Source organism: Apteryx mantelli, chromosome 6, assembly GCF_036417845.1.
Source record: "Apteryx mantelli isolate bAptMan1 chromosome 6, bAptMan1.hap1, whole genome shotgun sequence".
Classification (NCBI taxonomy): Eukaryota; Metazoa; Chordata; class Aves; order Apterygiformes; family Apterygidae; genus Apteryx; species Apteryx mantelli.
The window spans coordinates 36,717,506-36,861,684 of record NC_089983.1 but is presented as its reverse complement, the minus strand read 5'-3'; the positions used below and the strand labels follow the sequence as shown (position 1 = coordinate 36,861,684).

Below are 144,179 nucleotides of genomic sequence, written 5' to 3'. Positions count from 1 at the left end.
TGTTTTCTGCTTTATCTCTTTTGCCAGTTAAAAGCAGTCTGTCATTGAACCAAGTCCCAAACAGTGATGGTTTTTCCCCTCATAATACTTCTCCAAGATAGGAAAGAATCAATTCCTCAGCTATAAAACAAGGATAAGTTGCAAAGGTTATACCGATGATGTTAAAGGAGGCCAGGGACTGAGCTCAAGTATGAGAGTCCCAATTGTCCACTTTGCTTAGTTGGTTCTGTCTCAGGTCAACTCAACTCCTCCCAAGACAAATCTGCAAAGAGGGGCTCAGCCCTGCAGCCTGATAGGAGCTAATCAGTGCTACTTCAGCAGTACTGACAGTCAGAAAGACAGCAACCAACCCAAATTCAGGCAGGAACCCAGTAGGAAAGTCAACCAGCAAACTCTGACACCTTGCACCCTGCTAAGAACAAGAACCAGAAGCTGAAACACTTCCCCAACCCCCCCCCCCCCCCGAAGTTAAATAATACAAAGAACTGGGGAGGGGAGAAAGGGGGGGAAAAAAAAAATCAATGAATTCTGTCTGCTGCTACCAGTCCAGTCATACTATTCCTTTTTTTGGATTTCCTGGATCATTGCCTATGAAAGCATTCCCAAGCACAAAGATTTCATGACTTTAATATAAATTATCAAATGACGCAGTTTAAGTGTGCGTTGCTCCATTATTCCTCTCTGCTTAAAAAGTTTAAGCCATTCACTCAGAAAGAAAGAGTGCAGTCTGACTTCAGCAGCCAGTCAAGCACATCATGAACAAATACCAGCTAGTTACAGAGCAGAGGCCTCATGAGCAACTTGTAGGCTGAAAATTGTTCAGAAGCAATTTGGCAAACATAAGCTACAAATAGAAATGAGGACTGGATTATGAAGGATTTAGAAATGGAAAAAAAACAAAGCTAGATTTTGCCATAAATTATGTGATCATCTCTAGCAGTATGTGAAAAGATTTATCCATTTTGATGTCTGTTTATTCATCTATTGTTCTGCAAAAGACATCTACATGTTGCTACATGGTATTCAGTAATGGCATTACTCCTGTCTTAATGCATGTTTTTCAGCAAAATTGTACCTTAATTAAGGTATGTTATCTAATCCCAACAGCTGGCAAATTATCTCACATATTTTATACCCTCTGGGATGAACCTGATAGGACAGGATCTATTATCCTGCAAACTCCTGAACTCGCATTTAAACTTTCCATTGTCCTGAAAACAAATTGTGTGCACTTACTGCATGGACCTCAAAGCAAAATGGTAGCTTGAAGCAGTGCTCAGTTCGGGACAGGAACCAACAAGAAGGGATAGCATACAGCCCAGTGTGCACCAACCAATACACCTCCCAGCAGCAATAAAGCACCCAGTACAAAAATGGTTTTCTTTACAGATACAACCGTTTAAAAGGGGTTTTGTTTTTGTTTTTTGTTTGGTTGTTTTTTTTCCCCCCTCTACGGCAATATGGGCTGCAGAACATACCTCCTCCTGTTTGATCAATATGTGAATTTTTCACTTATCTGCCTACAACCTGTGTAGGTCCAGGGCTGAAGATGTACAAGCTACTGTATGTGGGACTCTCCCCAGCCAGTACTAAACTTGCATTACTTAGAAAATGCTCCTTGTGTAGGGCAAATAGACTTATCTGTAATATCTGAAGTACCTAGATACTATGATGAGAGGAGAACCGGGAGTGTGGGGGGAGCACGTACATGGCTACCGCTATTAATGGATCTCAGAGCGTACAGATATCATATCTCTCTTTCTCCTGAAAGGCTGTAAGACACTCCACTGCTTGTGATAACATTTTCACAGGCTACTTTAACCCCTCAAGGAGGTACTTAATGAACTAGAATAATACAATAACCGGTCTTCTGCTGGGATTTCAGTTTCTGGATGCTGATAGAAAGCCCGGTTTCTTATAGTCCCTTGCCTTTGGCAGGATTTCTAAAGGCATCAAAAAGAAAGAGCAGCACAAACCCAAATGCATACCCAGATCCAGGCTTAGCTGTGTTTACTCTGGACATCTTTGTTATCAACTGTGAGTTACCACAGGAGCCAAGTATATTGCATTATCGGCCCTGCTTTACAACAGTTAAGCTTAAGCACAGAGCAGTTAATGGATTTGCCCACGGTCTTGCATGTGACCTGATCCACCCCCCAGCAAGTCCTGCAGCACTGACCTCGCATTCCCCTTCATTCCCTCATCACAGAGGCATTTCTGCACCATCTCCCACACCTTCCCTCATGCTTGGAGCAGCTTTCCAAACTCCAGTCAGCACACATCAGCCCCTCACCTCATTCAAACTGCTCCTGAGAAATCCCTGTGCCTACAAACATCAAAGAGCAGGCCCTGTGTGGAGCTAGTCGTTCACACGGCATGAGAATCTGGCCTCCTGTGTTGGTATAAACAGAGAAGCCAATAAAATATAGGTGCATCTAAACTCAGAAACCACGAGCCCACAAGCAGTAATATCCTGCTCCGCCCTTTTCTGATGTCTGTTACATCCTCATTTATCATAGCTGTTAGCTAGACTAGCAAGCCAGTCATGAAAGGGACCCAGCCTCTGGCTGTTTCTTAAGATATACCTAGAGCAAACATAGGGATTATACAGTAAGATAGAGAGTCCCGAGTCTCCTGCTGTAACAGCACAGTTACAGTTTCAGACAGACTGACTAAAATGTTGTGAATGCATGAAAGCAAATGGAAACATTCTGTTTTGAAAATGTGATGTCTGGGCACTTTCCCGCAGTTGAACTTATTTTTCTAAGGAGTGTTTGTCTCAAGAGAAGCTAAGCTGGCTGAACTTTTTCCAAGACTAAAGAAAGCATATCAGCCCAGACGCCAGTTGTCCCAGTGAACGTTTTTTTTTTCCCTCCCTCTGTCCCCAGGCTGTCTGACCTCTCCCCTCATCCAGCAGAGCCATCCTGAGCTGAATCTTTTCCAGCACTTTGGTCTGTAGAGGTCAGAGGTGCCGCATGGTCAAAGCTGCTATCACAAACACCTCCGTGGGATTTCAAGAATACTGAGAAATTGGGGCAAACTTCTTGGTACTGGAAAAGTAGCTACAAGGAACAATACAAAGTATTTCTCTTTCGTTGCCCTTGGAATACGCCACATAATGTAGCGATCCTTCATTCTCAGCTACCAGGGACAGCCTCAGCACTCCCACTTGCCTTGCACAAAGATGAGTGGATTCAACAGTATAGATTAGTCCCAGGTGTAATTCACTGGAGCAACTAACAGCTTCAGAGATTCATTTGTTTATTGAGGGGAGAGGAAAGAGAGGAAGTAGCATTTCCCCATTGCAAACATGACCCCAAAACTACATCCTCTTGACTCCAGCCATTTCCCACCCTTCTCTTCAGCTGAACCACTTGCATGAGCACCCCGCTCAGGTTCAGTTAGCAGGAGGTCTGTCATCTAATGCTGCTTAAGCAAGAGCTTTCAGCTAACACAGCTCATCTGGACTGAAATAGGTTTGGGAGCAATCGCACCAGCAGGTTGCTCCTCTGAGTGGTCAGCCTGAGGCCACAGAGACAAGCTAGGGCAGAGCCAGGACTAAAAGGCTGATCTCCCGAGTCCCAGTCCCATGCTTTAATCATGGGGTGACTCTTCCTTACCCAAGGGACACCTGGGCAGGACAGCTGGACTCCTGCCGGAGGATCTGCATTCAGAGCTCACAGGCAGAACTGACAGTATCTGTGCTCCTCCAAATATGACTTTGGTGCAAAGGTCATTAGTTGTAGACATGCAAATCATCTAATTTGCATCTCTCTAAAGTCTAGCTTTAAAAAGACTTCAGAGAATTATCACAGGGTGACAGGAATCATTTTGGTAGAGCTGGTGAAAATGTGATCACTTTATCTATGGGCATGTACACTGGCCTGTCATCTCAGCCCAAACCTGACCTGAAGGGCTGAATTTCTCCCAGGAGATGAGAGGTAGCGTCTGCAGCTCAGAGCTTTCTGCCGAGACCCACAGCTCACGGTGGTGGGTTTGCAAGGTGGGTGCCACAACGGAGACTCCCACAGAGAGCGGCCCACAGGCACCCATTGATATAACTTGCTTTCTTACAGTCATTACTAAACTGTGTTGGATTCAAGTGGACAAAAAATATCTGAAGCTTAATGCCATGCCCTGAGGTATCTCGCCCAATAACCACTGGATTTTGGAGAGATACTCACCTCTGGAAAGATACACTGACATCAGTCAAGTTCTAACTTTTTGGTGTTTACCTGAGCACAGTTTCCTCTACTTCACTCACTGCACTCCCATGCCTCTTCAGCCCACCTCTCTTCACTTTTAGAGGTAGATTTAATTAGCTATAGCAATTAATCAGGCACCTCAACTCCACCCAGCCTCAAATGTCACCTCTCAGCACCTGCTTCACACTAATATGATCTCCACAGTAGTAATTATTCCAGGACCTCACAGAAGTTTTGGCAAATTTGCCTCCAAGTGGACCTTCTCACAGGCAATACCAAATCATCATGTCCACAGAACATGCCTCTCCTCCCACAGCTAAGGAAAGGCATGCTGCTCTCCTGGCGTATCAGTCGACACTGGCAGGCTGCAGAAATCCAGTGATTTGGGAACTAAAGCACTACTGCTGAGTCTCAGGTACCTCTCTGCTAGCTTCTTCTTGGACCTCATGTGCAGTCTGTCATCCAAGGATGATATCCAGGTTAGCCACCACTGTCACTCTCAGGTATCACAGATAGAGGGACTTCCAAAATCTAGAAGCATAGACCATAGCAAGTTAAACTAAAGGGTTATTCCTATTGGCGAAAAAGCAACAACACATTAAGCCTTTCTCTGGTTTAGTCATCAGACACGTTGCTTGCCGAAAACAATGTGGAAAAGTGAGTGAAATGTAGGTTTACCATAGCAGACACTTGGGTCCTGCTTCCAGGCCCAGCCTTGGATTGTGCTCCCTTCCCCAAATTCCTAGTTGCTATGATTATATGAGAAAGGATTAAGTCTGAAAAAGCTTGAAGTGCACAGAAAGGTTAAGAACAGTCAGTGAGAGAGCAGAGATTAGATCCCATGGGCTGTCAGGCACTAGTAGAGTGCATTTGCCCAAGGCTATTATGTGTAGGAAAGGCTCTGTTGTGCATGACATTTTACTACTTGGGCAGGAACACATGACAGAATATATAACAGGAATATGACAGCAGGGTCTTTATATGGCTCAACAATCTTCACATGGATCAACGAAGAAGCACTGGTCCAACTCAGACTGAAAGAAGTGCCAAAAGATAAACAATGACAAGGGTTGCGTTTTTTTCCTTTCTTTCTTTCTAAGAGTTTTTAAAATCAACAAGCAGCAAAGCACTCTACATATTTTCAACCTCTGCCATGGCCCTCGAGGCTGATATTTCAGACAGGCTAAATACTGTACCTAGGGTTTCACCTGCATTTATCCAGTAGGAAGGATAAGCACAACCTGATCCCTCCTGAACCCACAGACAAACAGCTTATGGATTCTTGGAGGAGTAAGAACTAATGGGTGAAGAAGAAAGAGAGAGATGCCCCCAGCTGGCTGCCCCACAGATCACATATCAGGCCTGCTACAGTCAACCAGAAGCAGCTTTCTTCAGTGCAAGCAGTAGAGAGTGCTGATGTACCTAAATTGTAACACCAGCTCCCCTCTGAGCTTTCTGCCACAAAAGTGACTGCACTGGCAAAATATTCAAAATTCTGTGGGTGACTATAGACACCAGTGCGGTTTCCAAATCCAGTTTTCAAAGACATTTGCACTTGCTCAGCCAAGGCCAGAGCTCAAGAAACAATTCATACTGCATACTCAGCAAACAATATTTTTCTGTCCAAACTGGACAAGCACTTTGGCATTGGTGTTTCTTCTTGCACTGTATGATTTGACACCTGAAAGGATAAGACATAATTTGCATGCTCTGACAGAGACCCAACCACTTGTGTCAAGATGCATCTTTGTACCATTTTATCTTCAGGACTCTCAGATCTCTCTTGGAAAGTACGCAGCAGGACCCAAAAACATCTAAACTGGGAGGGAGCATAGCTCACAAGTCTGGCTGTGTGTTGAAAAAACTACACAAGAGGATCCTCACACCCAATTTCCTTTGGAAGGAGACATGGGTGCCTGCTGTGGGTGGGTTGGTGGCACCTACCATGAGAGCCCTTGGTCTGAAGAATCAGATTATTGCCTACCAGGGGCTCTAAACAAAAGACAAGGTCCAACCACTAAGGTGATGTGTTTGCAGTAGCTTAGGAGCAAAATGCTGCCAATGAACTCATATTCTACTGGTGCACTTAATCTCTCATTCTGGAAAATAAAGCAAAGCTTCCTTGAAAACTTGGTTTACTTAATCCTAAAAAACAAATTTCAACTGGATATGAAGAAAGAGAAAAGTAACTGCAGCATTGCTATTATTCAAACATAATAAAGTGTATTGTTACACAAGTCAGTGATCTTGCAACTGGTGTCTTTTGGCCTAGGCTTCCAGAGATAATAATCTTGGTCTTCAAGATGTCAGCCCTCATTTAAGTCTTAAACTTGCTATAATACAAAGAAATCCTAAAAATAAGAACCAAATGCAGCTGGCGCACAGAAGTCTACATGAGGAAAGCTTGGCAGCATTTTTGACAACTATTTTATTTATCAATTTATTTCAGATCAACAGGGTTTGATATTTCATGTCAAGCTTGGATATGTATGTTGGAAAATTGAGAATTCTAGAAAATTGAGAATTCTGGAAAATTGAGAATTCTAACAAGTCAAACTGCTTCCCTCATGTTTTAAAATAAGGTTTTTTTTCTAAACATCAAAATAGGGTTTAATTTGAAAAAAAATCACTTTTTTCTTAATACAAAAGCGATAATAGGCACCAACAAAAACAAGAAATGAAAGAAGATGCTGCTTTGGCCAGAAGTGACTTTTGTTTGTAATGCTTTTTTATTCAGAAGAAAATGAATTCAGTCCATTTCGGTTGGCCCAAAACAATGTTTTACTGGGGGGGGGGGGGGGGGGGTTGGTACAGCCACTGAATGAGAACAGGTATTCCCAGAGCCCTGTTTCAGATTCTGTAGGCACCAACATCTCTGAGAGATGCCGGGGAATTCAAAGTCAGATGGTCTGCGACTACAGCATTGGAAATTTCAACACTGCTACTTATCCCATTTCCCATGTGAAAAAGGAAAGGGCTGGGCGGGGAGGAAATCAAAAACCTGATCAACAGTCTGTATGAACCTGGATAGTCACTGGAGACACCAGCGGAGACTGGTTGGAGACTGGGCCCAAGGCAGAAGCCCTGCCATAGTGAGGGGAGAGTCATGGATCTTGCCAGGTCCAGGGCTTGTCTCAGCTCTTCGCTTCTTCATCATCTGGGCCACATCTCCCCTGCTCTCCCAAGAGCTGTCACTGTGGGCAGAGCCTGGAACGCACCACCACCACACCTCTCCTTCTCCCACCCCAGGGGCCACCAGGCGCACTGGTGTCATGAAGCCAGCCATCCAAGAGCCCATGGAGCAAGCACAGCCACATCCCACAGCCTATACTCAGGAAGGCATGAGATCTGGTATCAAAGCCCTATACTTATTTAAAGACCGTATAATTTGCGCAACAGAAACCAAGAGCCGCAAGCCATCTTACTCCATCCCCGCTCTCTGGTATGGAGGCTGATTTCTGGCATTTATGGTTACACCCTTCATCTTGCCCAAGAACAGCTGCTCCATTTCTCCGCTACAGCAAGCAGTGGTTTATTTTGGCATGTCATTCTTATTTTGTAAGAAGTATTTTGTATTTGTATAACCATATAATTTTGTAGCTGGAACTTTCCCTTCCTTACTTAGCAGGTGATGTTCTATGAGGGCAGATGGTAGTCGTCGATTCAACATGTTGAGGCTCATCAGCTCTCTGCCAGGGAACAGTCTTAGCTTCCAAGGCCTAGACCGGAGAAAGACCCTTGCGGCAGTGTTAACTCATACCTCACTAAACAGCAAGGCAGAAAAACAATCTTCTGTGCTCTCTCACAGTTACAAGTGTATCTCAGGTACCTGCCTAGCCTGTGGGCTCTTTCAGAGGCAGAGGTATGAACTAAACTCTGGTTCCTTCTGCTCTAACAAAAAAGCCATATTCACAGGAAGCCTGCAAAATACAGTAGAGTCAAGGCTACTCCAGCTGATATAAAGAGTCTTTAAGCACATGCACACAGGGGCAAGAAGGTAGCAAGTAACTATGGAGAAGGGATGAAGGTGAGGAAATAGGCCACACTCAAACTGTAAGAGCTGAAGCTGTAACACAACTTACTTAAGAAGCTACAACATTCTGCAGTCCCAGTAGGGACAACTGCCAGCAGAGGCATTTGTTTGGAAGAATGAAGAAAAACAAAGTTTTGCTCTTTGCAAATCTCTGCTCTACTCATCCAGGACATGGTTCAGTTTCTTCTAAGGAAAGGCCAGAATCACAGATTTCAGATTTAGCAAGCAACAGGAGGCACATGAATTCACTGCTGTGACTCAGCCCATGCCAGCAAGAGTCCTGAGTCATGCCGTTCTCACCCAGATCTGACCTTCCCCAGAAGTCAGCAGCATCGGAGCCAGTTACAGAACCGCAGACTGACTCCACTTCCAATTTCTTCAAGTAAGAGGACAGTTTCGATACAATCAAATAAGCCTGTGCCTGCTGCTGGTTTCTTTCATCATAGCTTTCAAACAACACTTGGTTCAAATCAGTCTCATTCGTACATATTGCATAAAGCTGTGTGTTTTACCTATGCGTCATCATGCCATGGTGAAGATACGATACGCCTAGGACACATCTAGGAATCTCAGTTTCTGTCCAGCACACAGATGTTGGAGAGTAACCAGACATTATCACTATAAAAAACACATTAGATCAGTTGACAAAGGAATGACTTAAATCACTCAAAGACCAAGGGAGAGAGTGACAGTCTTTTCTAAATCTACATTTTTTTACTCTTTGTCAAGAAAGAAAATCTACATTAAGGACGCGATTGAGATTTATAAAATGTAAGCACTTGGAGTTACAAACTGCCAGAATTTCAGATGTCAGTGTAATCTCAGTTCAACACTCTTGTGAATGCGCACTAAGAGACAGGTTTTACTTATTCACATCACCCACCAATGAATGCAGGCACCTCATGAGTGGAAAGCAGAGCTGCATTACCATAACATACTGACAGAAGTTTAGGAAGGGGAAGAGGGGGAGAACCCTGAAAATAAACCAAATAATATCATGCTGAATAGAAATTGAATAAACTGAATAAAAATAAACTGAAAAATGCATGCTGAATTAATAGCATAATAGCCCAAACCAGACAGAGCTACAAATAAAAGACTATACACCTCTGCTTCCAACAGTGATCTTTAACAGTCAAAAGTAGCCCTGACCATAATTTTTTTTATTAACTAAATTTTCAATGTAATTTCCTCCTTAATCTCAAGTAGTACTTATTTCTGAGCATCTACTTCAAAGTAAATTGCTGTACAGATGAAGAACAATATTCAGAACTGAGCAAAAATGTAAGTAGCCCACAAGTATCTCCTATACAACTGCTTATCTTCATTTTGATCTCCAACGTAGATGCAGATTTGTTGGGAAGTAAAAAAAGGTCACGCTAAGTATTTCTGAAGTGCTAGGCAAGACATAAAACCACATTCAATCATTTAAGTTATCATCCTGCCTGTACAGCATTGCTTTTTTCTTCTAAGATTGAGAAACAGAGGTTATTCCCTACTTAAAACTACAACTTAGTTAAAATTTTAAGGCCGTTCCTGGTCATCCTTCTACAGCATAGCCAAGGACATTGTTCGTCTCAGTCAGGATAGGCTTTAGCCATGGCTGAAGGAGAAACCTTGAACTGCACAAAAAGAAGTTAAAACTCTACGGTTGAAGTGAGTATACTCTTGAAACAGATTAATCAAAAACAAATGCAAAATATCATTTCAAAACTCCCCCCACCCCAGTATATATTTCTCTGTAAGAGAAAAAATTCCTAGAACATGCAGAGGTAAAATAGATTCAGTGGACTTTCCCAGAAATGTACTATCATTAAATGTCATTTTAGGTAGTGGTAGCTTTGCCAGCTCAAAGCATTTCAGCACCATCGTGACTTTGCAAGGCCTGAGAATCTTGTTATTTGCCTTATGGCTTTTTCACACATTAAATGCACTGAGATCACAATTTCAGTTTGACTCCTTGACCTTCTCAGTAATACTGAGACTCCATAAAATTTCAGTAGCAACTCAGAGTCAACAAAATATAGAAAAACAAATATTTTAATGCAACTATGATTTGATGGACTAGAGGGTGTGAACACAAAATATTGCAAGAATAATAATTAAAATCATAGTAGTTGGAAGTGCTTAGGTAACCTCAAGAAAAGTTACTACATTTTCTAGCACTTATTCAATCAAGCTTACATGCCTCCAAGGGCAGGGGTATCAAAACTTTCATCAAGGTGTGTTGCTGCTGTCACCTTAACTTTATCATGAAGGTTTTTTTAGTTCTATTTCTTTCCCACAATTCTAGCTCACACATCTTTTTGTTTACTTCCCTCTTTCCGCATTGCAGCCATTCAGATATTAAAAGAGGGGCTTCCTAACTCGCACTCCCTCTGCTGACTCTCCAGTGGTGCAGTGTATTTAAAAAAATTTTTTTTTTTTAATGGGCTGTACATAACACTTTTCATTCTAAAAGCATCATGGTACTCTTGGGTGTCTCTTTCAAGCAGAAAATGAGAATTCAACCCACTGATCTTTAAAAGGTTCTAGTCAAGTCTTTTTCTTTTTTTGGTGGCTTGATGCGACTGGGTAGTGTCGCTGATTTGTCTCTGCATTTAATTATGTGTCCCAAGCAAACCAAAGACCATTCACAGTTCCTGTAGTATCAGCAAAATGTATAAAAGCAGACAGCTGCTTGTTCTTCCCAGGGACCTTGATATCATCAGTAACCCTGGATTGCACACACCACAGCCTTGTTATATACACATAGTGTTGCATAGTGCTTGACCTAATACTGTACTGATGAGCTCACTCTGTCCCTAAAACATGTTGCAGAGAAGATGATGACGAAGGAAGAGCTTAATTTATGTGTCTAAAACACTCGTGAAATTTGTGCCTGAAACACTTGCAGAGTTGGGGGCTTTGTGGACCACAAATTCAGGTATGGAAGAGGCACATAAGATTATCTGCTCCCTCTGCCTTTATGCTGTGTGAGTTTGTGTGTGCATGTTTTTTATATATTTATATATATATACATATATATATATATATACACACACACACACATACACCCTTAAATGCTGGGGGGAGAATACACATGCATGCGTGTGCATATCCCCCCCCCCCCAGTCTAGTATCACACATCCCACTTCCTTAGGTAGCTACACCAGGGTCATAAATAGATTGAGGCATCCAGAGCTTTCTTGATACTCACCCCAAACCTTTATCTTTTTGCCATGACACTTCTCCCAGCTACACATCCCCTACACCGCACTGATCACCTTCTTTCCACTTGGCAACCAGCCTTGTTGCCCTCTCGTCAACTTACGGCCATAGTTTAACTACTCCTGGTATTTTCTGTGCATTCTCTATTTAGGCCTTCTGAATTATTATATTCTTGTTTCCCACCCCCCTTAGTCCACTTAAAGTGGAAGTTATAACTGATATTGCACCTTAAATTCAGCAATCCAGTGAACAAAGGAATCACCCAGCACATTACAAAATGTGCACAGGCCCATTCTTCAGTTCAACATGATTCTGATTCAGTAAGTGCTGTCAAGAGGTTTTACATGAAGCTGAGCCAATACCAGGGAAAGAAAAAAAAGTTTTTTTTTTTTTTTTATTAACATACCATGAACATTTGTTAGAATTGAAAGGCAAATTTCTGATTAACCAGATTTATGACCTCTTTAACGTTCAAGCATTTGCAAAAAGTGAGTGCAAAATTCTACGCTCATGAATATTCTCTTACCTCACATGAGCAAACTGTCGCCCAAGGTAAATTCCAAATTGTTTTTGTTTGTAAAATTTGGAATGCTAATTAGTTATATAAGTCACATTGTATTGTTTCTGTTCCTTAACTTGATGACAAAACTACTTAACACATCTTAAATTGCTAAGTGTGAAAATTACCGATATACAATTTATCACTCATTTTGGATTGGTTAATTACACAAGTTCCCACACAGATTGCCTATGGCATATTTGTCTAATGATCTAATTATTCCCTGAAGAAATTAGTGAATAACTTTACATGACAAACCTGACAATTTCACAATCTGCTCCTGGACAATTTGTAAATAGATAAGTTTGATGATATTTTGATTTTTATCTATTGGTGAACTAGTCAATCAGAATTGCAGGTCTTCATCACCTCCAGAAAAAAAAAAAAAAAAAAAAAGGACTGTTTTTATTTAAAATAACTATTTCTCCCACAGGCAAACTGGGTCTGCCCCAAGCATTACACATTTGTCTGTTTGTTAAACTGGTTGAGAATATGATTAAATTAAATGGAAAAAATAACCTAAATCAAATGTGCTTTAGACAGCCAGTGCCTATAGTTTGTCTTTGGAGAAAACTGAGCAGTACATGAGAAAAAAAAAAAAAAAGTCTCTGGAAGCTCATGAGGACCGTACAGGTCACTTGCAGTCTCTTTGCCTGGAAACTGGGCCTGCCACAACCTCACCTGATTTTAGATTCTGCCCCAGCAAAGAATTGAGCATCGGTGCAATTTGTTGGGCCACTCACATGGGTAAAACAGAGTCAGCTCACAACAGCAAAATATTTAAGCCTTTGCAATATCAGAGCCCGGCTGCTGATACGGCGGCACTGGGGGCCGTACAGCTAAGGCCCTTGCTCACCAGGCAATCCAGACAGAGCACCCGTTCACAACGGCTCCGCGCAGCAACAATCAGAACAAAGGTGTCCGCAGGAACCCCCAAAATCTGATCTCTGATGCAAAATCTGATACTCTGAGAGACTGGGCCAGGACTGCCCAAGTTGCTGCTTACACAGAGACCCCACGGAGCATGCTTGGAGCTACCAGCACAGGACAGCCAGGACCAGTCCCCACATTCAGTCTACCAGATGCTTCTTGTTACGGGGTGGGGTTGGACTAAGTCACCAAGAGTCACTGCATTTCCTACGGCACTACAGAAAAATATCTTAAGAAGGACTTAGGAAAGTCAGTGAAAACTCAGAAGTCCTCAGGGAAAAGCAAGAGCTAATTTAGACTGGGCACAGAAGAACTAAAACCAGCAAGAGAACTACCTAGGCTTTTTTGCAGGGCAAGAACCATAGGCCAGGTCAACTGAAGAAGGACATGAAAAATTAGCCTTTTGGAGTAAAGCAAGTCTGGGTTGGTTGCTATGGCTAGGGAAGTGGGGAGAAGAAAATAAATAAATAAATATTTTTTTTCCCTGAGATGGCCTTATTTAAAGCTAAGAAATTGATTTTGCATATCAAACCTATTTTTACCAGATACCGCACATTTTACATAATAAAGTCTGACAACAGGCCATTTCAGTGGCTAGGGGCATAAACAGTTTGCAATAGAGTATGCATCTAGACGTGCACTCACTAGTCCACGTTATCTTCAGTCCACCAGATAGACGAAAAATGGTGTCAAAATCATAAAGGTCATCCTGAAATAAATCAGAGGAGTCATATTCTGACCCATATTTAGTCCTTTTCAATTACAGAAGAGGTCCTGCCCACCACCACCATCTCATGAAAGTCGTGTTGAGTATCTCAGCAAAGGAAAACAAGGGTTACAGACTACACCTGTGTCCCCCTGGGCTGCAATCCCTTATCTGTCCCTTCCTGGGACCTCAGGAGAAGGTGTTTAAAGTACAGGGAAAAGAAACATGGGAAAATGGAAACATCTCAGGAAAGCAACAGTGACAGGGTGACCTCATGGAGTTCTTGGATGCAAAGCAAGCAGGAGCAAAGTAGTTCTACTGCTTTCTGGTAACTGTAATGCACGAAATGGCAGAAAGCAACTCAAAGGCTAATTCCAGCCTGGCAGTAAGGTTAAATATTTTGCTGTATTTTGTTGTAAGAGCTTGTCAATTTTTTGTTTTTTAAACTAAATTTTGGCTTGAAAAGAAAAACATGATATCAGAACCTGCATCTTTAAGGACTGAAACCCTGGGGGAGGAGAAGGCTGGAAAGCCTTGTTGTTATGCACTGCCAGTTGGAACCAGACCCAGATTAAAGCAGATTTCTCACAAGAATGTGAAGCATTGAGTGATGGCTGAATACCACATGTATCGCACCTTCGCCACTAGATCCTTGCTTCTGTCAGTACCTCCACGGGCTACCACACTGCAATCCCCACTCCAACTATTGCCATTAGAAACCAAAAAGTCACTGGAAGGCACCAGACACGAGCTGCTCCGCTGCTCTTACCACTTGCTTATGCAAAGTCCCTGTCTTCCTCCAAATCTCAACCACACTTCATATTTCAGACTGAAAACAGAGTCTTAGCCTGAACGTTTCTGTACATACAACACCTACTACTTTTTCCGCACTATCAAATCCGCCTGACAGATCAATCACAAAAGACATATTCTATTCTTCAGCTCTACTCTGCTTTGAGTGCTACCTGTTAGCGTGATCAAGCAGTAGCGTATTTCTCAAAGTGCATCCAGCTGTGCATCATGCAGTTTTGTTTTTATAAGGAAGATCAGATAAAACTGGATAAAAAGGATGGCATTATAACACACAAGCACACTAATACAGGGATGTGTTCACTTACATCAACAAAAGCTGATGATAAGATACTAATAGAGCCTGACGATACACACTTTAGGCAATATGAAGAACATTTTTGTTGTACCGGAGGACAACATAGAAATAGACTCTGCTACCAGTCCTTCAGCCAAGTCAGTCCTCCACTATTACAAACCTTTTGGTAACAGAGCAGTGACAATTCTTTTGAAGACCAGATTTTTAATATTTACATCTGTAGCTTTGCTGCAGTGAAAACCTACACGGCTAGAGCAGGGCAAGCACACTGCTTGTGTAGTGCACAGGGGTACTGTGAAAGATGGACTCACCTTCACCTGAGAGTAATCATACCCCAGGAGATCAGGCAGACAGCTGCTTCCAATATTTATAGCTCCAGGAGAAAACAGATAAGGAAGAAGATACAAGACTAGGACACACACACACATCCAACACGGGGTGGGGGGGATTTTGATCAATTGACCAAAGTGAAACAAATAGGAGAATATTTGGGAATTATAGATTAATTACTAGTATTAAAAATCATAACATAATGCAAGTAATAGCCATAACATTCCCAGACTTCAAACAAACAAAGCAAAAACTAAGTTTATCTTCTCCTATAACAGCAGAACAAGTACATCAGAACACCACAAAACCTGAAAATACCTATTAAAAAAAAAAGTTAGTGCAGCACACAGTTAACCAGTGGCACACTCTGCCACATGGCATGATCTTCAGATTGTTTGGCTTTCATTGAATGAAGGATTTTAAAATGAAGGCTAATTGCCTGTGATACAAAAAACAACAGGTTTGTGTCTGTTACCAGTTTCTTGCACTTTCCTCAGAGACATTATTTTTAGACTGGGCATTATTGCAAATGAACATTGCAACAAATGCACCTCTAGTTTCAGCCATCACAGCAGTTGCATTTATGAGTTTGTGCTACTCTACGTTGAAATGGTATCTTTAGGGGGGGGAAAAAAAAGTCCATAAAACAGAGAAATTACAGAATAAGATCTCAAGGCAAATGTCTTAGTCTCTTCCTAGCTAATTCAAGAGTTACCTATAGCATATACAAGTAGTTCTAACCACACGGTTATTTTCATAATTGCAAAGGTTGGAAGTTTAATTAGACAGTCAGAAGGAAGCCCTCAAGCCAGCCCATTTTCTTAAACAGCTTTACCTAGGCACTGGGAGCAGCATTGTGTAACGCGGTGATTTACTCTGAATAGCATAATGTTCCCTTATCTTTTTTCCTGATTAATTTCCTGACTAAAGTAGCACATAAAACCAAGCTGGTTAGACAACATGTGTCAGGAGCCACGTGTGTCCTATTCAAATTTGAAATGGAGAGAGGCAGAACAGAAAGAGATTGGGTTTCTCCTCCTTTTCTTGCACATTCCCTTTCCAGCCATGCTTGGCTTCCAGCATGACACTAGTTAGACCATGTGTGGACACCAGCTCTTGCAACTGCTGACTACATGGGACGGGGGGTTTTTTTGTTACTTTTTTGTTGGTGGTGGTGGTTTCTGGTCCTCAAGGATGTGGAGAAAGGCTTGACAACAGGATCTGAGTGGAACTGGGGCTTGCAGTATAGCTCCACCAAGCGCTGACCGCCTTGCAAAGCCCACCACCGTGCCAAAGACAGCGTGAGCAGGGGGTCGTGCAGAGCCTGGGGTGTGCGCCCCGCTCCGGCACATGGAGGGGAGCTCGCCCAGGGCCCTGAGCTGCCTCCGTGCATGGAGGCTTTTCCCTTTCGGTTGCCTCCCTCTCCAAACGCACCTGCATGCATGTACATGCTCACCCCTTTTCAGGAATTTTACTATTGTTTTCAAGATGGAAAAAGGAAAGGTGAATCTGAACTCTGCCAGGTCTTCAGAGCACAGCAAGGAGAAATGAGGATTAACTAACCAAGGATGAGAACTAAGAGCGAGTTGCAGATCAAACAAAACCAACAGCTGAGTATCAGCAGTGGACTGCGGGTAGGAAAACAGAAGATGTCAGTGGGAAGGCTCCGGACCAGACTCAAAACCTTGCCGAGCCTCCCCGCGGACACCAGCCCCCGGATGGCTCCAGGCAGGCCACGGTTGCTCGGTGTCTGCTTCCCTCCTGCGAAGCATAAACAGAAGCAGCTGGGCCCAGCTCCGCTCCGTCCCACATCTCGCCTTGCCATTTGCACCCACGCAAAGCGAGCTATGCTACTGAACTACAACAGCAGTAATGTTTTCCACACACGTGACCGAGGTGCAAACGACAACCCAAAGCGCTGGCACATCCACCACCTGCCAGGCTGGGCCCCGCTCACCCCACCTCCCCCTCGCTCCTCCTCCAGCCTGCGCTGCTCCCTTCCACTCTTCCCTGCAGGCTTCTGCTTTTCTTGCCGGCTATTCTCCACGTAGAAAACAACCTCCATTTTGGTGGGTTTGTTTTCTCCCAAGCAGCAAGAAATCTTTCCTCCTTCCCTCTGACACCAGCTCAGAAACAGAGCTGGCTTTCCATCCTCGTTACCCGACTCGCTTTCTCTTTGGAGGCCCGATTGCTCAGGGGCTTGCCAGCGACAACGTTTAATGCTGACGTTTAAAACCCCTCGTGGCAAAGCGCGACCCTCGGCGCACAGCGACGCGTTTGCTCGCCCTCGGCCCTCGCAGTAGGCTCCTCATCGCACGGCACTGGCGGCCAAACGGGCAGGCCCGGGGGCTGCCGCCCCAACCCCTCCGCCCAGGGGCCTGGGCTCCCGTTTCTGCCGCCGACTTCAGCGGGGGCTCGCATCTTTTTCTTTTGCGGAGGTGATACTACGTTGCCAGCTACACTTTTTACCATATGCGACACCAACACGCTGGCAGTTAACAAGCTACAACACAGAACCACTTGGCAACACAGAGAAAAATGGGCAAAAAAAATCCCTGAGCAAGAGAAGAAATGCCATGAATTGACAGTATTAAGCATGCAAGAGAAAGTCCCGGAGAGCGAAGCAGCGCTCCCAGGCTGAACACGCACGTTTGACACAGATAAGAGGAACCTCAGCACGGGAAAGCAGCCTGCTTCCTAACCTCAGAGAAGTGAGGGACCCGAGTGGCTTCCCGAGAGCAATAGCAGTGAGAAACCAAACTGCTTTTAATATTAATTCCTCTAATTCAATTGATGTGGTTGCCTGCCAGAACTAGGGATTGAGGAGCCCAGGAGGTGCCACCCAGACCTGTGAGACCTCTGAATTTGACTGCCCCAGCCAGCAATTATGTCATGGGCAATGCCTATTCATAAAGAAATACCTAAAGAACAGTCTAACACCCCAAACCTGTTACATGTATGGACGCCCTGGAAGGCAGCAGGGGCTCCGAGCAGCCTGGCCGCGCGGCAGAAAGCTGGCACTCCTGACGGCTGATGGAGGTTAGCTCAGACAGGAGGGAATTTGAGGCAGGGGAATCTGAGTTTTGTTCCGTTTCGCGGGACGAAGTTTTGAGCTGTCTTCACTTGTAACACCACATAATTCTAGGTGGCTGCAGATTTATTACTGCATTTTCCAGAATTTGGAAGGCTTCCACTTTTGACCACATAAAAGAAAGAAACGCTTTCCTCTTCTCAATATGACCTCCATTTTCTATTCTGAGACAAAATCCATTATGGTAATGCCTGGAAAAACAAGACATCTAATAATTTTCCTTGAAAATTCCTTTGAATTCGGCAATGGATTTAGCTTGGCCAGAGTCTCCCCAACCCCAGCCCCCAGCAAGAGAAACTGTGAGATTCTCGGGTTTTGGAAGCGAATGCCTGCTCAGAGTGTTCGCTGCAGTGATTTCCCGCGTATCAGTCTGATTTGCAATCACCGCTGAAGGCCTGCCTAGCGAATTGCTTGCGTGGAAGCTCTGCATCTTACACCTTGATGGCCATTGCAGTCTGAAACTAACTGGAGCTTTGTCTTAAACTGGAATTATCAAATACTTAACAGTCTGAAGCACAGACCCAAGCTGACTTGGAAGGAAGACATAACAGAGATAAATTTGCTGCTAACATTTTATCTTGGGTGGGAGTAACAGTGGGAAAGACAAAATCAAAATATCCATATCTTACCCTCTCTTTTACAGAGGACTTTTTAATCACACCACTTCCCGAAGACACCCAGAAAAATTATGTGTGTCATGGATAGAATATTGGGGCAGACAGTTGCCCTCTGCTACAACTAATATCTTATGTACTTTATTTTATATATATGTATGTATGTATGTATATTTGGGGGGGTGGATCTCAATGCTCTATCTACATTGAATTATTAGGTATCTTGGAAACAGAAAAATACATAAGAAAAATCTGAAAAAAAATCATAAGATGTGATTTTATTATTTATTCCAGCTTTGAGCCTCTTACACACTCCAATTCAAAATTTTCGAGTATCCTAGGGTGCTGTCCCTACTTACATTTAGGATCTGCAAAGTTCTTTCCCCCAGCAGAGAGCAGTTGGACTATTTGTTTTCCTACGGTTAAACCATTTAACAAGCATGATGTCATTGCACTCACCCAAGCACTGGGAGATGTTTCATTTTTCACTTGTTTCCAAAAGCAAAGTAGAAAGGGTCTTTAAAATATTTACTAGAGATTCCCTTTGCTTGTTCCCTTTATTTCAGACTTAATACATGCAAATTTACTTACTTTATCAGCAACATAAAGCCTATCATCTATTGAATTTCAAGTCTGGGGTAACTCCCAGCAACTAAAAACATGATTTAATAATAATTCTGTCATCAAGTGAAATCTTTCCCCAAGATAGATCCTGAAGGCAGCCTGCCCACATAGCAAGAAGTAGCAAGATACTTATTTCTTCTTGTAGGCTTTGCAACAGGGCCAGACCTGTGAAAGTGGCTATCATGGTCCTTCTTATTCACATAAAGTTTCGAGCAAGACTCGTTTTAGCAGAGAACCAAGTCTGGCTTCCTATTTCATTCATGCTCTTGCTATCCACTGTTCCACAAACTTGCAGTTTCTCTGGAATCCCCATCTACAGACCAATCTGAAAATACCAGCTTCTACTGAAATGAATACCAGGAGTTGTTGATCAGATAATAAAATTTTAATATTCACAAAATCAGAACATCAATGAAGAACATCTTGTATGAGAATTAACGCTTCCAAGTTGCACTCATCGTTCCCCAAACGTATGCAATACTACTAGGAAAAAAAAAAAATCTTACTCTCTCCTCCCTCTGACATGTGGAAGTTTAATTAAGCAACCACCGAAGATGGAGAATTACCTGCTGAAATTGTTCGGCTGTTCTTTTTTAATTCTTGTCTGTGCTGGCCAGCAAGCAAAACCAGTTCTGATTTCCATATCTTTTTTTCATACATCGTTCAATCAGGCACAGGCCGATTCCACATTAAAAATAAATATACTATGACACCACTGTAAACTGCACTGGCCAAAACCATAATGTGCTGCTGATAAAGGTTTTGCAAATAGAGCATCCCCTAAAGCAAGCCAAACGGGCACCTCAGCGCCTGGGAACGGAGAGAGCAGGCAGCCTGGCACATCATCGGGAAAGATCTGAGCCTCCACAGCCCGGAGGGGAGGAAAAAAAGCAACTCACAAATGCAGGTGATGCATTTCCAGTCACACTTTTCCACACCAGGATTGGAGAGGAGAGAGGAGAGGAAAGAACAACAGGGAAATTTGTCCATTTGTAGATGACAACCTCTAAGGCATTGAAAGCTCAGGTTCCCAAAGCACTTGCAACAAAAACACTTCATCGCTAGCCTCCCGCGCTCCAAGGATAGCGTCTTCCCTTGGCTTCCCCTCCCCCACAATCTACAAATCTTGCAGAAGGATGACAAAGACCAAAAAATTAACCTCATCCTATGCCATTGTGCTCTCCATCTCCCACTATTTGCACCGATTTTCCTACTGTAAAAGTTAGGCTTGTAGTATATGTGCTGAACTAGAAGTCTAGATATTTTATTTTCCACTCTGACATACATCTTTGCTTATAACTAAAAGCTGCACTAATTTAACTTAAAATTAATTTTTAAACTCTGGCAAGAGCCTTTGCACAGACACACTTCTATTTAGGCTAAGTTCACTCAGGTGCGGTTCAAGCTTGGGCATAGTTAGACTAGACTGAAATAAACTGGGTTTACAGTGAAGTAAGCTGTGCTTGCAGATTTCACATTTGAATCCATTTAATTCATATTGAAGTTATTTAATCCATATTTTTAATATCCTTTCCCCACTTTCCCTGCCTATTTAGGTGTTAAGCTCCACTCTGTTCATATAAAGAAATATACATATTCATGTCAAAATAAGAAACACAGGTTCAGCTTTTATAATTGTTCCCCAAATTCTGCCATGAAAGAAATAGTTAGTAACCATCACCACAAACACTTTGAACCATTTGCCTACCTATGTGAATCTACTATTCCATCTCTGTCCTTTCTCAGTAATGTCTTCCAAAATACCTGATAGTCCCTACAAAAGCTCTATGTAGAAAAATCCGAGAGGAAAAAAGAAAAAAGAAAAAAAAGACCACATCAAGTGTTTATTTTAATTTGGCCACAAACTGTGTTTTATGTTTTAATGCAATCTCCTAGGTCTTGTTACACCTCAGTTGCCTTCCTTCCCTTGTACGCTGGCCACCTCCACAGTGCATTCTCTGAAGGTCGCCTGCCCACTGCAGTGAGGCTGGGATTTTTATTCCTTGTCTTCATACTTGTTTCTCTTGCTTTGCCGTTTCCTCTAGGAAGCTTTGCTTCTCCAGCATAAATGAACCTTCCCTCCCACAGTTTCAGACCTTTTCCCTGAGCTTTTGACTCACTCCTTCAACCTCCTCACCTCCCACTTATTTGCATGGCACTGCACCAATTTCTTGCTATGGAAAGCAGGCAAGGATACAGTGCAATTTCATCATCATGCAACTCTCCCCTTCACTCCACTGGTCTGAAACGTGGAAGTTTCTCACCTGCCTCCCCTCCTTTGACTCTTTCATTTGACCTTGTTTTATTTTCTCATACTGACTTTAGCTTTTCCTCCTTTTTCTCGCTCTCCCCAGCTCTTCACACTACGCTTTTAGACTATCCCACTGTAAGAAGAACCTCCCTCTAACACTGTCTGCCGCTCCAGCTACCATCTCCTCGGCTTTCTGCCTCTCCACTCAATGGGTGCACTGCCCACCTCTGCTGTGGGCTGCTTCTCTCCCTATGTCTGTCACAGCCTGGCTGCTGCCCTTTGCGTCCCTCTCACCCCTCTCAGAGCATCTTTCTTAGGGAAATCCGAAAGCCCATCCTCCCATCCTCAGCCTCAAGCAGCCATCAGCACCCGCTCCACGGCAGACCCACGTTTCTGTTCTGGAAGTCTTGTCCTCCCTCAGTCCTTGGGACACTGCTCCTCTTTAATCACTTTCATCACATCATCTTCATGCCCATCTTTCTACCCTGCCTCTCCCCAGCTCCACTTTCTAGGAAGCAGGATGACCTGGGGCTTTTCTGCCTCCCCTTCTTGCTGCAGGCCAATGTCACACACACACACCAGTCTGTTTGGGTAACTTCCCCAGAGCCTCTCTACTACGCCAGACAAAAGCCTCAGTATCTGGCTGACTTGTCTTTATCAAGAAGGAACCTCTGTGCGAGTAGAACTGCCCTTTTAATCTTCTCCGCTTACGTGATCATCGTTATCTCTTTTTCCACCTATCTTGGACCATCCTTCAGGTTGGATCCACTGGCCTTTGCCAAGACCTTACCTTCATCATGCTCAGTTTTTGTATGCACGCATCATTCTAGGCCCTCATATTCACACTAGGTAGTACCTGCAGAGTCTTTCTATATAATCTAAAAATACAACCTTCGCAGACCTTCTGCACAACTAAAAGTGTCCCCCAGGCACCTATAATGACAATAGGGTAAATATGTGCCATTACTGTAGTATTCTTTTCTCTAGCTTTATACATTCAGTTTTGCTCTACTGATCCCCTACAAAATTCCGCTGCAACTATCAATTCATCCTTAACTACATTTTGTTTATAAGATCTTTGGTAAGGCACCACATTTTGTTCTCCGCCTGTGCAGTGCCTAGAGCAATAAGGTCCCCACACACTATAGCAGTGTCAATAATATATATTCCCAACTGTGGTAGGTGCTATACATACACATAGTGACACATAGTAGAGTGGCGCTACCACTTTTCCTCTTTGTTGTTTACTAGTCTAGTTTAGGTAACAGATGATCACAAGATAGAGGAGTAAATGACCCTGCATCGTAAGATCTAACGTCCCCAAAACAGTTAAGACCAACACATATTTTCAAATGATTTGACTGGAGAAAGCATGAAGTGTAAGGAACTACTAGTGGAGGTAATTTGAACCACAATAGGAAGTATAGCCACAATATCAAAGGAATATCTAGAGTAATTTGTAGTATTGTTCATTGATACAGAGATTTTGTTAACCTGTAGACTGAGGGTACAGAGACATGGTAAGATATCCAAGATATAGAGGCAAAAGAAATGGTTTGGGGGGGGGGGTTGTTTGTTTGTTTTTAAATCAGAGTATGTAGCAGCAACAGTAGCAGTCATGAACACAAAAGGCAACTGCCAGTTTAACACCACTTGGCGATAATTCCCCTTGGTTGGGGGTATCTGCTCCTACCTAGTCTTCTCTCCATGGGCCTCTCCACAACAGACTGTGTAAATAATGCAAATGTTTCTTTCCTTTAGTAGGACACAATTCTTGGGCTGTCTTGGCTTTGCTGTGGAACAGATATAATGAACTGTATTTCTAGAAGTGCAGTCCCAGCAGCATGCCTGGCTACCCACAAGTTAATGCCACCTTCTCAGTGATTGATAGTATCCCAGCTGGAGGTCAAAGACAACAAAACCTCGATTTCTCCAACTAATACAGCTCATACAGGCCACAGATCAGACTACAGAAAGATTCAGAGATCTGCTCACTGTCTCACCTCAAGTGAGTGAGAAACCAGGTGACTGAACCCAGAGCACCTGCAGTCATGTCCAGTATCACCTACCAAAGTCACTGCCCAGCTCTACTAGGAGCACGGCAGAGTAGCGCATACTCACTCTTCCCAAACTGCTCCCAAGCATGAGATTAACTTTTCATTCTTATCCACTTCATAGGTGCTTGCTGGAGATTAAAATGAACACTGCTGTGGTTTCTGTTAGCATCAGATCAGGAGGACTGTCAGGTGCTAATGCTCAATGCAGAACCCCAGCTGGCAAGGCTACCTCTCTTCTCAGCTAATCTTGGTCCCAAGGCTTGGATTCTTCTTAGTTTTTTTGGGTTTTTTTTTTTACCCTCTCTCTCCATACTTTTGTGCTGCTGCTGTTCCTTCATGGCACCCTCCACCCAAAGCATTAACGTTACAATTGAAGAAGCAGGCACCAAAAGAGCAATTCAATAGTTCCACTGCTGCAGGGCAGAGGTTAAAAAAACGACTCTCCTGATACCCAGCCCTTCCTGGCCAGCTGCACGAGACCTCTTGAACTGTGCAGCAAAGACACAGATCTGGGATGATCTCTGCCCCCACAATTCTCATAGCTTTATTGCATTTTTTTCCCCCCATTGCTGGAGGTAGGAGCATGAAAGGCCCACATGCTAACAAGACACCCAGCCTAGCTTCCTGTCTCCAGTGGCCTGCAGCACAACTTTTAGGGGAGGGTATGACACAATACAATTGTTTAGAAATGTCCCTATGGGAAAGAGGTGGGAGCACATGCAGCTCTCAATTTAATATCCTGATCATGGAAACAAAGCTTTTACTCTTCTCTACATCACACTGGCTTTTTACTGCAGAAGAAATAATTAACGTTATTATCTGCGCTAAAGCAATGCCCATACCAGGCTTCTGCTTTCCTCAAAGTACCCTCATACATAGGTCTTAGGCAGGCAAACACAATCCCCCCCCCCCACACACACACACTTCAGGCCTGCTTCTAAACCCATTACATCAATGTCAAAGAGGAACTAGTCTAGCAGAGGCAAAAACAGTGTAAAACAAGCTCAGTTAGAGTAAGAATCGGACCCTTCATTTTAATTTCTGCATAGCCCTTTCCCTCCTCCCCCACCAGCCTCAACACTCCAAGTTCAAGGCAAATGCTTGCAATATTTCTGTGTTATCCTCAGTAATGCGACAAGAGTAATTACAGAGTCCAGGGAAGCTAAGTAACACTGCTGAAACAGTGGGTGGTCTAATGGCTTGAATAGCTTCTGTGCACTTATGTGGTGGTGGGAGTCCCCCAGACCCCCACTTTGTACCCTAGGTAATTCAGCTGCTCTCTGCAACACTGGCCTTTTTGTCTGGGACATCTTGGCACCAGGACCGCTTAACTGAGCTGAGACATACCCAAGTTCTTTCAGGTGGTCTGCAAAGTTAACTCACTCTTTAAGAGTTTGTCCTTGGTATCCACCAGATTTCTTTTATTCTTCACTTCAGTCAAAAGCTCTAGGCTGAAACATACTGAACACTTTGCAAGGAAAAGCTGCTCAGAGACAGCTATTCCAGGTGCACAGGTTTTTGCCGAGTACAACATTATTTGGGGTACTCCCTAAAAAAATCTACTTTTGCAGTAAAAGAGCCATTTGCCATGTGTAATGCAATGAAATACTTTGCCACAGAAAAGTCTGGTCTAAACATGTTGTTGGCCAATAAAAGGGGGGAAACACGCTGCCAGTAAACATTTGCGTGGTATGTCTTTGAAGGCTTCAAGGCAGACTAAATGGAATAATTGTGAAGATGTATTATTTATAATACAACAAATCTTCCCCACAAGATATCGGTCTCCATTAATCTAGTACCCAAGTGCTTTTAAGTGCATTTTTTAAATGTGTTTACCCTGCTAAGGGAGTTATGTTTTATTATCTCCATTTTGCATTTGGGGAATTGAGGTACTGGAAGATTAATAGATTTGCTCGAGGTTACATAGCAAATCTCCAGCAAAGCACAAACGCAGACCAAGTGTCCCAGATTGTTCTTCTCCATTGGATGTATCCATCAATATGCCAGGGCACATTAAAACATCAAAGATCTCTTGTGATGTGACGTGACTTTTTCCTGTATTTATACATATTTAAAAAAAAAAAAGAAAGGAAAAAAAAAAAGAGGCCTCTCATGAGGAAGCAACATCATATTAGAGTCAACAGAAGTTCATCCATTTACACCAAAGCTGAAGAGAGAGCTGGAGCCATAGCGGGAATATCCTTATTTTTCCAGCTATCTAGTGCACTCAACCCAAATTCACAAATACCCTTTTACCGATGAATACTGCTGTCTGGCAAATGACCTATTCATTGATAAAAATTCACTGATACTGTCTTATATTTCACATACTACCATCTGAAGTCAGATATTGTTTCATGTCTCCCTGAAGCTTACTGGAGCTGCTGAGGGGTTCAGCTTTTTAAAATCTGCCCACAAACTGAAGTTGCTAAACGTGGATTTAGGGTTTTTTATGGGACAATGGTTTTCTGGATTTGTCAGTTTGGTTTTGATCTTGACCTATCTAAATAAGGAGAAAACATCTGAATCCTTCACAATGCTCTACAGCAGCAAGCCTTTTGAGTGACTGGTTTCATGGGACTCAGAGTAGGAGAAAACTTCTCCCCATGCCTCCTTCACCTGCCCTGCTCTCTACTGAGTCAGTCTTCCTGGAGACTGGGACCTGTACTGGTCTTCACCCCATGGTGGAGTTTGGAGACCTGGGAACATTGCAAGCCCCTTCCTCCCATTCCCCAACTGCCAGCCCAGTCCCCTCACCCAGTCCTTCCTGGGAGGAAAAGATCCCTACTAGCTCAATTCAAACAATGTTGCTTTCAAGAGGATGAATCTGAGGTTTCCATTAATTTCCAAATCTCCAGTTTAAACTTAAATATAAATGGAATTTGAGTGATAGCAACTGGAACAGAATAATTGGACTGTGCCTGCAGATACCCACACATGCTCTTGTCAGTATGTTAAAGGAGATGCCATAAAACCTCTGTGTCTCACCACAAAAGTAAAAAAGAACAACCAAGGGCTTTGCCTAAAGGAACTTGCCTGGGGAAGGTAGTCATGGGAGCCTGAATTATTCATTTTCAAGATCAAAAACTCCCTTCAGTGCAGCAAAGTGAGTTGCACTGAAGGTGTTCTGTGGAAAATTTATGAGACTGGTGAGCTGTTTCTTGTCAACATGGACTGTGCGTCCACTTTAGCTCACACTGCAGTCAATGGAAAAGCTCCCATCCTTCTTCAAGAACAGGGTCTTGGTAAGTTTGCTCTGTGAGTCATCACATTTAAGTCAGCCTTGCTACTAGAGCAAGCAAGATTTGATTCTCATTGAGAAGCTGCCCCATCAAACAGCGAACGTCAAAAAATATATATTTTTTTTGAGCAGAACACATTTAGCAAGTAGGCAGTACTTCTTGGGGCAGTGGCTGGTCGTCTTTTCCATTTAAGATTAGGGCTACACATATGTAAAGAGCAACTATGCAACTCCAGGCTACTCGGTGCCTCAGCTCCCTTTGAATAAGGCTTCCTCAGGGAGGGGAGGCGGTTACGAGGCGAAATACAATAAAGACTCTGAGGAACTCAGATATCCTTATCCTTCTTCATCAAGGTAAGCACCACATGCAGAACATAATGGTCTGCCCCCAGCACAGAATCTGTGCCCCCCATTAAAAGATTATTCAGTGTCAAATGTTCACTAGGGTTTTGAACAGCCAAACAATGAATTTTCCCACCGTCTCTCCTGCTAATGAGTGAATAAAGAATCCCCTAGGGAATTTCCCTTCATCTGCTCACGAGTGCCACTTTGCTAGTCACATTTATCTGACAAATCTTACAGATGGCTTGGCACAAGCTTGCAACAAGCACACCATCTTTGGAGCTTGGATTGGCCGCCCGAGCCACATAACACTTTCTGTGTTGAACTGGGCAAGCCCACAGGAGTGCCCATGCAAGCAATTGCTCCTGGAGAGATATACTTCACAAATTTAAAACTTCATCATGTACAATCTCAGCAGAAGACACTGATGAAGAAAATGGCATTTCCCTCATTGCAGCCACCACGAGAGAAACAGTCTCTCATCACAGAAGAAATTGTGTTCTGACCCAGACAGAAAGATATCCCAGAAAATTACTTCCATTGAGTCATTTTCCTGCTGTTATTGTGCTGAATGCCTTTTTGTTAAAGATGAGTTTTCAGCCTTAAAATAATGGAGGAAGAGATATATAAAGATCCATCTGCAGAACACATTTTAGAGAGATTTTTGTTTGTTTTCCAACATTGTCTGTGCAATGTTGGTTGAGTCGTTCAAGCTCTTTCCAGATGTGTACTCTCCTCTTGTGCTATGTACCCAATTCTAATTCCAGTTTGAAAGCTGTTTGACTCAGGCAAATGAATAGCAGGATTTAAAAGCAGATACAAATAGTAAAACTAGGGCTTTGTACAATCCCATAGGTACTATAGATGCGACTGTCCAAACACAGACCCTTCTAATCCACCCAAAAATGCCCTTAAGACCTGTTCAGAGTCAGACTTAAACCCATAAAATCCAGGAAATTCAGAGATAAGCCTGGATATCTGGACTGATATTCTGTCCTCAGTTCACCTTACTTGGTAAATGCTAATGAATGCATTTGTTTATTCCCTACAGTTCTATGCAGGGAATATCAACAATCTGATATTATGGGAGGAGGTGAAATTTTTTCCTCCTGTATGTCTGTGTGTAGGAGTTGCTCAATATAATTTATTCTCTTTCACAATAAGACTTTACAGCTCCTCAATCCTTTCAGAACTCTGAAGCTATGCAGGGTCTGTCTTGGAAAGCTTTGGAGAAGAGGCCTCTAAGGAAAGTCAGTTATTACAGGAAATAGGGCCGATTTTCAGTATTCCACAGTCTCTCCCCTCCATTAATGGTAAGCTAGTATTCCTGTACAAAACAGCATCCAGATGGGTTTCACCAGGGATTTGAACCCAGGCCTTTTAGAGGCAACAACCTAACACTAAGTCCTCTAGTCAAGAGCTGAGGAGAACTGGAGTAACTGGAGTATGCAACACCTGTGGAGCAATGACTTATGTCAGCCTGCCATACCAGCTGGCACAGCCGGGTTGCCACGTTGGGTAAGAGCATAAGAATGGCCATACGGATCCACCTAGCCCAGCATTCGGTCTCCTGTACTGGTCATATTCCTAGAAAATAGTAAAAGCAAGGCAACTACTTATGCTATTTCCCTCACATTTCTGCTAGCCTCCAGCTATTTTCAAATCAAGGTATTTCCTAAGCCAGATGTGGTTTCTAGCTACTTAGTAATCCTCCACGCATTTCTTTACGCAAACCTGTCCAGTCACCCCTTGAACCTTTACAAGCTTTAGCCTCCACAGCAACCTCTGGTAGCGAACTCCACATGTCCACTACCAGTCGCATGAAGAACAGCCCCTTTCGTTTACTTTGAGTCTGGCTTCTTCTAGTTCTTTTAATGACCTTAATTCTTGTACGGAAAGAGAAAAAACAGCTAGTGCCCACCTTGGCACTTCCCCTGTCGCCTTGCAGAATTCTCTCCTACCCCACCTAAATCCCTTCTTTTCAGGCTGAAGCACCTCAGCCCATTTCCTCATGTGGAAGCCATTCTGATCATCATTTTTATCTTTTCTCTGAACTATTCCAAGTTCCACTACATTTGAGATGAGCAATCCAGAACTGCATGTGGTATTCAAGGTACTGACAAATATGACTGAAGTATAAAACCATTTCCTTCTCCTTTCCTTTTGGGCTCCCATTATGACCTTTCACTTTACACTCAGGAAGCACCATCTTTCCCACATTATAAGCAATAGAAAGAAGCAGCTAAAAGGCTTGTCCTTCATTTTATAGCAAGTCTGTGAAGCAGCAGGGAAGTACACTAAAATCTCCAGATCCTATTCTGATACTGAAGAATCCAGTGATGTTGAGCCTCAGTCCTGGTGACTTGGCTAAATTCCAGCCTGGATAAAGTTCACTTGAAAATTTTAAATGAATGAAGCAGCCTCAAATTCTGTTTTTAAATTATGTGCAACAGTACTTTTTCATCCCATCAATAATAGGTACCATGACTGAGAGAGAATTCAGGTCCTCCTATGTCCAGGAACGTGCCTGTATCCAAACTGCGTGTTCAGAAGATGTACTCTTTCAGAACAATGCAAGTCTTGTAGTCCTGACACCCTCAGTACGGAGCATACAACTATGAAATCAGCTTCTGGCAGAAAAGTTAAGCAAATCCATAGCTTGGTCATCTTTACACACCTAAAAAATCATCCTGCTATATACATCTTTGATACCATCAGCTCTTCTTCTCTCTCCATCCCCAGAATACACAGTATGAATAAGTTTAGCCTGAGCAAAGATTTCTACAGCAAGAGAAGGAAGATGTGGCAGAGACTCCATGAAGTCTGCTAGAGGTTTTGCTATTGCCAGCTAATTTGATGTGAAAGATATGCAGATACTACTATGATGGGCAGCCCTACAAGCCCGTAGGCTAGATAAGACTTCCATTTATGACAAAAATCATCCCTGGTAAAAATGGCACTATTCCATCAAAATCAATAAGGTTGCACCTGTGAATGCCAGCTGTGAATTGAGTCCATGGTTCTTAAATGATGTAAAGTGCTTCAGGAGGAAAGATGCTATATTTAGGTGCCATATTATTGCTATGTAGACATTTTCATAACCCCTAATTATGGGGCTTTTTTGCAAGCTCTGTAGTATTAACTGAATTGGATAAATATATAATTAGAGAGTGTTTCAACATGTACACTCTTGATGCTAGAAGCTTTATCAGCTCTTTCTTTCCTTCATGATCTGTTTTGCTTTTCTTTTAAAGCTGTTCCTATCAATTATGGCAAGACTTACTCAGAGACCCAATACAAGATCACTGTAGACATCCCAGTAGATTAGACAAGAGCTACATTTATGTTCTAAAACTCTTCTGATTTCCAGAAAGGCACCTCTGGATAGTCATTATATAACAACATTGCCAGAAGCTAAGCTGATCAGACAGAAAACCCCCAAAACAACAACACAACAGCAGCAAAAAAAAAAACACCAAACAACACTTTTCAGATATTCCCTGACCCCAAATTGTTTATAGGCTAAGGGTTCCTACTCTAACAGCTTTGACAGAAAGTCCACTGCCCAACTGTTTGCTGGATCCTGCTCCTCTCTGCTGCCAGCAGACAGAAAGTAAGACCCAAGGAAGTCCTTCATTTTCTGCAAGACTCCAAAGATGCTCAAATAACTTAAAGGATCTCGAGATCTGAGGTAAATACGCTCCTGCCTCAAAGAACAATCAGCACTAACAAGTTACTAAATTGGTTGACAAGAAAAAAAAGCAAGTTGCCTTTTTTTCCGGCGTCCTGCCTTCTCAAATTAAAAGATATCATTAACATTTAAATCTAATCAGTACTACACTAGCAAGAAAATTAAATAAAGTAGCACCAGCATTTTCCTTTCATTTCTAGGTGTTAATGAAAGTTGTATTACTGTTTACTGCTTACCAAAAAAGAAAAATCCTTACAGAAATATATTTTTGTTTGCTTTTTTTCTGACCAGATAAGGCCAATAGATTGTCAGACTCTTTTAGATGTGTTTACAAACCTTTTTCACTTATGCCAGCTTATGCCCAGTGAGAATTCGAAAAGCTAAATTACAAGCATAAGCACTTCCAAACAGAAGTTAATAATAGAAAGAATCAAGAACACTGCTAGAGCGACACGATACGGATGCTGTATTATTAAACAAACGGCTCACAATGGTATTATGACATGAGTCATAATGCCTGATGCCATGAACATATTGCAAAGAAGAACAATAGCTGTTATCACCAGCTACAGAGATGCACAGAACACAATACTGGGAGCCCAACTGCTGACTGATCTAAAGCAGGGTTTTTGTCTTCAGGCCAACGGGATAAATTCACACCTGGTGCAAATGGGTGCAACCGAGTTGAAGCTGATGAAGCTGCAGCATCTTCAGCTAGGCTCTGATATTGCATCAGAAGTACTACAGGCTTTGCTCTGTGCAGTCTTGCAGCTTGTTTATGGCTGTAATTGACTGGGGAATTCCAATTTGGTAGGATTTTGAATCCACTTTCTACAGGTGTGGATAACTGAATCTGGCCCTACATTAACACTAACAGATTTTAAGCCTAGTAATTTGCAGAGCACATTGAATTGTTGCAATGTTCAGCATTGTCACAAGAAAGTTTGCTGTAGACAAAAAGCAGGCAGCCACGAGCATGTGGAATGGTTTGCCATCCCTTTTGTTGTTTTATCTGGTAACTGTAGACTGCAACTTATGATGCTGAAGAAAAATTACTGTAAAAGCTGGCATATTCAGCAGCCCAACAGACAAAGTGTGGACTCAAATCCCAGGGTGCACTTACATTATGTGCTTCCCATAATTAAAAGTCTATTTGTGGCTCACAAAGTAGAGAAAGTTTTCATTTGGGGTAGAAATGTATATATCGCTTTACCTTCCCTGCTCGATGCAGTAACGCAATCCAAGGAGATACGGTGCGGAGGCAATGTCCTCCGAGCTTCACACGTTTGGAATTGTCAATGGGGGGAAATGGAGATGAGAACAATGTAAGTGGAACCCATCCATAAAATGAAACGTGGGGCTTGATTCATTGTCATGCACTGTTAAGCTAGTGATTTGGCCACTGTGGTGTGCAGCTAATATAAAGAGTCAGCTTAAATCCCATCTAAGTCTCTGTGCCTGTTGTCCCTTCAGAGGCACGCAGCTATCAGGAAACACTCAGCACAGAGACTTTGGCGGGATCCAGGCTGCCTGCGCCACCCAGCAACTCCTGGTGTAGGAAGTATGACCCGATACAGGACACGTGACCAGAGTACTGTTATATTCTGGCTATTTCTCAGCTTTCACAGCAGCGCTGGGGACCACTGGCAGCTCTCCTAAAGACAGCCTCAAGGTTGCTCTGAACTGTGCTAAAGACCAAACCAGCTTCTGAGCAATTTCAACATGCAGGTTGAGCAGAAGTGGTTTGCTGCACTCCCTCAGATGTGGAGCTGGCTGGAGCGCAGCCACATCTCAGAGCCGGCTGCCTTCTCCTCGGCTATCACCAGGGCACCTACACGCTGCGTACCTAGCGCAAGAGGACATACTTGGGATTAGGTACTCAAAAGTCAGGAAATCTGCTTAAAAGCGTGGTCAGTTATGCTACATCAGCTCTTATCCATTACAGTGATCCAAGAAACACGTTTTATTAGAGAGCCATTAACACAGCAGAAAGCGATTTGCTTAAAGAGAGCCTCGCAGTTTGTGTGTGTGTTTACACGTAAAACGCACGCTCACCCATGCAAACATGCCACCCTGATCAGGCCGAGCGTACACAATACATACAAAACAAATAAATACTCATGAGTCACCGATAACCACCCCGTGAGTTGCACAGCCTTACAAAATATCACTACTGAAGGTAATTCACACAACTGGATACAAAACACACACACACGCGCGACTCTCGCTAATACGGATAAGAGCTGTTTGTTTCCTTTCGCAAGCAGCAAGGCCTCATTTACAAAGACGCTGATTTTCCTTTTTTCCACGCATGGCGTCCCCGCAGCTGGGGGTCGCTCCCAAAAGCGGAGAGACCCAAAAAGCGAGCCATAAAAGCCCAAGCTTGATTATAGCAAACACGGCGAGGAGACACGGTGAAGAGGGGAGCGGGGGGGTCCGAAAGCCTGCGGTCCCCTCCAGCCCGCAGAGGCAGGAGCCCGTGACTCCCCGGCGGCCTTCGTGCCCCCCCGGGCGGTGGGGACAGCAGCTCAGCGCCCACCGCGTACCCAGCTCCCCCTGGCCCCGAGATTCGGCTTCCGGAACGCGGCGGAGCGCTCCGGCGGCCAACGCTCCCGGGTCCCGGGCAAAATGCCGAGGGACGCGATCAGCCCCCACTCGGGCAAAGCCTGGCTGCCACTGCAGCCCCCTGCCATGGCCGGTGCAGCCCAAACGCTGCCCGCTCACGTCGCCGACACATAGGCTTGAAGTTTGCTCCCCAACCACATCTTCTTCCCCCTCGGATACAACAGCCATCTTCGTAGCACTTATGATAACACATTGCAGCAATAACGTGCAATTATCCTCAAAAACAAAGCAGGAGCTGGAGATAAAAATAACAAGCAGCGAGCGCACTTACCAGCTGGGGGAAGGAGGCGAGGTGGAACCGGCCGCAGCCGGTCGCAGCGCCACCATCTTGGGGCCACGGCTGCTGCTCCTGCCTGGTGCGAGGGGACACACAGGGCCCGAGGAGCCAAGCCGAGCCCCACACCGCCACGGGGTGGTCACTCGGGAACCACCCACCCCAGCTGGGCTCCACGAGGGCATCTGGGAGGCAGGAGCTGCCCCGCCAGCCCCCAACGCGCAGCACCTGGCAGCGCTGCCCCTTCCTTGGGCCTCCGGCCCTCATAACCAAGTCCTGGCTCGACTTCAACCGTTGGACCCAGGGAAATCAATACACCTCTTGGCTTTCCTTCTCATCCTTTTCTCTGTTTTTTTTTGTCAGATACGTCTACTTTGACTTTGCCCACGACGGACACTCAGTATTCCTAAAAACAATCTGTTTTTTACATCATTTGCAAGTTTTCACAACAGTGACTCCTGAAAACAAATTAGAGTGGAGGGAAAAAAAGAAAAAACATTTCCAAGGAGAGGGAGCCTATGAATTTGGTAAAAGTTTTGGCTTAAAATCACGAGCAGTGGATCACAAATACATGAAATCTGGTCAAATAGAAGGAAGTCATAGACACGTCTCAGGTCTTTGATGGCTTCACAGATCTCTCAGGTGATTCAGCTTGTGTGTCAAAACCTGACATCTCCGTTTTCTACAGGGGAGACTGGTTTGGAGCTGCACACTTTCAAGGAGGGCCCCTGCTGAATAGAATTGGCCAAATCAGATTAAAAAGCCCAATATCTGTGGTGAAGGCTGCAAGCTGCCTGCTCGGAGAAGCTCCACTGATGTGAACCAGGAGCTCCTTGCATGTGGTCAGGCCCTAAATTTGGTACTGGAATTTAAAAACAAATTAAGGCTCCCATGTAATATTGACTTTTTTTTTTTTCCCCAGAGTAAAAGTTTTTACAGCATGGAGTGTTATATACAGTGGTTACATGAGTCCAAGTAATTGTACCAATTATATAATTTGATATAATTGCACCAATTACATAAACACATAATAATGAAATATAAGTTATTCCAAGAGCTAAACTGGAAGAACATTAAAGAACCTAATTCTGCTCCCACTTATTCTAGTACAAATCAGAAACAATTCCCCTGAAATCAATGAAGTTACCCAAATAAAATTGGCTCCCAACATTATGAGAATCCAAGTAAATCCAACTGTTGGTTCAAGGGTATTCACTGCACATGAAAGCTACTGTGGTATTTCACACTGAAGGAGATTGCTAATTCCTGGCCAAATTCCAGTATATGCAAGGAGATTCCCTCTGCATTTACAACCAGTTAGGTGCCTTACTTCTTCTGATCTCTCATGCAGTATCAGCGGCTTTTGCTAAACCATTTAGCTGTTGATTTTAAAGCAAAAGAGGGATTCTTTTTAGGAATACTGAGAATGAGCTGGGCCCAGTCATGATTTCAAGAAAACCAAGTTCTGGTTTGTCTTCAGTAATACTGGTGCTACCTTGAATTAAATCTGCAGACTATAGGGCAGTTACTGCAGGCTAACACAAGTATTAACAGAAACAGGCTCTCCTCTTTGACAAAAAAAAAAAAAATCCTGACCCATTTTGCAAAATGTTCCTCAACCCTTGGAAACCACTCCAAACAAAAATTATTATGAAGAAGGATTCATTCAGTTAGGGGTTTCCCTCTTATCCCATGGCAGGGGGAATGCAATAACTAATTTCGGTTGCTGACTTCATCTCGCACAAGTAACAAATCAAAGCAGGTGAGACCTGGCAATTTTGGAGCAGGTGTCTATTATGTGTGGAAATACATGATGTATGCAGAGTTAATCCACCATGTGCTCTGTTGCACCACATCGTGACAGTCACTCCTTTCACACAGTCCTCATTAACACCAGTGGGAGTTCCAGGCACAGGGACATGGTTTTTGCTTGTGCTAGAATATTTTAAAGGACGAAGAATTTCTAGCTCCAGAGCTTCAGTCTATCCCGGTGAAAGAATATAATGATTTAGCATTTACAGGACCAAATTCAAAACCTGTCAGAGGCCCCCAAGAGACATTTAACCTCGGGGGGGGGGGGTCTGGACCTGACCCAGACTGTATTTTAAATACAGTACCTAGTCTAGTGTAAGGCAATGAAACTGGACTCTCAGCTTTATAAAGATGGGAATGAGAGACAGAAAAATACAGACCAAATTTTTCAAAAAGCAACCGTCGAGTTTGGGCATCTCATTTTTCAGTTTGCCTGATTTCAGATACGTAGGAGGTAGAGGTTGCAAAAGTGGAGTTCCTGCAGCCTTCCCCCTGCAAAAAAACTAGCAAGAACGGTAGCCTTGTCACATCTCTGAGAAATCAAGCCCAAATTGGGCCCTCCAAATTAAATAGCTTTTCAATTTTATTTTATTTTAGCCTTAGAAATCTGTATGACAGGTTGTTACCAGCACCAGACCTCAGGAGTACTTGGCTTTCAGCAGCATGTTCAAACCAGCAAACAATTCCACGCCTCAGAGAGCTCAGAGCATGTTCTGCTCATCTCTTTTCCAGGCACTGTTTCATATAAAAGAAGAGGATCTGGGAACCTCAATCCAGATCTTCCTGTCCCCAGGTGATGCTCTTCTTTGCATTTTGTATTTCTGCCCTGTGAACTTCAGAGTCATAGGGTCAACTGGCACAGCAGGGAAGGCAGGGGAAGAAAGCTGTGAGAAGTGCCCCTCTTTCCTACCCCCGAACCCCTCCCAGAAAAATCTCTAGCTTTAAGGGAGGTTTAAGCTTGAATTTTCTTGGGGAGCTAAGCCTCACAGGCACAAATTTACCATAATGAAAGGGAAGGACACATTAGCTGCTTCTTGGCCATTTCTCTGCACCCAAGTGATACATCGTGCATCTTTTTCCCCCAAAATGAGCCAGATGGGTTATCCAGGTCCCTCTTCCCTTCCCCAGTCAGCTCACACTGTCCATTGGGTCCATTCTGCAGCAAGGCTGCAATCACTTGTGCTGAGCATGATTATTTTATCACTAACGAAAAGGAGGAACAGCTGCACCATTTTCTACCAAGAAAAGAAGTGTTTTTTGCTGAACTCTTTGAAAGTGCTCAGGATCCCCAGCTGGTTGTGGGTTTGCAGGGGGGATGCAGGAGCATTGCTGCCTCTACTCCTGGCTCCCCTCTCACAGCCTTTCAGTGGTGGGCAGCCCTCTGCTCACCAGGGCCCCGCATTTAAGCTCCTCTCCAAGACATCTTGCTCTCTCCATGGGAGAATACAAGAGTCCTAATGCCTGGCATGGGGCTTGGATTTGACCCCAGAAACCAACTGCTCTCAATTAGGAACAAAATCTAACCAGGCCCAACTTCCAGGGCCTTGGATTTCAACTGAAGAGGCTTCTAAATACCCATTTTTTAAGAATGTAGCCCATTCTCATTTATAAAGACTGGGTCACATTATGTCGAACACACCTTCAGACTGAAGGCAGGCGTATTTGCCACTGATTTCAAAGGGAATTTATTGAACTCACTGATAACAAGGTTGAACCATCTGGTAGCCATGACACTGCACCACCTTGCTGAGGAAGGAGGGCTGACCAAGGGAATAAAGATAGGAGAGAAATCTGCCAGGAAATGGAATAGGAATGGTGAGCAGTGGATTTGACAATATATGTGTGGTTAGAGGTGGCAAGAAAGCTATAAAATATTCCAAAAAATTTGGTCTGGGACAAAGTTCTGAGCTGCAGGTTCTTGACACAGCTGCAACAAATTATGTCTAGAGGTTTCCTGAAACAAAGCCCTTTAATCCAAATGTCTGGATTTAAGGGGGGGTGTGGGCAGAGTTATACTTGAATTTGAATTGTAGCTAGAACCCATCATCAGTTCTATCAACTTGCTTTTTCAACACTTTCCAGGTCTCAGGGTCAGGCCTGAAGTTTGCTAGGTCAACAGAAGTCCTTCTGTCAGCTTCAATTGCACGTGGTCAAACCTCCAGGAGGAAGAATTTATCTGTGAAGAGCAATGAAATCAGTATAGAAATATATGTATAGCTGACAAGAATTTCTATGAGCATTTGTTCAAATTCTTATTTTTCAATTAGTAAAGAGGACATATTTTTACGCAAAAATATCTCCCTGGTGCCAGTTAATTTAAAAATAAATGTTCATCAGAATGAGTTTTGACGTGTTTTTCCTGGAAGTACTTTCTACATGATTTTTTATCTCTTCTAACAGATTAGGGAATGATCTAGACAACAAGTTACATTCTTCCATAGCAGGTGAACCAGGAACTTACTCTAAATTACTGATAGGTATGCGGAACACTCTTCCATATCTCCTTTTAGGTTCCCCTGGTGTTAAACAGCTGAGCTTGAGAGACCCTTAACTGACGCAGATACAAATAAGCAGATGCTTACATATATAGATGGCAAAAAAAAAAAAAAGAAAAGAAAAAAAGCAGAGCACAACAGCTGAACTCTGAGACAAGGCTTTCTGCAATGACTAATATGAATACAGTCTAATGCGACAGTTCACCATCTGCACCCACACTCGGTGCGGAAAGTAACCAAGTTTCTCCAGATGTTACACACTGCAAAAAAAGCACACCCAGTTTTCAGTCTTTTTTTTTATTTATTTAAACTGTACACAAATGTAAAATACTTCAACAGCAAATCTAAGTGAAAATTGTTTGGTTTAAATTATTATGGAACAGAACCTAAAAGGAACTTTATTAAATAAACATAAAAATTGGATTTAAAGGATGCACATATTGTAATGTATTCTACAACAGTCATTTTTTCACTCTACGTTCCATGTGCGTATGGTATAGAAAAGACACTGAATAGAACAAACAGAATCCATTTTGTACCCTGAAATAATTGGTAGGCCTCGTGAAGGATTGCTCAGTATGACTACATGATATATGATGGCTTTGCCATCTCATAAAAATTATAACTAATATGTTGGCCTCTTTGGTTCCAAAATTTATGTATAATACATTTAACTGTATTCATTTTTTGCTGCTATAAAAATAACATTTTTTTCAAATGGCAGTTTTTTGACTAATCATGCAACTAAATCAGTGCAAACATTAAAAGCAATCATTCGCTTTAAAAAAGAAGCAAAAGATTTAATTTCAAGTATAAAAAAATATAAAAAAGTCATATCATAAGTCCAGTTTTGTCTAGTATGGGTCAACACTTTAAATTGCATAGCTCATGCGGCACCTGTTTACCTAGATAGTGAGCAAAGATAAGTGCACTATCAAGTACCACTTTTCAAGGCATTGAAATTTGCAAGTGCTATTATACGTGCATTCAAGCAGTTTGCAAGTGCTATGCTGTATCATTATTTTCTGATCTTTATGGCCATCCTTGACACCTCCTGGTAAGGAAATTGAAAGCACTCTCCTCTCTGCTCCTTTCCAAGACTCGTTAAAATGTTCCTCGCCTGTTATTAAATGCACTGCATTTTTCAGAATGTCTCCACTGAATTACTGTCACTCCTCTTTAGGGTTCATTGGTTTAGTCGTGGTAGCGTTTGTTTGTTTGTTTTTCCCCACGTGACGTGTCCTTGCTGAGTCCCCTGTTGAAGAACACAGATTGCAACTTTGATTTTTTGTTCTTAGAACAGTGAGAGATGCTAACGGTCAACACAGTCCAGATATGATATCAAATCCCCTTTTCCGAGACACAACAGGTACAGCCATCCACGGATTTCTAGTGGTCAGTTAAAGCATCAAATAATGCCAGCCCAGCTCGTGACTTCGTAACAGTCTGACGTTAGAAATACAGCAGTTGCTTATGTATCTGTCTCCTTTCCTCTCTCTCTCTCTCTCTCGCTCTCTCTGGTGTTATCACATGATTCCTTACTGGAAGTGCGGTCTGAAGATGCGGGTATCTGTGATGTTTATATTTAGATAAATTTAAATTAAGAGGAAGTGATCACCTACAAAGGCAGGTGTTCTGCAGCTTCCCATTAGACCTAAGAGGTGACAGTCTTCTTTTTCTTGCCTTTTTTTTTTAAATTTTACTTCTCAGTTTGGTCATTTTGACACCTGCGTGCAAGAGTATTTTGTGTTCTCTTAGTTTGTGCTTTTGCCTGAGCAAAGGGAGCTCATTTCGGTCTGACTTTGCTCGCAGGTGGGGAAACAGCTGCTGAGCCATTCACTTGTACTGGCAGGCATTTAGTTACATTGTCACTGGTCACTGACTTCCTCTTACTTACATCCCTTTTTCAAGCTGCCTTGTGTGTGTGTGTGTCTGTGTCTGTGTGTGTATGAGCGCGTGTTTGTCTATGTGCGTGCGCGCACACGTTGTGTGTGTGTGTGTGTGTGTGTGTGTCTTTAAGATATTTCATAGCGTTAACTTATAAGTGGTAGAATATATAAGTGTCCAAGATCCACAAACTGCCACTGTCCTGACACCAAAGTGAAATGATTATTTTTTTTTAGTCAAACTTTTCCACAGTGACTTTTCAACACTGATGCCTGGATACACAGTGAAACTTCCTCCAATACCATCTAGTACGGGAATGTTCTCTCTCTCTCCCCCCCAAAAAACACACCTTAAATCAAGCACAACCACATTCTTCCACAATCATATTGGGAACGTCCCTTTTCACAATGTTGTATTCATCATCAAAGTACAGCATTGACATTGTGCTAAGTTTGGTTGGAATGCAACAGGAGTTCACGGTGCCCGGGTTCAGCCCCCGCATTCGGTACTGATTCACTACCGCGGTGTGAAAAGAGGAAGCTGACCCTGGGACTCCCGCCAAGTAGGCCGGGCAGCTCCCTTCACAGTAATTCCCATAGTAACCTGATGGTGCTATGATCCAGTCATTCCACCCAATGAGTCTAAAGTCAATGTAAAACTGTTGCCTGCAACATAGATTGGTCCTGCCATCACACTCCAGACCTCTTTTCCGGATCCTGTGTTTGTTATCAGCTAAACGGGCTTGCACCACTAAAAAAGGCCGGTGGGATTCCTCCCCGGGGTCCACATAAATTGGCAGCACTGAATACTCTTCACAGCCCTCACATTGAACATCCAAGTTCAGTCTCCTTTCTCCTTTCTCAAACAGAGCCTGGATCGCCTCTGTCATGGGAAAAGTGTGCCAACCACTTCTTTTGAGATCAACTTTCTTTTCAACCACATTCCACTTGTTGCTAGTGTCCGGGTCTTGGAAATAGACTTTGACTCTTACTTTTCGCCTGCTGCCTTTCTCTAAGACATATGGAAGCAGCTTCAAGTAAAGCCACAGGCTGGCTTGAACGACAAACAAGTTCTGGTTCCCTTCATTCGAGATGAAGAAATAGAGGCGGACTCTAGATGAGGCCAGATCGTCTGCAAGATAAGGAGAGATCAGCAAGATTAAGTCAAAAAGAAAATGTATCTTTTGTGCAATTCTGGATTCAGAAACAACCCTAGAACGCAGCTGATCAAAAAAGCTAAAAGACTGTATCAGCCAGAAGGCATGCACTGAATCAGATATCCAGAATTTGTAATAGAAATGAATTGAAAAGGGACTTCCCACAGTAACGTTCATAATCGGGCTATAGTTGAATGTGTCAGATCTACAGAAACCAGTAAAGGCTCTCCAGAATACTGGATTTTTCCAGTCAGATAGCTTTAAAGACGTTACAACAGTACCTTGAAAAGACCAGCATTTGTACTTTCCTATCTTGTCAGTTTAAGAATAGTTTTAACTTTCAGATATACACTGATTTTCACAGGAAAAGTCTCTTTAGTAACCACTGAAACGTCAATGCCAAACTACGGATTTTGTTTCAGTTTTCACATATTCTTGTCTCAGTTTAACAGAGAGGATTCGCAAGATCGAGGGAAAAAGCATTCAATAACGAGCCTACTTGTTCAACAGATTAAGCTATCCCCCACTTAGCCTGATAGAGTAACTGCTATTAATAATTTCAACCTTTGCATTTTCCCCTGTAAAGATAAACTCACATACGAGGCAATCAAATGAAGCAGTTGCTGTCATCATAATATCGTTACTGGCTGTTCTCAATATACTTTTCAGTAACACCAGAATTAAATGAGTGAAATTATCACAGTAAACCAAATGTCACCAAATGTCTGACATAATCCATTATTTGTAAACAAAAGAGTCTGCTGCATGAAACGTTTCAGAAATACCGGTGTCCTTGCTGGAATTTTGTACTAAAAGTCCTAACTAAATTTGGCGTAGGTGATAAATGTGCAAGCTGGCCTTTCCAAGGGAGGCTGTAATTCTGGTGCTTGAATCGAACCCTCCCGATCGCTACTTAAAATTATTGCAGGAAAGGCATTTTCTCATCTGCCCTTATCTGTTTGACTTCTTTCTGTACAGAGCCAAACGTAGATCGTTCTTCCTTTTGTTTTCCTAAGAATCTTTATTATTTTTGTCAACCTCTGAATGGGATTTTTTGCGTAGTCAGTGTCCTCATTTGTTACTCTAGATGCCGTTCAAATATGCCTCCAGGGCCCATTTGGTACCTTGTAATATTTCAGGGACAAAAATTTTCACTGTGTCTGTCTATGTTTTACATAAAGTAGATTTGGAAGTGTTACAAAAGCAAGCAATTAATTGAATACCAAATGGAACTGCAAGCCTACCACAGAGCTTGTAACAACGGCCTATTAAAGCATAATAAAACCAAAAATGCATGCTCAGAAAACCTTCCGTACGTTAGTAAATACATAACTTCTTTATAAACAGTGATGACAGCGACAGAAAAAGAACAGTACAGTGTTGTTGCACCAATACACGTTACTTGTGTTGTACAAGAACGTGTGCCCATAAATTTTGTATGTGAATATAACAAGCATATGTATAATGCAACAGATCCCATAGATACTGTAAATGTACGTGCTTTGGGTGGGAGGGTAGATAAAGAAGATGAGTGGGCAGTATACAGAATAGAGAGAGATTATTTTGTGGACAAATGATATATAGATGCCACAGGAAGACAGACAGAGAAAGAAATGAACTGAGTGGTAGACTGCTGAAGGAAAGGAGATGGGCAGACAGACAGGAGAGAGCGAATTTGCAGAGTGATGGCGTTACGGCCAGATGTGCAAAGTTCACAGACACAGCGGTTGCTGCATAAACGGATGGGAAGCTGGGCTGAAGGGATCCAGTTGACATATAACTGCAATGGCCAGATCGGATAGAGATGGCCGATACTGCGGAGGGATGGATGGCACAGTTTGTAAATGGATGGACAGAGAGGGGATAGACACGTCGTGGGTAGGAAGCTGCACACAGTGGACAGACAGGCAAGGCCACCACTGCGAACAAAAGCTAAATAAATGGGAAACGAACGGAAAGGGAGGAAAGGCACAGGAAAGTCTCAACAGACGGATGCATGCAAGGAACCAGATGAACATGCAGGGCAGACAGACGAGGCGAGGGATGCAGGAGATGGAGTGGGACAGGCGGAGGAGGGACAGTGGGACGCACAGGGCCCGAAGGCAAGCAGTGTATGCAGCCGGCAGGGTTGCGGGGGGGAAGGCAGGGGCAAGGAGGCCGGGTGACGGCAGGAGTTGCAGGGTGCAGCCGGGCACAGGGGCACACACGGAGAAGACGGAAAGGGGCAGGCAGGGCCACGGTGAGGGGGTGCAGGGCAGAAGGGAGAGCAGGAGAGGTGGGGGACACCCAGACGAGCCCAGCAGCCAGGTGCCCATAGCGGGCAGGGGGACAGGCAGCAGGAACAGGCGAGGACGCGCAGGGGAACGGCCAGAGGTCGGGCAGGGCGACAGGCAGTGTTCGCAGGCAGGGTTCGCAGGCAGGGTCGGCAGGACGATGGACAGGGAAAGGAAAGGAGACAGGCAAGGCAGGCAGGGGTCAGGCAGGGTGACGGCCAAGGGTCGGGCAGGAGGACGGTCGGGGGGACAGGCAGGGCAGAGGCAGGGCAGACAGAGGACAGGCAGGACGGGCAGGGGGACTGGCAGGACAGGCGGGGGACAGGCGAGAGGGGCAGGGGAGCGGGGCAGGGCGGCGCCCACCTGTCTCGGCGAAGCTGATGATCTCGGAGACGGGGTCGTGGGCCGGGGGCCCGGCGCTCGCCTGCCCGTCCAGGCTGGGGATCTCCACGCGGCCGTCCTCCCGCACCTTGCCGGCGTGCAGCTTGCGCAGGGCCGTGACCATGGCCGCCTTGGGCACGGCGTGCGTGATGTTGGGCCGGTCCCGCATCTGCAGCCGGCTCAGGATGTGCCTCTTCACCGCCTCCAGGAAATCCCCGTCCACCTTGCCCGGCTCCTCGGGCCGCCGGAAGCCGCAGGAGGTGCATGTGTCCTGCGGGGAGCCGCCGGCGGGCGCCGGCGGGGTCGGGGTGGCCGCGGCGCCCAGCAGCAGCAGCCCGCAGGCCAGCAGCGCGGCCAGCACCCCCCGGCGAGCCGCCCCGTCCATGGCGGCGGAGCGGGGGGCCGAGCTGGGGGCCGCCGCGACGCGCCGCAGGGAGCCCGTCTGCAGGCAGCGCCGCTCCGTGCGCTCCGCGGCGCGGAGGGGGCGGTGGCAGCCAAGCCGGGGGGCCGCAGCCGCTCCGCTCCGCTCCGCGGCGGGAGGGGAGGGGAGGGGAGGGAAGGGAAGGGAAGGGAAGGAAAGGGAAGGGAAGGGAAGGGAAGGGAAGGGGGCGGCCGGCGGAGCGGTGCGGTGCGCGCCGCCGGGGAGCTGCCCGCGCCGCCGGGGGAGCTGCCGCGCAGGCACCGCGGGCTGAGCCGGGGGGCGGCGGGCTGGCGCGCACGGCGAGCGCGGCTCCGCGGGGGGGGGCCGGCAGCAGGTGAGGGGGTGGCTGCAGCGCCCGCGGAAGGGCGGGGGAGCCGCGGGCGGCGAGGGGAGCCGGGCCGGCGGGGAGGGAGGAGGCGCCGCCGCGCTGCCCCGGGAGCCCCGCGCCGCTTCACGCGGGCATCCCCGAGCGCCGCCGCTGCTGCCGCATCGCTCGCGTCGCCGGGGTCCGGGCGGGCCGCCGAGAGCCGCTCCTCAGTCCGGCGTCATGGAGGGGGCTCGGGGAGACAAACGAAGCAGATTTATACACAATCCAATTTATAGCCGGGGGGGGGAGAAATGCCGCTTGTGCCCCCCCGCCCACTCCGCCCCCGCAAGACAACAATCCGCAGGCCGTGGGTGCAGGTCGGCTCCGCTCCTCTGCGGCTCGGTAGTTTCCCCTCAGCGCCTGCTGCTTCTTGGCGTGCGATCGGAGTTGACCTGGAGCATAATTTGGGAGGAGGTAGCGGGGAGCAGGTATACGGCCAGCAGATCCACGGGCGCGAGCCTTCTCGCCCCCTCCCTGCCTCCCCCAGGGTATTATTAGAGATACGCTTTATTTGGAAAGCAGCGCGGAGGTCCGGAGTCCGGCGCGGAGGCTGCGGCGGGGTCCCGGGCGCGGCGCCGCCGCGGGCAGCGGCTCCGCACGCTGCGCGGCCGCGGAGCGCGGAGTCGGCGCGGTCCCGGCGATCCCAGGAGTAGCTGCACGGATCCACTCGGTCAGACCAGCTCTTCTGCTCGCTGCCTCGCTCGCTCTTTTTAAACAAAATCTCCCTTGTTGGTGGTTTGGGTTTTATTATTATTATGATTATTAGGTGTGATTTTTGTTGTTGTTGTTGTTGTTGCTGCTGCTCCAGTTAATCTGTCTCTCTCTCTCTCTCTCCGCGTCTTTTTGATCTTTCGCTCGCCTTGTGCTGGCTTGAACGCTGTGTTTTGTTTTGTGTTGTTTTGTTTTGTTTTGTTTTAACGCGTCTGATGTTGCCTCTCGGATCCGCAGTGGAAGGTCTCGGGGAAGCGGCTTGCTCCTCGCTTATCTTCCTCTGATCTCCTCCTGCTAATTTTCCCCCCCTGCAAAATCACGACATTGTGGCACTTTCTACTGAAACTTTTATACAGGAGTTAAAACCACGTGGGAACTCCAACCTATAACAGAGACGCCATGGGTTGCTCACTATTTAGGAGATTAAGTTAAGTCTTTTGCCCCCTGGGCTATTACAGTAACTTCCTGATGTGGAAATATTAACTATACTGTTTCTTTAACTCCCCCCGTCCCCTCCCTCCCTCCCTCGCGGTCCCTCAAACACACCCACCGCACAGCGCTGCGGCCGCGGCCCGGCACCGCGCAGCGCGCAGCGCAGCGCGCACGGACCGCGGCCGCCGCGGCCGCGCTGCCCGGCCGGAGAGGGCTGCAGCCCGCGGCGCGCCCGGCCTTTTAAGCGCTTGAAAGAAGAAGTCATTAGAAAGTTTCCCGTCGGGTTGGCTTTGCGACGGGGCGGGTTTTTGTTTGTTTGTTTGAGCGGGCCGGGTAGTCGGGGCGGGTGCCGGGGACTGTGTTTTCCGCGGGGCAGGAGGGGCGCGGAGCCCGGCGGGGGGTCCGCGGGGAGGCCGCCGCCGGGGCCGCCCGGAGCGGAGATAACGGGAACGTCGCGGGTTTTCCTCGCGCCGCTCCGCGGGGCAGCCCCGGCCGTGGGGCGCAAGGCGGGGGGGCTGCGGTCCGCCCGCGCAGCGAGGCCAGCAGAGGCCCCGGGCGGGACGGCGGGAGCCCGCCCGCCCCCCGCCGGAGCCGCTCCGCGGGCGCCGCAGCGAGCCGCGCTGCGCGCCGCTCCGCTCCGCGGCACGGCGTCCTGGCGCCGCCAGCACCGCGCAGGCCCGCCGGGCCGGGCGGCCCCCGCGGCCGGGCCGCGCCGCGCAGCGCCGCGCTGCCCCTTCGCCCGGCGCGGCCGCGGCCGCTGCGCGCTGCCCCGCGGCCCTGCCGCCGCCGGGGAAGCCTGGGCGCAGGGCGCCCCCTCTGGGCCGCGCTGGGAGCCGGCGGCGGCGAAGCGGCCCGGCGCCGCGGTGCGGTGCGGTGCGCGGCCGCGGAGGCTGAGCAGGGGCCGCGGCTCTGCCGCGGTGCGGCGAAGGGCGAGGGCGGGGGCAAGCGCGGAGCCGGGCGCCCCCGGGAGCGGCCCTGCGCTGCGGGTCCCGGGCGCAGCGGCCGCGCTGCCGGGCGGCGCTTTGCGGGGCCGGGTCGGGCTCCCCGCTCCTCCGAGGCGGAGGGAGAGCCGGCCTCCCGGCCCGGAGGCTCGCCGAGAAAATGGGAGATGCCCGCCGAGATCTGCGCGCTGAGTTAAGCAAAAGGGCAGCTTTGGACTGAGCCTCCTGCAGCCCGGGTGTGCGCTCGGACCACCGAGCTGCCCTTCTAATTACGTGCGGTTTTGCAACAAACAAACATCTAGTTTACGGAATGAAAACAAATCTCAAAAACTTCATCTTGTTTTCACTGCGCCGAATCCTGGTTTTCAAGGGGCAGAACCAGGACACACACATTTTCTGCACGACACCAAGGAAGCCCCTCAAACTTTTGCTACGCATTTCAGTTTTTAAAAGAAGAATAAAACTTACGTATCTCTCAACTGCACACACATGTAGTGGTGAGCTCTGTTAGTTGTCACTAATACAAGCAAGACGAGCATAAAGAGACTCGGCTGGAGGATCAGATTCTTATTGTGATTTAAGCATCTAGGGGACAAATGCTATTCCATGTGATCATATTGTTTTTCTCTTTCTCGTTCTGTACTGCAAAAGTGAAGACAAACATTTAATGCTGTTGTTCAAAATCACATTACAATCTCAATCTGATTGTTCATGTTGGTTTTAATACAAACACAATCTAATTTCATATACAGCACTGTAAATCGAAAGTAAATCCCCAGTCTCACCAGAGCTACCCTGATGTGAGATCAGAATTAGATACAGTATTTCCTCCCTGCCATTAACAGGTTTTGAATGGAAAGCCTGGAATGTAAAAAAAGAAATAATGCTAAAAATCCAATCACTCTGACATCCTGTAAGCTAATAGGAGCACATGAATGCAACAAGCTTAGTACTTCACAGTAATTAATTTGACAGCAAAGAGCTAACAAGAAAACAACAGGCAGAGCAGTGATGACTGGTTCGTAGAGGTCACTGTCAAACAAGAAATAGGTGCAAACACAGTCCTTCTCCCTTTGAAAACAACCACTTTCCTTGCCCCAGTGAAAATGAAATGCCAAAGAGGCAAAAACCGTGTCTTCAGTGGAGATAATGAAACTGGGAAGGTATTTCTGAGCAGGGTAGAGATTTCCTTTTTTAAATACAGTAGTTTTTAATTGTCCCTGATAGTCGCTGCACGGCATGTTCAGGCTTTTTTTTTTTTAGTTAGTTAGCCAAGGACTTTTTGCATATTCAAATATGGGGAGGCTTATCTTATATAGCAATTACTAACAAACTAATATGCCAATAAACACTATTGTTATTTAAAGTCTGTCCAACACAGAATTCTGAAGGCAGCCCTCAAACAATGGTCTTTCTCTGGCTTTCCTCCTCGAGGAGCACTTAATCAAACCTTAGATGCTTTCAGGCAGAAAACCCTACAGGGAGAGCAAACAGGGTTAATAGAAAGAAATGTGCCATTTGATTTCTAATCTTGCTCGGAGAGCATGGCCTATTGATTGAGTCATAAGGCTCTGTTAATTTTAAGTTCTCCTCAGCTTGCAGATCTTTCCCTTGGGCATAAACTTGTTGCTTACACATAGTAGCTGAATTATCAGGGATATGGTAGCTTCACACTCCCCCCGCTCTGCTCTCCTCCCCTCCTCCCCTTTATTCTATTTGTTCTGAGCTCATCTGCGTGAGGATACATTTTCACACACACCTTCTCAAACCGGCTGCTATTCATCTGATTCAGGGTCATGCTTTTCCATACATTAAATGCAGGGGAAGACTGGGAAGGAAATGGCTGGGATTTGTGCTTAATGGGCAAGCATACATTTCGCTAGGAAGCCCTGCTGTGAGAAGGTGCAATATTGGAGGGTATTTTCTGTAGAAACATCAAGTCTCGTGACTGGAATCTGATGCTTATTAAAGCTACTAGTATAATGAAATCATTATGAACTTAGATCCTCAGCCAGTGTAAGTCGGCGGGTTTCTGAGCCATCAAACTGCTACAACTCTTCCCTATAACCTAGATATTTGCTTATGCACATTTTTCTCAGGAGGCGGCAGATGCAGAAGTCACACTTTCACAGAGGCCATTCAGTGCGGCTCTTCACCTTTCTGAGTCAGTAGGAAGTTCTAAAAACTGAACAGAGCAGCAACGGCACAAGCCGGCTCCCTCACTAATCTCTATTTTCATCATGCCCTCAGTGGAACTATAACAATGTACCCGAGCTGAGGATCTGGCCCCCCGCATATTCCTAAAGCACCTTTTACGCCATGGCTCTATCTGTTAGGCAACCTTACTAATCCCTTTTCTTCGCTGTACTGATGGCTGCACTGAATAAAGCTTCATATATAAGAGGCCTGGTTTGCACTACAAATGCTTCCCCCTTCGATACCGGCAAATGCAAGTTCTACTAGCACAAGCATCTTTTTCTGCAAGCATTTCCCAAATAAAATAGGCTATACTGGCAAAAGCACTTTTTTTTTTGCTCATATAGCTGCATTTACATGGTGGATTTTTGCAAGTAGTGGAATGCAATCTGTTTTAAATGGCACTTCAGAACAGCACTGCTATCCCACAGAAGTTTCAAGGCTAGACCTTGAAGTATACACTTCTGCCCTGTAGCTGAAAGAGCTTTTTACAAAGGTAGCCGTTATTATCTCACTTTAAAGACAGAGAAACAGAAATGGACAGTTGCAGGGGCAGGCTAGGGATTCTGTACTCTATCTGGAATTTTTATTCATGCCATTCTTGCACTTCAGATGAAATTATGTATCCATAATCAAACTGATTCCTTACTACGCAAATACTTAAAAAACAACTGCAAAAAACAGTGGTTGTTTCAAGAGCACCTTAATTCTGTAGTAGGAAAAGTCCTATTGACAATCTTGCAGGCAAATGCCATTCTGAATGACCTGGACATTTTCTGAACTGGCAAGGGTAGACTCAACTCATGAGAAAACAGTAAGAGGTTAATTTGGCTCCTTTGCTCCTGGACTGTGCTACAGAAAACTGTTAATAGATCTGTTTTTTCTGAAAACAGGGTCCTACTCTGAACACTACTTGGAGAAAAGGGTATATCAACCAGAAAGGGACCAAAAGGGAACTTTTTCTGTAAAGTAGGTACAACGAGAGTCTAGAAGATGAGGCAAGGAAAAATGTCAAGTGGGGGGTGGGTTTAGAGCCCTCAGCAGGTTTTGAAGAACAACTATTGAATCCCAGCTCCTTGCACAAGTGTCAGGCAGGAATAGTACATGGGGGAGGCAAGGGTATAAGAGTTCAGGGGTATACTCACAGCCTGTGTCTCCCCTTCCTGCTGCACACACTTTAAGGCAGCTGTAGTCCCGCTCTCTCAGCTCAGCTACCTGATGGTGCCTCATGGGTATCACGTTGGCCGACAGACAGCCACCGGTCCTCTTCAGCAACCCCTTCGCTCTCTGGGAAGGTTTGAATCCAAGCTCCCACGCTCACTGTGGGAAACAAAATGCAGGTGGATCCCGTGCGCTGTGAGTGATGCAGTCAGGTACCTTATCTCAGTGAGGTCTCTGCACAACACAGTGCACCCTTTGGCAAAGGGACTAAGTTCAGGGATCTGCTTCAGTTCCTACAGGAGAAGGACTCAGGTGGATACCCTGCATGATATTCAAAAGGTAGCCACTGCTCAGGGTTCTCCTGTTCGAGTTGAGGGCCCACACTTGCTCTTGCTCTCTTTGTACAGTCTGTCCTCTGCAGTCCAAAGCAGTAGTCCTATAACCAGGCGGTGACTTCCACTGAAGTTGCTTGTATTGACCTAAATAGGTTGGGGCGGGTGAGGACACACAGACAACATGAAAAAGCTGTACTGGTTGCCCAACAAAGCAGTGTCTGCTTTGTGGTGAACACTTTTAACATATAAGCACTTTTAACGTACTGTTAAAGAACATGATTTTCATGTTTGTGTAAGTTCACACCAAAAGCTTTGCAAACTAGCAAAGTGAATAAAAAGAAAATCTGCATTTAAGTGGTAAACAAGATAGTTAAAACATGACTGCCTGTAATTTGAACACTATGTACGGAGGCAATGCATTTAAAAGTTGCCTGGTGTATTGCATCCTTTCATCCAGCAGTATACATGTAAAAGATCAGGAAAATGAACACTGAGATGGAGCAGTGTTAAAATTAGCTTTTCCTAAGCTTTTTCCTGCGAAAATCAGTGATTTCAGGGAGTGAGGACAAGGTGGAGAGCTTTCCCTCCGGTTTTAAACAGAGCTCAGAGGCAAAAAATGGCTGGCATCTTTGCAGTGCCATGAGGAATATGGGTTACAGAAGTTCGAGTCATCTCACGGTGGACAAACAGTAGCATTTGATAAGTAGTTGAACAGAAGCCGCATTCTCTTCTCTACAAGCACAGTTTGGAGGAAGTGTGTGCACCTATTACCAGGCCAGGCTGTGACCAGATGACCTGTGCCCAGGCCTGAATTTCATTCTCTGTACTCCATTTTCACTAGCTGTAAGTTGAGGATAAGTTGCTTTGAAATCAAGTAGGGAGGAAGTAGTGTACAGGAATTGTTCCTCGTCACCCACAGAGATTGCTGTGAACAGCACGGCCTTACCGCTGCCAGCCATGCGTGTATAGCAAAAGTCATTTCAAGTCTATTTCCTACTTAAATTGCTCTGTTTGTTTTCCAGGTGCCTTCTGTTATATTAAACCCAAACGACCATGCAGTTTGGCTGTTTGCACAGGAACATTCAGGATGCGTTTTTAAAGATTTTCATGATACAGTCTGCTGATGCTCTCGCCGCTGGAGACGGGAGCAGAGCAAGGGAACTGAATGTGTGTCTATTGGTTGGGATGGCTTATTGCAACGGCACCAAAGTCAGCCACTTCCACCAGGCAGGCTCTTCCCCTGGGGTAAAGCAGCAGCACTCCACCACAGTTGTGAAGCTCTATCAATTTATCCCAGCTGAAGAGCTGGCCCATATGATTTACAGCCATTGGCCTGATGTTATTTTGTTACTGCAGGCCTCTAGCAAGTATGTTCAGCCTTCATGCATGCTACGTTCACGTTAGCTACAAGCAGGCTTCTTTGTTACCACCTATCACTGATGTTCCACTACTGCTAAATCATTAAGAGGGTTTGTTAATAAAATGTTCTGAAATGCGTTTTGCCCTGCTCAATATTTGTAAGTCCGCAGTCTGTCCCCTTGTGAGGGAAACTTGAATATGCTATGGAGTTAAAACGAAATGGATGGCAGGCTTGGGTGACTTGGATTGACTTGGGTGCTAATATGGGCCATTTCTTCCAAAACACCTCAAAAAGCACTGAGTCAGGCTGTCTGTTTTACTGAGAAGTTCCTCAAAGATGTTCTAAGAATGTGGGAGTCTTTCAACCCCCAATTTACAAATAGGTCTTCTTGTTCCGTTATTTCCCTTGCCATTATCTCCTCAGAAATGGGCTAAGGATAAGGAGAACCTAAGATATTTCTAAGATTAGGCATAACCCTAGAACTTTTCCACAGCCCTTCACCATTTCTGAGTCTCACCCCTAACATTTGTTGCTGTGGTTTAAGTCCTTACTGCAACATTATTAAGAATAAATCATAGTATGTTGAAATATCACTGTGAAATACACTGGTACTATTATATGAGAGTAAGAAAACAAACCACTGCAACACAGCAAGAGCAGGAGCACATGGATCATATTAAGCAGACACTGGGACTACCAAAGTTGCACAGGTACTGAAACATTAGGATGGTGTAGAGCTAAAACAGGAAAGTGTGTTGTTCTCGTTTTTTTGCTTAAAAGATGAGAGACAGGGCCTAAGGGAGGGGAACGCATGAAAAAGAAAAGGATGAACCTTTTTTTTGGCTACTCCAAATGGGGTTTTCCTTTGCTTAAATGCTGAAGGACAGAAAGATTTTAAATTAAAATCTTAATAAATATAGCCCTGAGGCTAGTAACATTATTACATCCAAGATGATTACAGCAACCAAGCCACAAAAGAAATATATATATATTTATTTGAAACATAATAAGCCTCAATATTTAGCTAGGACAAGGCTAGGCAGCTAACTGACTTCCAAACTAGTGAATTTTCCATTCCACTGTGCCGAAAGGATAAACCAACACTGCACATATTTTGCAGGGTTTGGTTTCATTTCTGTACAAGATAGCATTATTACTGCTTATGCTTGAAAAAAAAATGCATATATCTATTAATTACGGTGGCTCAGATCATGTGCACGAGGGTTGGCAGGAAAGAATCCCAAGTTTGCAATATGTAATAGGAGACATGGAGATAATGAGTTGGCTTCATTGTGAAAGAGCAGTCTATGTCCTCCAGCTTGCTTGAGTGAATGAGGTGTGTTCTCCTTGTGATATTTGCCTTTTTCAGTTGATTCTCATCTGAAGACAATGTACCACAACTTACTTGTTTGTGTGGTCTTTTTTTAACTATGGGAATATTTTAATAAAGGATACAGGGAAAATACAAGGATACAAAGAAAAGGATACAAGCTGATAAAGATGATTAAATCATAGAGCGACTGTGGAGTGGGTCATGAAGTGTTATAATCCCCAACTCCCCTCTGCTTTCTGCCTCAATGTGTTAATGCATCACACTTTAGTACAGTGACACTTTCAGCCCTAGGTGGAAATTCACACATGATGAAGAGGTGGAGGAGGATTTCCAGATGGTCAGACCTCAGGGAGTGCGAAAAGGTGGGGGGAGGAAGGGAGAAACTGCTGAAGGGAATCGGACTTTGGTCACATCAGTAATTTCCAGCTGAAAATGGAATATTAAAAAAAAAAAAAAAAAGATCCCATACCGGAGCCAGGTGCATTCAAGTTTGGATGTTATGCCTGACAAATCCTCACCATTGCTGGTTGTGAAAGATCCCTTGGAAATATTGGTTTATTTGCCTGTAAGAGTGAAAGGTGTGAGCTTCATTTCCTTGGCCAAATTTCAACATGGGTACTAAAGCATCCCAACACAGACCCCATTAGTTGCTTTATTCTACACAACTCCTCTTTACTGGAGGTTATTATAGAGTGGTACTTGCTCTGAATCGCGCATAAACTTTCCCTCCAGCAGAGGTTGCATTTGGCTCTTGGATGTCCTATGGGGCCCTCTTCTGCAGGACCACATCTCCAAGAGCAGCGAAGGGCACTGAGACAGAGAAAGCACAGGCCTGAGGCCAGCGGGTCCCCATCACACCCCAAACCAGGTCCCATTTTTCCTTTGGAGGAGTATAAGGCAGCAGCTGCTATCACACAGCTGGACTTCTCTAAGAAGACCTCATTTACTGTAGCCTTCTGAGAGGAACTGGGAGGTAGTCATGGTCCAGAGTTCAAGGGGTCTGGTCCTTCAGGACAAGAGGTGCTATGGCTGTATAAAGAATTAGCAATAGATGGCACTTTGCACAGTCACAGCTCTTTCCAGCTGTCAGGGTCAGAGGGGCTTTAAGATAATCAATTACTAAAGCATCATAGTACCTCTATGGTGCAAAAACAAACAAAAAAAACCCAACCCAACACTCCAAAAAACAAAAGGAAAGTATTATCCTCACCCCTCCACAGGTGAGTGACAGCACACAGTAGGGTAGAGCTGAAGAGCAGAAGATACAACAGACACCAAGGACCAGCCCTTCAAAAGCACATGGAGAGTGCCTGTCCCCCATGGAAATGTGTGAATGTTGGACCTTCAGTCTCCTGGGAGCTTTAAGGATGTGTTTACACGGCTCAGTGTCATTTCCTGTGAGACTGGAAGCACTACAGCTCTATTAGGTGACTCTACCAAGGCAAAACTCCTGCTTCTCAGTGGGGCTAATACAACCATGCAGAGTGTTATCCTAATGTGGTGGCATGAGCCTGAGCAGGGTTGTTCAGAGCTAGCTTGGCCCCGTATTGCACTGCGTGGAGGGACGGTCCATGCCAATATGTGCCTCTGTTTCCTCAGCAAATACAACTGAATAAGCCCAGTACAATCTCTACTTGCATTGGGCCACCTAAATAAAAATCTCCCTATAATGACATAAATAGTCAGCATCAGATATGATGGCTCAGACTGCATTTCTAAGGGCTTCATTGCATTTCTAAGGTGTTCCTTAGGTCAGAACATTTTCCCTAACACTAAACGGACACTAAAGATGCCAATGGTATGGCAGGCATAACAGAGAGAAGCGTTTTGTTGAATATTACCAGTATGACTCCATGCTATTTACCTGTATTTTCATGAAGCAACAAAGTAAATTGACCAGAGGATGGTCAACCACTTGGACAAATCTCATGAGAAGCGAGGCTGTCACGCACAGTTCCTGCTTTGGGTAAATGTTTGTCGAATGTCCACTCCCTGTTACTTCCAGTACTAACCACAGTGTGTGCATAGACCAGGAAAAAGCTCAAGGAGACAGAAGATACTGCTTTCCCTTATTCAACTCCAATTGCAATTTTAGCTCCAAGTGCAATTTTAAATCTGTAAAATCATTGCTTCTAATTGGTGCTGACCATCTCTGCCCATGAACTGACTTTATACTTTAAAATCACTTTGCAGCAAAAGACAAAGGAACATCAGGCAGTAGCAATTTCCATGATATTCAAGATACCCAGGTTCCTGCCACTTGCTTTAGCAGCAGCAGGCCAGAAGCCTCTGAGCCTTGTACAGACTGCGGCACCCTTCTCAGAGCTATGTCTCTTGCAACAACTGACTGAACATCTCTCTGACTTTCTTCCCTAAAAGGCTCGTACAGCAGGTGCTTTCAGTCTGCCCACATTCTAGAGCAGGTGCCCAAAACATGCAGCAGTAAACATATTTTTTTCTTCTCTTTTCCTAAAAGAACTCATGGTGGGTGGAGGGGATGGTAGTAGGCTATTCTTATTCACACTTTTATTTAGTCCGTAGTCCAATGGCTCATTAAAGAAGAGCTGGGCTCAGTCCCCCTCTCTGTCTTACAGGAGTCCCAGGAAGCATGCAAGGTGAGTCAGGTCTGCTCAGAAGGAGCAGGTTATAGGGGTGATGCTAGGACAGGAGCTCTACGAGCCTCCAGTTGAAGCGGTGAAGGGAACATGACCCCGTGGCTCTGTTGGTGGCCTGTTCTCCTGGGAGACGCAAGGCTAGGTCTCTCTACTAGCCAAAGAATCTGAAAACAGCTAATTCGCATTAAAACAGCTTTGGCAGGGCAGTGACAGTCCCCTCCCTGGCACAGAGCATAACCTGGTAAGCGCGCTTGTGTGGGAGAGGAGACGTACAGACTCCCTGCGGCAGAAGGGCATTAAGCCACGTGAAATTCCCCATGTTCTGTGCTAGCATTGCGAGCACAGTGTACACAAAACAACGTAGCGCTGCCAACCACCCTGCCTTTCCCTCGCAAGAGCGGACCCACGCTCTGCTCCTGGAAGAAAGCCAAGAGAAAGTCTAAATTGTGAAGCCGAAGGGACCCAAAGCCCCTGAGCAAGGTAGGTTTAAAGAGGCTGCGTTCCCCAGCGCTCGCTCAGGCAGCGAAGCAGCCTTTTGCTTTTGGGGTCTGCCATTTTGAGGTGGTGCATGGCACAGGGAACGTCGCTACGTAACGCAAAGCGGTTGGGTTTGTTGTGGCTGCCGAGAACGGGCATTGCAACACGCCACAGTGGTACCCAAGTCCTTTTGTATGTCTCTTTTCTTAACGCTGAAAAAAATCCAAATTCCCCCAAACCAAAACATCGCTGCAGTTGCCGTATTAGCATTCCACAAAGCAGTAGCAGATGGAGCGGCCCCAGAATCCAAGTCACAGCGCGATAAACATGGTGCAGATTCAAATCTGCCCAAAGGGTGGGCATGAAAGGCGGCGGTGCAGAGAGATCAGGAGTTAGGTTACTCAGTGTTGCCAAGTGACCCTCTCCCCCCTCTAAGTGACAGGGCACATACAAACTTGCAGGATTGAGCCTGCAGCAAAATTGGCCGCACTGTAACTTTGATTTTCTGTCTAGGTACTAGGGCTGAAGTTGTTTAACTCTTAAAGAACCAAAAAGAATACAGATGAAAGCAAGGGTGGATTTAGACAAGACAAACATTTAACTATATGTATTAAGCCTTGAACGCAAAGTGATTGATAACAGTTGATGGAGACAGTCCTCACAGCAGACACGGAACAGTTAAATGGATAGAAAAGTAAATGGAGAGAAGTTGAGTATTTGCCCATAACAGAACTGCAGCTATGAACCATCACAGGCCTGCAGCAAGGAAGGAGTAAACAGGTCACTGTCCTCCTTGCCTCCTGAAGACATAGGGAGGGTTTCAACAGCAGCCACAGACCCAGAGCAAGACCACCACCTCCCGCTGCCACCCTCAGCAGCGCTCCAGCTCAGACCTGCCAGGCACCAGAAGACTCTTCCGTTTGATAACAGAGCAACAGTGCCTGAACTTTTGGGGAAAATGATCACTTGGAGGCTTTACCCCCGTGGCCAGCCCAGACACATGGAGCAGACAGCTGGAAGTTTCATTATTTAGCAGAGGTCTGGTTTACGCTACCAGACTCGCACAGCCACAGAAACAGTGCGAGGAACAGGCCAGCTTGCTGCACAGCACACTACTACTTGCAATGGACTTCTAAGCTTTATAAGTTACCTTCTGGTTTTGGACTCCTGGCACAAAAACACCTGAAAAAGGCCTTTCTAGCAGGAAATGCTCAACTCCTCTGAGCGCCAAAATTAACAGCCTTACTAAGGCTCCTTTTCTACCTTTGCCCCTTCAGTTAGTTCTCAAAAGAAGAAGAGCCCACAAAGGAGCCTGTGACTAATGCAAAAGAGAGACTGCAGGCAGAACAGGGAAGCGGCAGCAGCTCGCCTGCATCACTCACTCCAGCCTCGCACAGGTGAGCGCGCTGCCTAGAAGGAAAGAGTTACGAGAGAGGTGTGGCTGCTTGGAAAGGGGCAGGATCCTGCGAGAGCTTTTTGCCTTTAGCTTCCTTAGCTTTTCCGGAGGTAAGAACAGGCTGCAAGCCCATTCTCATTTTTATGTTCAGGATAGATCCCACTGACACGTTGCCCACAAAGTCCCATCAGGCTTGAAAGACAGACAGACAGAAGGAAGAAGACAGAAAGAAAACAAACAAAGTATGCATCCCTTTGTCACAGACTTGCATTTCAAATACTCCAAACTTATTAAATACCTTTGACTTTACTAGATTTTTGTCTCATGGTGAAGACTATTCCCCTGGAACCTATATCCCCATCTCTTTCCAAAAAAGAACAAAAGATAAGTTTTAACTTGGTGTTGATGCAATATTCACCCCACCCAGAACAGTGTAACCAACTTTGAAAGCTCATGTAAAAAACATGAAGAGTAATTTTTACTTAGCTCTTGTTATGAACAATTCAGAGATAAGAAACAAGGCAAGACACGTCTCAGCTGCAAGTGTGAACATGATCTCAACACTGCAACATTTTCCTTGCCTGGCTAGAGATGGGTTGGCAGCATGAGGTATATGAAGGTAGGTTACAGGTGACAAGAATGTAAAAAGCCTATTATTAAACTAGGTGTAAGCAGTCTTGAAACTTCATTAGGGCCAGGGAATTCAGCCCTGGACATTGCACCTGCTTGATTATTCACTGGAAATTAACATTAAACAAATGCTCTAAACTTGAAGCAAAGTTGGAGAGGAGACAGAAGCAGCTCTCCCTGCCCTCCGACTGGACAGCGGATGGAACACGGTCTGCATCATGGACACATTCCATGTTGCTTTTCTCTTTCAGGAAAAAAAGGGAAGCCTCTTCAACAGAAGTTGTCACAATGTGCAGAGGGCAAATCATCTGATGTCCTCTAACTGTAACTGCAGTAGAGGAGTGAACTGAAGAACTGCAGCATGTTAAAGGTGCGTTTGAGCACTGACCTATTTTTGTTCATCTGCCATGGGAGAGACGTGTGGAAACATTGTGGTTTGATGCATTTGATTAAAAATATGCTAATGAATAAAGAAAATTAAGAGCATCCCTTGGGCTCCTGGTAAGCTGCCAACACAGACACTAGGACCACCAACAAGGGGTCCTTATGCTTCAGCTTTTGCAGTCCTTCAGACTCCAACTGCAGAGGATGGTGACCCAGTGGAAACGGGGCTAAAAGTTGAGTGCTTTGTGTGTCCTGCCTCCACTCCTCTCCAAATGTCACAGTATTTGAAAATTTACGCCCCAGGTGCTGCAATCAGCAAGCATAAGAACATCTTTGTTTTCATTGAAAAAAAAAAAAAAACTTCTACCATCATTGTTGCAGAAAGCAAGCTTGCAAACACGAAGCAAGTGCACTCAAAAGGCTTGGAAACAAAGACTGTGAAAGAGAACTCCAAGTTCATTTTCATTTTCTAAAGCATCTCATTATTTCTAAATCAAATGTAGTTTTGGAGGCCTGACTTATGGTTTTTGAGCTCCTGAGGCAAAGCTGCAAATGTGGCCTTTATTCCCACGCAGGAGAAGCTCTCCCTGCCCTCCTCCCTCCATGCAGTTCAGGGAGGGGAAGGGAGGGGGGAAGGTGAAGCAAAACAACACAAATGGGCACGGCCTTACCCTCTGCTCCACAACTGTTTGCTGCACTACCACCATCACTCAAAGGGATTTACTCAAGGTACCACATGAGAAAGCTCTAACCTGGAACAGACAAATCACCTGCTCTGCTACTGTTCCTCAGGTAGGACACAGCTCTCATTAGCGAAGTCTGAAGTGTTTAGCTCTCCCAATGCTAATAATCCATCTGCGGGTAGTTGTTTCTCCCATAAGCTGATTCACCCTCCATTGTCATGCAGTCTTCAGAGCTGGAATTGGGCAGCTGACCATACTTGGGGAAGTGACTGAAATCACTGTTATCCGGTGGCACTGCTGAGCACCTAATTCAAGTACAGTCACCAGGCATGAAAGGAAAGAAGCGCTAATGTCTAGTTAAGTTATCTGAATATGAGTAGGACCACTAAGGTTTAAACCCTAGGGTAAAGATGAACTTCCAAGAACAAAGGACTAAGCAGGCCTATAAAGAAAAAAAAAAAAAGAGAGAGAGAGAGAGAGAGAGAGAGAGAGAGAGCGAGAGAGAGACCCCAGAATAGAAGAGGTTCTTCCACTGCACTGACCAGGGCACTAATTAGAAGAGCAGCTGTTTTTAAAACTGAAGACCTAATCCACCCTGCAGGTGTCTGTTCAGCAAACTAGTAGGCTTCACTTTTCATAGTTACACTTCCCAAGAAGGAGGTGAAGCTTAATTTCAGATTTCTGAATCCAGCAGTTCTGGTCAAGGATCCATTGCAGTCCTTTTGTCAGGGAGGTTCACACCTGTCACTAAGACCAGGAGCATTTCTCTCCAGGTTCTCTTCAGCCTTACTAAAACCAAAGAGCCGGCCAAACTTTTAGGACTGAAACTAAAGGCAATCTTCGGCAATGTTGCCATGATGGTTTCCATTCGGAAACAAGAAAGAACTTGGCTAAGTTTTTGAACAATAATTCCTTCCCCCGGTCCCCAGTTCCTTGGTTATATGCATAGAAGTGTAACACCATCATTTTGTGGGGCAAGTAATGGTGTCATAGAGCAGTCATACAGACCACAGGTTGAGAAACACTCATCTAAACAGCGAGTTCAGTTTGTTGCATGTGTTTTCCTTTTTTTGAAAAAGAGAAAAGGTACTGTTAGGCAGTAAGAAGCAAGTTTCCTTGTCTTTCAGTGCTACATGTATGCACAAGTTTGTCCTCTAGTTCTGGTATTTGGCCTATGAAGCCAACAGGCATAGAGCCTCTGATAGCCTGAACACTAGACTTTAAAAACAAACTCTATAAACTGATTATATCAAAAACATGATTCTGCCTCAAAGCCAAGTAACACTGAAGGGAACATGCTGCAAACTCTGGAGATTAATCATCTTTATCAGGAAGGCAAATCCAGAGCATATGGGCCCAGTCTTACCTCAGCATTTTATCTCCAGCCCCTCTGGAGTTACAACACGCAGGAGTCCACTTACTGGCATTTCCCTGGTAGATCCCATTCCCACAGCAGACACTGAGTAGTTTGAACTTGGGGGGTGTGCGTGTGGGGGAAGATGGGGAGGGGATTTTAAATAGGATATTCCCCCACCCCCTACACAATTAAGGCTTTACATAGCAAAGTAAAACCCAGCATTTTTAGTTACCCCTAGAAACAAAATGTTTTGGGAAATACTGCACAGTCCCATTGAACAATAAGTATTCTTTCTGGCATGCAAATCAGTGCTCAGTGAGCAGAACAAACTTACACTTGCAATGCAAACTGGTATAATGCCATAGAAATCGTAAAGCCACCATCCTCATGAGAAACTGGATGTTCTGTTACACACCAGAATGTTTAGGCAAAAATTAACGTCAGCATTTGCATGCAAAATGAAACCTTTAATTTAGAACAGGGACTCTTACTGCACAAGAGAATCATGCAGCAGAGCAACGAGAACAGAGGAATCTAGTTAGCATGGATTTCTACGTGTAATTCAGGTAGCAGATTAATAGCAGCTATGCGTATGCTCGCCTGAGCATGCTGAACAGCCCCTCTCCATGGTAGAGTTTCTAACTCTTAAAGCCACAAGATGGAGCCAGCAGTTCTCAGGAAGAGGTGCCTGTGCCATCCCAGAAACCCAGACAGGGTTTTGCACACAGAAGAAACCACAGTAGTTAGAAAATGTTTGGGTAAAAACAGAACACGGGCAAGCACGAAGGCAGAAGTCAGGCTATAAGTATGCAGTCATTCTCCAGTTGCATGTTGCTGTAACTTCAGGAAGGCTTACCCCTCACAAGCATTTACAGACTATATTAAGGAAAAGGTCTCGTTCTGGGCTTTAGGCATAGCTGTGTAGCATAGTTGCCTGCACAACCCCCTCCCACTTCCTAAATAAGACTTTTCATGCACCTCCTTCTCTCTACAGAAGATTTAGAAAAAAGATTCACTGGAAAGGAGAGCTATGTAAACTGATGTGGCAACCCAGAGCACCAGCACCAGGCAAGCACCACATAAGTGAGACTGCATGGATTGCTGTAACCCTTGGCCAGAAGTGCATCAGCAAAGGGATGTTCCACTTCTCACCTGTATGGCAGCAACAGCAGAAACTGCACCCAGCTTGCTGTGAACCACTTTTCTTTTTTTAAATAACATAGAAATAGGATTTAACAGTGCAGCGAGTCTATCCCAAGCAGCTGAACCACCATCCTGCCTGAGAGAAATTTTAGCTTCTTTACTGAAGTTTGTTCATCACAGATCTGTACAGAGAATCTCATCTCGTATAGAAGACTAGGAATCAATATGCCTACACAATATTGCTTATTCTATGTTATTTGATCAGCAAGACTGACCAGGGAAGGAGGAAGGAGAGTAACTGACACTTAAACAGTTGACAAACTGTCTGTTCCCATTAGGCTGTGAGAAATTAAAATGAACTAGTTTGATCCAAACTACTGTAGCAGCTCAGTTCAGAAACTGATATACAGACCATTTGTCCAAAAATGGAGTCTTCAAGACACCTCCTCCTCCCCTCTCTATAGCTTGTAATATAATCATATTACAAGTCTGATACAGACAGGATAGTTCTGGAAATGGAAAGTCACTGGCTAGCTGGCTCAATAGCTTTGGGATTAGACTTGCTTATGAAAAACCAAAAATCAGTATCAAGCAAACATGGTGCTTTTTATTATCAATAGTAATAAAAATCAATTGTATTAGCATGATAATGAAGAGTGACCACTTTTATAGACATTAAAAACATTTGTACAAGATCGAGACAAAGCTCTGAAGCTATGTAAGGAAAAAAAAGAATTTGCATTGTATAGTATACTATAAATAGTTTAGAGGCAGGTTTATTAAATCTTGCCATCAAAACCACTTCCTCTATGCTAAATCTCTTCCTTGGTGTTAGAGATAACACCTTCCCCTCCCAAGAGAAGCACCTGCCATTCCCGTGAAGTGTGGAGATTACGGTGAGAATCATAGCTTTTTTTTGTTCCCCTTCCTTCCCCCAAATAAAGTCAACAGGAGGTGAACATAGCAACATATGCTTATAGCAATTAAAGAAAGCTTCTGTCCGCATAAGCTCTAGAGTGAGTTGCATTGATAAACAGTATCCTCTTCTTGAGGAAGAAATGATAGACCTGTCAGATCCCAGCACTGGGTTAACATTCAGGAAAGCTTTAAAATCATGCTGAGCATCTAGTTAGACACATTATTCCTCTTACTACATTCCAGATTGCTGTTTTGTGCCTTAGACCTGAAATATTCTAAAACATGATATTAGCCTGACAGGATACAACTGGAACTTCAGAGGGCTGTTGATGCCCTACTGAAGTTTAATGTCCAGTAGGGTCTTTCTCCCTCTTCATTAAACCAAGATTTTGCCCAGAAGTTACAATAAAGGAATGTATTAGTCTCTACAGAATACACATGGCATAGATAGTTGAAGATACTCTTTATGCTTCATCTGAACACTCACCTGGAAAGTTCTCACCCTCTCTAGAAAGAAGTCAATTTGGCCTCACACTCCTGGAGTATAACCTACTTTTTAAAGTAGAACTTCATATAGGACATAGCCTCTGTTATAAGGGTGGCTTGTCTCATGCACATCTGTTTGCTAGAGCACTTAAGGAATACCCACAACTAAGCCAAATACAAAAGACTACACTTTTCCTGCAGGAAACAGCTCCCTGACTTAAGCCATTATGCAAGAACATTACTTGAACACTTAAGTGCAAACTCAAGTCTTGCATGATCTCCAGCTCTAAATATTAGTTACTTGCCTCTAGCCATGCTCCAGGGAGAAGATTTAAGAGTATATTATACTGACTTGGTCTTTAATTACCCAACATGCAAAGGCCACTAGAATATATCAGCTTCAACACAGCCTTCAATTGTCTCAGCTATGCAGCATGGCTATCAGGCAGCAACACACACTTGCCTAAGCCCTCCTTGCCATATGCACCTGAGCTGCGAGCAGTCATTTAGATTGGCAGCTAAAGCTCCCTTTACACTGGTCACAGGGAGTCCCAAATCCAGAAGGAAACATTTCTGTTCCAATTCTTTTTACTCCAGTCAACCAACTTGATGTTGATGTCCAAATCAAGCAAACCTGGAGGTCATTCAAGGACTCTCAAATTCCACTGCCCCTATTCAGAAGGATATGCATTGAGGTACTTCCACCACGTGAGGTAGAAGCAGCAGTATCCCAATTCAGGGGAACAGTTTTATTGCCTTCCTGGTGTAAGCCTGGAAGCTTGTTGCCCACTTATGAAGTAGGCAAAGTAGCTGCTTTATCATGTTTTCAGCTATCACTGGAAAGTTAAACTTCTGTTTATCACAGGTACAGAAGATGAATACTAGAAAGCTGCCATATTTAGTCTCTAGGCTTAGTACTTCTGGAAGAAGGTGACAAGCACAGAACACTAAAGAGATGCAGTATCAAGTAATGTAATAGCAAGCACCTTCTTCCAAGCAAGCCCACCTCAGTGGTGGAGCTGTTATCATCTGAAAAATAACCTGAGTGAGAACAGCACACAGGCTATAAGAACACCAATGGGAGACTGACTGCTCCGAGTAGAATTTCATCTGTCCTATCAAATACTGTCAGGTACTTTTTTTTGTTAGCCATAAAAGTCAGAGCACACAAGACTCTTGAACTCATACAGCTCTGCACTGCTCATTGTGAGCTTTGCAGAGTTCATTATTCATATGGCAAAAAAGCTTATTGAGTTATTTGACACATTTTACACTCTGCTTCAGAGAAGCTTGAACTAGTTAAACTTGTGATGAACTGAACTGTTGTTTATCCTTAAGGTTAATTAAGGATTTAACCTTTAGGTCTCAACTAAAAAAATCCAACTTAAGTGAGCTGTCTTCTTCCCGAAGTAGACATTCATTTGCTGTATGCACAACATGCACTCAAACAGACTTTATCCATGGAAGTTCAAGAGCAAGCTTTGCTAGAAGTGTTACAGCTCCAAGTGCCCCTGTTAAGTGTTTGAACTATATCATTTATATATACAGTCTCAAGTGAGAAGTTCTGTAAGCCAGCAGGCTCCCAGCCTCTGCTTCCATGCCAGCTAGCTTTGTAATGCCATTCTAATTATCTTGTTTCAAAATTATTTCCAGAACTGGTTAATAATTCTTTCTGGGCATACAAGGTAACATTAATAATGAAGGAATTTAGCTTGACAAGAGTGAAGATTACAGCACCTTTTATTTAGTACAGTTTCCCCAATCCAATGAGTTGCCTGACAAGGAGAACTAGTTATGGAAAACAATGAGTTTGTGATAAGTCCCTGCAAAACCTCAGACCAACAGAGGTTCTAATATCCAACACATCTCACTCTTTTCAAAGTTCAGAGGCAGAATGCACAAGAGCAATCTAGTACATGTTAAAAATGCTTCTCAAGCTCGAGTTACAATACTAAGTACCGAACTGTATTTGCTACTCCTTCACCTCAAGAAGGAACAGTATTGTTAATCTAGTGCTGCAGTGTGCTTCATTAAACAACCATAATCTTTTTTCCCAGGTAACTGCATTTTAAGCATCTGGTAACAAGCAAGGTACAGTTACTACTCTAAAACTGACTATTTCTTCAAAGTAGAAGTCCATAATTCACTGAGAGACTTCATGATCAGGAGAGACAGTTTCTTTCTGCAGTAGCAACAGAAGTTTTTGGTAACTGCACTTAAACTGTATCAGGATACAATTCAGTAAGCTGACAAGGTAATGTGCTAAAATACTGACTTCTCTTCCATTTCTAGGCTGGTTTTGTTGATTAAAAGGCGACTACCATAGTATAACTGACAGCAAAACTCAACATGTGTCTCCATGTGCTAGGTTGCTGTGCATAGAAACAGTACATACAAAGTTAACAGTGAGTAACAGATGTGGCAACTGCTTAACTTCATTTGTTTTTGACACCATGCAACTCACTAGCCAACTAATTGTTGAGAGGTAGCATGTATGCCTCACTAATTCCAGATCATGATTGTGTGATGTGACCCATCTTCCTCAAAGTATTCATATTCAGCAAGACAAGAGATGTAAAAGTCCCCGCTTCTCCAACATAATCACAAATGTTGCAATATAAACAAAACAGATGAAATCAACACTTCCATTTTCACTAGTCCAGTACCAGGGAGGAGAATGATGATTGATGTAGAATGAGTTTAACCAAATCTAGCCACAGTATGTGGAAGAAACCCAGGACAGCATTTCAAGGAAATGGTGGCAGTACAATTCCTTTCAAAGAAGGTCTTGCAGTCATTTTCTCACCCCACACCACGCTAGTTTAAGGATGAGAAAACAGGGAATGCACCTAGCTAGTATTTAAATACCAATTGCTGCATTACCTAATTAAGTCTGAATCGAGTCCATAAGCTTGATTCATGAATGCTGTATTGACTCAACTGAACAGGAAGAAAGTTGACTTGCATTTTGAGTTGCCTCTCAAGTGTCAGTTATTTATTAAATGGAGGATGGGGAGAAAAGCAGCAGATCTCTAAGACATATCAGTGACCACTAACAGAAGATGGAGACTCAAACCCTTACCAGATGTCACCTAGCTTTTCTGCAGTTTGCAACAAAGGGCAAAGACAGTGAAAATTGTTCGAACCTGAACAGCTGTGCTTGTTAAGGCCAGTAGAGGTTCAAGAGAAAAAAAACATTCAGAGAAACATTAAAATATACTAGGAAGTTAATACGAAAGTACTTTGTATAATCAAGCAGAATTATTGTAGTTCTGAGACTCAGTATATATCTAGCCTAGAAAGACACTGGGAAGACAGAGCCCATTTCCATGTAAGTAGGCATAGGTTTTGTTGGATACCAGAAATGGTTTCAAAGTTCTGTTTTCACATTTTGAAGGTGTGATATGCAAAGCAAGAGATAAGGGAGTCAATACAGACTTCCTTTCATGAATCCAGCCCTATATCCTTAGTGGTATCTTATCCATGCCACCTGTAGATATTTACAGTTCCCAAGCATCACAGTAAGCAACATCTTTCTTTAAAGCTTTTCTTGTTCTTGCCACTTTTCTTGCCATTCTTGTCTTTGTTTTCTGACATTTTCTTTGCTCTGATTTCTCTCATGAGATCAAAGAATACCTGGAGGAGGGGGAAAAGAGAAAGATTAAACAAATTCTGCTAGCAGAAAGCAGATAAACAGACCACTGTATTAGGCAAAAATCGAGATGTACATCAAGACAGACTGACATAGCTAGACACAGACCCCAGCGACAAACTCGGCATCACAATTATGCAGTAAAAGGGAGCAGGACAGCCTTAGTAGCCTGGCTACTAAATCATTCAGCAGCCTGTTTCAAGAGGCTTTTATTAATAATCAGTCTTGTTGGAAAACAATATGCAGTATCATTCAGGGTTCATGAGAACTTTTGTCCCCCAAATATTCCCAGCTAAATCTCTCGTGTGTTAACTAAGCAAGTTATTTAGTCCAGTCCTGTCTGGGTAGTTAAGAGCACATACTCTGCTGGGTAGTATTCTGCTGTTTTATAACTGGGTATAACCATTACAGTAACAATGTCAGGGCACAGAAAATTCTCATACCTTTTTATAAGAAAGATATTCAGAGAAAAGTGATTATTCAGATGAAGTTTTCACCAAAAACTAAAGATTTTACTACTGCAAATCTGATGTCTAGGCACATACCACCAGTAAGATGCAAAAACTATTTCACTGTAGAGAGGTATTAGGAAACTATGTTTTTTAGCACTGCAGAACAGCAAGAGCTTCATGTTGCTCTACAGAGTTAGGCTTTTTAAACAGACAACTACACAGCTTTTGAATACTTGGAAACAAGATCTGGCTACTGATCAGAAATAAGATCTTTCTAACACTCAAAACCTTCTCCTAGAAGCCTTTTATTCTGCCATACTGCCAATGTTCAATCGTCACATTGGCTGCGAGTGTGACTTAACACAGGAAAAAAACCCAATGTTTATTATACCAAGGATAATTTATTTGCCACACAAGGCCTAAAAGAACTGAGGGTAGGTCTAGAACACCACAGCTTTCAAAACAGATGCTAGGACACCCCTGTTATACAGCCATATTCCTGTTAATCTCAACTGATCAAAAAAGCTAGTCCAGTTTAGTAGAAGTGGACTCAGCACTTTTTGGTCATATTAGCCAGCTCATAGACAAAGTTTGAGTTCAGATATAAAAATGGAGCAATGTAGTGAAATACCTGACAGTCTGAACTTCCCAGTGATTCCCCTCAATTACTAAATTTAAATTATGTCATGTCTTTTAGTGCCAGAAGGTCTCAAGGGTTTTCTATATGCTGTTTTATCCAGAGCAAGAGAAGTCAAGAGTTTCCACAAGGTAACTTGTGCACCAAGAACACTCCTACCAATAAATTAATACAGACTAAGAAATAAGCAGCAGTTCACAAGCATTAACTTTACACGTGAAATCTGGCTAGCTGCATACATTCTTTGTCCAAAGAAAGTCATTTGAAATTTGTAGTCTTCAAAAAGATGCAGGTTACCAAACTACACCTTTGGACTCCTTAGGGGACCAAACAGTAAGAGTTTCAGGCCATCTTCTGTGGATTGGCGAAGCAAAGGATATCTTCTTTTTCAAGACATTCCTAACTACACACAAACAAGGGGGAGGTCCGAAACTGTTGATTTTCCTACTGGATCAACATTGAATAGTTATAGTTTGTCATTTTCTTCAGGAATCGCCCCAAAAGCAAGGTTTAGGCAAGAAACCAGCAGCAGAGAACAATGAGACCTAGACCAATACAGACAAGTCATAAAATGGGACAGGGAGATACCAAGAAGAGGTTCCTACAGTTCAGAGCAGTCTTGGCAAAAGCAAAAAATAAAGTTTTTAACATCAGCCACACCATATATAGCTCTGAAGGGAAGAGGGAAAACAGAATTTCATAGGCATCTATAGCTTATATGCTTGCTATTATTATAATAATAGGACACAGCCTACAAACAAGATAACACTTGTGGTCCTCCTGCACACTTCTGCGGTCCTTAAACCTATCTACCCAATGTACTATTGGAAAGCTGCTGGTTCAGATACAAACAGCTAAAACAAGAAAACAGTACTAACTTATACTGGTTCTCTAGCTCCTCTAAGCTAGGTGTTTACTTAAGTTCATAGTCCATTGAGCAAATATGTTTTGGATCTATACTTTCAGAAGCCCAAGTGTGGACTGACTTTAGTCCCAGCTTAAAAAAAAACAACCCCCCCCCCCAAAAAAACCACACACACACACAGCTGACACATACCAAACAAGTTAATGATGTTACTGCAGCAGAAGCAAGTCTTTTGTCTTACCTTATCTACATTTGCTCTTGTTTTAGCGGAAGTCTCTACATACTGCACACCCCACTCCTCTGCCTTACTTCTAGCCTCTTCTACAGGCACTTGTCTGCGCTCTTCCAAATCAGACTTGTTTCCTACTACCAATAAAGGAATTTTATCCTCTTCAGCCTTCACACGCAGGATCTGTTCCCTAATGCATCAGGTATTCAAAATAAAAACATCTGTGTTAGTAGTATCAGCAGCAAAAAACCCATGCTTATCAGGAGTAGATTGTGTGGTCTGCATACTTCTGGTGTTTACAATAGTATTTAAGCTTTCCCAGTTGAACACACATGTTTTTAAACAATTTTGAGTTTTATACTAATGCTATGGGCTTTACACTAATATAAGGCTCAGGTTTCCAGAATGGTTGTTTCACCATTTAGTTGGAATGTTTGCTACCCATGTTTTAATAAAGAAAAATTGTACAGCAGAACAGCAATTCACAGCAGGAGTTCACATCTGAATGTGAAAGAAGTACAAGTGCCACATCTGCCAGGTTTCAGCTTAATGCTTAGTGACAGTCTTCAGTTTCCAAGCTACATCCCACCTCAATATAAGCCTGGGAAGCATCAAAGCTTTGCCAAGGCAGTAGGTTGGAAAAAGTGCAACTAGTCTGCAAAAATATTATTAATGGCTACCTAATCCTTGTACAAGGGGAGAGTTACTGAATAATGTTAAACTAGAAGACTAGCAATTTTCCTCCTCTGAAACCTCCATAAGAAAATTGGAATCAGTACTAATCAAGGTACCCTTTGTCATTCTAGAAGAATCTGTCAGCACCTGGGAAAGCAGACAGAGAGCCATGCTGCATGCTAGTCTCAGTCTGTGCTATTATTGGAGTTGAAACACAGGCAGAAACTAGACTGACACATGCTGCTGTCCATCTAATACTCTGGAAAAGCTGTACTAGTGTGCACTTATTCTTAGTTTGCTTTTCATTTCCTTATCAACAAGAGCCAAAGCAGGCATGGTGCTACCACCTTCCCCATCCCACTGAGTTAACACCACTTTAGATGCTTGCACTTTCTATCCACAAAATAGCTGAATGAATGTACAGAGTGCATGAAAGAGTCTAAAATACAGTGTTAAGGCTGAAACAGACAATCCGCTGCTACATTCAACAGTACCTTCACACATTTTCAGATTGCGGAGGCATCAAAAGCAAACACTGAACGCACAGCATCAGCAGAAGAGCTAACAAGGCTTAAAATAAGCCCACAGTTCAACATTCAACTTATTCATACTTTAAAAATTTTAGAAGTTAGAGGATCAACAATACTAAGTCAATAGTTTAGCCCATGTTGTTGATGGCTCATACACCTATTACCCTCTTCCCTGGAAAAAAGGTTTTCCAAGGAGCTGATTCTTAAATGTCAGCTTAACTAAAAATTACATTTAGCTAATTCCACTCCTTTACTTCTGAACTATTGAAGAGTAGGAGACTCTCCATCTCAAAGCTTTTAGATCTTTCTCGCTCACCTTCAGGGCAAGTATTGCCTGGTGATTCGCTGTTTAGTTGTACTGGAGCCTAGAACCAACACAGTTCACCTAGTTACAGAAGTCTGACAAAAAAAAAAAAAGACTGCTAAGATAAACACTCCTTTTCATCTCAAGGTTAAGCCCAAGGCTTAAGGCTTTGATTTTGCTTAAGCACACAAGCAAAAACTCAGGCTGAGTACTTCCATGAAGCATCTCATTCTTTTCCTGTTTTTGAATGGCCTTTTTCCTCCATCTTGCATGAGGAACAGATTGAATACTGAACTTCTGCAGTCCAGAAGTTCAACTGTTTAGTTGCTTTAAGTCCTCCAAATAGAAGAAATTAAGCAGGATAGCTCTTCTAATGTGCCCTACAAGATTGTCATCCTTCTAAAATCTGGCAAAAGTCAGAGATGCATTATGTGACAAAGAAACACATCCACACCTCTTAAGAGATTCAGTAGTCTCCTAGCACCGTTGAAGAGATTTAACAGTTAACTGTTGCTTCTTAAAATAAAAAAAACCACACACACCACACCCCACACACCAACCTAGAAATAAGTCTAAGTGCTACTGCTGAACAAGGTAGACATTTCCTATTAGTATCTTGTACCACTAAAGCAAAGTGAGCATAAACCAGGCTGATAATTAAAGAGGTTCCATTCTGGCGGACATAGGGAATTCATAATACTTCCCTTATGTTTTGGCAAGTTTCACTCCAGGTTGCACAGCTGTCCTAGGGAATCCTTGGATTACCCTCTCCATTGAGAGAATAGCTATTAGCAAATGAAGGTCAGAATATCTCCCCTGAAGAACCTACCTACATGAATTCTCTACTGAGACCAGAACAGTGGATTAAAACTCCCTGATTTTCTTTTACACTATACAAGCAGTTTCTGTGCTCAGTCTGCTGCTGATTTTTACATCGAACAGCTAATCTTGGGAACAAAATGGAAGCATTTACTACTACTGCATGTCTTTCTAGGAATACATCTGCCTACAATAGTACCGCTTGGCTGCCAATCCTTGTTTGGCACCAAGCCATACCTGAGAGTGGAGGCTAATCCTTCCTTTCCTTAAAGCACCTGCTTCCAGCAGTAAGCAACAGTGTCTGAAACCTGGCCAAAAAGTAGACTTAATTCCAGAAGTACTTCTCTAAGATAATTAAATTCCACGTTTACCAAGACTGAAGAACTCGCTGGAACACACATGTTCTAGGAGTCCAAAAATCTGTTACTTGCCTTAAGTTGCTGCTGGTATGAGGTACTCCTAAGTTGAAGGCATGAGGACAACTACAGCCAGAGGCTAGATACAGTGGCTTTAGTTACCAGTTACTTGAGAACAGAGTTGTTGGACTGGTACCTTTATTGACCAAATGGGAATGGACAGAAGAAAGAGCTGTAGTTTAAGAAAAGCTCTATCAGAGCCACAGAGGATACAATACTAAATACCTCCCCTGCCTGAAAAGAAACTACTTACCGGAACTCTGCTGTTGCTGTAAAGGATTCATGCTCTGTTATTGAGAAGACTAGAAGAAACCCTTCCCCACTGCGGAAGTAGTTGTCTCGGATGGCTGCATAATCCTCCTGTCCTGCTGTGTCCAGAATGTCTATCTGAACTTCTTCACCATCCAGAACTACTTTCTTTCTGTAGCTGTCAGCCTTAGTAGGTTCATAGTCTTCTACAAACTGAATAGAATAAGACAGGGATTAGTTTTTAGAGTTACTGTCAAATGGCACTCATTATTTTCCTATACCCCTTCTTCTTCACTTCAGTGACACCTAAATTCCTCAAAGCCTTTCCATAGTTCAGTCAGCTACTAAAGTTACATCACTTAATTTTACTATAAGAAGGAAAGTACTTAAGCACTTAATACATCAAAGAGTCTGCCTAGTCAAGAGAAACTGTCTTGCTATATGAAACACTCTTCAGCAACCTCAGCACAATTTAAGGGATAAAGGTACATCTGGTATAAGCTATTGGCAACCTGGTATCATTATCTGTATCTCCCACTTCAAGAATAAAGCACTTCTGAATGCATCTAAGGTATAACTATCTGAAGTTTAAATAGGTGCAGGTGACAGCATTCAACTGCTGAGCATGAAAGAATGCTCCATGATTATGCAGGCACATAGTTATAGAGCATTAAACGTTGATCTGACCCACAAAGACACTGCTAGGTCAGCTTGTAGTTCTGTGCTGGCAACTCAGGTCCAATAGAGCCTCCTCACCCTTCCACCTCCTTTCTCTGTCTCACAGGACATCTAAAGACTGTGCCACAAGCCCAAGCAAGATGACCCAGGCTTTGCTAAAGCTTATGCCAGAAGACTTGCATCTAAAAGCTCGTGCACTCAAGCTAGCCTTGCTGCGGAATCCCTTATGCCAAACTCAAGTTAAAAGACAGTTTCCAGCAAGCAACTGACACCCTGGATTATCTCAGTATAGGTACCACATGCTCTACCCACCCTGTCCCTTCCCAGAGATGCAGCCCATTGAGGTATTTGGGTCACTGTAGTATGAATGGACTGCCTGCAAATGAGTACTAGCTTCTGAACTAGAGGATCATGCATTCATTTGTATTTGAAACTGGATGGTCAGATAGAGCCTCCTGCACACCAATAATGAAGAAATCACGTTATGAGCATGCCTGCTTCATTATCTGGCTCACAGTGAGCCAGAATGCTTACCTCTAGCTTCCATCCTAACTGGCCTAAAAGAAATGGCAACATAAAGTTCAATGCCAACAGGTAACTGCCTCCATACACACTCAGACAAGCACATTCATATTCTGCATGTCTTCTGAAGACAGTGTTCAGTGTTCCTTCACTAATGAGCAATCTCATCATTCTTGGCCAAAGACCTTCCCAGAGGGCACCCTTCCCAGACTCCTACATCCTCCTCTGGCCAATCAGGTCATCAGGTCTCTGGTTACTTACATTTAGTCCCCCTGCTCCCCCCCCCAGGGAGGTCTAGTAAGCTGTAGCACTGTGCTTTAGAGTAGCTGAGCCAAGGCTACTTACCTCATCATACATAAACTGAAGAGTGAGTGCGGATTTGCCTACACCTCCACTGCCAACCATAATTACTTTATGGAGGGCCAAGGAACTCTGGTTCTTGCTCTTGCTGGCAGCCATTGTCTTGTTCTCCACAGATGCCAAGTGCCAAGCAACCAATCAGATCTGCAAACAGAAGAAGAACCGTCACTGCCCATGGCATTAGTGATGACATCACTGTAATACAAGGCAAACTATTTCACTATTGGCAAAAGACCAGATGAAAACCCTGAGGAGTGGGCCATTCCAATATATTAGGAAGCAAACCATGTCACTGATGTCTAAAACACAGGTAGGAACCAGGTATTAGAACAAATACCTGCCATTTCTGACAACAGTACCACTAATACAGACACCAAAGGCTTCTAAGGAGAGAATATAAGGAGAGAGAGTATAGTAAGGAGCTACTAGCTGAACAAGCTGCTCTTATTTGTAAATTCATCTTCTGTGATTGCTACCTACAGAAGTTTTCCCATGGAAAGAGACTCCTTTTAGCTCCAACAGAAAATTTTTTCTATAGTTCTTGCTATAGGACTTTACACTTTTCTAAAGTATTTAGTGTTGATGAAGCTTAGTTTCAACCTAAAAGTAGAGCTATATCTTAGATCTGCTTGTAAGTAGAAAGATGACTTTTGATCTCCTCTCTACACAGGAGAGGAGCAGAGATACACAGTAAATTCTGGCAGAAACAAATTGCAGAAGCTTCTAGTGGAAAGTCTTATGACATGGCACTAGCATTTGTTTCATGCCATTCCTGCCTTTTGATGATGCAAGTCTTGTTTTTTCAAAAAAATCCCTGTTTAACTGCAAGAAACACTCAGTTCCCATTCTTCTCCTGATGTTGCAAAGCCCTACAGAGTAAGCTTCCATAAACAATTACTATTTAAACAAGCCTTTTTCTGTTGTGTGTCATGCAAACCAAGTACTTAAGTGCTGGAGACCTGTTTTAAAAGTATTACCGCATTTTGGGAGAGTAGCTGGAAACAGCAGCTCTACTAGATAAGCCTCAGCTGCCACACCCTGATAAGCACAGAACAGCAGCTCTGTAACAATAGGCTGGGGACAAAAGCAGAAGTAACTGATGATGCACAAAAAATCCCCAGCCTAGATGCATCACCAGTCATGAACCCCCAAACTGAGGAATAAACAAACATGTGAGCTCCAGATGCATGATTGCTACAATGCAGATGCAAGGATGGTGGCACTTGCGTCCTCACAGCAGGACAACTAAGGGCCCAGCCACTCAGATCCTGGCAGTGCGCTCTAACAGAAACAGCGGATGATTCAGGGAGTGTTTGCTATGGAAAGTGGCAATATCAGCCTGGCTTTAGAGCAGCACCCATTATTCCAGAAGCACAGAAACTAAGTACCACATGCCTACCAGGAGTCTCCTTAGTATGGACTATGTTTAGTCCAGAAAGACACTGCAACCACCATATTGCACAAGTTTTATTGGACTGAAATACGAAGCCTCCAGAAGAAGTCAAAGTACTACTTTCTAAAAGCCTTCAGGATAGCTAGCTGTCCTAAACAGAATCATGTAGGGGCTAAGGAGCTGTTGACATAAAGCACACAACAGAATTTTTTAGGTTGGAAACAACCTCTGGAGGTTGTCTGGCTGAAATAGCTCCCTCCAAGCAGACGGCCCTAAGCAATCTAATTTATGTCCAATTGAGACTTGAGAATGGAGATTCCATGACCATTGGGCAGCCTGTTCTGGTGTTTGACCACACTTACTGTGAAGTTCTCCCCCCTTGTTATGACTTGATCTTCTGAAAAAGAACAGCTCCAGAACTTGTATAATTAGTGCGTACTGCACAAGAACGAACACATCAACAATCAAGAAATGCCCTCGGGACAGTATTTTCAAGCATCTGAATTACACCATGCAGAATACTTTACTCACACCTGTTTGCTACAAACATTTGGTACAGTAATGCAAGTTAATCATCTTTTAAGTGCTCATTCCAGGATAAACACTGGTAAGAGGACAGGCATTTTCCTCTGGTAACCTTCTACTTTCTTATACAACAGATCTCTCTCGTCCGGGACACTCCTCAAATACAGAACTGAAGGTTATACAAACAGGATATGGCAAGTCCAACTTTTCAGAGATTCTCCTCCTACAGTACAAGGATTTGGGCTGGGCTGACTAGTGAATTCAGCCATTACTTCAGGGGCTCCAAACCAGAAGAGAGTTACAAGCTTAACTTTTAACTCTTGGTCACCAGAGAGGCAAAGGGGAAGAACAGAAGTCCTTGCCAGGGGAGGGTAGAAAAACTGGAAGAGAACACAGCAGGCAGCATCCAAATGCCAGAACTTGGGGCTGAGAAGCTTTCCTCAAATATTTAAGGTCCACATGCTCCACGTAGGATAAAGTAGAATTCAGGTTATTTGGGCATGTATTGTAGACACCCAAAGCATAGAAGCCACAGACCCACTACACAATGAGACAGTTGGGGACTTGAAGTGGTCCAGTAGTATCACAGTATTCAGTAATACGCTCTAACGAAGCTGAAGAGCAACTCATTTTGTCCTAGCTGGAAAAAGGTCTGGCTTTGACAGTAGTAGATGAGCTGCATTTTGGGAAAGGCAAATGATCTTTAGTGACTTTTCAACACAAGTGTGACTGTTCTTTACCCTTGAGTGTTCTTGTAACAAGCATCCTAAGGCTGTTGTAATTGCTGTGTGATCTAACACAAGGGTTTCAAGTTAGCACTTTTCCTGTGACACAAACTTTATGCTATTGTCTATGACATTGCCACATCAGACAGATCAACTGTACGAGACATGCAGAACAGACTCTGGATTTTACATTAAAAAAAGCACTATGCAATGGCAATATAGGATGATTTACTAACAGCTTAAGTAGAATATGGCAACTTCCTCCCTCCTATCAATACAGATACCATGTTTACCTGGCCATATTAAACTGCCTTTGGGGGTAAAACACTGTCCAACTTGAATTAGTACAAGCTCTCCATAGAGCTAAACTCTCAGAGAGAATATTAAAACAGGGAGAACATTAAAATCCTCCCTTGTCCATCCCACCTCAATACTGGCAAAAGACTGCAGAGTTGGCCTTCATTTTTGTATACTGTATTAACAACTTGTAACCAAAATTTACTATTAAACAACAGCATCTGACAGCACACAAATATTTACAGTTTTATCACACCTAAAGATGCCTTAGTGGTCAAGGTACTAACCTTCACATTCAGTTTCCTGCAGAGTAACTACTAGTGCTATTCAAATCTTTTAGAGTATCAATACTATATAATCCCTCTCCAAGGGGTGCCAGTGGAACAAGGTAGTCTACTCAGTGCACAACCCCACTGTTGTATCCCAAAATCCTAGAAGCTTCACACACTGGGGAGAGACAGAGAAGCATAGCCCCCTTTCTAGCCTCAAAAAGGGCTGGGCAAGTAGCCTCAACCCAGCTGTAAAATGGAAGCAGAAACACAGAGCAGCTAAATAGTACAGAACAAAACAAGCCACATGGAACAGTAAGGCACAGAACCGACATAGGCAGTATCAGTGCAGAAACACAGCAGAAATGCCTGTGTTTACAGGACACTAGACTAATAGCACATCACTATTCAGTAAGGGACACTAAGATGAACACTAATTAAGCAACAAGAGAAGTTAGTGTTTACTTGCATTTTCACCTCTGCAGTCCAAGAAACTGTTTGCATACCAGTGTTCAAAGCTCTCGCATGCAACAGTTGCTTGAGGTTAAACTCCCTAACAACATAAATGGAAGCTCTCTCCCCAGCCATCTTTGATTAGGCAAGGAACAGTTTATCTCCACTCTGTAGATTAAGTATCCTTGAGCCAGTCAAGATGTTGACATTGTTTAACTCATCTGTTCTTTACAGGAAGAGAAGTTTTGCGAAATCCAACCACCTCTTTCACAGGAAAAGAAGTAATGTCTAGAGGAACCTGAGATAAGTGTAGCTGCCATTAAAGCACGATTCAGTTCCCTTCAGTTTATACTTAAGGCTAAGTATCCTCTTTCCTCATCAGAGGATAGTAGGTTGTGTTTCTGCACAAGTTAGTGGAGAAAAGCCTGCTCTGAGCAAGCCTCCAGACAAGCCATCCGATTCTGTGATAAAAAAAAAATCCATCCTTTCCAACATCGCTCTTTACCTGCTGAGAAAAAAAAAAAAAAAAAAAAAAAACACTCGGGATTTCCCTTCCTCTGACAGGAAGAGCAGAATTTGCTAATGGTTAGATCTTCAATTCAATCTGTTATTCTGTCCTCAGGTTTAATGACACCATGCTGAATGCTGTGGCAAGTGTTGTGACCTGCAAAACATGCTTGAAGTTCTCCGTTTTTTTCTCTGGTTACTGTTCACACTGCTCTGAAACAAAGTGCTAGATGCAATTGAAGTCAGAGCATCAACATTGTCACTTCTTAAAGATGATGTGACAAGCAACTATCCACTTTATCTAGTTTAGCTGAAAGAGTTTAAGCCACTGGACTGGTTAACTGTGCTTTTTGATAGTAAGTTACACAAAGCCATATTTACCATAGGAATTTTGGGGTGCAAGTGAGAGATGCTCCTCAGACCAAGAAACGTAGGCTATACCAACAGAGAAGTTGGCCACATGAAGCACAGCAAGATCTATGATCAAGCCACAGTGGTTACTAAAATGCTGTTTTGATTTTAACTTCTGAAGATCTGTACTTAGCCAGCAGGACTAATTCTACCAATAGGTTTTGCAACCAAACCATGCCACCATCAACATAACGAATCTAACCCTAAGTTAAACCACTATTTCAGCCTTCCCTTTTCTTACCTGTTGAGACCACAGCCTCTGCAGGTTAACTAAGGTCTCCTACTGTGACGGAACCAGGAAAATGTTGTTTTATTCTTGGCTGGTCCCTAGAAACCAAGCACTTCAAGGCATTATTTTACAAACAGCTTCATAACTCCAAATTTAAGCATCAATTTGCCAGTTTTGCCACCTTCTCCTCCTCGGCCCAAACAGTTAAATGGCTTCCAGAACATTCAGCTTATGCATAAGTTTAGTTTAGCCAATGGCAAGATTCAGGGAGCCTACTATTGAATGACTATCCATACTTTGAACTGGATTATACCTTTGTATCCCTTTTTATTTCATCTCAATTAGGGCTCTCAGTTGTATAGTCATTTAAGAAAAAAAGAGAGCGAGAAGCAGTGCTTGTCACTTTATCAGGAAATAACCCATTTTGCTACAGTCCTCCCAAATCCACAGAGAGAAGAAAAAACACTTCACTAAGTGTGCTATTTTCCAGCAAATATTCCATTAATATAGTAAGAAAATGCTCTAGACACTTCCCAAGGCTCTAATTGGAATCGCTTCCAGTTTTGCCAAGTTTGAGATTCAAAAAAACTGAAATAAAGCTCTAAACCAGCTCAAAATTGCTGAGATCAGCCCTTGTTCTCTTGCTGTGCAGCTGATATCTTTAGGCATCTCTTTTCATTGCTACCCTGCCACTGAAAGCAGCCATTCTTTGGATTTTAATACAGGACTCTAGAAGCCCTTAGCCCAATAGCTTGACAGAAGAGCTTTGTTAAACCCTTCTGATACCTATTTTTAAAAAGAAAAAAAATCTGGGCATTCAACCTATTAAAGACTTAAATATGATGTCATCAAATGCAAGCACAGAGAGGGCAGTTTTTTGTTTGTTTGTTTTTACAACAATAGTTTAGTGATCCTCACTTACCAGAATACGAATTAGAGGCTTTGGGGTGTTTGGTTCTGTGATACGCCTTCAAGAATGCAGTCAGAAATTCCCTAGATCACACAACTAATTAACAATCTCACTGAGCTATGAACTGTAAGAGCTCCTCAGCTATTTTGAGGTTATCCAGAAAATATTCAAGTACTGAAATTCCATTAGCTTTCAATGGACTGTAAATGCTCCAACTGGTAGCTTGAATATAAAAATAAGTTCATTTGAGATTAAAAGTGACATTTAATGCTACTAAAAGTTTTAGAATATGCATACTAAAAATAAAAGTGCTAGTCTATCATCCTTTGCTTTGCTAATACCTTATATCTTGGCTTGTCTCCAGTTACTGGTTTTCAGACTAAATGGAGAGATTATGAAGTGCTTGGTAGGAACTCCTGCTTAAGGAATACCTCCATCTTTCCCCATGTACTGCCAGGTTTTTCTGTCTTCTCTGCTGTGCCAAGAGATTTTTTTTTACTAGGCCACACTTAACCAGATCAAGGAACTCATTCTGCTTGAGAAGTCTTGTAGAGCAGATTGGAAGAGCAGTTCCATGGCCCCTATTATCACCCAGTGCTGCTGTCACAGGCCCCTCTCCCTTAGTCCCTGTCCTTGGCTGTTCAAGGCCATGTCCTCCTGCAGGAGAGCCAGCCAGTTTGGCTGACCAGGTCTGCCAGTCAGATTGGCAAGGCCCATGCCTCTGTGCCAGTGCTGAGGGGAGGGAAGGAAAGGAAATCGGGCTGTGCAGCTGAGGCCAAAGAAGGTGGGGCTAGAGCAGCCTAGAGGTTAACCAACACTGCTGCAGGAAGAGGCAAGTTCCCTGAGCCTGTCCAAGCTGTGCTCCCTAGACACGCGGGTTGGCACAACTGAGCCGATGCCCTGCTGCAGAACAGAGGCAGAACACCAGCGTGAAACCAAAGCCTGAGATTTGCTCATGGCAATTAGACATGCCCTCTACCTGTACTAGAGCTATTAGCAGTCTTGAAGTTGCACAGATCGGAACACCGGGCTGCAGGCTGTAGAAATGGATTTGGCAGGTTAAGAATTATTTTTTCCCTTGAGGCTGTAAAAAAGTATCCAGGGCAAGGAACTTGCTTATTCTGTATATATGCAGGAGATACTCTATAGACTGGATCCTTGTTGAGGTGGGAACAGCAGTGCCCTTAAGTGTTACAGAAACAGACCAAGGTGTAAGTAGTTTATTTCCCCGATTCACTTGAAAGTTATAAGTTTACATTACACTAGTTCCAATGAGTTAGAATTATGTACTAATTCCACACAAGACAGAATGCTATGTACATTTAGTTTAAATAAGCTGGTTGTCATAGCTACTCTAGCAGCAGACATACTGCTTGGGCTTACACTGCTTGTTAAAGGAGACACGAGAAATAGGTTTACAACGTAATAGTTGAAGATAAAAACAGAACCTGAAACCAGACTATGATTATTTCCCACCTACTGGGAAAGCAAAAGGGTAAGTACAGGCTGAGGAAGAGTAGTAATTCAGGAGCTGTACTTCAGCTTAATATGATTTGAGCGCTAGCTTCCAGAGGCAGATGACTAAGTGCTGCCAGTACTAGCACAGCTCATGCTGAGCTTGTATGCAGGACAGTCCCCAAGACTTGCTTTTCTTGAGCATAAGATAGACTGCATAAAAGCATCTCACTCAATTATAAAACTGCATCACTCTGTTCCTCACAAACTGCATGAAATATTTGAACTTACTTGCAGTCAGGAATCTTCCCTACACGCATCCATAAGGAAGCACGCATGCCATGCTGGGCCCAGAATTCACACTAAAATATTCTCTCTAATCCTATCAATAGGATCAGCTATCTAGCCATTAGATGTCATCCTAATAGTGATCCTACATCTTCTTTCTCTAACTTTTCACTACACCACACATTCGCACGCAACAAAGCTGTCGTCGCTTCTCCACAGCCATTTTAAAGTAGTTTAATAAGAACACAGCAAGTGATCTTTAGAACAACAGACTTCTTATACAAGGACTTCCAGGATCTAACACACATGTACCCAGAGCAGCTATGTAGAATAAGATCTTGAAGAACATGAGACTGAAATACATTGCTAATCTAAATGATCATTACACTAGTGACACATGACATGCTAGTGCTTTATTCTTTGGAACAGGTTATAGACTTGGACAACCTCGCTTTAAGGCTGTCCTCAAGTCTGGGTCACAAGTGTTCTATTTTAATTGACATACCTTCTCTCTAGTCACTACGTTGCCCTCTACCATCCTCTGTTAAGCACAGCCCAACTTGGCTTATGAGTTCTCAGAAAGATGCATCATTAGCATTTAGAAGGCAAGTCTGACAGCAGCAAGCATTTACTTAATAGATACAATTTGAAATATGCCCTCTCGCATCATTCAATAGACGACTAAAAGGTAAATAGACATCTTATTTGTTAGCAACCTCAAGATAATAACCTTGGTTAGAATTGCCTTCACATCAGCAGATAATTGGAATTAAATCCTATCCAAGTATTAGTCTGCACTAAAGTTGCATATTTGAACAAACAAGCCTTCACAGATTTAGTCATTGGAAGGGCTCAGCCCATGGTCAGTCCAAGCATCAGATGAGCAGCAGTTTAAAATAACCCTTCAAACCGAAGTCAGATCTTGTATTGAACTCAAGTATTGACACAGATTTTAATATCACACTTGTCTAGGTTTTACACTGAAATATTTTCCTTAAAGTGAGGAAAAATATCTGAATTACTTGTTTCGGATCAGTAGCTAAGCAAAGAGAAAGGACTCCTCTTATGTAGTACTTCTAAGGCACTGTAGTATCACAAAAATTTTATGTCTACACCTGACTAACTAAGGTTGCAAAGCCATTTCGCCGTGATATAAGGGTATTAAGAGCCAGATAACAGTTGTATCATTGCATGCAGTCACAATACAGTACCATTTTGCAATACTGTAGTCACATGTCCACAAAGCCTTGTAAAGTATCTTAAGCAGAACTTGATTACAGACATTAGAATATAAGCTTTGTTTTTGTTACTTCACTTTGATCTTGAGGTACCTAGAGCTATATAGAATAACTAATGAAATGCAAATTTTATTTTTGCCAGAGGCACAAAGTGTTTAGGTAGGCATCTCCACTTCCCAGTTCAATAAAGTAGTGCCTGGTGGGTTTTTAAAGTCTTTATAAATATGAAGACCATTCAGCCAACAAAGGGAGAAATCATAGAAGGCAGCATCAATTAAAGAGACTAAGAGAACAGAACAAAAGCCTTTTCAATTCTTTACCAGCTTCAACTATGCTACCAGACTGAGCTGATTCTTGCTAGAAGAGAACACAACAAATCTCAAAACTGAGCCCATTAAGCAGAAAGGCAGCAACTTCATTGTGCATTAATGCATTTGTAAAACTGCTATTTGCTAGTCATCTGTGTAAGAGGTTCTAAGCAAATGTCATTAATTCACATGCTTTTGTACTAGCTGGTTCATGTATGCCGAATACATACAAAGCAGTAGAAATACCTGTAGGAAGAGAAGCAAATGGTTGTCTGCACTGCTGCTCCATTTGATCTACTGACCCATACTATCCAAAAGTGAACTCGTTTTAGGATGATGCGTAAAAATGGTCTACAGAACGCTGTACCCCTATAGTCACAAGTAAGTCATCTCTACTCAGACCTCCTCAAAGAGAAAGGAGATAAGTTGGCAATTATCAGCAACATTCCCTATAGGTTATATACAAGATTCTTTATAAATCCTAATCAGTCAGAAAAAAGAAACAAAGCAGTGGTGGAAAAACTGCCAGAACTCCAGCCTACATCAACTTTCTAGGGAAGAATACCATAACACCTGCAATGTTAACAAGTCAGCTGTAACATTGATTGTATTCATGCTGCTAGAAAGCAGAAGACAATTCTTAACTCATAACAAGACACAGAGAGACCTAACAAGACGCTCTGTGCATTCAGCAGCTTATCACTATTTGGAAGCTTGAATTTCTGTCCTGGATGCAGCATCAGCTCCAGTGACACCAATGAATACATGAGGAGGAGACAACAGCAGCCAGGGAGACAATCTAGAATTAGGCCTCTTGATTAGTATCCAAGTGGTTTGGTCCCCATAACACCACTACCAAAAGCAGTCATTCTTCTAGACGGCAAAGGCAACAAACTTACAGGGCTGTCCTTGTCCTCTTTAAGCATTAAGATGTTACCCCACTGGAGAACGCCTTTGTAAGATAACTTAGCTCTAAAAGAGGGAGTATTCCATAACTAGTGCTTTGAGTTTACTTTTTAGTTCTTACCTAATCGAGGTGAAAATACTTCCCTGCAAGTCCACAGAAGCTTTGCAACAACTGAGGCTCTGTTTTGTAAGATTCTTATAAAACAAAAAGTTCAATCTCTAAAGGCCTTTGACATTGATTCTGATAGAATGGCAGCATTGCAGAGGTGCACACCATCTGTAGAAACCAGTTTTAATGTTTATACACCTGGTATAACATTAATGCCCAGAAAACACTTGCAGACAGACTACAAAACAGGTTAATCTAACTACACTCCTCTTATTTGAAAACTTGACTGGAAACCTGATAGAAATCTAATACAAGCATGAAAATTGAGTTAATACCATTCATCAGTATTTCTGTGCTAGAAGTTTGTTATTGAAGTTATTTGCAGTGCTGCCTAATTGCCTAATCACTTAAAATGAATTAAGACAGCATTTCTCACATGAGACAATGAGGCTCATGCCAGATTGTTTAAAAACCGCCCGAGTTTCATTTAAGTTGTACAAAAGCCTAACTCCCATTGACTTATTTCAATGATGCTTCCCTTTGAAAGCTCCTTTGGGCATGGACATGCTTATCTTTCAAACATAGCACAGACCAGATCTGCAAGAGCACTGCTAAGAGATAATGTCATGCTTCAGACATTAATCTCATGCCGATTTTAATCAAATCCCTGGGAATGTAATAAATGTCTCCAACAAGTCAAATTCTCAGCTTACAGTGTCTGAAACAGCACAATAGAGTTCAAAAAACAACAAAAAAATCTAATCTTCAAATACTGCATCAGCAGGAGCTTACAACATGGCTTCGTTATTACTTCAGTGGATAATCTGCAGCTCTATAACTCACAAGGAAGTTGTCACTAATAATCTAGTAAATTCTAGTGAATAAAAACTCAGTGAATGTTATATTCAATGAATATTCAGTGAATAATAAAAATTCAGTGAATTTACTCTAGTGATTAAATATTCAGCCATGAGCATACTATGCAATTTCAGTATTTAGTTCTTCAGCTCTCATGAAGTGTCAAATTTCTTCCCCTCATTTTGTTTTTCTCACCTAGCTGTCAGAGCTAGCCAGTTAGTCTTGCAATAAGGCAGAAGACACTGTTGACAAAAAGGCAACAAGCTGCTACCACTGTTTCCCCCACAGGATCAATCTGGCTAGACCATGCTAACTTTGTCTTTAAATTTCCCGGTTCACTGAACTCCTGAGGTAGACTGGAAGTCCCAGCTCCATTTAGTTTGGTTTAGATACTACCAACAGAAGTTGTCTTTAACCATGCAATTGCCTGTCAAGCATCCTTTGCTCCCAAACTGAAATTAGTGTGCCATGTTCACATCTCCACTTGTGGTGATGTAAGCCACTCTTACAGATCTGCTTGTGTTTGATGGAGTATTCAGCCCCCTCCTCCACGAGTTTAGCCTTAACCACAGAATCACACCTCCCCATGGGCACTGGGGAATTGTCCCCCTGTAGTCTCTAAAAGGACTTAGACTATTTTAAGCATCTAATTCAACGGTTCACAGATGCATGAGTCATTAAGCTGTATCAGACTCCCTCAATCAGGCACACTGATGTGATCTGACAAGAGACACCGTGACAAACTGGGGAAGTTAGCCAACAGAAACCTCATGATGTTCAGCAGAGGGCAGCGCCGAGTCATGCATCTGGGGAGGAATAACCCACCCAGCAATACACACTGGGGACTGATCAGCTGAAAAGCAGCGTTTGCGGAAAAGGACCTGGGGGTCCTGACAAGTTGACCATGAGCCAGTAGTGCGCCCTTGAGACAAAGGAAGCCAAAAGCCTCCTGGGCTGCATTAGGAGGAGCATTGCCAGCAAGTTGAGAGGGGGTGATCCTTCTCTTCTGCTTAGTACTGGCAAGACCACATCTGGAGTGCTGTGTACTGGGGAGCCCAGAACTGGACAAGAGATGTGGACATACTGGAGCAAGTTCAACAAAGGGCCACAAAGATGGTTAAGGGACTGGAGTATCTGACATACGATGAGAGACCAAGAGAGCTGGAATTGTTCACCTTGGAGAAGAGAAGGCTCAGAGGAATCTTATTAATGACTATAGATACTGGAGGTTGTGAAGACAGAGCCAGACTCTTCTCAGGCACATCCAGTGACAGGACAAGAGGCAATGGGCACAAATTAAAAACCAGGCAATTCCATTTAAACATAAGAATTTTTTTCCTGCAAGGGTGATTGAACACTGGAACAGGTTGCCCAGAGAGGATGTGCAGTTTCCATCCTTGGAGATATTCAAAACCCACCTGGACAAGGTCCTGAGCAACCTGCTCTAATTGTCCCTGAATTGAGGGGGTTTGGACTAGATGATCTGCAGAAGCATCTTCCAACCTCAGCAATTCTATGATTCCAAGTCTATGCACCAGCAGAGTTTCTACACATCTTATTTGCAGGGAGCTTTTGAAAGTACAACACGTATTCTGACCACTAGCACAAGAAGTGCAGCAGACCTAGAAATTTATCCTTCAAGACTACCACTGAACTAGTTAGTCAGCTAGGAATCCTGACCAGCATTTACAAAAGCATAATAGCAGGCATGTTCACAAGACGGGGAAAGCCACTATTACAAGGCAGTTGTGAACATCGAAGGAGAAGAGTTGGACTAAATCACTGCTTTGTGTTGCTCCGTGTTGTACACACTAAATGAAGAGAGAAAAATATGCACACTATTAGTGCTAGTCAGCCTTACTTATGTCTAATATCACTTGTCTGAATTAAAGTAGCTTTCCATTCCAGCTTCGTAACTCACTCAGTCCATAAAGTCTTGTTTGATTATGGTTTGACTTATGATTAGGTAACATACTTATATAAATTAAAACAAAACTGCAAGCCTAACAAAGATTTACTATCTAAATTGTGTTGAACTACCAAAATGAATGTAGCAGATTGGAATAGACAGAATGAAAAATACCCCACGGGTTTCAAGCACATATTCAGGTCTTTGAAAATACATTTACTTAAGTTTTTTGGCTTTTATGATATAGTAGATGCAATTGGAAGGCTGCTACAAAAGTCGGCCAGACTTCTTGGTGTCAACACTAACGAGAATTCCTTACCTACTGAGAATGGGATCTTACAATAAGCACCCCCCCCCCAAAAAAAAAAAAAAAGCAAAAGAGTAGCATCATGGGGGGGGAGGAGGAGGAGCTTCCTACTGCAGCAGATGTTTAGCAGAAAGGCTGTATCAAAGATTACTTCATACTTTAGAGTTATTTTCTTCTAATCTGGGAGCAGCTTCCCCAGTTACCAAAACAGCATCTCTTCTGGAGAGCTGAGGCAACTGGAATGGAACTCGATCTGAACACACCACCTGCCTTGGAGTGCTGCCCAAGACAGTGCCCTACTGAGCAATGTAGCACTCATCTTAAACAACTGCTTACAAAAAGCCATATACTTCGCAAGTGTTCTGCGACATGCAGTCCAGAGATCAGATGTTTCTTTCCGAAGTTCAGGATAGGAGCTACCTGAAGTGCTTCATCATGTTTTGAGTGTAACCCTCTAATAATTCTATCACTGAGGTAAGGATAAAATTCTTCGTGATTTAAGCTGCTAGCTTGCAAAGCCTTTGTCATCAATATTACATTTAAATCTAAAACATTCTTTAACCTGGCCAACTACATGAGCAGAAGCCCTGCCCACAGTTCGGGCGATATCTGGTCCTCCAATAGACTTCTGAAAAATGACCTGTTTTCTGCTCAAAGTAAAGATCCATGAAGAAAGATCTAGAAACAAAAGTGAGAACATCTAGGTAATTCAGCATGTTTTTAGTTTTCCAACCTGCACTTCAGCTTCAGATTAGTTTTGCCACAGTCCAAATTTAAGAGGAATGTATTAAAAACTCCAGTTTAATTACACTTTTAGTGGCCTGAAATACTTTACATAAATCATGTCAACTGACAGCAACACACCAATTCATAAAGTGACAGTTGACAGACTTGAGGCTTTAAAAAGTGTTCGTAATCCCAGGACTGATGTTCCAGCCTTTGACTTGAAAGCTAGCAAAGCTTGCTAAGAGGATCTGCATTTCCATTAAGTTTCATATTCCAATAACCGACAACCATTCGGACCCTTCTTAACCACTTCTGCAACCCTCAGAAAGGCTATGGGCTAAAGGTTCATGTAAAACAGTTGACAGTGACTGCTCTAAGCAAGCACCCCATCACCGTGAAAAGACTCAAGTAGCTACTTACACAGCAGACTAAATAACATTCTCAGATTACATGACTTCATGACTCTTGTTTTGACAGGTCTTGGAAGACGCTCATTTCCATATTTCAAGCACAAGAGACAAAACAGATATTATTAAAGCAGTATTTGGAAGAACATGAAGAGACAAAGCAAGAGGAATATAAACTTAACCTGCTTAAATGACAAGACAGCTTGATATTTCTGGGGTAGGCACTGAAGAAAGTTATTTAGTCCTGTTTAGTGGGCCAAAAGGAACCACATAAAAAGTGACTGCTCCTTGGCAACCATTAACAGTTTTTAACATCTGCTCTGTAACCTCTTATGAAGAGCTGGGTATCAACTGTATCACAAAACCACCAGAAGAGTGTAAACAGTCAAGACTGCTAACATCCTTGCTCCATCCGACAGCTGGGAACAAGCCAGAGAACCATATCATCGCTACTTGATGGTGCTAAAGAATAGCTTCTAGAGACAAGGGAAAAACAAGAAAACCTAAGAACTGAAGTTCTTCTACCTGCAGAACAGTACTTTCAAGTCAAGGTAGAAAGGGTTGGAGAATGCAGCTCCTATCTAACCTAGCTGACAAAAGGGATCTGCACCTTTCATAAATCAGCCATGCAAAAGTTACTTGCAGGCATGCACGCAGCAAAGTGCAGGAAGCAGCAAACACATCAGACCCACATTCACCTGCTTCTGTCTCCAGCCCAACCACTGCCTTTCACTCAGGCCCCGAAAGGACACTGCTCCCATCCTCTGTTGTTCCGAGCTCTTTGCTCCAGGCACAAGAAGCCTACTGCCTTCAAACCATTTACTTGTCTTAATACCACTAGGCACTTGCATCCCCATGAGTGCTTACTAGCTGCACAGCTGTCATGAGAAACAGGCTCCTTCAGTACCTCTACTATGAGGAGCCATTAATTAAGATGAATTCATTATTTAACAGGAAGCAAATCACTTAATCAGCAGTCAGTCAAGTGGAGTTTGAATCTAGTTTAAACTTAACTTGATAATTCCTTATCACAGCAGAAGCATCCACTGAGCAGAAAGTGGATAGACTTTACAAAGGAACAGAATAAAATCAGACTAAGATTACTGTGCAGATACTTAAACATGATGTTAGGGCTTGTTCTGCTACATCACTTGGCCACTTATGCTCTGTTTGCAGGTCAGCTCTGCTGCCTGTGAAGCCTCAATCCCAACACTGCCCAGAGAAGCAGGCTGTTTTATGCAGCATTTGGTACAATAACAGGTGCATTTGGGGCTTAATTAGTAAGGCTTCACCTGAAGAGAACTTAGAGCCTGAAAGAGGCATTAGATTCTATAATCTCTACATTATCCTGAATAAAATAAGAGTTATCTAGGCAGTGTCCCATCATTACTGCCTTGATTTGATCAAAATGCCTCAACTACTCTTTCATCCAGATATTCAGCACCACTGCACTGACAATTAGAGATAGGTTTGAGAATTTTGAAGGGTAACCCGAAAAGGGTATTGTCCAGTCAAATTAAGCTTTCAGTGGGAGTTTTTGTAAAGTGTTCCAGTTAAATCTTCAAACTAGACATTCCTCTGCAGCATGTACATAACACTACTGAAAGTAGGTGAGCTTCACTTCTCTCCATGCATGCTTCTCATACAAAACAATCAAGTTCTCTCTTCAAGAGGTGTACAACAAAAAATTTACTAAGATCTAGTACAGTAAACTACTATTTAAGGAACAGAAAAGCTTTCAGACAGCTCCTATTAACAGTTTAATACAGGAAGTGAATGCAAAAATCTTTACCATAGGAAGTTTATATGATCTGATCATAAATGAAATCTAAAGTTCAGAGTTCAGGACCCAGAAGTGATTAAAACAGTAAATAATGCTGTTTTGGCAACTCTGCTACAAGCAAATAAGCTGTAAAGAGTCTATTGCCAAGTAAGACTGTGTTGTTGCTTTATTTTTTTTTTTCTCCTCTTTTTATAAAGTTACTTTCAGCCATCAAGGAAGTCCACTTGCAAGAACAACTACAAGTTTCATCCACACCTGTGAGTCCCTTCTCTCAGTTTTGAGAGCTTTAGTACTGGGAGACTGGGGGCAGGAAGAGAGAGAAATAAATAAATACTTAAGATACCTAAAAAGACAACATACTTCCTGAAAGGCATGCCTCCAAGGATGCTCTTGTATAGACAGGCACTTCCCTCCCCCTCACAAGAGGGACAAGAGTCTCAGAGCCAAGAAAGTAGCATCTGGATAGCTTAGCAAACTAAGAGCTACCCATATTGCTTTGAGCAGTGAAAAGGCAAGGCTGGTCCTCGTAGGGGTACAGTCTCCTTGCTCTGTTTCCACCAGTAAAACATCCAGTAGTAGTCAGGCTTGATTAAATCTCATACTGTAGGATCATAACTGATTCACCAGGACTCCAGAAGACCCAGCTAGGCCTCCACAAACCACGCAGGAAGCATGACGGGACTGCTTCCTCACCAAACCTCTCCTCCCCAGCCCTTCTCCAGGTAAGGCCCCACTGAGGCACCACCTTTCTCCTCCTCTGAGATGCGCACAGGTGAGGCTGCGGGGAGAACGAACAGCCCCATCAGTCTGCAGCAACCAGGCCAGATAGGACGAGATCCCTCAGAAACTTCCAGTCCAGCGGAGGCCGATGGCATCTCCCGTCCCGCACTTGTCCCGCAGAGAGGAGGCGGTATCACTCACCGCCGGGCAGCCAGGGGAAAGCGGGCGCTCAAGGCCGGCCTCGCCTCTCCTCCCCGAGCCCCGCAGCCGCCACGCACCGCCCCACGGCTCCCCCGGCCCCCACGCCGCGGGGCGCAGCGGGGGCCACTCGGGGGGCGCCGCCGGCAGAGCCTCGCCCCGCGCGGCGCCAGGCAGCACGCCGAGCTGCCAGCGGCCCCTCCGCTCTCCTCACCGCCGCCCGCGCCGCCCCCGCGTGCGGACCCGGCACCCGCCGGCCGGCGTGCGGGGCCCCGCTCCCGCCGGGGCGCCTCCCCGCCGCGGAAGGGCAGGACCCGCCGCCCCGGCCGAAGGGGCTCACGACGGGGCGCGGGCGCAGCCCCGGCCGGGCGGGACCCCCCCGGGCCGCGGCGGGACCCGACGCCACCAGCCGGGCTGGGCCGCGCCGGCGGCTCCCCCCGCCCCGGTCCGGTCCGGCCCTGCCGAGCCCCCCACCCACCCGGGCACCGTGAAGGGCGCGGCGCGTCCCTCCCGCCTCTCACCTGGGCGCTAAGCCCCGGCTCCGCGCTCCGCCGCCGCCCCCTGCGCTCTCATTGGGGTGCCGCCGCCCGCGCGCCCCCGCCGCGCACTTCCGCCCTCGTCGGCGCCGCTCCCGCCGGGCCCGGCTCCCCGCGAGAGCGCGCGCCCGCTCCCCCGGCACCGCCCCCTCCTCCCGCCCTGCCCTGTCACGTGGCGCTCCGGGGCCAATGGGGCGTCGCGGCGGGGGAGGGGCGGGAGCGGCGGTTGGTGCTGAGGTGGCCGCGCGGCGCGGGGCGGCTCGGCCGGGAGTCTCCTGCGTGACTGCGCGGGGGGAGGGGGGCTTAAATTCAATTAATTTTCCTAGATTTAAATGTTTAGAAAGTTTGACCGATTTTAATTCCACACCCTGAAGCTACAAGTGAATATACTGGGTAAAATTCTTTCTCCTCTAGAAACAGCAGTCCAGCTTTACAGAAGTTGTAGGTGAAACAATAGTCTGTTGACAAAGTAAGAAGGTGGAGGAGGAACCAAGGCTGTGCTCCAAAGAGATGTGCTATAATCTGTGATTTCAAGGTTGGGAGAAGAAATAACAAGCACTGGGAAAAAAAAAGACAGGAATGTGGCTCTGAGAAGAGCAGAGAGCTTGAGAGCTGCATGCAAAGGAAACACCTTTTGATTCTGTCTTGAAGGAAACCAAATTTTCTACATTCTTTGTAATTAAATAGGATTGACATCATCATGACATCATCGTTGGTTTCTCCCCCTAATTCAAACAACTGCAAAACACCAGATTTCAGTTGACCTCTTAGATCCGAAAGAAGTGACTTTTGCTTTTCACGTTTGTTGGTTTATTGGGAAAGTAGTTCCTCCCCCTGTTTTCTAGACTGCATGAAATTAAGATCTGCATCAATATTCATTCTGCATTAGAAGCTGTCAGACTGAGAGCCACTGACAATTTGATGCCATGCAGAAAAGGGATAAACAGAGGAAAAATATTACTGAATGTGAAAGAAGGTTGTTTTATAGATAATACTTAAAAGAAATTGCCCAAATCTTAGTATTTCTGGGATTATGCATGAATTGTTTTTGAGATACATTTTGTGCATTTGTCCATAGTCCTAAAAAAGTCAAGTAGAAATTAATTAGGACTGTTTCCTTTTTAATCTTTAATTACATGTCGCCGTAGCCATCTTTCATGTTGTGCAGGCAATATGGTGGGACCAGTTGCTCTGATGTGACTATTCACAAAAGTTAAACCTTTTCAGCAAATCACATCTATGAGTTCAGATTACCAAGAACCTGAGAAGATGGATCTTTTTAAACAGAACATAGTATTAATCTGCTGCCCATACCACAATGCTGACACTTCCTCTTCCCCCCCTTGCAAAAAAGGGTTAAGAAATTAACCACATGTATCTTGGTTCTGCAAATCATTTAAGGGAAATCTACTTCTTTATAGCAATCCAGTCATGACAAAGAACATTTGTCTGATGCCACATTTTGAGTCATTATGCATGTTGCCTGGTATAATCGCCATGGTTACCATAGGTGTTACAGATATATTTTTGCTTCAGTACTTTAGAAAGAAAATTTCTATAGAATAATTTAGGAGAGTAAATTTCCTTTGCATTGTCATCTATATTACATTTAATTTATTCTCACTGCTTTACAGACAAGAGATGAAAAAATTTATCTCCAGCTGTTGCTTCGTCATGTTGTAATATGTTTTGGACTCCAAATTCTTTGAGACGGGCAGTATTTTTGATGCATGTATTTAGTTGCTAGCCCACTGGGGATATAGCAGGGCACTTTAGAAATGTTTTCAAGAGAAATGGTTAGCTGATCCTCGGGTTAGCTGAAATGAGTTCTAGAAACTGTAGTCATGAGAAAGATGTAAAACCTAGATGGATAGCTCTATTCAGTGTTTTAATTGTAGGAATAACTGGCAGAGAAAATGAAAGATATTTTAATAAGGAATTAGGGCACAGATCCCAGCTGTTGATTCAGGCAAGGGGCACAATATGAGAACGGACATGATGTACGTGATAGTGCAGACCCAGCCCTACCCTGAATGCTGCAGGAAGAGGGGTGCTGCGTGAGTGTCACAGTGACCAGGGCTGACTACAATACCCACTGCGGCTGAGGAGAGAGAGGCTAACGTTGTTATCTCCTTCTCCCTTCTGATAAATTCATGCTGGCTGGCTGGGACTGGCAGTTGCCTTGGCCTCAGTGTTTGTCATCTACATCTGTACAGAGTATGTGTAAACTTCACCATCTGCCTACCCAGCTCTCACTCGACAACATTTTGTACCATCTCTGCCCTCTTTTTGCACAAGTGACTATGGAAGGAGCAAGGTAAGGAGTCCAGTTAAGGAAAAATATATTTGAGGAACTATAAGGCCTAACAGGCTGCAAATGATGGACAGAGGGAATTACCTGTTCCTGCAGGGGGTAAGTGATAGCAATCTTAGTGGTAAAAGGAAAGGTCTGTAAACTGCTGAAGAATTTGGAGGGACGATCGTGCATTGCAAGAGCAAGAGAATCAGCGGAAACTAGGAAGTCAGTCTTTACAGATTCACTGATGTCATTTGCAATCTCTGGCAATAACAGTTAGAAATAAGAAACAGATTCTCTTCTCTGCAGGAATCTGCACACCTAAGCGGGACAGCTGCAGGACAGGTTTTGCACACCTTTTGCCCCAGCCTCAGTTTACAAGAGCTTGAGACAGGAACAGTTGTTACCTGTACTGCCAGCAATGACCACAAAGAAATCAGAGGTCAGTGGAGAGAAGAAGTGAGCGCAGCAGTGGTCCTGCCACACCTCCAGCGCTGCGACTGAGAAAGTAACATGAGAACGGGTTAAACCAGCAGAGAGGTTTTGGGCATTGCTGAAGGGATTCTTAGTTACACGTGGCCAGGGTCCTGCAGCACCCGTGCAGTACAAAGCAATGGGTCAGTGAAGGTAACCTGACCCATACGTTTTTATTAGTTTATTCAATCCAAAGCCACCGTATTACTGATATCCTAGTTATTAAACCATTCTTCAGTCAGAATGAATGCTTGTCTAGAACTAGGAAGACAACAAGAAGGCTGACTGGGGAAAATAGAAAATAACGTTTTGTATTAGCTAATATACTATGATATCCTTTTTGTTCTCAAAATACTGTGTTTCTTGTCTGTGCAGAATTCAGCTGCCAGTGTTAATCTATGCTTAGATAACTTGTCAGAAGAGGTACGTGTACACAGTGTGTGCTCAAACAGAGTTTGTTCTAAAATAAAAATAATGCAGTCAAAGATCGCTTTCTCTTTGGGCATGGATAGTCTAATAACTGCAGTATACAGATCATTTGTATACTTAAGAGAACGACTGATCTTGTAATGATTTATGAATTTCAGGATTTGAAAAAACATAAAGGAGCAAACTAAACTATATCAGAAACAGACAATAGTAAAAGAAATATGATTGTGGCTTTTGCTTGTAGGAGTTTATGGCTTTTTGACTACATCATGCACTTCATTTTTGTTACAGACAGCAGTAAGTCACCACTCGGGAAACAAAGTCCACTAGCAAATCACCATGCAGTTTCTGATGCAGCTGGGATCTTGGCAGGAAAAAAGATCACAAGGTAATTTTTAAGTGGGAGATTTTTACTGACATGTGAGGTGAGGGATTTCACATTCCAGTTTTACAAGCATTACCCTTCTGATCAACATGCTTATCAACAGCATGAAAGATTTAGGGCCTGATCATGGAGCCCTTATAGAAAAAAGGCTCACTTTATTACAGATATCTTGATAGCCTAAAATTAACAGGGAAACAAAAAAAAGGACTAGAGAGAAGCATAAGCGGTCATGTAGTCTTATTCCCTGCCCCACAAGCAAGATCAGTTTTATATATATCATTTTTGGCATGTATGTGTTTAATGCAGTGAAGACTGCAGTGTCTTCATAGCAATTTATTTAAAATATTTGATTACTTTACCATAAGGAAAATCTCAACAATATTTGCCTTAAATGTCACTTACTGCAGTTTAAGCCTATTACTTATTGCCGAGTTCATACTGGACAGAGCAATCAGATTTTTGTTTCTTTTTGCATCAACCTGTTAAATATTAAAATATCATTATTTTGTCACTCCTCAGACTTCTTTTCTTCCTTCAAAATAACACCTGTTTTTTAAGTTGTCCCTCATAGGTCATGTTCCCTAATCGCCTGTTACTCTCTTTCTTCCTTGGACTCTCTCCAGCTGGCCCACATTTCCTGAAGTGCACGGCTGAAGGACACATTAACTAAGGCTTTACCAGTTATATATGTAGGGTGGAAAGCTTCCTTTTGTGTCCTGCAGATAATGTTGAATGTTACTACCATTATTATTCTGAAGTCAATTGCATAAAAACTGGAATTAATCTGGAAACATGTTCATGTAAGGCAGAGTTTTTTTCTGGAATAATAATACAGTTAATGTCATGAGAATTTAGCTCAAGGAGTTGAATAGTGCCACCTGGTTGAATGACTGCTATTGGAGAGCAATCTGAGTGTGTTTGAAAGAAATTCATGTTAACAGAACAGCTCTTGTGTCATTTATTTTTTAATCAGATTTTTCAGATGAGATTATTGACAAATGTATCAATTTAATACTGCAAGTTACTGGCTGTGATAGCAACCAGCATTCTAGCAAGATGAAATCAATACTTCAAAAAGATTTGTCAATAAATAGTGGGTTTTTTTTAAGTATCTACTTCCGTCTGCAGCCTCTAATTAAGTTGATCTAACTTAGAATGAAATCAAAATGACTGTCTAAAATAAACAAAGAACATCTTCTTATATAGGAAAAGCCCTTCATATTTGGTTTACTAGCTTCATTGTTATTACTGCACTTTTCTCTTTTCAATGTCTAATTTCAACATCTATTGCAAACATTTGGGAGACTTGATGCCCCTGTACCATTTTACATGGCAGTAGAATTTTTTTTCCCAAGCACCTTACGGTTTATGAGATGGATCTTGGGACCTGAATTTTGTACTAGATTTAGTTATTGTGATGGTAGTATTTCACCCATACATCAGTGCCATACTTCCTAGAAACACTCTGATATGACTCGGTGGATTAAAGTTAGGCTTTACTTTGGACATCACTTTGGACTACTATGCTGTCCACTATACTATGTCAAATTAGAGAAGGTCTGATTTAAACTTGAATGGGATATTTCTTCTGGAAATCCAAATGCTGTATGAAGTGGTTTTGATGTTAAAATAAATGGCCACATATTTTGTCTACCAAAATTCCTCTTCAGCTTCACTTTGCTGAAGATCCTTTACTCCCTAAACTTACACAATATAACACTGCATTATTCATTAGCTGCTTTATTTCAGCCCAGAGATAAAAGCCTTAAAAAAGTGCGTAAAGTGGTTCTTGTAGGGAACCTGTAGGAATTTGTTCAATCCGTTGAAGTTTATAAAAAAGTCTGTGTGGCTGAGAATATGCTAGTGTAAGTATCACATTGTTATGACATTACTTCATTCTCAATTATATAACTAGTTAAGAACATAGTGGAGTAATGTGGCAATACTGCTGCATATGAGATCTTCCCTATTGAGCTGAATGTTCATGGGTTGGTTTACACAGCTTCTTCTCCCATAGAAAAGACATGTTCCTTGGGTTGGTAACCTAATAAATCTACAGATAGCATCTGCTTTTATTTTCATGTTTGAATTGATAAGAGAATAATATGCTGTACATGGGAGGATTAAGAAAGGTATTATAAAAATAAGTACACATTGCATCTCATCTAGATTACATGCTGGCTTCTGTATTATCTTTTATCTTTTCAGTTATTTGTAGCACATGTTTAGGATCTGTCAAAATAATCAGAGATTAACTTTTTAGTAAAAACCTATCTGCTAGAAGCTAATTATGTCCATAGTAAATTGTTACTGTTACCTGGATATGTTGGTCATATTCAACCTATTAATTAGATCATGAATAACTACTTACTTGTTTGTAAACCGAAAAAAAAATTTTGCAAGTAACACATTATTGCTGTCTTACTCTTCTGATGCCATTTATATTAAGCTTCATACTCCTTTGGAAAAACTTAAGGGGAACTGTACTGGTTTGTGGGGTCCTCTGTCTGCAAGAATAATGTACCTTGGCCAGAACAGAACTATGGACTACATCAGACATGGCAAGTGCGCAGGCCAAGCATCTCTTAAACCCCCAAATTTTGTGATTTTGTTGTGATTTATTTTTGAATAGCCATAAAAATAGAACAGATGAAAGCCACACTAAATTAAAAATTGAAGTAATTACTAAGAGCCAGGAAGTTCTGAGTTAAGACTTCTGTTACTGTGGATAATATGAGCAAGCAAAGGATGTTATATTCAGCACTCACAGTAACAATTATGCGCAACATAAGGAGAAAAGAACATTTGATCACATCTGTTTATTTCTTTATATTTTAATTTAAAAGTTGTGGCCTTGTGATTAGGTCCACTAAAAGGCATGTTTAAGGGTCAGAAATTCAGCTGCTGCTATTTTCCAAATTTCATTGGAGCTACATAGATTTACAGCATGGTGGACATTGCATTATGTACTCACAAGCAAATCCACCCACCCTGCTACCCAAACTAGTCTCCTTGATATAAATGACTGCAATCCCAAATTCATCTGGTATTTGCAGCCTAAGAAATGGTTTGCTGGACAGCAGTTAACATTTGCTTTAACTTGATATTATCTTTTCCCTTCCACTACAGGGCCATGTTTTAAGACCCTATCGCTACATTATAGACTTTCTGCCCTGGAGCAAAATGACCAAAGAATGGTGACTTTCACCATTTTTTGATTAATTACAGTTTATTGGATGGTGTTATATCTTGGCTTTCTAAAATCTTGTTTAGTTGATTTGACGTTATCACTGTTGGAGAACAGAATCTGACCATGTGTATGTGTACTGCAAATCATGAAGAAATTTATTTAAGAAGTTCTCTCTATTCAGAATTAAAAAATAAAAATTACAGTAAATAAGAAACAAGCCCACACTGCGCCTGTCTTTTAAGAGGCTTTGAGAACTATGATTGCCCTTAATCATACAAATCACCTTTGTGTAACTTTGAGATCTTGTTTAGTAATGAGCTTTACACATCTTTTAGAGAACAATAAATCAAACTTTGACTTTTCTAAATTGCTTCTCTTCAATCAGGCATGAATTTCATTCTCAAGCTGGATTTCTTGAAGGGCAACAACAGACCTTTAGCTTCATTTTTTCTGATCAAACTTTCAGTAGCAGAAAATGAATTGATGTGATCTGTCACATGTAACTACATTTATTCCCCTTAGAACCCTTATCCCTTTATAAGGGATTTCAATTTCTTTTCTATGCAATGATTCTCTAACATTTTTAATGAAGGGACAACCAGGTGGCAAGACATAAAAAGCCTGCTTTTCCCATACTTTTTTTCTTCTATGACAATTCATATGTATAAAAACGTCTGCAAAATGCAGAATGATAGTTGTTACAGGTATAAATCACTATAGAAATGGTCAGGTAATGGCAATGGTGGCCTGTAATATCATTTTTCAGCTCTTTGGAACCAGTGCACAGAGCATCAAAGTTAATGGGGAATCTTTCAAAACAGAAAATGTAGAAGTCGCCCAGAAACTAGTGATCTGATTCTGAGCAGCAAGGTCTGACACCTTGCTATTTCTGACCACTGGATTTTATGGTGATTTTTTTTCATGCTGTTTTCAGTGTCACTTGATTATTTGCTCTTAGTCTTGGTCACTAAAACTTATGTTATTGGAACAAGAGGAGGGATGAAAACTGATTAGGGAGCCCATTCTGGAAACTTCAGGTGCCAGTTGAGAAATCCAAGCCTGGGACAAGTGAATAATGAGGTGTTTGCTGGCACATAACAAATTAATTGCTGGTCTCAAGAGAGTTTTTTATGGGTGTGGAAATCAGCTTCATAACAAAGCACTGTGACTGTCACTGTTCAGGAATCTGAAAATAAAAATAGAGTTGAATAGAAAAAGGAAGCAAACTCCCTTCAAGAACTAGTTTCTGCAGATAATGAGCGGTATCTGTTTATACACAGTATAAGAAAAATTATGTTTTTTCTTTTCTGCAGATCACTGGAAGACTTTGGTCTGCAAGCCTGAGGCCTAAACGCTTATGTGGGTTACTGTAAGATAATTGATGAAATTTAAAACTAGCATTGGTAGTTTGCACTGTCCCATAAGTGTACCTAGTTCATGAAAACAGATGGACAATGCCAAGCAGATAATATAAGCCTGCCCATGGAAGCTAGAACTCTGAAGGCACAGAGCCGCCCAGTGTAGTCAGTATAAATAACAACATCTTTATGAGAGCAGGGACTGTTCAGTGAGAGTGCTCTAACCGTTAGAGAGGAGAATCATGATGGTTCTTGCTCGTACTCTCTCTGGCTCAGTGAATATTATTCCATGCTAAGTGGAACAGCTTCAACAAGATGGACTAAACACACCCTTTGCCTAGCATAGGATAGTCTTTGGCTTGCTATTTAGGGGACTTTCCTTCTACGTGCGGGCTCAAATCACTTCAGAGGAGGAGGAAATTGAGCTTTCTGTATGCTGGAGAGATGCTGTGTCCCCTAAGACATTGGATAAAAGGGGTGCATCTTCCTGTAATCTGAAAGAAAAGACTGCTACGCCCTCCTGCCTTCCCTTTTTCAATTTGTGGAGCAGGGCAGGATTTACAATATACCCTGCTCTTAAGTTATTTCCTATCAACTTTCCACTGAACTTGTTGGCTTGCATAGATTACATTCCGAGAAGGAATCTGAGAATCTAACTGTAATGGCTTAAGATGCTATTTGCCCCAAAATCTGCCCACTCCTTTTGCCAAAGGTTGCTTATGTCTTAATGGAGAGGTAAATGATAATGTTTGTGCTCTTAGCTGTTCCATTTAACAGTTATAATTAATTTAGGATGTGAGACACTTAGGACAGCTAAGAGGCAGGTGTATAGCTGCGAATGGGCAAAGTAAATGGGAGATTCAAAGTTTTTAAAGATTTATCTTTTCTTGAGAAATGTTTTAACCCAACAGGTTATTTCCTTGTAAATTTAGAAAAGGTCTTTATATAGAGCAAGCCTGAGATATTATTATAGTCTTGTGGCAGCTGCCACTTCCTTCGAAGAAAGGGCAGCCCTTCATGCTCCTTGGAAAGCAAAAATGCTATGGATTTGGCCATTATGTCAAACGCAAAATGCAATAGTCATGTCACGTCCATGCTAGATTCAGCTTGATGTAGTTCTGCCTTTTCAGTTTCTTTTCACAGAGCCTAAGCAATGTGGCCACCTGCTGAATCTCTCTTTTGATTAGCATGTAAAGAACCCTTTGTTTGGATCAGCTGGGCTCCTTCAACTCCTCTGCACTGGAGGCTCAGCAACAGTTTTGTTGTAGCTTTTCTTAAACCTCTCCAAGAGTTTTCTGGGGGTAATTTGGGGAGCTTTCAATTCACAAAAACATGGTCAAATTCAATTCATTTTCCATTTAGCTAATTTATATTTTCTTCCTTTGTTGGGTGATATTAACAAAGACAGGTGTAAGCTGCCATTTCCAAATACAACCTGGATCATGGTGGAAGGAACTGCAGTACTAAGGTATAGGGACTGCCTGCAGAATTCAAATTTGCTTAAACTTCAGGGTTCATCTCTAATAGTTGGTTAAAAATTAGCTGATCTTTGCAATTTTTTATAGAATTCTTTGCCCAAAGAAAGCTTACAAACACTTTTATTACACTATGCCATTTCTGGCTTTTCTGTCATTAAGATTCTATGTATCTTCATGGAAATCTTGTTTCTTAGCTCTTTTCAAACAAACATTTGACATTGCTTGACATGAAAAAATAAAAGCAGGTAAAGACTGCAGTGAGAAGGAAATTTAAAAAATTCAAAACCTGTGGTGGGAGACTATTTTGGAAATAGAAGTAAAGAGGTTCACCTGGGACTCTTACCTGTACTAGACAAATTGATTGCCTACATTAAAAGATAGGAATCATTCTAATATGAGTCCGGCAGTCCTGAAGTGACCTCAGATACATGAGTTTATTCTAGTTAAATGAAAATTAGATTTATTCAGTGCCTGTGTTCCCACATACTCTCTCATCCCCAGAACTTTCCACCTTGATTTAAAGCTGTCATCATTCTTATAGGGCTTCTCCACACACAAGTTCACTCTACCTCATAGTTTAACTGTTGGCTTTTGACATAGTTGTCACATGACACAGGTGAACTGCCTGATAATTATCAGGTTTTGCTAGTCAGAAATAGGTATAAATCAAAAACATTTTTTCTGTCAGTTCCCAAAGCTGCAAGTGTAAAAACATGCAGGTGTGATTGCCATGTTTTTGTCCTTGGTTGCTGCTCCTACAGCATCAATTTCACTAGCAACTTTCATCTCCCTCATGTAAATGAAACCTTTCCATCATACACCTTCTTCCCTTTAAAAAAATTACACTGAAAGGGCTGCTGCCCTTATGAAGTTAGTTGTAATAAATCTGCAACTGTCATAAAGGAACATACTGCATGGTTTTATAGATTTCAAGGTCACAAATCAACAAGGAAAAAGGCTGTGGGATTTATTTCTCCAAAAGATGGTTTCCATATCCCTCAAGCTAAATTTATGTCTCTGTTAGCTATGCAAGAAATACAGCTTTTAATGTTTTTCCAGCCAGCCAATAGAGGACCATGACCACCTAGCTCCATTAGAGACTTCACTCAGTAGAAAGCCATAGTAAATAGGAACAGCAGCCTGTAAAGCTGACTGGTAAGATGCCTGTCATCTTTTTGGTACACACACTCCTACTTCATCTAGCAAATTTCCAACAACTAAGCTCACTCTTTCTTAGGTTTGGATAGCAAGAGTTTTGGACCACCAGGAGACTCCTGAAATGCTGCTAGATGCGGTGTGAAAACATGCTGGTTCAGATCTTGGAAGTGCTGATCAACTTACAGAGCCAAGATACATGAGGTGGTACCATACTTGTGGCTATTCCCAGTCTTATTTTAGTTCCATGCCACAAAACTATTTTCCATTTGTATTTTGGTCCATGGGTAAGGCTAACTCCTAGAGGAAGCATGATTTGCATTCTAGCTGGAAAATTTTAGTCAATTTTTATTTTTATTGTCCAATATTAATTCTAGATCCACTTTCATTAGATTCCAAACTTTTAATCATTAATTTTTCAGTAAAGTGTCAATGGTTTGTTGTTCCAGGGCATAACTCATTTGTGCTCTGAACTGCAATCCTTTTCAGCATGCCAGAGACACTGCTCCAGTTAGTTAGGCACCTAGAGCTTTTATTCAAATCATAGTTTTTGAGCTTAAGTCTTTTCGCATAAACCACTGATGATTTCCAAATCTACCAGTTTGCTAGCAGCCTTATTTTAGTTGTATAAAAGTATATTAGCTCTAGTTCTTATTCTGTTCCATGTAAAACATTTAGTTCTGGTTCTGCCAAAACTTTGTTGCTCATGTTTTAGTTGCTGTTAATAAAATGCATAGTGTCCTGTTCTGCATCCTGTTAGTGCTAACACAGGGTGCTAATATCCAGTGTAGATTCATCCCTCCAAGGACAGGAAATGGTCTGCTTGCTGATTCAACTCTAACCAGAAATAATATAGACTAAGAAAATTTAAAGAGGGAAAATTTTAGCGAAGAACATAAGAGTTAAGAATTTAACAGTTGGAGGAGAAAAATCAAAACTGGCTTGAAAGTCTTTGATAAATGGTAACAATAACAGTAATGAAATACAGCCTGAGGATCAGCCTAACCTCAGAAACCTCTTTTGTATGTTTTTCCTTTTTAATCAATTGTTTTTAGGTTGAAGAATTTATGTGTACACAGATCTTAAGGTAGGTCACATAGACTAGTGAGTACATTTGTAATGAGGATGAAACAGTATAGAAAGAGATGCGGTTCTGACCTCTGTATCTTTGGCATGGGTAGTGGATGCCATTTTGTCTTTTCATTCCTTGAATTTTTCTAACTGCTATATTTTATTCTGGTCTGTATGACTTATTATGTCAGTCTAAGCATACAGAAATTCCAATTTGATATGAAAAGAAAGATTATTGAACAAAGATTTTACAAATGTTTTTGCAATTTAATGTTGCTGCTAGTAACGTGTGTGTGGAGTAGCCCCATGAGGATGACAGCTTTAAATCTGTCATTTAAACTGTCATTTGTTCAATTTATCTAAATGCTGTAAGACAATAGCATCCACTAATAAAAAGTTAAAAAGACTATGTGGTTAAGAGTGGTTTGTTCTGGAAAACATTAATATTACAAAAACTGCCCGTGGAACTGACAAATTCTAGACAAGAAGCTAAGGTCTACTAGGGGAGGAGAGACTGAATTCTGATGTCCCTTTCCAGGTCAGAATTGAATTACCTTGGCTTAGGAGATATGGCATGTCTGTGGATAAATACAGGTCATTATTCCCCAAGCTCTGCTACAGTGTAGGGTGATAACCGCACAAAATATATTTGAAATTCACAAATTAACAAATGGAATGCAGTAATTGTTGAGCTGAAAGGAAAGAGCTTCTTAGCTGGGTGATTTTACTGGGACATAAATATTTGAGTAGAGGCATAGCATAAAGAGGTTAAAACTGACCAAGTTTGCTTCATAAAGGGCTAAAAACAAAGGCAAGTCCTCAGGTTCTTAATTTTTCCTCTCCCCTGAGCAGATTAGCAATCACAGTACAGGAGAGTGAGGCTGTTTGCACACCCATGTACAGATTATGGCTTCTATTTCATGGCCAGAGTTGAATATGCTCCTGCCTGAACAGGGAAGGGCTAAAGATTTGCTGTGTATCTATGTTAACAGAAACTCTCTAGCTGATTTAGCATGACTAGGCAGGATGCTGTCCTTCCTCTGAGCTTGCTAATGAGTAACAGGAAGTATTGCCTTCCTTCCCTGGTCCCAGCTTGCTGCCTCCACAACATCCCCTGCCTGTACTGCCAGGGCATCCTAACCGGATTCCAGCACCAGTATGCACACACTGCTTTAAAAAATGGGTCCAGCCATTTCAGGTGGATATAATTTTTTTTTCCCTTCTAAACCATTGTGTATCATGCATGAACAACTGCCATGTTTTACCCAGTGGTGAGTATATTTCAGTTGTGGGGGACGGATCTCTAATTAACTTGTTATCATAATTATTATAGCACCAAAATGTTTGGGGCATCAATTACAATTTTGAAAAGCAATGGCATTGACAGCTTTGAGCTTGAAATATGTTATATCAGTGTAACCTTTTTATCAATAAGTTTAATATGTTTACAGTTGTGGGAATTTTTTTAATTTTAGCTGTCATGTTCACATTTCACCCCTGTAGTAATGGACTTTTCCCTCTGATGACTCACAGGAAATAGAATATCCACTCAGTCTTTCACATAATAAAATGCAACAGTTCCCCACATTGTTCACTGCAAAAAAATTACAGTGCTTGTAGAGCAAGAATTTAATGCAACCGCAAACACTAGCATAAATATGTAATTATATTGAATTTCAGTTGGACTTGTGACCTCATTTGAAACTGTTGTGATCTCACTAGTTATCATAGTGCCTACTTTGGGAACCACTGCTTTAAACATTGTTAAATAGCAGATATATATTTCTGAGTCATCTTAGCACCCTGTAGCTGAAGGCAGCATAAAGCCAACATATCCTAAAAACAAGACTAGTGACCAGGTTCTGTTAAATCCATTCCATTATCTTAGTCTACTTAAACATTAAATAACCCTGTATTGCTATAAAGCAAGCTTGCATATTGTTCTCCAGTTCATTAAAAAAAGCATTGTATAATAGGCATACGCGTGTTAGAAAGGGTTATGCAGCATTACTGACTTCCTCTCCCCTTTAGTGTCTTTGTGTCAAGAGTGATGACCATATTCCAGTCCAGCAACTTCAGCACCAAGTCTGGACTTACCCTGGGACAACACAGTGGAATCTGACTGCTCTTCAAAGCAAGGCTAATTTGTATTGTAAAATTAGTTTCTTGTCTCCTGTTTGATTTTCACTAATTTACATAAAGTTATAGACATACATAATGCCTTAAAGGTGCATAAAAACAAATGCCCCTTCCGTGTGGAGATTACAATCAACAATAAGAAATAAAAACACAATGTAAAGAACTATTGCCAGGAGGCAATAGATTTTTTCCATGGACTATGCTTTTCTATGGGACATGCACTTAGTAATTCATAATCTACAATCAGTCCCGGTTAAGTACTTTGTTTCTTTTAAAGATGTAAATAGCAACGCCTAGTGGATTAGCACTGAAACATTTTATGGAAGAAATGCATTTTAGGAAGGATTTGAATGGAGATAGCATTGTGATTTCTTCCAAAAGACTTATCAGAAAAGGATTTACAACAGAGAAGAAAACATCATGCCTTTTCATCACAGTTACTTTCTGAAAAATGAGTACTGAAGAAAGATAAGGAAACTTTCTGGTAGACTATTTTATTATCAAATAGCAACTTCACTCCACCCTTCCCCTGTATTTGGCTTCTTACAGAGCGCCTGGAGCTGCAGTTTTGTTCCAAGACTACCCTCAGAAAAATCCCCTGCCATTATCAGACATGCTAAGAAAAGAAAGAAATGTATACTCCTTCCAAAGAGGAAAAATGTAATTAACTGCCATCCATCAAAATTAAGAGAGGTACCTCTTTAGCTTGACTGAAAGTTAATGTAGCTTTCCACTGAACCTTAACCAGCTGCATGTGCTGAAACTAAGCCATGGACACATCCAGTAGCACTTTTCCCCAAGCAGAAGTTTTAGCTGAGATTTACATCCATCTCAATTACTTAAAGAGTTTCCCTGAAGATAAAGTAATTGTTTCAACTTCTATTTAAGTGAGAGCACTCAGTTTTGGTAATTCATACTTAGATCATGTTAAAATTAAACATATTGTAATTCTTTCTGTCAGCTTTTAATCTTCGAAATAGCTCAGAATGGGGTCTGTTCCCACTAGCAGAAGAGCCTTGATATTGACTCCAATGATGGGAGAGAATAGATTGTGCTGTCCTTGGACCCACTGTGCCTCCCTTGCTGAAAGAAGATAGGACCCAGAACCTGCTGAATGTATTCATGTGAATAAAAAGCCTGCAAGATAAACCCGCAGATCCTGTCGCTCATATACATGTAGAATTCACACTGATTTTAATTATTCTTGTAATTACAAGGAACTCATAATTCCTGCAGTTCTGTAGGGAAATGAAGTATGTGTCACCTGCAGATGGCCAAAGAAAGGAAGGGAATAGTATTGTCATACATTTCTTCTCACTGATACCTACAGCAACAGTAAGTGTATTAATGGGGTGGTCAAGCCCCAGAGGCTGTGTGAGTCAGATTCCAGTTCAAGGACCTCACCATAGCAGGCTGTTGAGATGACAGTAATCAGGAGCAGCTGAGGACTGTGGTTTCGTACCTCCTGTCATCCACACATTCATACTTGGACAGAGAAGCAGACTTGGGGGGAAGGTTAGGTGGAGCAATAGGCTGCAGGGGAACACTACCATCCCTTGCTTGCTATTCTCCGCACGCAAACAACCAACGAATGAAAGCAGTAGTGGTGGAGGAATGTGTTCTTCCTACCCCCAGACAATGAGACAAGGCAGTGGGCTGTATAGAAATGTTCCCTTTCACATGTCCAAGCACCCACAAACTCATTCAGACAGAAGCGCAGCAACAACTCGTCTGTATCAGAATGCTGTTGTTGCCCCCATCTCAGAAACATGGTCAAGAAGCCTGCCTCCCTCCATTCCTTCTCCTTGGGATGAGGCAGTGTCTTGCTCCTTGGAGTTTCCATAGAAAAGCTGGCCAGGCCAGGCAGAAGCATCCCACAGACCAGATGTGGTCAGTGGGCTACGTGTTGAACCATGCTGGCGCAGAATTTTCAAAACCAATCAGTGTCAGCCTGATTACGTCCACTGACTATGCTGGGAGTTAGGCCAATGCTAAGAGCTTTCAAAAATCACCACCTATGTCTGTACGTAAAGACTCTCATTCTACCCTCAGTCTTTGTGCAAGCCTTCTCTTTGCAATAGGACACCCTCTAGTCATAGAAGGCCTACACAATCCTACCTCTATAAACTCAGACACTGCGCAGCATTATAAAGGAAATTATCATCTCCCAAGACGAACATAACACATGGCTTATGGCTTTTGGAGTCATCAGTCCTTAGTAGAAACTAAGGGAGACCAGTATGAACAAGCTGAAGAATTATATTGAACTCATAATCCTGACAACTATAGCCAGTTTTCTTTTTCCTTGGTTACCTCATTTGTTGTCGTGACTCTACATTGTGAGACAAAAACCCAGTAGACAAAATATGGAATTAGGTCCTACTAACTCAGCTGCAATCTAACTAGTTCCTCCATACTGTGGCCATGTGGAGATGGTTGCAGAATGTTACGAAGGGATGAATTTCTGCATCACAGTGCTGAGGTGGGAAAACCACAAATTATGTTTGTGGGTTGCCACTGTGATGCTACAGTGTGATGTGTGATGTAGTTTTAGTATGAAAATTGCTGTAGCCTAAACATTTCTGTCCATGGGTAATATACCTTGTTTGTAGAGGGAATATCCATTACTTGGGTTTAAAAGGCTTTTTTGGAGGTAAAAACAGCTAGGAACATGGCTGGCTGAGACCAAGACTACCAGGATGGAAAGATGTTGGAATTTAGATTACAGTAGTAAGAAAAAGAGATGACAAAGCAGAACTTTAAAAAGTCTCTCAGATGAAAAGCTTTGCACAGGGAAGGAAATGACAGGAATGGAGGGTGCTGCTTACTAAGGAGTAGAGATAGGAAACAATGCTGTTGTTGTAGCTGTGGGGCTGATGAAGGTCAGAGAAGATAAGCTCTAATTTGTCTGCTCTCAACACAAATATGGAAGGTCAGGGACTTTCAGTGAAAAAAAAGAGGCCAAGGAACACTGTGGCCAAAGAGTTTGCTATATTTCAGTGAATTGCAATCTATGGTGCTTTATTTTTTTCAAGTGGAGGACAGTGCATTCAGCAACTTTATGCAGAGTATCTGCCCTAACTCAGACTCACCACATGCCTTCTGAAAAATTAACTATAAACCTGAAGAGCTGCAGGAAGTTCTGGGAAGGGCCTGACCAAGGTATGGTAGCTGGAGAAGTCTCTACTGAACAGGGAACAGACAGCAAGACTGGAAGGTTCAGCTCTCAGGAAGAATTGCTAAGCAGAATATTTCCACCTTGAATACATGCTTTTGTGACCCCCAGTTGAAGAACTGTGCCTGGTGTTTAATGGGACACTAGTGACAAAAGTCCCAATGGCATCGGACCATAACTGGATCTTGTGAAAGTAACTGGGAGGGAGCCCCAAAGGGGCACCATGATAAATTTGTTTCACAGGAGTTTCTTATACAAATCCATCTCCTAGGAAACGATATGTATTTGTATACATTAACATTCTTTACCTGGTATTATTAGATATATAGAATGTGCCTAGGTTCACTGCTATTTAGATTTCCCTCCTTTAGCATTCCTAGATCTTGCCAGAATGTCTGCTTCCACAGACACAAAGGTTAATTAAACACATCCGCCCATTAGAGCAAGGAGTGAACATTACAGTCTGGCCCAGAGCTACCTTTTTCAGCTGTCAGCACTGAAAGACACTTGGAACCACAAGCTAGTCCTCAAGCAAAACTAGTTTCAGCAGAAACTGCTTGTTTTAATGAACAAAAAAGTCCTTCCCTATATTTAGGGTTTCAGCTTGTACTTGTCTAGCTGTACCTAATTTCAGCAAGAAACATTCTATTGGTATTTTGCAAGTTGCACGATCCAAGATATTTGGATCTTTACAGTGCCATGATTAACACATAATATGGAATGTTGGGAAAAATGTACCTTGCCTGCATTGCTAACTCCACCTTTTATAATTAATATAGCTTAAGATAACTGAAATTGTGTTTTTCATCACTTGTGGTATTCATTAATTTTGTACCTTTCACTGTAATTGCATAATGGAATTAAGTGGTCAACCCCCTCATCATGCATTTCTTCTCACTTTCTTTTCAGTTTCATTTGCTGATTCTGATGTGTAAGCAACATATTACCACAAATACTTTCTCAGTTCTGCAAATCAAATCTACATAACAATGTATTTATTATATTAACGCCTCACAGTACCTCAGCGTCCCTCTCACTGTCTTACAGGGAATGAAGGAAAATAGCATACATCTTTCAAAAACATGTATTGTTGCCATGCCTATAATTCCCACTGCTGTGAAGAACTGACATTCCCAAAATGTTTCCTGTCTGTGCTGAATCAATGGAACAAGAGTGTGATATGTCTATATAAGAGCAAGGACTAGTAATGAGATCACCAAGGTAGATGAGATACATTCAGGTTTTCACTGAAAGTGGGTTCTTAAATAAATTGAATGTTTAAAATGGCACAATGTCCAATTAATGATATAGGTTGGCTTGATATACACTCTCCTCAGGAACAGATGAAGCAAGTATAACTCTTTCTACATCCACAATTCAAGGCCCATATTTTGTCAGAGCTCTTCTCAAATGAGATAATAAATTATAAATCCGCCATTCTCATTCAGATTGTCCATGAACAATTTCTGATTTTCTCAAGCTCACTTATCCTTCATAGCTATTAGCTGAATGGTTGCTGAAAGTGATTCTCTGCTCAGGAACTGTACACACATGTATTTCATTTGTAACATTTCTACTGTTTTGGTTAGTTTTGATCAGACATGCAGATCACCAAGTATTGTTTCTGTTCCCAAACTGGAAGAGAACACCTAGGCACATCTATAATTTCAAACCTTGTTTTTCACAAATATTACCTAATGTTTGATTAAAATTTGCAGCTCCTCGAACATCATTACCATTGCTCACGTTTGGTGGGTTAGTCATAGGAGCTATAGATAAAAGGGGCATGAGTGAATAGTCACAGAAATATTTTCAGTTATTTGTAGTGCTTTCTCTGATTTGGTTTCAAAGTCTATAAAAGTCACAGAAGTCTCTTCTCCTGTCCGCTTTATACTGGACAATTCATGCATGGTTTTCAACAACTCCCTTGGGAGGCAGCATCTCTAAGCCCTGGCAGCCACAGACACAGTGCTGCCTTGCAAACTGCCCATCATTTGGCATTGGGCCATTTTCTGAAGTCTGGGAGAAAAACACCTTTGTCTCTAACAGAAAGTGAAAGAGAAGGTGGAGCAGAACTCTGACCAATGACAGTTGACCACTGATGACCAGCCCCTAGTGATAAGTGTAAAATATGCTCATAGTTAAAGAGAAGATAGACCCAAAAGGAAAACAACATGGTAAATTAGAAGTGTTGACCCTGGGGAGGAGACAGAATGGCCTTCTTGGAACATCTGCTGGCTTCTTACCTTGTACCTTCTGCCTAACCTCCAGTTTAGCAGGCTAAACGTGTCGCTTCTGTTTCTTTACAAATACAACATGTTAAATTACTTTTGGGTTGCTTCCATATAGCATGCCAAAGCTTATTGACTGATTTCATCACCTAGGAGCATAATTTGCATTCAGCAATGAAGTGGTTGAATTTTTAAGGTATTTTGTTGCTAACTTGCAATTAAGATGGCAGGCTGCTTGCACGGCAGTGCCCTATGCATTATATACGGCAAAAGTTCTTATAAAAATCTCGGAGCTGGCCACAGCCTTGTACTGCTTTTCTTGTGCATGCCAGAAATAGTATATGATACTAAGCACTGGATAAGCTTGCATAACAGACAGCTGTGTCTATACCCAGGTTTGAAAGGGAACAAGGCACGGCAATATTATTTCTCCATTCCCTTTCCTGACTCTTTCTCTCTCTCTTATGCCTACGCATATATTTTCTGGGCCTATACTGAAAAGAAGTGGGCACCCACTACCAAACAGGTAAGAGATTTTTCTGGTCCTCACTTTGTGTCACATCAGCACAAACAAATATATGGAATATGCTCAGAAAAGCTATAAAGCTTTTGTTATATACTGTCTTGTTATATACTCTCTTGTTATACCATTGTCCTGGTACATCAGGCATACCATCAGCTTGAACCCAGGTACTATTCACTTAAACATGTTTTTAAGCATTGTATCCCTTTATGTACTGGTTTATTCAGAGATGACATAGCATATAGTTCAGAATTGCACATCTAAGCAGATGTTTCTTAAGATGCAATTGCTTTTTTGCACTTCAGGCTACATTTTCATTTAGTCGTGACAGTGTAAGCAGCAGTTTATCTTTTGCTTTCTGTGGGGCAATAACTTTACAATGCTCCATTTATTAAAGTGGTGGATATTGTTTTGTGGAACTGCTGCTGAGAATGTGATAAAAGGCGTTGCTACACTGAAAGCAAAGAGACGGCTGTGAGTTTTGTGTTCCTGTTTTTTTAGCAGAGATGTGTTTATGAGTATTTTTAAAGTTCAATATTATTGTAAACAAAATTTGTCCAGCTGTAACCTGAAGCTATATCTGAGCAAGAAAGACTAAAAAAGTCCTAACCAAAGATAGCAAGTGTTTTAGCTGCTTAGGAGAATTAAAACATAACAATCCAGTGTGCAATTGAGAACAATTATTTTAGTTATTTAAGAAGTTCTCTCAACTTTAGAGTTAAGTCTGGTTTGATGATTAAAATACAGGGCAAGGAACCAGGAGGCATAAGCTCTATTTTCAGCTTTAGCACTGACTCACTGTGTGATATTAAGCAAGTCATTTAATTTAACTGTCTCACCTGTAAAATGAGGGAACCTACCTCACAAGTTCTATGTGAGATTAATTAATTAAACATTTGCTGCACACCTAAAAGTTCTTGGATGGAAGGTGGCGGAAAATTTATTATTAAACACATATATAAACAGGATACAAGAGCAGAGATGGGTGGTTTCTATAAAGGAAACTCACATCTCTTTCATCTGTGAATTTTTTAACCATGACAACAAAATAATTGACTACAGAAAAACCTGTGGGTGAAGCCCTTGAAAAGAGTTTATAAATTGAAAAAAGTATAGCCACAAACTAGACACTGACTAAACTATAACTAACAGTAAAAATAAATGGTCATTCTTTAGTAGGGTGCACAATTAAAAGACTAAGGTGAATTTTACTCTCTTACAATCCGTGAGCACATTTACCTGTAATGGAAATGAAAAGCAGCAGATTTCTATCTGGAGAAAGGAAATTATGCTTCTTAAAAAAAAAAAAAAAAAAAAAAAAAAAAAAAAAAAAAAGCTTTACTGAACTCATTGCCGTAAGACATTGCTGGAACCAAGAGCTTGGTGAATTCAAGAAATAAACACTTATATGGAAACAAGAATATCTGCTGTAATATTATATGAAATAAAAGGGTTAAAAACACTCATGCTTCCGAGCAGAAATCAACTAATAACTGATAGGTATTAAAAAAATCTTTCTTGGTGAAGTTAATTCAACAGCCGATTATTCTGGGTTGACTTGCATCTTTATCAGCAGGATCTGGTATAGGTCTCTGTCAGAGGCAGACTTCTGGAGCAGATGGGCAAATTATCATGCCCAGTGTTGCAACACTGAACGTTGCTTGGACGGGGCCAAGCAGCACACTAGCCCATTTTTAATACCCTTCCACTCTTACCATAACTACATTGTAGGAAATGGCAGGATTGTTCTGTCACAAAATTAACTATGTCAGCAATAGAAGAGGGCCCAGCAGCTTTTAAATTAAAGACAATTTTTTAGCTTACATTTCTTTATCGGAAAGCTCACAATACCGCTGAAATAACAAAAAGCAACTAGCATTGCTGTGTGTCCCTATGAATGAGCTGATCAAAATCACAGCGAGCAAAATAAAAATGGATAAAGTAGTGTGATCAGTGACATATCTGAGGGCTATACATCCCCTGTATGGTTGCTTGCATCACCAAAGACTGTTTGGGGAAAAGGCACAACGTATTTGCACTTTTCTGAAGCCAGTTATCGTTACCTTTTTTATTCACAAAAATATCACTAGTGCTTTCTGTTGGTCCCACTCAAAACAGAGCAAGGCCTTTATGTAAAGTGTGATCCCTACTTGGTTTCACAAACTCTCTGCAAACCTTTTCAATGAAGTTGGTGTTTGTTGCTCTACAAGGGCAACATTCACAGGGAAAACCCGCAGGTTCTAGTCCTTTAAAAGCAACTTTCTATGTTAATAAATAACTTCTACAATATCATTTGTTAAATATACATGCAGGTGGATTATTTAACTATAACAGTTTTTACGCTATGAATTCTAGAACATTATACTACTAAGTTATTTACGTACCATGAATATAACTATAAATATATAGTTCAGGTAACTAGTTTCTACTAAGTTAGCATTGCAGAGACATCTAAGACAGAAACCTAGACCCTCCACCAAGAATGGTAGAGACTTTACATTTAGGCCTTCTTTCATTCTGTATTACAGAGCTAAAATACCAAGATAGAAAAGTGCAGAAATAACAACAACAGAAAGATTATGCAGTTATACTAAAAAGAACCAATGACTCACTGTTAATATGTTTACCCGGCCTGTATGCTTTAGGGATGAGCAGCGATTACTGCAGGAAACTAGTTCTTTTATTTTCTTTTTATTTTGTTTATTACTAGCTAGTACTACTGCATTCATTAAGTCAAACACGACTGAGAATAAACAAGAGATGCGTGTCATATAGTGTTAATACAATGCCATGTGCTCACTCAGGGCTGCTTGCGTGTACATTTAGCAGTTGTTTTTTCCTGTCTGTCCACAGCGAATGCTATATTGCCTCCTAGAGTAAATGCACCTTGTTCCTCCCGCAGCCAGCACCTACCCATAATCCAGCCTCGGCACCCTGGGAGCCTCCCCCTTTGCTGCTATCCCATTTGCTCACCCCAGCTGGGCCAGGAAACTCCTTTCTCTTCTCACTTCAGTGATGGAAAATAAAAGCGTGTTCTCCTTTCACTTGTCTTTGTGTCCTTAACTGCGCACGTACATAAATACATACACACATGATCTTCCCCGATGCAACTTGTCAAGCTAAGCTGTTTGCTTTTGCAGCTGATACTCACTGTGCTTAGCGGGGTCCTTGGTCCCAGAGCAGCTCTTGCTTCGGGAGCATGAATGAGGCAGGCAGGCAGGCAGGCGAGGGCAGAGGCAGCTCCACAACAGTTCCCCAGACCAATTCACACGACGACTGTGGCTGGACTCCTCCTAGTGCCTCAGAAAGCTGCAAGAAAAGGGAAGGGCTCAGGATATGATATCATGTGCTCATTCTAAAAACAAGGAAACTGTTGGAGATGATCAAAAAAGTAACAGCTTCAAAAATTCCTGAAGGGCTAATATCAGCAAATTTCTTTTCTGCTTCCCCCTCCCTACCCTCTCTAATAAAAACTTACAATAAATGGAAATGACAAACTTAGAAAACAATATTTAATTTAGTACTAGGACTAGCCTAAAAGATGTGTAACAGCTGAGCAACCTCAGAGCATTGTTTACTGCTCTGTGTCACTGTTTATTGTCCGTGCTTAGGTCTGATCTTAAGCTTTCATTTTGTTACCAGAGTTATTCAGGCAGATATTCATGCCAGCCCCGGCATCGCTGACCCTCCGTACCCCCCGTTGGGTTTGACCACAGGACCCGTGGGTAGCCGCTCCTTGGCAGTACCCTGACTTGTTTACTGCCTTTCGCAGTGAAGGTAAAACCTTCCAAAGCACCCAAGTGACTTAGGAATCTAGTCAAGATTTTCTAAATCAAGGTAAGCAAATAGGCTTGTAAATCTCACTGAAAATCAATGTGGCTTTGGTGCCGATTTGCTAGGGTTTTACTCCTTAGATCCCTTTCTCATTGCATAGAAGAAATAATCCATTTACAGTGCTATAGTATTATAAACCTATTTCCCAGATCATCATTTATGGCCTTTAAAAAAGAAAAAAAAAAACATTTGAAGCAAAGCAGATGTTCTAACTCAGCACAATTATTCTTAACCTGAATTCAGCTTTGAAGTTTGCTGTTTCTATTTCAGATCCAAAGAAGCACCTGCATGCCTGGAAGCTTGTCGGTTCTTTCCAGCTTTATCAATAGGTCTAATAAGTCACTCATTTTCCTCTCAAGTTGTCAGGATATTTTTGTTTTTGTTATGATCTCATAATACACTCTCAGAGGAAAATTTAGTACAGCCTTCAAGCACAAAACATTCTTATGTTGTGTTTGGAATTGCTAAATTCTGTTATTGCATTGTGCTTGCCTTTCCAATCTCTTTTTTGTGTTAAAAAATTCCTATGATTTTTTTCATGCAATTCATCCCAGATTCAGCATTAAACCACCCATGAGTTTAGGACAGAGTGACATACTGCAGTTTACTATCATTTTCAAGCTCCTGTATTGGTTTGGGGTTTAATTGCTTGAATTTGGGGGAACCTTATCATATTAAAGCAGTTCAGTGATTGGGCTTTGCATGTTTCCGTATTTGTCAGACCAGCCCTTTCCACTGAGCTGTGCAAAAGGGTGTTGCTCTTTCAGTTCTATTGTTTGAACAGAAGTATTTTGGTGCCAGATTTCTTGTTCTATTTCTGCCCTTTGCTAGCAGAATTTCAATTTCAGGAACTTGTTTTATTGGAAGAACAATATTGTATGCTTAATAGTTATTAAACAAATGCTGGTATTATCAATGCTTGTTTATCTAATAGTGATGTGTCTCCTAAATAAACCTTTGAAATGCACTAATAGTAAAATAAACTGGAACACACAAACATTTTGTTCATAAAGATTCTAGGACTTTTCTAATTATTTTTAGCCTAGAATCAAGGATTAATCATCTTTAGTTGCTCTTGGTAGTAAAGGTTAGTGGGGCAAACATAATAAACTGTGTGCGAGGTTAAGGAATATGAATTAAGATCAGTAAGTACATTCACTTTTGTAGAATTTGAGGGTTCCCCTATCAAAAATTGTGATACATTTCTGTTTCTGTTGATTGTTGGTAGTCCTGTAAAACCTGTGTGAATGATCACCCTTACCCAGCAGACCCTGGGTTTAAGAAGACACCCCAAAACAGTCTAGACTTGTCACAGGTCTGGGTTCAGTTTGGACATTTCAGATTTCTGGTCATTTGTCAGGTAGCCACACACTGAAGCTCAAACAATAATTGTTTTTTTATATATAGGTTATTCTCTTAAATGCTCAGAGGATGAGGGAGCTGGAACTGCTGCTTGCAATGAAGGGGCCAGAGGTACTGCTGGTCTGTTCTGACTCCTCTCCTGCCCCACAACAAGATGACTTTACAGCAAGGCTCTGGCTGTACCACCTGGGACACTGCTCAGCCTGAGCTCTGCAGAGGCGGAGGTACTGCCTGCATCCTGCTCCCATCTCAATCTGCAGGATATAGCACAGGTAGTACCTCGGCATATTCTGTCTGAGCATATTTTGAAGAGAAGACACACATTAGTAACCAGCCTTGAGTCCAGACAGATAAAGCAAGCCTAGAGTAACCACAGACACGTGGGTATTGATTCTGTTCTTGTTTCTCTACCAACCTTACATCCATCTGACTTCTTGAATTACCTCAGTGCACTAATTGTGAACAACTCTGGTTTGTTTGTCTAGTTGTATCCTTTTTTTTCCTTTCCAGAAGGTTATTTTTCTCTTAGATTCTCATGGGTTTCCTCCTCTTCCTATTTTCCTTCAAGATTTGGTTAGAATTACAGAATCACAAAATAACTTTGGTTAGAAGGAACCTTTGGAGATCATCTGGTCCAATCCCCACTCAAAACAGGGCCAATTTCAATGTTAGGTCAGTTTGCCTAGGGCCTTGTCCAGTCCAGGTCTGAATATCTCCAAGGGTGGAAATTCCCCAGTCTCACTGGGCATCCTGTTCAAGGATTTGCCCACTCTCATTGTGAAGAATTTTTTTCTTTATATTTACCTTGAATTTCTCCTGCTGCAATTGCTTGTGTTGCTTTTCAACCTTTCACTGTGCAACTCCAAGAATAGTCTGGCTCCATCTTCTCTATAACCACCCACTAAGCAGTAGAAGGCAGTAATTATATGCCTCCTCAGCCTTCTCTTCTTCAGGCTGATCAAAGACAGCTCTCTCAGCTTCTCCTACTATGTCAGATGCTCCAGCCACACAACCATCTTGGAGGCCCTCCACTGGACTTGCTCCAATTTCTCAGAGTCTCTCTTGTACTGAGGAGCCCCAGATTGGACATAGTTCTCCAGACATCTTCTCACAAATGCTAAATAGAAAGGAATAATCACTTTACTCAAGCACTTGACTATACTCTTAGTAATGCAGCCTAGTAAACAGTCTTCATCACCACAAGGGCATGCTGCTGACTAGTGTTCAATTTGTGGTCCACCGGAAACCCCAGATCCTTTTTTGCAGAAAAAAAGTTTCTACTTTGGTAGTTAGCCCCAGCCTGTACTATTGCACAGGGTTTTTCTGTTAATGGTGCAGGATGTTGCATTTGCCCTTCACAAGATTTCTGACAACTCCTTCCTTCAGTCTGTCAAGATCCCTCTGAACAGGAGTCTTACACTTCAGCACATTGACTGTTCTCCCAATTTGGTGGTCATCTGTGAACTTGCTGAGTTCCTAAGTAGTGCCTGTGCTGGTTCTTGAATTACCACTGGACTTTAATGTAACAGTTTTATCAAAAATTCAAGTGTTCATTACAATATATTGTGAGACTTTGTACCATATTAACAGTGCTGTATAATTCAATGTTTTGCAGTGTTATTATTTATAAAGGTGATAGAAATGTGAGGCGATGCTTCCTAGAACTCAGCATTTTGATGCCAGTCCATACAAAGGATACCTCACCTTCCTCTGTAAACATACATGACTGGATGTTTCCCTGTGTTAACATACGGTATGTGGTAGTCAGCCTGGATAGGGAGGTAGTTTGATGCTTGGGAAAGAAGTTGGAGGGAACCACAATAGATGGAAATGAGGAAAAACTGAGATTGTAGTGTTGTAGAAGGCAGTAGGAGAGACAGTGGTTAGTAGGAGGAAAAGGGATCATGGCAGGGAGGAAAAGGAGAAAGGGATGTTTTCAGGCCAAGGAAGGTTGTGTGTGGGAGGATAACTTGGATGATCAGAAGGCAGCAGGACCATAATTAAAATGGTCACCACCTCCAGATTTGGGTACCTCTCGCATCCCTAAATAAATCTTCAACTGCGTGCCATAGCTAAAAATACCTTGGCAGTGCTGGCATGAAGTTGATTACAGGAGCCTGCAGATCATTCTGTGTTCTTAGGTTCCTTGTGCAATTTCAGTTGGCTAGTACACATCACATTTAAGGTACTGCAAATATTTTGGTCTGCAATTGTGTTCTTTTCCAGAGAAAGTTGCCTTTTCGTAGCAAGTGGCACAGATCCTGGAGCATACAGACATACATGATATTTATACTGATGTATATGTGTATATATAACACCAGTTTAGATCACAGTTAACTCTCGAAGATCTTTGCGCTGACAGGTGCTTTATAAACATATGCTAAGATTGTTACTCATGATAGCACCAAAGAGTCAGAGCAATTAGAAATTTTAGCAGTGAGCACTGGGAGGTGTAATCATTCATCAACACTAATAAAAAAGAAAAAAATAAATTGAAAAAGAATTACTTTTCCTTTGGTGATTATTTCATTGCTCAGAAAAAATCAATGTGACTGTTAAAATGCTTTCAGGTGTCCTAAAGCAACACTATCATCAACTGCTTTTTGCAGTAGCAGAAAGCAAAGCAGAATATGGATGTCTGAAAAGAGGAATAAAGACTTAAACAAGGGTGAGATGAATTTGTATTCCTAGGAACTAGAGTCTAGGTGGTTTAGAATGGAATGGGAAAATATTACAGAAATCACACTTAGTGATGTAAACATGTTAACTGATTAATTCTCACAACAACCTTGGGAAGTAGGGAAAGATTATGCCTTTTTGACAGATGGAGAAACACGGACAGAAAAGGCTAAGTTCACAGCAAGATCCTTGCCAGCTTCTCTCAAGTAGTTTGCAAGGAAGAAGATCTTTGCCTGCAGAAAGCCTACAGCTACAGATACATCTCCAAGTTTCCCTCTGTTTCTGTGGGAGAACAGAGAAGGTCACAGGTGTTGATGCTCCTGGGCTGGCCTTTATGGAGCTCTGACTGGATTATAAACCAGTATAATCCAGGGAACAAGCAGAAACAACCTTTTCTTTACGATGACTCGCCTTGCCAGAGGAAGATTAGTCAATGGAAATTTGTACCTGCCTGTACTAGTTAGTAAATACGTAGAAGAAGGGTAAATACCCCATCACTCCGTAAGTCACAGCATTAGGGCAGTGGGAGAGTGGAAGCCTGTGTTTAATAGTCATAGCTGTTTGCTGTTGGCAATCCAGCATCAACAGAAGTGAGAGCAGAGGAGGCCCAGGCTGATTTCCAGCTCTGCAGCAGACCTTAGGCCTGATGGATGTCAAATGCTGAATCCCAGCTCTCCTGTTTACTCTTTCCCCTAATGGTCTGTGCAAGACGTGCCCCAGCCTGTCCCCAGCACACTCTCTTTTCCCCTAATCCTGGGTCAATACAGGAGTGCTAAGTTTTCTTAGATCTTTTCACAGGGGAAATTATCCAGTCTAAATCTCATGTAACTCTATGTTCATTTTGTATTGCCTTAATTAACCAGTAAAGTGGTAATGTGGCAACCAGAAGCTCACAGTAGCAAAGGTAAGTAGAGACATAAGAAGTCGTTACCTTCCCATTCAATAAACATTCATTAATGCTTCTTTTCCTTTATTCTGCTAACTGACCACACTTGCAGTAGCTAATTCATATGGTCAGCTCTGCCTTGGCTTCGCCATTCTTTCCCGAAGTCTCTGAAATAGAAATACTTGATTATTTGCCAGCTAAAACAAACTCAGTTCATTTTCCGCTAGTATTGGTAAATGCAGTTTGAATGCTGTCAGCATCAGCATTTTGGAGTGTCTGTGTTCACCTCCTAAATATAGCATTTGCAAGAGACCCAGACAGAAAAGTCTCTCTGGAAGCTCTCTTCACTGTAACTTCTCTCTGTGATGAAATATTGTTGAAACAAATCTGGAGACAAATGGGACCTCAGCACTTTAACTTTGTGCATCCTGGTGCACCTAGAACTTGAGAGTTGTAAACCTATGGAATCTGTGACAAACATAAAGGCTGCTGTCTAAAGGAAAGCCTTCATTAATCTTAACAGTCGAGGGACTATCACATACTCAGTATGTTCACTACCCGTTAACACCATGGAGTTTATAAAGTCCCTGCTTCCAGTGTGCCGTGATGAAACACTCAACTCGGTAAGTTCAACTCCATGCAACATCAGCCTGAACCACCGGACCCAATCTTTGTGTCCCAAACGCCTAAGACCATCTGAGCTGTGTTTAGATTACTGTTCCTATATCAGTTTAAAAGCAAATACATAGGCAGAGAATCTAACTGAACCTCAGCTTCGGATACGGACCTAAAACTCAAATGTCAGAATGTGAGAACCCTCCGCTTGCTTATTCCTGCTTTTTTAGTTTCATGAAGCCCTACAAGCTTCTAGTTTAACTCATTCGGGGGAAAAGGGAAGGAAGACAGAAACCACCTGTTTAGCAAAAGATTTTCTTTGTCATCACTTCCTCACTCTTAAAAAACCTCCAGAGTTACAGATTTTTTCAAAATAAGAAGTGATCCATATTTTCTCAGTTTGATCTCACTCTTACAGCTTCCAGGTTTTATCAGCATTTCAGGTGAGACAGAGCTCCTCCTGCTGCTCTCTTCAGCCGATTTTTCCTAACATTTGACAATGATCTGCCCTCATCTGCAGAGAAGCCTCCCTCTTTATATGCAGGCTGTGTCTTTTTGTCAAATGCTCCAGCCAAAAAACTACAGCTCCTTCTGGTAAAGAATTAGTTGTTCTGAGGTTTTGTAGGGTAGCAGGGAGAGACATTCAGAGATGACAGCTCTTGACTGCGTGTGTTGGCCTCTCAATTTCAGTCATTCCAGGAGATGTCAAGAACTATGCCTGGACTAGGCAGCATAAGAGACTGCCATAGTCAAGCTCAGTCTTTCAGTATTGAATACAAAAAGGCAAAATGGAAAACCTACTGCAAACACAGACTCACCATATGAAAAGAGCTTACAATTTAATGCAGATATTCTTGCTTCTACAATGTGCATTTCACCTTTGTAACAAAAAAGCTATAGGGGTGCCAGAAAGTTACTGGATCGAAAAGAAGGAAAGAGAAAAATATGACTCAGAGCAGGTTACTTGTTAAAGAAATTCCTTATTTAAATATTAAAATAGGAAAAATATTGCAGGGAAAGGAAAGTTCTCCATTTAACTGCTGTTTGCAGTTATTCTTAGTCATTGCAAGTTATCAGCAAACACCTGGTCTAATTAATCACACCCTGAATTACCATGCACAAAGTACATTTGTTTCTAGGCATTATGTTCTGTAATCTGTCTCTGTTTTTTATCCATCTATCCAGTACTCCAGCTTCTTCCAGTGAATGAAATGAGAATATTAGGTCTTTCTAAAAGCAGGCAGCAAAAACATTTTAACCTGCATAAGCTTCAGAGTCTGGTCACCTTTGCACAAGAAGATAGAAACACAAATTTAAAATTAAGCAGAGATTGTTACTCTAGTCTCCACTAAAGTCATTTCATGTATTCAAACTACACTTCAACCACTGGGAAAGCCTTTCATTTAGTTTAATTTTTGCTAAAATGTCTACTTTGCACAACAATGTACCTTTTTGTGCTTGACACCTTAATTTGCTATATTCTATTGAGCCACTAGATGTCCCTGGTTCCTACATAAAGCTCCGGATATGATAAAATACATAATTAATCAGAGAGACTAAGTTGGAACTCAAGCTGTGCAGAAACGTGTTTCTGTTGGCAATACATAGGGCTTTTTTCTGTAATAAGTGCTGATTCTTTAATAAATCCTGACTGTGATTCTACAAATCATGACAGTTCCAAACACTGATGTGCCAAACACAAATAATTACCCTAACTCTGTTTGGACAAGGTGTATATATGCCAAATACAAAAATCAGGTGATGCTGAAGAGAACTGATGAAGACGGCATTGAGCAAAATAGGCTACAAACCCACAGACCACAAAGTAAACCGGGTCCCTCCATTCCCAGCTATTAACTGACAATAGCATTTTCGGCGTACATATGTTATTATACTATTTGTTAGCTATTCATGAAGTAAAACAGGCACAGTCTTGACAGTCAGAGTCCATCTTACTTAATTAAAGCATAGGCTTGACTATAGTCTATTTGGGGGTATGGGAGGGATAAACCAATACGCAATTTTAGATAATTAAAGACTAGCTGGGGAGCGTATCAGACCATGACCATCAGACTTCAGTATCAGACCATGAATGGTGGGCAATGTAAAATAGGAACGATACCAAGACAGGCGTTTGACTTACACTGGTGATGGTGAAAGCAACATCAACCCCTTTTCTGCTCTGAAGGAGACAAAATGTTTCACCAAGTAAACAAGCCTGTGCCAGGAAGCTGCCTGCAGCTGCCTGCGAGCTGTGCAACTCCCTTTTCCCCGCCTGCACTCTATCTGCCTCGAACAAGCTTCCTCTGTGCCCTCGGACCTGACCCCCATTAGTTAATTTATACCTTCAGCACTTTGCAGGACCCTGTCACAGAAAGTGCTGCATCACTAATCCCCGTTCGGAGACTCCCTCCCTCAGGATTGTCCATTCACGGACTGGGAAGGGAAAGGTCACATTTCAGGCAAAAACGGGAGAACGCTACCTGCAGATTCATTTTGCTTTTCAGTCACCTGAGTGGTGACAAACTGCATCTGCATAAGCAGCAGGACTGTGGCAGCTGGAATCAATTAGTCTCACCAAAATGTGGATGGCCACGGCATCTTCTTTTCCCACTTCTCTTCTATATTGTTCCCCAAAACCAAAGGTTACTGCCATTTTTTTGGTAAGGACAGACAGGGTTCTCCCACTTCAGTGTTAAAAATCCCCTATATTGATGCCCTGACTGAATTATACTGATTTTCTTTGATAATTAAATATTACATCATGGTTCATCCCCTCAGGATTATATATGCTCTTAATGCCTTTTGATCTCAGGCGTGGCTTAAGCATCTAAATACCTTTACGAATCTTGGTCCAGGTCTCCAAGATGAAGGGAAAAAATCAGGCAGTTCTCAATAACATATTTTTTTGTCCAAGGCATTGTCAAAGCATGGAAAGCTGAGAATGTAAAAGCCAAAGCTAATGAGCTTTAAGCCTAGATTATTTTCAGGTATCTGTTTTAATCCCAGCACCACTTCTTATGCCTGGTGGCTTTCTGTACTTAAGGTCTTTTAACTCCTCTTACCACTTACCTGACTTAGTCTGAAGCTAAATGTTTTTTTTTTTCTTGGACTAATTACGTACATTACACAGCATCTTCTTTCTACTTCTGTGTGCTCTCGTTGTTGGCCATCTTTTTCATAGGAAACTAAAAACTAAGAACTGGAGAGAACAGAATGACCTATTGAACTGATTTCACTCTGCTGCAAAGCTGACAGGAAAACGGCTGCCGTAGCTCCAGGTTCTGGGAACGGAAAGCCAGATGCTTCTTGGCTGCATTTAACAGATGTTATTCCAGTTTAAAACAACATTTTAAAATGCAAATCCCAAGAGTTTCTGTATTTTGAAAGTATTCAAAGAATGGGAAAGTGGAAATTTCTTGCAAGCCTTCTTTTTCTTTTCTTTGCCTTTTTTTTTTTTTTCAGAATGAACTTCTCCGGCCTTAGCATTCCTGTGGCTGATGCCTACACCAGAACAGGCATTGCTGCCTACACCCCTCAGATAGACAGTTCTGACTGTGTGATAGAGACTAACTCTGCCACAAACCGAGCGCAAGACCTTGGGCAAATCGCTCGATTTCTCTGGATCTCAGTTCTCCACCTGTGCTACCTAGCTTGTGAGCTCTCCCTGACAGAGTCTGTCTCTTAATTACTGCTATGCACAGCATCTAGTGCAAAGAAGCCCTAAATAAGATCATAGCCCTGGGGTATTATCATAGAACGGATTTAAAAAAGGAAGTTAACTTACAGCTATTCAGTAAATGGGGGCAGTTCATAACAGTGAGTGGAGGGAAAGGCAGGTTCTGCACAGGAGGCACAGACCATCCTGTCAGCAGCCCCTGGGTGCTATAACGGAGACTATGGGAGTTTCCCGTGTTATGGCAGCTCCGAAGAGATTCAGGCTGTTGAGTTGCATGGCTACTCGGCCCAAAAAGTTGTTCCTTGATTTAAAGGACCTTCCCAAAGCATCTAAATTATGCTTTCAGAATAAGCCAAAGTTAGGGAGTGCAGGAAAGGTCTCCTTAAAGTTTCTTGCTCTGAGCCTGCTAGGTTTGTCCCTCCCAGCACTTTTAGCGCGCACACAGAACTGTTCGGTCAAGCACCACAGAACTGGCGCAATATCATTTGCATGCTGCAAATACAGAAGTGACAGCATACAAGTGATAACCAAAAATACAAATTAAAGATCCCAAGTTCCTGGAACTGTGTATTTCCCAGGAATAAACTTACGCCCAGATTTACATGATTTCCTTCTTCCGGTTATGCCAAGTAAAGCACAAGAGCTGACTGTGATAAAACACCCCGGGCACTTCCTTCCCCGGCTGGAACCAGAGATAGGCTACCAGCCCCAAAAGAGAAAATGGTTCAGCTTAAACTGATTACTGGCTTTTGGGGAAAGTGAAGGTGGGGAAGGTGACTGTGCTGAAGGAATCTGACATCTCTGATCTTCAGAGCACTGTACAGATTTGGGCTTGGGGGAACTGAAGCTCCTAGGGTGGAGAGCAGTATCACTATCTATACAACAGAAAAGAAGCAGAAGCACAATCCTCGGGAAGATATTTCCCTGATATTCAGATGTATTTACAGAAATTTCCTGGTATTCTTCCATACCTTGCATTGATACATAACACATGTGGAGTACATTAAGCCAAATACATTATCTTTGTTAAAGAATTACTGTGGATAGGATTCTATTTTACTAGAGATCTGAGGTAATCGGACCTTTTTTTAATGTAAATTTAGTCCAAAATTGACTTTTCCTCAAATACTAAATGCTTTGTGAAAAAATATTGACTATTGCAGAAAGATTATTTTGCATGAAAATATTTGAGTCACTTTTTCAAGTATTTCAAAATAAAAACATAACATTGGGGATTGGAAATGAATGAAACAGTCTCCTAACATTCTAAATATATAGACTGGAAAGTTTAAAACAAAAACTTCAAATGTTGACTTTTGGAATGAAAATAGCTTCTTGTTTTACAGCCATCCATAAAAGAATTGTCTTGTATCTTTATAGAATATTCTGCATAATATATCAGCCTTAAGGGTAGTAACACTGGCACATAAATGTATACAGATGAATTATTAGGATTATTTAGCATAGTCTGTAACGACATGGAGGAACTGAAGCTGGTTGCTCTTGGTCTTTTATGACCTCGGTTTCTATGTGTGCTCCTTGTATTTAAGTTTCATAAATTGTTCAAAAGATTATTGACAGGATTAACAGCCAAAATTTTGCTGCTCAACATCTGGTTCATGTTTTTCTCTCAGTTATGCTGTTGCAACTGTAAATTAAACCGAATGCCTTACGTGAAGCCACTCCAAATTTATGACGGTATAAAGAAGTGAACTTGATTCTTTGTCTTTAAAAGATGTCTGTATTTACAGCCAAATAAAATCAAATACAGTTATATACTCTATGGCACAAGAGTGCCATCCAGCGGTTGTACCTAATGCGTATTTGCAGAAGAAATCCCCAGTGAGTGGGCTCGTAACCAGTACTGGTTATACCTGCTAATCTGATAATGCAAATCCAAGCTCCGCAGAGCAGCTATTGCTAGGCTGTGATGAGAAAATCTCATTAAGAACAATAACCCTTTTTTAAAATCCTATCTCAATCACATTGAAATAGTTTAGACAAGATCGTTGCTTGCTTGAAAGTAGCAATGTGCTAAAACTGGAGATGCCTGAGCTAGCCGGACTCGGAAGCAGCGTCGCCGCTAATAAACTCTGCCTGCTCGTCAGCCCTCTCTGATTGCATAGTGTGGTGTTACGCGGTTTTGATAGAAAGATGCCAGTGCTAATTTGGGCGTTTTTGTACTGAGCATCACCATCCGCTGTAGACATGTCCTGTGCCAGTTCGCAAATGAGAGTGATGAAGCTTTGAAGCTGGTTTCTGGTAAATACTTATGCACGTGTCTAGACATCAGTGCGACTATAAATATCTCTGATCTGCCAAGAACGGGCCCTGAGCTCAGACCTTCCGCTTCCCGGATAAATGCTTTCACCACTGCAGAATATCACAGAAACATCTTTTCTGAAGGATCAGGCGTAGGTGCCTTCAGGAAGGCTCAGTGCCCCTGGCCTGCATTAGAAGGGTTTGACGAATACCTCTTGAACTGAGCCGCTCCGGGGACCTGTATGGAGTAACAGAGGGTTTCTAGTTCCCGAGCGAGCCTGGACAGGCGTGAGCGCCAAGCCACCAGCCCTGCTGAACGGGAGCAGTGCCGGGCGCTGGCGGAGAGGCTCGGTGCCTGAGGAGCTTATGCAAAACTGCACAGGGGCTTTCCAATTTGGGCATGATCCAAGGTCAGACACCAGCTCACCGGGGTTTCTCACCATCTCGGTTTTAGACTTAGGAGCTCAAATTCTGCCACCACCCCTTACCTTTTTTTTTTTGGACCTGGCCTGTAGCCAATAAAATAAATTCTGGCAAAAAACAATAATATTTGATGCAATTTTACTGGTCTACCTTATTCCCTGCCTCATACTCCCCCCCGGATCTGTAATGTTTCCCTTTGTAGTTAACTATATCTCTTGCAGTGCAGATGCATATGAATGATTATGAATGATTCATGGATTTGTTTGGCCTGATTGTCGACAGATTAAATCATTTTGTGCAATGTTCCTGTTAGTGTTCCACATTCATCTTATTTTTAAACAGAAATTCAATTATCCGGGGTTCTGAGGTCACCACTGCACCTGATATTTGCAAGGTGAAGAGCTCAGCCCAAAGAGTTGCTGTTCCTGCAGTGGGTCTCCTCAATAGACGTAAAAACTGGAGAAAGGGTACTTTTATTTCTAGGTATAAATCCATTTTGACACATCTTTCACACTAATACGTGAGATCAGATAGCAAAGCCTCATCTTGCTCCTATAAGCAATACAACGATGGAGTTTTTACCTCTAACCTCTGGAAGAGACCCGTGGGCTAAATATGAAGGAATTGCCAGTTTTACATGATTTCTATGCTCTTCTACTTCTGAGCACATTTTACTCTGTTCTAGTATGATCAGGGATGCACTAAAATGGTACAAAAAACCTATTATTTTACCTAGAATGTAATGCAGACCAAGTGCTCATAACCAAAGTTATCGGAAACATTAAGGAATGAGGACAAGAAATTCAACACAAACATTTTCCATTGAAGAATAAATACTTGAATACTGAAAATATGACTCAATCTTGAGGACAAAATCATACAACATGACCTAAGAATTTAGTATCGTACAACTGCTTTGAGACTGTGACGGTGAGACACCAATAAATCAGCTCTTTGTATGTTTTACAGCAATTCTTATACTACAGATATGCAGTAAAATGAAACAAACTGCCATTTGTTTGTTAGCTCCACAACGGATAAAGCCAAAAAATATGGCCTCATCATTACCAAAGAAGTCTAATTCCTTTTCTGCTAATGAAACCCATAAAGCAACCCACAATTCATTCAGAATTTAAGAAAAAACACTTCAAGTCTCACACTTCAAAGCAAAGCAGAAACCCAAAAGCTTATTACCAGAAACATAGATATTATTCGGTGTCACTAGGATTGCGAACAGCTTCTTTACACTTGTCCCATAAAAGGGAACAAATCTTTCGCTAGGCTTTTCTCAGGTGAGTTGCCATCTCCTAGATAAGATTTTATTGCTGATTTATGTACGCAGGTAGAGAGACTGTAGCTTTTTGGAACGCAAATATTCTGTCATTGCCAAAAGGCTGCAGCGAGCGGCCGCAGCGACAGCATCAGCACTGATTTGTTTGTCAAGTGAAGCTTTGGAGCAAAGGTTGGACGCAGAGAAAACCACAGTTCACATTTTCTGAGGCCTTTTTGATGCTTACTATTTAGGAATTAAAAATATTGCCAGCAGGGGCTTCTAAATTTAGGGGTGAAGCCAAGAGAAGCCTTGATACTCTACAGGTCGGTCGGACTGTTTTGGAAATTACGTGGCAACAGGCACAATAGTGTTGGTTCAGGGACCTCGGAGACCTCCACGGAGGAGCCAAAACAGCGTAGCAGAACCGCTCGCGGTCTGCAGCAATGGAGCAGATACACAAGTAGATTTGCCACCTTCTGTTTCTCCTGAGGACAATATGATGACGGAAGTAACTAGTTAATCTTTTGTTTAAATAAAGCATTGGGGGTGGGGGGGGAATGCTAAAAATAAACCCTGATTCATTCCTTGTCAGGGAAGTTTCTCCTGTCAATTATCACATTGTTACTGCTGTTTTTAATCTAGTCAGATGGTGAGATTGGCAATCCCTTCTGCAGGGGCTTTTGGGTGTTATTTTGTAGAGAATCTTGCTTAAAGGACTGATTACTGCTTTTATGGGAGCCAGTGGGAGTTTGGCCACAGTCCTTCACGCATGTTAATTTGAGGGACTTCCAAATGTTAGCTAATGATCTCAGAGTTCTTTTTATGAAAGATGTGTGGGTTTGTTTTTGGTTTTGTTTTTGGTTTTTTTAATTCCTAGCAGGAGGCAATTAAGAGGGACTGGGGAAAGTTCTGTACCGAAGTTCTAGACCAGATTCTCAATCGTGCTGAAAGTCCTCGCGTGAAATATGCTGCAGCATATATTACCATCACACTTGGATATATTATGTATTATAACTGAAGGTATCCATATTACTCATCTAGCGCAGGCCACATGCTCTGCATTGCTATGGACTGGGTGTATCTATTAGCCTCCATTTATGATAACTTGAAAAAACAATTGCACTTTTTTTTTTTTAAGGAGCAAAAAGTAGTAGCCTCCACCCCAAAGAAGGAAAACATGTCAACGTGGAAAATAGAGGCACATGTGGGTGGGGGAGTTTCATTCCTGATTGTTTTGTGAAGCCTGATGTAGCTGTAAAGGAGAAACAGAGAGGAAAAAAAAAAACCAAAAACACCCCATAGAAGCTGAAGCAAACGAACAGAAAGCCAAGGACACAAGTCCAAGCAAGCACCGGGATTGTGGCACTCAGAAAAGCTCATGGAGAGGGATCTTTGGGCTAAAGTTGGACTTAAAAGGGCTTGGAACTGATTGCAAAAACAAACAACAGCTCTCCTTTCTCCTCCTTCCCACCAAAAAAAGCTCATTTCTGGCTGTGTTCAGGCCAGAAACAAGATTTGGACGTTCCTGGAGGATAACAGGGCTATGGTACAGCGGCAGGTGACTACTGCATGTTTCTCCCGGTAAGAGCAAGGGCTCACAAGACCCCCAGTTATTCCCAAGCCTGACAGGGAAGCGACTGCTCACATCAGCCTCCGCCGCTCCGCGCAGCCTCTTTCCTGGCCATCGCGAGGGCACGAAACGACGGAAATGCCCTCCGGGCCGGGCTGGCGGCGGGGGCTCAGCTGCGGGCCAGCCCCAGCCCTTTCCCTCCCCGCGGCCGTGGTCGCTCCTGCGGGGCCGCGGCGGCCGGCGGCCACCCTCATCGCGCGCTGTGCAGGTGTCGTTCTTTTCCTGTTCCCTTTTTTTCCCCCCCTCCGCATCCTACCAGGACAAAAAACGCAGCTGAAATGGTGAATAAGTGTCCGGAGAGGCTCCGGCTGCCATTGTGACCTGTGCCTGGGAGGAAAAGCAGCCGAGGAGGAAGCCAGCTCCGGCTGCCGGTGGAGAGGGACGGCAGCAAGGGCACGGACTCGCTATAACACCACAGCAGGGAAAACTTAGGCGCTATCTCCCTACCCGCAGTCAAAGTCCTGTCGCCCAGAGGTGCAGGACACCTGGCAGCAAGGGAGCAGGGCGAGCGTGCCGCCGCCAGGGTCCCACGGGCGGAAAAGCCCGCGGCGCGGGCGACGCTGCGCTGAGAGCCTGCGGTAGGGCCCGCGGGAGCTCACATCTCCCCTCCAGCCTAAGGGATTCACCACAAGGCCCTCCCTGCTCGTTCCCTTTTCCACGCTCAGAGAGGCATAAAGCAACAAAAACGCCTTCTCCCAAGCAAAAGAAAAACAAAGAAATGCAACCAACCAAAACCCAAGCCAAACGGCATCTGGCTTGAGATGAATACTGGACCACATTAGTTGGGAGCGAGGGTTTTTGAGAAAGGCAGGCTCTAGTTAAAAATGGACCCTGTCATTCTGAGTCTGAATATGAAAACAGCTTGCAAACCATTTTTTCAGGCTTCTAACAAAAGAGTTAGTCCTTTTTTTTTGCTCTGGTATCTAGGCTACATTGTGCAGACTCATGCATATCACTGGTTTTATTCACATGAGTAATTCCATTTGAATTTGGAGGGACAACTTGCATGTGCAAAGTTATATGCTTCCTAGCTGTCTTCAGGGTGATGAAGTTTATATACTGAAATTGTGTGGGTTTATATTTTTGCCATTTGTCAGTGCAGTCCAGGACTTACTGTTGGCATCAAGGTTATTGTTAGGCATCAAGTTACTGTTACAGCTTGCCTGCCTGACTCCTTTGTTTTCCCTGCCAGGCTAAAATCCAGCTATTCCCCTCTATGCAATCTAGTTCAGCTATGCAATCACATCACCTGTCTTTATGCATAAACATCTTTTACCTGAGTGTTTAAATTCATCTTCCTTATAAAGGGTCCTTTTTGTACTTACTTTTTCCTCTAGTCATTACTGATGGTCTTTCCAGTTGTACCATCTGATTCTTTTTCACAAGTCTTTCATGACTTCTCCCATATTGTAAATCTAAATTTATACTGATTCTAACATGATACCTGAGTGTTTTAATAATTGCCAGCTGGAACATTTTATTATCATCAGTGCCAACTGCCTTCTCTTTCCTCCTTCATATTTGACTAAAGCATATTTCTTCAAGCTACCCCTTCTCCTATTCTCATAATCTTATATGTCCTCTCTACCCCACTGCTCCTTGTCTGTCAAGGCCAAAATGTCTCTGGGACAAGAAAAGCACATTGTCTATCTTCTATGAAGTGCAATGTGAAGTTGTGAGCATTGCTGAGTGTTTAATTAGATGTTTCTTTTCCTCAGCCAGCAAATATAAAGGACAAGCAATTAGATTTCAGTGCATGCATTTTATATCAAAGATAATAGCTTTACATTGATACATTCTCAGCTGTCAAGTGTATACCATAATATTCCAGTTTTTGCCTGAGGAGAGTAGGCAGACTGGGCAGCCACTTACTTCTGTGTCAACTAGATTCTTTCTTCCTAACCTAGAAAATTTTGTGAATTAGCACAAGTAGAGCCTCCCTTAGGAAGTAAAGTATTTGGAAGCTGCTTCAACAGCAGCTCATGAGCTGTCAAGAAGACACGTTCAGTCACACTTAAGTATGGGTTTATATCACCAAATCTCAAGGGCATTTACCTACTGTGTTGTGAAGGAACCAACTAGAGAGCAAGTTTCTTGCCGTTCCTGTGAAATCCCCAAATGAAATCTTCTAGGAGCATTAAAAAACACCATTTCCAGGGGCCTGATGACCCATCTGTTGGAATGTCCTGTTTCTAATGGTGACAGTATGGATTACGCCCAAGGAAAAGACAAAAGGCCAGATACATCTCAGACTGCCTTGTGAGCATGGTAGGAGTTTCTCATTACTTTCATCTTGAAGTGTATAGGAGCTGTATATAAGCGTATAGCAGCTGTATTTTCTCCCTCTGCCATATTTAGAACATGAAAAATTACCTGTTTCAGTCTCAGCTAACATCCCAAAGACGCTCTTGCTGCAGTGGCACTTTGCAGTCAGGGCATCTATCCCAGTTATACGGTGAGTTCACGACGGAGGATGAACGCTTGACACGCCTGTGCGTGCAGTCAGCAACAAGACCTTAAATAAGAGTGGAAAAGCAGATTAGCTTTCTGAAGTAAACACTCTATTAAGGACCCAAAATAAATCAAACCCATAAATACTCATGTTCATTATCAGCATAAGCTTTTGATCAGACACGGCTGGTGCATTGGATTTATACGCTGATAATATGCTGTGCTTCTGCCACCTGAAAATGAGTATTCAGGAAGGAAGTTCTTTCTCAGAAGCTTCATTTAAAATTGGGTTTCTGTCGAATAGCTAATTGCAGTCCTGGAGACCATAATTAACAGATTTCCTGGGGAGGACTTCCAAGTGAATAGAGAATTGGTTAAAACAGCATTTCAAAAAGACCGAGTAAGGGATCTTTATAACAGTTAAACACACTTTGAGCTTGACTACTCAAACTATATATTCTATCTTTAATGTATAAAAAGTCCTGCTTCCTCAAGAAAAAAAGAAAAAGACTCTGAAATTTTAATTTATTAAGAAAAAAACATGAAAGTAAGGTAGTGTGTATGGGGGGGGGTTGCCTGTACAATAAGACTTATTTCTATACACTGGCAAAGATGATTTTCTGATTAATATACTAGATTAGAACCCAAACTGTAACATTCCCAGAAATATTTTAAGTATGCAATTTCTTTTTTCCAGAAACCACCAGCTCTGCCATATTTGGGAAAAAGGTGAAATATTTACTGTGTTACTCCAAATCAAAATGGATTTGCTTACTTAAAAATGAGAAATATACCTAGCACATAGAAAATACAACTACACATATTTCTACTTCTTTAACTAATAAATTCTTATATTTATTACCACTTAAGAACATATTTTGTAATAGAGATGGAACAGTGCTTTTCTGGGCCAAAATTTGTACAATAGGTAGAAAAATTGTAAAAAGAAGATATCAATAATATTAATCTGCAAAAGAAAAAGCAAAGCGTCACTAAAGCATCAGATTGCTAATATGGAAATGCAGCATTCTGCCCAGAAAGGTCCAAGGGCTGAGCTCAGAAGACTACAGGTCATTAACCAAAAAACAAAAAAGATTTCCTACTTTTTGTTTTTTCAAATAGAGGTGATTTCATATCTCATTATATTTCCACAGGCTTGATCCTCTTAAATCTGAAACTTTACTGAGTATATTGAAAACAGGTGGAAAGGAATCAAGCGATCCAGGTAGAAAAAAGGCTTTAATAAATACCTATTTAAGTAATATTTTAAATAAGTAAATCTTCTGCCTGATAAACCATGTTTAATAAAAATATAAATAATGACATAATGAGCATACAGACTACACTTCCTGAAGTAATTTCTGTCTTTCCACATTTCCTGAATTATTTTTATTATGAAACATTAATCGATAAGTATTCTGTGCTATAGTTACCATGCTAATTACAGCTTTTTAGGTCCTCTTCTCGCACATCCTCGAGCCGCTTAACAATTGGGATTGATTGCATGGGAGCTATTTTTAGACTGAAATGGCAGAAGAGTTTGGAGAGCAGCAGCCATTTTTTTGGAGTGTTACAGCTGTTTTGGAAAAGTTGGTTGAAAAAGTTTTCTTTTTTGGTTTTTTTTTGGGGGGGGGGAAATTATGCTGAAGTTAGAGCTTCCTATCGGATAATTAATTTTACCAAGTTGAAGCTGAGGTCGCTATTTTGTTACACTGCAAATATTGCTTGGTGACATCAATCTTCGGAAGAATAGCAGTTTTTCTTTGGAAACAGGACTGTTAAGGTAGACACTTGAACTTTGGCGAGTCTGGCTCTATACAAAAGCAGTCTAGGAGTCAAGTTTGTAATTGAAAAGACCAATGCTGAAAGGCAAGACTCAAGATTGTTAACTTTGAATGTGCTTTTTTCCAAACCATGGAATGAAGCAATTTGTTAACTGCTGCCTTTAGTGACTGCAGGTCTGTCTCCGAGTGCTTTATGCGGAGCGAGTGAATGGTCGTGATTCGCAAGGGTCAGGGGCTGCTCAAAAGCCGCGAGCGGAAGGAGACAGCCTTCACTTCATCCCTCGCCGGCCTCTTGCTCTCGCCTCGCGCTTGCCTTGCTCGCACGGAGTTTGAAAGGGGCAGATGAGACAAGCAGGCGGGCAGGATGTTGTAGGTAACCTACTACACGAAATCATGTTCTCTGGATGTTTGCTTTAAAGGAGGCAAGGTTTGTAGAAAGAATAAACAGTTTTATACCTGGGAAAAACAGAAAAACTTATGGGCACAAGCCTGTTTTCCCCTTGTAAAGATGGTAGTAGATACCGAGACCTATCATCATCTTTTTTTTCAGATTGAATTGCATCAGTAGTAGCAACGATACCGTGGCACACTCATGTAGCGCTGCATCAGCTTTCAAGTGCTTGACTAAGGAGGTGGTTTTGTCCCCATTTAACTGTGGAAGGAGCTGAAAAATAAGAGGAATTGGCTACAGTTATGCTGCGGCTTGGCGGAGTTAGGGAGAGAAGCCATATTTCATGGCTTCAGCCTTTCTTCTTTTCAGCGGCAGGCTATACAGCACTGGGGATTTACACGCAGAGGATGCGTCACTGCTGCATACCTGCTAGCGGCCCTGCATCTTACAATGCTCGTTTGTGTATAAAAAAGATTAATACAAATTGAACAGCCAGTGTTATCAGAATATGCTACTGTCTTATAAAGAGAATCTTTAGCAAGAATGCTATCATCACTGAATCTATTCCAGTCCCACAAATGGTAAATTTTAAAGATAAACTGGATGATATGTTACATGATCCAGTATTGTACTGGGGTTCGCAATATGAGGAATCTGGTAAATGAAATAAGATATATGTATTTCAAATGTAATATGCCGTAGCTGTCTTCATTTCAGGTATAACAAAACCACAGGCTTTTACATTTTGCAAGTAGAACGTTCAATATCTCAAGTATCTCACTGTGGCTCTTATGATTTCAGGAATCAGAGTAACAGCATAAGCAGTATAAGCTTTATATTTTATATAGACTGTATCCTAAACTTCTTAATATTTAACTGACAGAGAGAGGTCAGAAATATCAGAGAAACACTGGAGTACAGTTCCCTTGGTATTTTTAGGGTTGTAACAGTGGTGACACCCCAGAAAATGGAAGGATTTGGGATAATACCCATGCTACAGAAAGCACTTCATACCACCCGTGGTACTGGCCTGTGGTCAGCTGGGCTTTTTGTCACCAGCTCAGCACAAGCTTGATGGAGTCAAGCTGATTTTAAAGCTGATTTTAAAGCGGAAGTTCAGCGTCCATCAGCGTCTGCACTTTCTACCAGCAGAGGAGGATTATCAGTCTGGAGAGTGCTGGCCCCAAATTGCATCTTAGCTGAATTAATAAGGTCTCCTGACATCTGAGTGTTAGAAAACACGCAGAGCCGTGTCTGGATAGTTTCTTAGGTTGGACTCCTTGCAGCAAGGCAATGAAATCTCCTATTCTGGCCGTGAATTAGCCTTTGGAGCAGCATTTGGTGAGTGCTGTGACTAAGTCAACACCTGAGCTAGCTCTGCAGTCAGCTCTAGACTCCGCACCTCCAGCTCCATCCAGGTAACCTACCCACTTAAAAGGTAATTTAAGATGTTACTGCCTTTTTCCTCCCAGATTTTACATTGCCACTTGCTGACAAATACCTCCCACTGCAGCAGCCACGGTGAGGTGAAGTATACACAACACCCCGGGCTGCGAACCGGGGTGACTGCAGTTCGGATATGCCCCTTGCCTTCACTGCAGGGACCTGCCCGTAGCAAACTGGAGCAGTAGCGTCGTGGCTGAGCCAGGGTCCGTCTGCTAGGACTGCGACGGGGAGACTGTGTGCAGGGACGAAGAGGAGCTTCAACGTTCAGGAGCGGAGGGAAGGAGCAAAAACTCACGAGGGCTCCTGAAGTTGCCTGGAAGCAATCCAGGCTTTCAAAAACAAGGGAACTGTTGAACATAGGAGGAAACGTTGGAAGAGGGGGCACGTGTTTGCGCCGCTTCATGTGTCACCCCTCCGAACAAGGGATGTTGGCTCAGAGATGGAGCAGTGAGAACGTCTGGAAACAAAAATGTTGGTTCCAGTGCAGTAGTGAAACAGAAGACGTGCAGGATTTTGAGAGAAAATTAGAAAGGAAGGCACAGTATAGAAATACATAGAAAAATGATTAAACAAAGGATTATGCAGTTGGCCACTATTACTCAGCATGTTTATGGACACATAAAACTGGTTTTACAGGAACCTCTTGTATTCAGTTCTTTCTTGTGCAGTTAACTGTTTGTTCATTATTGAATCCAACTCAACATCAGTCTTTTCTTTTTAAAACAAATGGCAACTTTTGATAGAGATCCAGATACTTTGCAGATTCTCTCTGTACACAACCCCCTTACCCTGTAATCAGATATACACAGGGTGAACAGTGCTTATACAGACCTTCACTGACATATATATGGCTAAATACAGTTTTACGTGGTGAACTTCAAGGCACAGTTCATATGTCATAAGTTACATGGCAATGGATATAGTAAAAATACTCAGATGTAGATCTAAAGAAGAGGCCTTCTTGTAATCTAAACTGCTCCTTGCTGTACTTTCTAAATAACTGCTCTGGCCCAAAGCAAGCTTAAATCACCATTTGCAGGAAACAGTTTAGATTTCATCCTTCCCCGGCAGTGATTTCTGATCAGGCGGCAGTAGTACTGCATTGCTGCTTTTAGGCAGCGTCCTTATGAATTTACCTGGGAAACGGAAACTTTTAATATAAGGCATCCCTTAAAAGAAAACAGCCTTTTTAAACTGTACAGTGGCTATTTTGAAAGACGTACTCCACATACACAAGCTGAAGAACTCAGTGCAGTAAGCTGGACGCTGATGAACGGCCCCAGTGCCTGCCTACGCGGATGCTTACTGTCATAAAATTAACAGGCTTTGTAAAAGCTTTATTACTGTCACCCTGTTTCGGAATAGATGCAGGGAAAATTTTGAGCCTTGCCACTTCTTTGTTTGGGAAGGCTGTGAGCAACGGAGCTAATTTAATTTATCCGTGGATGTAAATGGATTTATTGCTGTACATCTGGGTCAAATTCGCTGTATCTGTTTTTTTAATTAAGAATAATTGGGCTAAGTAGCAATAGTTTAGGTTTATCGCATTCGCCTTGAAAACAGTCTCGAATCAAAAGAATAGATTTGCTAAACCTTTATGATGTTGACCTAAAATACATACAACTTTATCCATGGGGATACTAAATATCTGTGTACTTAAAAGAGTAAAGTAAGTGTGTAGAGCACCATAACTGCTGAAGAACAGGCATTGCTTTGCAGCAGGTTATGAAGCGGTACTTCATAAAAGCAGCTACCTCCAAACACCGGCCACGACGCATTTCACAGAGGAGGAGGAGGTGAGTGTTGTGCCTGCTCCTCCTGACTGCGCAGAGCGTAGCGGCACCTTGTGGCAAGTTCAGGTATAGGCTCCTTTTTTCCAGATGCATCCTAGTTTCAGCAGTTTGGCAGCTGCAAGCCTAAACGCATTCGGGAAAACTACTTATGCATCGCTTTCATCTGTATATTCCCTCTTTCCCAATTTTGTTCCAAGTACAGGTCACAGGGAAGAAAGAGTGAGCCTTGTTTTCTTTGGTAAACTTTGGTTTATAGTGAGAAACGAATGGGAAATGCTGGATTACCCTAGAGATGGCCCAGGAAAACTTGAAGAACATTCACTAGCAGCTTATAAGGTAGCAGACCAAGACTTGCACTGTCCAGATCTTAACATTTTTTCCCCTTATTGCACAGTAAAATAAAATGCCATATATTTATATGCAGCAAAATACCATTCTCCAGAAAAGACCATTATACGAGTGCAATTCTAGATGTAGCTGTAAAATGTTTTGGACTCCTTCTGGATAAAGGAATAGCATTTTAGCTTTGCAACAGTGTGCAGCTCCTTGATTTCCTCAATCAGTGCTTAATAAATACTAGTAATACAAAATAAAGACCTCAGCAGCACATTCTTTGATTTAGTCAGATAGTTGTGAGAGTTGCTCTGAATTCATTTGCACGATAAGCTACAGTATAAAAGCATTCAGGAGCGAGTTTACATGGAAGAGGGATAGGGGAGTGAAGGCAAACAAGAATTGTAGCTTTACTTGTGAGGGGAGAACAGATTTTAGGATATTAGGAGTTGCAATGCAATGAAATCCTCCTCCCATAGATGCACATAATCGAATGTTACCTCTGAGATCCCCGAATCTGCATCCTTCAAGCTGTCGCAGATTGCCTAGGAAGTGAATTCTTCTGCAGTGCATTCCCCGTTACAGAGCACAACGTTCATCGGGGTTTCCTACTGGGAGAGGTTAAAGACGTGATTAAAAATCAGCAGCTTCCTGTAGTTGCCTTGTGAATTAATAGATCACAATATGCATTCTTGTTAATTATATTTAGATGATAGCAGCCTTTTCCTTCCAGAATTGTTTTAAAACTACTTTTATGCTACACGCCTACCTGGAGGCTACAAACAAATATTTTTGCATTTTGCAGGGCACCCTGTATATTTTTGGTGCGATGGTGGATTCTGCTTTCACCCAAGCAAAGACCCCTCTCTGGATATACCGCATGGGTAGGATACGCAGCAGCCAATGTCTTCCACGGGACGTTCCCAGTCCGTAGGAACTAGCAAAAAGTTAGAACCAAACAGTTCCCTGCGGCTTGCAACACAGCCTTCCCTAAGCTTTACAAGAAGTAATGTGTGCAAAACTGGGTGCAGACCTTTGCCATAAAATTAGGCTGTTAAGCTATCAAAGAGTCTGCTCTTCCTTTAATTAGAAAGCATTGTGTAGCAATGTTTTATGTATTTTAAGGTCTCATCATTTCCATTCCTTTTTTTTCCCCCTGAAGTTTACTGTTTTACCATAAAGAACAATAATTAAGTATTAAATACAATACTTAAAGGGTTGGGCTTTTTTTTTAAATTTACATACATTTTTACTTTTTCATATCAAACTTTAGTTTGTTACGGAGGAACATAAATCAGTGAACTAGACCTCATTTTGTATTTTTACCAAAGAAATACCTAAGCTGCCAGCAGCCATGATGAAACAAAAAAACAAAAAACCCCAAGTACAATTAAATAAAAAGGTGAGAAATGAAAGGCAGCATTTCTTAATACAAGCTTTTTTTTTTTCTTAATAACCCACATTTTGGATCTCTGAAGCTTGTTTTAATTCTAACAAATGCAGTGCAAAATTTCAATTTAATAGTAATGTCATTTTAGATATTGTCCCTTGGGAAATACTGTGTATACTAATGGCTGTTTACTATATTTTGATATAAGAGAGGGAGATTCATACTGAGATTTTTTTTTTTTTTGAGCTAGCCAATCTTGTGGCAAGACCAAACCTAGTTTCCTGGTGTCTTTTGCTACTTCACTATGTAACCTTGAATCAGTGGGGTGTTTTATTATCCTTTCTCTGTTTCCCACTATTTGTCAGATGGAAATACTCACCTGCCTGTAAAAAGAGAGATGCTCAGATAGAAGCTCCTCTAGCAAATACATTTCACAGGAGAAAGTATTCATCAGTGAAAATTGTGAATGAGTCATTCAAAAGTCATTGCGATTCTAGTTTTTTCACTGTCATTATTTAAACTATTTCCTAATAAATAGAACTTTTACAAATGTCGGCTTGCACTTCTCCCTCCCTCTCCCCCTCATTGGGTGTCTAATATTTCCACTAGTTCACGGTGACATACATACAGATCAGTGATTTTCAACTTATTGTCCGAGGACTGTTTTTTAAGTGTCTGTGAAAAGGAACAAAAAATAGGCTGTTGTCATAAAGTTTAAATTTATTATAGAAAGAGCCATACCTCTACTCGAAAATCTGGGAATTCTGTGAGTCCAGAAAATGTTGAAAATCACTGATTATTCCTGCCTGGTGAAATTCAGACTTAGGAAACGGGAGATACAGTATGGTATCTCAGTGATTCGATCTCAGATACAGGTTACAGAGAAACTATTAAAATAAGTCTCTTTTCAGTCCCCCGGCACCGCTATGCCAGTGTGAAGCAGATTTCTTCATCCTTGGCAGTGGAAAACACCAGGATGACACATACTCGAAAATTAGATTTGTAATTTTAAAAATTCATGTCGGAGGAGTGTCCTCTTGTGGTCTGGGATATAAAGTGCGCTTTATTAAAACAATCCCCTCGCTTCTGCAAGATGGACAGAGTGCTGCACCGTACCAGCAGAGACGGCGGTGAGGAGCCAGGAAGTGGTGAATGTGTGAATCAAATGCCTGTTGCTTTGTTGATTAAACAGATTGCTTTGAAATATGTTCCCCCAAACAGTTCCAATCTAATCTCTTCAGAGACATGTGGCTATAAAGTATACTTTATTTCTTTGCGCTTTCAATAACTGAGGTTTATCCCTTCTCTAAAACAGGGGTTTAAAATACTGCTCTTGAATTTTTAAGCCCTATCTAGGAATTGAAGTCCTAGATCTTGACTCTACTCTGTCTCTCTGTCTGAAATCCTTATCAAGAAAGCTGATTTGAAATGGCACGCTGCAACCATACATGAAGTCTGTGCTTTTAAAACTAGGATCGTGGAAACAGATTGGCAGTTGCACTAATAAATTTTGAAATGTGAAGTGCTGCAGCATTTTTCATTTCTTCACTCTGAACACATGGACTCACCAAGATATTGCTGCTTTTAAATGAAAACCCCAGTGCAAACATTTATGTCTTGGTCTTACAAGATTGGTTTTATATGGTTTTATATCACTACATGTAAAAAAAAACCATTCATTTTTGATTACAGAAAGTTCATACTGTGGTAATACTGTTAGGATGAAATCGCAGAAAAAATTGTTAAGATTTGACACAGTTACTACAGCGGTTACTTGTGGCTGGTGGAGGAGTCAAGGGAATGTTTGGGACTGCAGGGTCATTTGTAAAAAATGGTGTTATATATCTGATGAAATTTAATTTACAGCAATGAAGTTGCATTTCCCTAAATACAGGAAGAAGCAAACAGGTGCCAGTCACTTTGCTTACCAGCTTCTCAGTCTGTATTTAGCCCTAGTGTCGCCTTATTCTACTTTACTTTGGGCCATATTGCTGGAGTTGCAGTGCCATCTCGGGCCATGTTGCCCGAGACTGGTGCCTTCCTTGTCCCTGCCTCCCTGCTGGCTTTCCTGACGTCCCGCACAGGTTTGATTTGCTACGTTCTCCCTGTGGAAATCCCATGATCTACGTAATCCAGTTGCTGCCAAGGCATTGCCGTGTGCATCCACTTTTGATGGATTTATGCATCAATTCCTTCTTACATATAGAGATAAATGGTTTCTTCCAATTATCTTAAACTGAATATAGAGAGAAGGTCTTGGCTCCCAACCCTCCCAACAACTGGGCTATCAAAGAAAAAATCCACTCACTTTACATTTTGCCTTTTGTTTCAGCTTTACCTGGGCCTCCCCACATCTACGAGTCCCAGCAGAGCTCACCAAGAACCGCTGCAGACACGGTGGGAACCATCTGGTTCCTGCTGAGGGCCTGGGCCAAGGCTAGGACTTGTGGTGGGGCAAGTCCGAGCCAGGCAACAGGGGTGAGCGTTAGTATTGGGACTGGAGTTTCTTTAGCGTGGGAAGGCGCTAAATCTCCCCGTTATCCTCCCAAGAGCTGCCCGATACATTCGTAACACGTCCTGGAACGGAAAGGGGTCCATCCGGTGCCTCGTGGCAGGGGTGCAAGCAGTACGACTGCTGCAAACGCAAAGAGAGAGGGAGGCTGTAGGCACACGGTCTTGTGGCGGGCTGAAAGAGGGAGGGTTGCTTAGGTTTGAGAATGGTTTGTATTTGCATCAATACGCATCTTCAGTGGTGGGTTTTTCCCTGTTTTCAAAGAAGTTTCACTCAACCCGAAACAAGGATTTTCATTACTTTGTAATAGCCGAACGTTCCCAAGACAGACATTGCTACTGATTCGGCTTTATCTGTTAGCGGGTTTTGTTTCATGATTAAACTGCTTCAGAGCTTGGCACCAGCTAACAGGGAAGGCCACAGCGCAGTCGTGTACCATTCCAGCATGTCCATCTAGGGGGGATACAGTTTGGCATCGGAGGCATTTCACAAGAGTTTTGGACTTCCCATTTCGGTAAGTTAAAAAGCTTGTTCAGGTTTTGATCCAATGCCCAGTGCAATCAGCGTAAAATGATCATTGCTACAGGCCAGGATGGACTGCTCTGCTAAGAAAATTCTTATCAGTAGAAATGTTACAAGTTAGATTTGGCTTCTGTATGGCAGTATTTAATTACAAATTCTGTCAATTAAATTAATACCCAGCTTAAACTAATTGGACTGTATTATACTGTAGGAGTGTTTTGCAGTATTTGACTGTTTTAGGGCTGAAAATCATTCAGCAGGTTTTGCTGTCTATTCACTAAATTCTTCAAGGATTACTAAAAAACTTTAAGTTGCAGCAGAAACCTTCCCTGAGTTCAGCCTATTAATGCCACCTTTTGAACCTTAAATCTAGAGTTTACCATGGGGAGCCAAACCTGACAGGAGATGGTTTCATTAGCATATTTATGACTAATCTGGTAGTTGCAAACCAGATAATTCCCAGAGACTTCCTAAATGGAAAGCTTTTGTTATCTGGTGGCTATTCAGTAGCTGTTTTGAGAAAAATGATGGGTTTATCTCATCCTTCATAGGTAGATTCCGCATAGACATTAATGAAGGAATATTTTTGCTGACTGGTTTTTCCCTCTTAAACCTAGAAAACTATCTGTCCATGTCAGAGTTAATACATTAACAATGCAGTAGGAGAAAGTGCTCTGTAAACAACATTTCCATGGCATCTGTCATACAGCATCTGACATTTTCATTAAGAGTGCATTTCAAAACTGATTTTTTAATATGTTTTTTCATTGTCATAATTTAAGCTGTTAACTGATGCCATAATCAGCTCAGAGCAGAACCCCCTATTCTCCAATAGAATAAATAGTTACTTCCTTCTTGAAATAAATCCATCCTGAAATACTAGGGTAAATTTGGTAATTTGTAAATTAATATTTTGCTTTCAGACACAAGAAAACGTTTGTGTGTTTCCACTTCATCTCACAATACTGATCCAGGACCTCAGCGTGGTCATTCAGCAGTGGTTTATCATACAGGCACGTACCCCTCTGAAGGACTGATGGGGCTGAGTGAACAGAAGGACTTATGAAAGCGGGACTTTATAAGCAGCAACTGGTCCAATATCAGAACAAGGTCAAGTATACCATTTGTTACACTAAACTGACAAGGAAGCAGAGAATTAGTCTTACCACATGATATTGTGTGCAAGCAGAGAGGGAGATGTTGCCCTTTTGATGATGCTAGGAATCGTTCAGATGAAGATGATGCTGCCTTCCCCAAGACTGGACATGGCTTTAAGTTTGTTCCATTTGGCTTTATTTGGTGTAGATGTTGGCAATGTGTTGATGCAGCTGTCAGCAGTATAATTTTGATGTCCAAATGCAGCTACTCAGTGGTCATTCTTTTCAGTCAGGAGAAAAACAGAGGCTACAATCAGTGTTATGTTTCTTGTTGGTATCCTCTTAACTGGTGCTTTCTCTTATATTTGGCCAAGGACCTCCTCCCGTGGTACGTCACTCATTAGTAGCATTCAAAGACTCCATGCTGATTTTTGGTGGAGGGATCTCAAATTCCAGTCCTAATGGTGACCTCTGGAAGTACCATTTCCATACACAGACTTGGAAGAAGTTCAGTAATATTACAAAGGCAAACTTTTCTTCTAAAATGTATCACTGCATCCTAGGAATTGGTATTGGTTTCCAAATTACCTCAGATTTCTCCAAGACATTTTCCAGTCACTGGAAGAATAAGCAGAAATACCATGGCCAGTTGGTGACCATCCCGAAGCACATCTGGTTTTGCAGTTACTTCTGTGAATAACCTGTGCGCCAAGCGTTCAGCAATAAGGAAAACAGTGCAATTGAAATGAAAACCTTTAGCTTGCCATTGGAGCCTCTGGGTTTTGTGCATTTCAAACCACTTCAGAGGTAGAACTAG

The 144,179-nt window shown here is 42.5% G+C and overlaps 2 protein-coding genes and 1 long non-coding RNA gene across 5 annotated transcripts; all 3 read right to left on the bottom strand.

The window, feature by feature from the left end:
* Window positions 1-40,162: 40,162 nt before the first annotated feature.
* On the bottom strand, window positions 40,163-44,280 carry INHBB (inhibin subunit beta B). The gene is made up of 2 exons (XM_067298579.1): window positions 43,878-44,280; window positions 40,163-41,216 (listed from the first exon to the last, which is right to left on the bottom strand). The coding sequence occupies exons 1-2, from the start codon at window positions 44,278-44,280 to the stop codon at window positions 40,441-40,443; spliced, it is 1,179 nt and encodes a 392-aa protein (XP_067154680.1). The 3' UTR covers window positions 40,163-40,440.
* Window positions 44,281-62,424: 18,144 nt separating this feature from the next.
* On the bottom strand, window positions 62,425-114,278 carry RALB (RAS like proto-oncogene B). Of its 2 annotated transcripts, none has more exons than XM_013960729.2 (5): window positions 114,152-114,278; window positions 73,615-73,773; window positions 72,074-72,282; window positions 69,089-69,266; window positions 62,425-66,877 (listed from the first exon to the last, which is right to left on the bottom strand). In XM_013960729.2, exons 2-5 carry the CDS (start codon window positions 73,726-73,728, stop codon window positions 66,758-66,760), a joined length of 621 nt encoding a protein of 206 aa, XP_013816183.1. In that variant the 5' UTR covers window positions 73,729-73,773; window positions 114,152-114,278; the 3' UTR covers window positions 62,425-66,757. The 2 variants fall into 2 exon arrangements, with proteins under 2 accessions (XP_013816183.1, XP_067155378.1); XM_067299277.1 differs by lacking the exon at window positions 114,152-114,278 and adding an exon at window positions 91,082-91,164.
* Window positions 114,279-132,086: 17,808 nt separating this feature from the next.
* Window positions 132,087-143,779, bottom strand: LOC136992316 (uncharacterized). 2 transcript variants are annotated; one of them, XR_010884500.1, is made up of 3 exons: window positions 143,432-143,779; window positions 138,342-138,452; window positions 132,087-132,158 (listed from the first exon to the last, which is right to left on the bottom strand). It is a non-coding gene; the product is annotated as an uncharacterized lncRNA (long non-coding RNA). The 2 variants fall into 2 exon arrangements; XR_010884499.1 differs by having other exon boundaries at window positions 138,342-138,449.
* Window positions 143,780-144,179: the final 400 nt, after the last annotated feature.

Coding starts and splice junctions, on each gene's coding strand:
- INHBB (XM_067298579.1), bottom strand. CDS start 44,280: ATGGACGGGGCGGCTCGCCGGGGGGTGCTGGCCGCGCTGCTGGCCTGC. Junction 41,217..43,877: donor CATCAGCTTCGCCGAGACAG/GTGGGCGCCGCC, acceptor CTTATCTTGCAG/ACGATCTGGCCTCATCTAGA.
- RALB (XM_013960729.2), bottom strand. CDS start 73,728: ATGGCTGCCAGCAAGAGCAAGAACCAGAGTTCCTTGGCCCTCCATAAA. Junction 72,283..73,614: donor TTCAGTTTATGTATGATGAG/GTAAGTAGCCTT, acceptor TATTCTATTCAG/TTTGTAGAAGACTATGAACC. Junction 69,267..72,073: donor ACAGCAACAGCAGAGTTCCG/GTAAGTAGTTTC, acceptor CTGATGCATTAG/GGAACAGATCCTGCGTGTGA.